Source organism: Bos taurus, chromosome 24 (genome assembly GCF_002263795.3).
Source record: "Bos taurus isolate L1 Dominette 01449 registration number 42190680 breed Hereford chromosome 24, ARS-UCD2.0, whole genome shotgun sequence".
In the NCBI taxonomy this organism is placed as follows: Eukaryota; Metazoa; Chordata; class Mammalia; order Artiodactyla; family Bovidae; genus Bos; species Bos taurus.
In genome coordinates this window covers 25659714-25775073 of record NC_037351.1, presented here as the reverse complement: position 1 = coordinate 25775073, position 115360 = coordinate 25659714, and the positions used below count along the sequence as shown (strand labels likewise).

Sequence of the window (115360 nt, the reverse complement as noted above, 5' to 3'; positions counted from 1 at the left end):
ATTATATCATGTATATTAATTAGATGCTTGTCCCTGTAAAGTGTATAGACATATAATCATTCTCTTATAATACATGACTTAGCTTTACTGTTACCCATTTAGGAGTGACCTTGATAGATAATCGGTTTTGATGTCTACTCACTGCCAAAAACAAGGGCTATGAGTCATTTAAATTCATCATTTTCTGTGTATGTAGTCCCAACACTCTAACAACTTATTTCTAATGACAACATGACCATTTACTCTGTTTTGAAGATATATTCTTGCACTTAGCTTATTGAAAAACATACATTGAAATTTCTATCGTCATTATTTGAATATGGAAGCAATTAAATAATAAGCCTTGAATTAATGTGTGATGCAGAGAGGTCAGCATAGTGACAAGCAGAAACTCAATAATTATTTTCTGGATACACAAATAAATGCAATTCATTCACACTTCAGTTTTTCTAAAATCCATTCTCGCCTTGGCAGTCTGTATGAGAACTGAGCCCCTAGATTACATTACAGAGCATATCAAATTCCACTGTTCTCAACAGAAATTCTCTTTTGAAATTATTCTTTGGCATGATGATGTCTCGTAAGGAACAATATAATTCAATTTGTTAGACTGTAAAATGTACCCTTCCTTAAAATGTCTTAAATACGTTTGGGGAAAGACTAGATATATAAAAATTTAGACCTTACTAGCAGGTGGTTAAAATTAAGTGGTTAATGAAAGAAAAATAGTTTATTTCCAAATATAACTATTTTTCAAATATCTGAAAAATGAGTCCAAAAAACTGCAATGAGAATGTTGCTTTCTTCATATGACAAAGATCATGATAGTAATAGAGAAGTGCTCTGAGAATACTATGAGATTAACAAATCATATCAATGATCATCTGACAGGTGAAATCAAATATAGGTAGACGTTCATACCTTTTCATATGCTGTTCTCTGGGACAAAAAATAAAGGTATTTCTTTCACATGGGAAGAATATTTTACCAGATACCCCTGCTGCTTAGGTGAAGAGCATGTCAAAATATCTATCCATCTTTGCTCTCTATTAGTGATCAATAAACAATTTTGTAGTTGGTACCTTAAATGCTAGGACAAGCTGAGGGCACCTGGATAGAGAATATTAACTTTACAGTTTTCCTACCAAGGCAAAAATCCCCCCACTACAAACTCATAAGTTAGTATTCTACTTTATAGATTGTCTTCCATAAACATGATTATTGAACATCTATCACCAGGAAAACTGATCTGTTTTCAATATAAAGACAGAAATAAATGTGACCCTAGAAAACACAGATGTAAACTGCAATAGAGAACTCAGGCCAAGTTAGGTAATTTATAGGTCCTATTTGGGTAACTATCTGGCTGGACTTCTCTTTGCAATGCTCATTATTAACAACCTAAAAGCTCTCCGTCTAAAACATTATTATTCGCAAAGTAAGAATAATAAGCCATATTTTTAAGACATATTAAAAACTAATTATATAGAACAAAATTTTAAACACATACAAAATCGTTAGAAATTAATGTGTTATAATCTAGAGTAGCAAACAATAAGAAAATCATATTTAATATGTAACAGTAAAAACTGAATACTAGTTTATATTAAAAACAGTGTATATCTACACCTAATGCCAAAAGTGTTAATAAATGTCAAATCTATTAAAGATATATACACTCTATAAATTATGAAAGAAAGAATACCACTCAAAGAGAATGCACTGACTGCTAGTTTTTCTATAAAAATATATCTAATTTAATGTCCTAAAATCTACAAGGGAAAGAAATAGGTAAGAAATCTGCTATTCACAGAGATAAATTAACTCACTCATGGAAACAAACCCAGTTTATAAAATTTCTGGAATTTGAACCATATGTAAATTTTTACCCATTTCAATATGCCACACTGGCATAGTTCATTGACCTTAACTGTAAATAGGTAATTCTATGAGCATGACAAATAAGATGTTATAATTAAAGTACGTGAAATAAATAAAAGTATGTTTTAACTTCTATGCAGTAAAAACTAACAAATGTGATAAAAGTGAAGATCATGAAGATTTCCAATTAATGATAGTTGAGTCGAGATATTTTTATGCTACTCAACTCTATGAAATAAAGTAATAGTTGAAAATAACAATCTACCTTCAAAAGCCTACATACACACATGCAACGTCCACTAAGTACATGAAACGTGCACCAAAACTAGCAAGTTCTAGTTTTGAGGCAGTAGATATTCCTCTAGATCTCTTGTGAAGATTTCTCTAAAAATAAATGACACAGCCTTTCAAGACTTAGTGATGTAGGCAGGCTGAAGAATCATCAGAGAACATTTTTACAGGAAACCCATTCCATATCACTGGTCAGTAGGTGAGTCAAAGCTGAAAGGCAGACTCCTTAAAAATGTCATCGTTACTTTCTGACTCCATAGAAATGAGGAAGGCAGCAAGAGAACACTATAGCACATTCAAAGTAACCCAGAGACTTATCCAGCTAAACTTCATGAGAAAAGTTCTTACAGCAGCAATAGGGAACTAAGAGATATCAGGATTCTTTATAACTGCCTATTCAGTGTAAAAATATAATCATTTTCAATTTCAAAATTAAAACATACCCAAGAGAAACTCAAAAGAGAAAAAAAAAAAGCTGAAAATATTCCCTTACATGTGAGGAGTGTTTATAAATCCATAATTAAGACCTCAGTGACACAATAGGAAAAAGGAAGCAAACTTTTCACAGAAAAAGAAACACTAAAAGCCAATAGCACTTCCCTCCCATGAAGAGGTGCTCATCTTACCATATTAGAAAAATGTCCATGTTTTTCTGCTGCCATTTTGGGTTATCCATAGGTCCTGGTTAATTACCCTGGTTCAGTGACTTAAATTTCAGCCTGCAACTCCAGAATTACCTAGAAAGTTTGTTAAGAATAAATGATTCTAGGTTCCACCTCCAGAGATTCTGATTCAGTATATATGGGGTCCAGAAACCTGAATTTGTTTTGTGCTAGACCAAACGATTTTGGTGCAAGTAGTCCAGGAAATATATTTATAAAAGCACTGCCTAGCTTTTGACTTTCCTGTATCTGGATTTCTTCCAAAACAACCTGAGCCCAGATCGCATTCAGAGTCTGCTTGGTGCTTAACTAAGCATCAGAGGTAAACTACATACACATTACAACTTTGCCAAAGAGGGGCACTGCCAGTGCCATCGAAGTAGCCAGAGTGACATATAAGTAACGACCACATGGTGGAACAGCTGCCACTGCTCTAATGACCAGGAGTCAGGGGTGAACGACAAAGACATCTGTGGGGAGAAGCAGGCAGTAAGTATACGTCTCCTGCATTGGCAGGTGGGTTCTTTACCACCAGCGCCACCTGGGAAGCCCATGCAATAAGCACGTAAGTAATAATTAACACAGAGCTAGAAGCCACGCTATTCTTTCTGCCCTTGTTTGGAATACATCCCACACCAAGGACATGAAGTCACAGAGAACCAACAAGGCACTTCTGTCTGTGGGTAAGTATGATTTTAGGGTGTAAACTAACATCATCCTTATGGTACTAACGTAACTCTTTAGGAAACTGATGTTTAACTCTGTGATTCCAAACACCCACTAAATAACCTGGTTTGCAGCACCCTGGTTGTCATACATAAACTGGTTTTAATGAGGAGACAGGTTGTTTGTCTTCAATGCCATTATCTCTAACTGAACAGACATGTACTCATAGTAACTGCTCTAGGTCAAAACCAAAACAGCTTTGTTTACCTTTTGCCCATCCCCCCAGGCCCATGCTAATGAAAACCCTTTTGCTTAATTAAGTCAACTCTAGAACCTACTTGCCTCCAGCATTTGACATAGTTTGGGACCATAAATACTTTTAAATTTTCCTTTCCTTTAAAACCGGTTTTCAAAAAATTAAGCTGCACTTAGACACTTAAATCATATCCACCAGTAATCCTAAACTATAATTTTATGTAAAACTTTGCCCTAACATCATTTTCATAGTATCTTTGCCAGTAGAGATGTCTTTTTTTCCCCAAAAAGAATTTGTACTGGAATGTACTGAATTAGCTGTCCTCTGTAGCATTCTTTTTAAAAATCATATTAAAGTGCTCTCTATGTGTTAGGAGGGTATGACGTTTGGATTGAAAATATACTATGACTTTGGAAGCAGGAAGAGACAATAATATAGAAGCACAAGAACAGTAATTAAATATCAAAAGCACCCCTGAAATTCAATGTACACTTTCATGTGAGGAAATGAAATACTACTGGTTTGATTTCAAACATAAATAATAGAGCACGCTTAACTTGAAAATTTCCATTTACAGAGTTAAGTGGTAAACTTAATAGTTTGGTCAACTCTACAACATAGAAAGGCTGATTCATGTTGATATATGGCAGAAACCAACACAATATTTTAAGAAATTAACCTCCAATTAAAAGTAAATTTACATTAAAAAAAAAACTGACTATGGTCAAAGTTGCACACATTGGTAAATATACCAAAAAATGTATTCACTTATACACATTAAATGACTAAATTTTTCAGTATGTGAATTATACCTCAATAAACCTCTCATTTAAAAAGAAAGGTAACATTCAGCCATCAACTCTTTTCTATTTTGCCTTCACGGATCTACCATAACTGAAAAGTGGCTTGAAAGTGTTAGTCACTCAGTCGTCCAGCTCTTTGCAATCCCATGGACTGTAGCCCACCAGATCCTCTGTCCATGGGGTTTCCCAGGAAAAGCACTGGAGCGTGTAGCTTTCTCTTCTCCAGGGATCTTCCCAACCCAGGGATCGCACCCATGTCTCCTGCATTGCAGGCAGATTGGTTACTGTCTGAGCCACAAAGCAGTCCTTATTTCTATTGCTTATTGTTTCTTTTCTTTGAAATTCACCCTGTGAATAGCAATTCAGATAGAAATTCTGTATTTCAGAAGGAATCAATTAACAATGGTATAAACAAAAGAAGGAAATCCTTGTAAAATATCTCCATACCTTTCTCCAAGGGAAAAGTATAATTTTCTCCTTGTGAAAAACAACAACTCATAGGGATCTAAACTTGTTTCATTACTTTGCTTAGGCAAATTAAATTATTATGATTCAATTAACTAAAATAAAACAAAATAAATTCCTTTAACTGGCTAAACAATGGTCAGTTTTCGTATGATGATCTTAGTATAATACACCATTAGACCTTACCTCAGAGCCTGCTTGGAAGTTGTTATAGAAATAGAACCATCATGATAGCCACTGACTTCTCCCTGATGCTTTAGTTCCTTCTTAGACTCAGACTGACCCAACATTCAGAACCATAAATCCCTGCTGGCTTCTCCCATTCGCTACTGTTCTGTAGTGACTCCCACTACAATCCAAGATCTCCCACGTTTATTCCTGCCTCTTGGTCCAGAGCACGGTACTGAAGCAGTGAAGCTCCCATAACTCTCTACCATCCTCTCATATTCTCCTTTTGATGCGGACACCAAAAAAGAATTAGTATATGGGCCATGATAAACTGGTGGCACACAGAAAGAAGGTGTCAGTCATATATTTTTTAAGCCTGGAATTCCATTTATTTGAGACTCTTTTCTTCTCCTGTGTTTTTACAATTCAAATTCAAGCAATATTGCACATTACATTTCCACAAGACACAAACCAGACCTGTTGGTGCTATGTTTCTAGGGATGGAAATAATGCCACAGTTAGCCGAGGAATAACCCCACTCACTGATACAGTGCAAATTCTCATTGTCCTTCTTTATTCCAAGCTAAGTCAAATCCTTCGTACAAAAATAAAAACAAGGTCATAGTGTAATTATAGCCAATGAAAAGGTCTCTGGGAAGCTGGATTGGAGAGAATCATCTCTCACCACCCTTTCTCTTAGAAATAATCTCAAGCAGCAGCACCGTCTGTACCTTTGATATTCAAAAAAACAAAGGGGAAAATGCTGTGCATTCCAAAAGCCCCAAGCTCACTGGCACCATTGAGAGAGGATATATCTCAAAGAGTAAAAAGTAATTTAATACTGTTCTGACGTAGCTATAAAAGAAAATTTTTCTATGGTAGGTACAATTGTCACATTTCAAACCTCTGGACAAAAATTTATGCAAATGAAGAAGGATGAAAGCTCAGTTGGATATAAAAACGTTACAAGAGAATGCTTTGAATGCTTATTTACTCAAGCATCAGTTCAGTTCAGTTCAGTCACTCAGTCGTGTCCGACTCTTTGCGACCCCATGAATCGCAGCACGCCAGGCCTCCCTGTCCATCACCAACTCTCGGAGTTCACTCAAACTCATGTCCATTGAGTCGGTGATGCCATCCAGCCATCTCATCCTCTGTCATCCCCTTCTCCTCCTGCCCCCAGGTTTCCATAATTCTTGGTTTAAAGACTAATCTAGCATACAATTAAATAGTTGGTTAATATCCACCCCATGAAGGTATGTGCATTAGTCTTATACATTCTGAAGAGCCACTCAAAGATGTATTTTAAAACACAATCCACACGCCTGCTTTATCAGGTCATCTTATATATTCTTGAATTAGGCAGATATAGGTTGTTCAGTGGTAGAATTCTCACCTGTCACACAGGAGATCCGGGTTCATTTTCCAGACTATGCAGCCACAATGTCCCCTGTTTAGGGGCTTCCCTGGTGGCTCAGATAGTAAAGAATCTGCCCGCAGTGCAGCAGACCTGAGTTTGATCCCTGGGTCAGGAAGATCCCCTGGATAAGGGCATGGCAGCCCACTCCAGTATTCTTGCCTGGAGAATCCCATGGACAGAGGAGCCTGGAGGGCTGCAGTTCATGGGGTCGCAAAGAGTCAGGTATGACCAAGCGACTAACACACACCCAGATACATAGGTTAGCTTAGGCAGATACATCCAAATACTGTCTCTTTGTAACAATTCATTTTTTAACGTTGCTTAAGTATAATTTCCTGCTCTCTGTCCCACAAATACCTTTAACATATCACTCATTTCTCTTCACTTTAGAATACTATGCCAGCCCTCCAACTGCCTAGATTCTATCCTGTGCTTCCAAAAATGCTAAACTAAGTTTTTCAATGGACTAAGTGTTATTTGGAATACATTCCATGAGTGGGGATTGTTTCTGCATTGTTCTGAAGACAAGACACAGTCTGCCTTTAAAATTCTCCAACAACACCTACTAGCAATTAGAGAACATTTAACATTTTCTTTTTATGTTTGTGAAAGTTGATGCCAGCCAGCAATTTTTTCATGAGAAAACTATACCTATTCTAAACCCAGACAAACAAAGGAGAAGAAAGAAATGAAAAAGAGAAAATGATTTTCAGAAATAACCAGATGTCGCTCTGCTCTTTTCCCCTTCAATTCTTAGATTTCCAATTTCAGCTTCTTCCCGATACATCTTTATGAGGACTTAACAGGCGTTCCTCAGCCACGTTATACACTTTTTTTATCAGCAGAAATGCCATGAGGAATAAACACACTCTCTACTGTGGTTACCTTAGAACACTTTAATTAATGTTATACCACACTGGTTTGACTGTATACTAAGAAGATGCTAAAATGTGCAAACAAATATTCTAGTGAACTCAAGAGTTTCTTTGTCTTTATTTTTAGAAGATGTTTAAAATTGAAGAATGCAACTCAACAACAGGACTTCTTTAGGAGTGAGGGAAGAATCACTAGAATTAAGACATGAGAATTCCATTATTCTGTCTGTCTCCCTACTTAGGCCTGGTACCTTTTCACAATGTCCTGTGCTCAGAGTGTCAGTCCTTGAAGTTGGCTCTGTAGTGAACATGTGCGTGTGTATATGTGTGTGTGTGACTATATGTAATTTTGCTTTTACAATGTTGGCAGTAAGAAGAAGCCTACTAATTTCATTCACCATGATGACAGGCCCTAGCATTTTAATTATTTTTCATGTTGTGAGTAATTTATTATTCATTGGGTATCTTCCCTGTAAATCTTGTCCGCACTCTGTAGGATTTTTCTTTGGTGCCCAACAAAGGGTTTCATTGCAATAAGAATCAAGGTGTGTCTCTGCTGTTATCCAGAACCCAGGCAATGCCAGTCCTTCAGGCCAGCCCAGGAGTTCGGGGTGGGGAAATAGAGTCATTATAGAATATCTTCATCCCTTGGCCCAGAGAGCAGCAGAGTCATCACCAGGCCCTCCTCGAAGGGCATTTCAAAGCACATTTTCCAGAGCCGAATTCAGGACGAGGACCAGACTCAAATCAAATCTCACGGCCCGTGCAAGAGAGACCCAGAGGAATGGACTGGCTCCTTTTCAGGAACTTTTGCCTTTTGATCATTTTAATGGTAAGTAGAATCTAAAGGCCTGGGAAAGAAGTGCAGACCCTCGGCCTTGCCTCCTGTGTCAGCTGTTGGACTTTCTACCTGGGATTTGCTCCATTTTTAAACCTTTTCCTGCCAAGGGAGTTCTATGAGTCCAGCCTCTGGGACTTCAAAGGACTCTCCGTGCTGGACAAATGTCATAGAGAAGCAGGATGAGAATCTGGTTGAATTAGACCTAAATGACATCAGAGACAGACTCTAATTCAGATAAACTGCTGGAATATTTATATAATTTATAATCAGAAATGCAATTATTTTTCTATTGTCTTTTACTTAGACTTAAATCAGATCGATTGCTGTCAAAATTCTCAATGCAAATGGGTTCTAGGGAAGTAAAGTCGATCAACCCCATTTCTTTTAAACAGTTATTTCCCTGCGAGTTTCTTTCAATGTAGAGGACTGTTAACTATGTCAGGATTGCCCTACAATTACTTATAAAATATTTAAGTCATAGGAATTTTTTCCTCAGAAGTGACTAAAGAAAAATGAATGCCATGAAGAGAAACCCTTTCTGGAATTATTAAGGCATTCCTACAGTCCAGGAAGGGAACAATTACATGATCTATTTCTTCAATGTAAACATGGCATTTTGGATATTATATTACTTTCCTCCAATCCTAATAATGCATAGCAAGTACTCTAGCCTTCAAAGAGATTGTTGCTGTTGTTGTTTAGTCGCTAAGTCATGTCTGACTCTTCTGCAACCCCATGGATTGTAGCCCACCAGGCTCCTCTGTCCATGGGATTTCCCAGGCAAGCATACTGCAGTTTGTTGCCATTTCCTTCTCCAGGGGATCTTCCCAACCCAGGGATCGAACCCAAATCTCCTGCATTGGCAGGTGTATTCTTTATCACTGAACCACTAGGGAGGCCCATTTGAAAGAGATGAGGCAGCTCTTAATGCCAGATCCTTAGAGAAACAAAGATCAGGTTAGTTAATTCACCAAACAACTGTCAATTCAACTAGAAAAGTCTATTTGAGAATAAAATAAGATAAGTTAGATTAGACTAGACTTAAATCTATTAATGGTCAAGTGACAGAACAATTCGGTCAAAACAGTTAAAAAATAAGTGGAAAGACAGAAGAGAATTGTTGGAAATTGTAGAGGTTTTTTTCCCAAGCAAATAAAGCCAAATACCTATAGTTGGCTGCACCTCAGTCTCCCAGGACTGTCAGCAGTGGTGCTGCAACGTAAGCTTGGTAAATGACTTCCACCCTATTCTCAGGCAGTGGTGTTATATGAGACTCATGTGAATGTCAGCTCAAAAGGGCAGAAGGCAGCCATGCGGGGAAGATAAGGAATCGTGTACCGTTGGTCTGGCAGGCACTGTGCTTCTGCAGTTCATGTTTCTATGAACTTCAAAAGTGGTGCAGGAGCCTGACGCTGCCAAAGGGCACACACTCCAAGCTTGGAAGGGAACAGCAGTAGAACATTCCATTCTCTGAGCTTGGAAGACAGAGTACGAAATGACAATTTTTGAAAAATACGTGTAAACTGAAAAACTCCAAATAGAATTGCAATGCCCTGCTGTCATGATCACTGTTCATTTATTCCACTAAAGGAAGAGGGAACCTTCTGACTTTATCTTTAACAGAAATCAAGAATCATCAGTATGACCTCTTGTTACACTTCTGTGGGTTATCTGCATATTTTGACTCAGAAAAACCTTCTGTTTCTGTAAGAAAAGCTGATTGCATGTTATCAAGGTTTTAAAGGTGACTTTTGAGCACTAAAATTTGCCTCCTATTCCTCTATGCACAGCATGTTTTATGACAATATTATTATAATTAAATAATATTATCAATGTTATTTTATGACAATGATATTAATTATTAAGAGTTCATTTTTCTTCTCTTGATCTTGAAATAATATTATATTCCAGATTCTCAGGATCTCTTTTTGGTAGTATTGATTTATTTTTTGGAGTTTTTGATACTAAATTTCTCCTGGCATGCCTGTGTGCTAAGTCACTTCAGTTATGTCCGACTCTTTGCAACCCTATGGACAGTAGCCCACCACGCCCCTCTGTCCATGGGATTCTGCAGGCAAGAACACTGGAGTGGGTTTCCATGCCCTCCTCCAGGGGATCTTCCTGACCCAGGAATCAAACTCGCATCTTCTGTGGCTCCTGCACTACAGGTGGATTCTTTACTGTTGAGCCACCGGGGACACCCAAATTTCTCCCTACTCTCCACTAAAGTATTTGTGTTTTACATTTTTTAATAATGGTGATAGACTTAAAGACTTGCATTTCTAATAGATCCCTTAACATTATCAATTAGTAACTTTTGGAATTGGGAAGTAGAAACTTCTAGCATGTTTCAACAGTGGAATAAATGCAAGAAATGTTTAAAGACAATCAATACAGTACTACAGATGCTGTGGGAAACAGGCATGCCTACTTGTCTTTTGGGCTTCCCAGTGGCTCAGTGGTAAGTAAAATGAAAGTGTTAGTTGCTCATTCATTTCCTGCTCTTTGTAACCCCATGAATTGTGTTCAGATTCTTTACCATCTGAACCACCAGGGAAGCCCCAGTGGTAAAGAATACACTTGCAATGCAAGAGACTTGGGTTTGATCCCTGGGCCAGGAAGATTCCTTGGAGGAGGAAATGGTACCCCATTCCAGTATTCTTGCCTGGAAAATCCCATGGACAGAGGAGCCTGGCGGGTTACAGTCCATGGGGTCACAAAGAGCCGGACATGACTTAGTGACTAAACAACAAGAAATTATCTTTCATTTCCTGAACCTGAACTCTGACCTTTTTTCATGAACTAAATCAAAGGCTCTCTGGAGCATCACTGCAGCTTACACTAACGAGGGTGTGGCAGCCTCTCAGAGACGGTCCTCTGTGTCATCTATCTCTCAACCACAAGAAGTACTTTAAGCAAGATTTTGACTGACTTAACCTATAAAAGGTACCCCCAAACTCTACACTACAAGAGGGTGTTTCATTATACCACAGGAGTCCTTTGGCATTTTCTTTCTAAGGATGCTGCTCATCATGTACTTCTATAAAACAAACCAGGGTGGGAAGGTGCAGTCAACACTGAACTGAGACTCCGAAGCCCCAGGGTTGAGTCACAGCTTCCCCTCAAAGGGGCTGCGTGCCTTTGGCTAAGGCACCCAGCCTTGCAAGGCCTCACTGTGCCCCACATCTGGACACACAGTTAGACATGATGTCACCAAGTTTTTTCCAGTGCAGAAACTCTGCAAATTGTAACTGGCTCCTGAATATTATTTTCATAACTTTGGTTGTAGAATCTAAAGCTGTGTCATGCTATAAATTACATAAGTGTTTTTTTTTTTTTAATTATATGTTTTATTGGACTTCTCTGTAGCTCAGATAGTAAAGAATCTGCCTGCAATGCAGGAGGCCTGGGTTCAATCCCTGGGTCAGGAAGACCCTCTGGACAAGGGAATGGCAACCCACTCCAGTATTCTTGCCTGGAGAATCCCATGGACAGAGGAGCCTGGTGGGTTACAGTCCCTGGGGTCACAGAGAGTCAGACACAACTGAGCGAGTAACACTACTACTACTATAGGTTTTATTAGGAAGGAATCACCTTAAGGCAGGGCAGTTATTAGCTGTGAGAGGATATATTTTATCAAGTTGATAAAATCATTAAAAACAGCCACATAGCTTTTATCAGATAAGAATTTTCATATACATATGGTGATCATTTGTGCTATATATAAGATGTAAACATTACAATAAAATATTCTGGTTCTTGGAAAGTAAATAAGGTTGGTGGCAAAGCATATAGATACTATCTCACTGTAAGCTGAAAACAAGCATCAAGATTTTAAAACATATTTAGAACTAACTTATCAATCTCTCACTTAAAACAATGGTATTCTGATATGTGGAACAGAATGTTGTTTTTATTTATATAATTGACAGGAAATTTTATAGAAGTATAGGCTAGAAGGGAAAAAATACCCTTATCTGATTTGGTTTTTTACTTGTATTAAACAGAATACCCTAGACGGCCTTAAATGACTGGTATCAGTGCTGCTTGTTATAGAGCATTAAAAAAGTCTTCATCACACCAAAGATTACATAGAAGTAAACCTCTTTATTATTTTTTGTTAATATAAATGGCTAAGAAATTATACATTTTAACCCCCCCCATGGGAAAAAATATATTTTTGCCTTCAAATACCTACAGACTTCATGATGAACTAAAAAAATAAATGTTCCATTCTATGATGTATCAGGGCTCCCCAGGTGGTTCAGTGGTAAAGAATCCGCCTGCAATGCAGGAGACGCAGGTTCTACCCCTGGGTTGGGAAGATTCCCTGTAGAAGGGAATGGTTACCCACTCCAGCATTCTTGCCTGGGAAATCCCATGAACAGAGGAGCCTAGCAGACTACAGTGCACAGGGTCGCAAAGAGTCGGATGTGACTGAGTGACTAAACAACAATATATATGTCTATTACCCCAGCATGACCTACAATTTTAATAGCCTTCTAAATAATATCTCCCTGTACAGTTGTAGCATAAAAGTCCTGCTCTCAAAATATTTCATGGCTCTTGAGACTCTATGATGCTCTCCCTCTTTCAAAGATATTTCTCTTTTTTAGAGAACTTCTGGATCCTGAGTATACAGTTCTTATGACTCTTGTCTATATTTAAGCATCCAGGGAAGAATCCTTGTAAAGCAATAAACCTGCTGTTTGAGCTGCAGTGATGTTTCCTTTTCCTTCCCACTTGGGATAGAGGTTGGAATTCTTCACTCACAGAGAGCAGCTCTGATGACAGGGTTGTCAGAGGAGGGACTGGAGTAAAACCTTAAGATATTACCTGCCTGAGAAACGTTTGGCCTGCCTTTCTACACAGAAAATTATATGGCTTCCAAACGAAAATGCCACTACTTAATATACCTTCAATTACAAACAAAAGTGGTATAATTAGGCTTGAACTTGGCATCTCCCGCTGAGAACAGCAATTGCTTTCCTCAATTATTTTTACAAGTCTTATTCAGGGGAGAACTGCTTATTAATAAATTGGTCCTAGGTGTGCAAATGACTTCGAAAACTGACTTCAAAAAGATAATTTATGCAGGTGAAAAATAGCCTTGTTCTGTGGCTACTACTTGAAATACACTATGAAACAGAGTAATATGTATTTCAACACTGCAATCAGCACATGTAATGACTTAGCTTCTCCATATCATATATAAAATCATCATATTCCCTCTACTAGAAAGTATTTTAAAAGAAAACCAGACCCAGAAAAAACTCCAGCAATTTGCCAAAAATTAGACGGCTAGAGAATATTATATATCCTATTATTCTCCCTGGAATGTACACATCATAAAAGGTTGGAACTTGTACACAAAAGCTAGTGCCTATCACATAATATTTTGTCTATAAAAATGTGTGAATGAATGCCTGGGTTTGGTTTCTAATATATCTTTCTTACCAAGTCACTTTACCGTATTTCCCACCTGTACGCAACAGGCAACTTCAATGGGGCTGTGAGTTTCAAAGTGAGTTTGAGGGTTAAAAATTGAGACAACCAAGGGGTTGGTCTCTGGTATTTGCTCTGTCACTGCCATCCCATTTCACCACCTTCCACTAGCAAAACATCTTACAGGTAACAAAGTTATTTCACACACATAACAAAAACCCTGAAAGATAAATACAGATATCCTCATTTTACAAATAAAATTGGGGGGCATAAATGATTCATAAATGTACCATAAGGGGTACAGTGGAATTTGAACCCAATATCACATGGCCCAAACTCAATCTACAGTTCCAAAATGGACCCCTTTCCTGAAATGAGCCAATGTTGTAACCTTCTTTTACAATGTGTATGATATTCCAGTATCTTTTCTCGTCTGTTTTCCTCCCTCTCTTAACCTGTGAGTTCTTTACCCCATCTGAGTCTTTATCATATTCTTGGAGATTAACATAGGCACATACATTTTAGTTTCCTTGGCACTTTTGAATTGTTAGAAAAGGTCCTATTCAGGTTACTAAAGTTAATACCATTTATTGTAAGGACCTCCAGAGAAAAAAAAGGAAGACAGGAAACTCATCAACTAGGGCACAGAGACTGGGAGTGGCATTTCTGGGTCATATGATAGTTCTATTTTTGGGTTTCTGAGAAAATTCCACATTATGTTCCACTGTGGCTGAACCAATTTACACTTCTATCAATAGTGTACTAAGGTCCCCTTTCCTCCATATCCTCACCAACATTTGTTATTTGTGGTCTTTTTGATGATAGTCATTCTGACAGGTGTTACTTGATATCTCATTATGGTTTTAATTTGCATTTCTCATTTCATCATGATTAATGATACTGCACATCTTTTCAAGTACCTCTTGGCCATATGCATGTCCTTTGGATAAGTGTCTATTCAGGTCTTCTGCATTTTTCAATTGGGTTTTGGTTTTGATGTTGCCTTGTATGAGCTATTTACATACTTTGGATATTGACTCATCGGTCATATCATTTACAAATGTTTTCTCCCATTTAGTACTCGTCTTTTCATTTTGTTGATGGGTTCTTTGGCATCAAATAACTGCAGCTTTTGGATTCTACTGGCTACATTTAAAAAGTAGTGTAACAGTTTTATTTCAAAATATCAACATTTACAATACTCTTAAATTCCATCCTTTGCAGCTATTTAAACTCTTGATGAAATTTTTTAGATGTCTTAGGTTGTCTTCTACTGTATCCACCTTAGTTTCTGCCTACTTAAAAGTCTGCAAGGTTAATATTGGATGTGTGTGGTACAAAAATACCTGCTGGAGGATGGATCCAAAGCACTGATTCTTTTAGTTAAGTTAATTAAGTTAATTAATTATCTAATTAATTATTTATTTAATAAATTAAAACAAAAAATTAGGTTAAATTTTTCAGAAAATTTTGAAGAATTAGGGCCACATAAGCAAAAATATCTGAAGATTTTTATAAGACAGTATTAGGAATAGTTCAACACAAACATCAATATTCTCCCAGTCAGAAGAATAATTATGTGACAGCAAGGTTTAAGCAAAACCAGGGCAATTTGGCAAAATAATATCAGGTGATTCAAGAGAAGTTTTAGGCATTGAGTAAATGAATTGTTAAAAGATAAACTAAAACATATTAAAATTTTAGAATTTATTTGAACAAAAACTGATTGGAATCAGGTATAACCAAACTGTAAGCAGTTAGAAACACTCTGCCCACAGAGGCTGGGGGAAAGCTTTTGTAGAGAAAAAGCAAAAGCAAAGTTAGGAAATTATTGGTGCTGCAGTCTAAAGCTGGGGATTTCCCAGGTGGCTCAGTGAGTAAAGACCTGCAATGCAGGAGATGCAAGAGGCACAGGTTCGATCCCTGGGAAGATCCCCTGGTGGAGGGCGTGGCAACCCACTCCAGTAGTCTTGCCTGGAGAATCCCATGGGCAAAGGAGCCTGGGGGCTACACTCCATGGAGTTGCAAAGAGTTGGACACGACTGAAGCAACTGAGCACACACACAAGCACAACCTAAAGCCTAGTGGACTATCTGTGCACAGCTATCCTTGGGGGCATTAACAGGCTTAGACTTTGGTTCACTTGCCTCAATACCAGAGCATCAGAGCCACCCCAGTTTAATAGCCTCCTGCTTAATTAATTTAACAAAAAGAGTCAGTAATTTGGGTCCATCCTCCAGCGGGTGTTTTCATACCACACACATCCAATATTAACCTGGCAGACTTTTAAGTAGGCAGAAACTTCGGGTTTTAGGGCTGAATACAGTGGGAAATTACTGCCACATCACTGACTGAGTTATGAGCAGAACCCCGCTAGGACGCACTCTCACTACCGTCCAGTTAAAATTAGGTTACTGGGTTGATTATAGCTCAGAGAGGAAGCAGGCTACTGAGGCTAGTATGATTCTCAGTCAAACCTAAGACAACATCAGGTAGGACGAGAGGAATAGGTGGAAGAGAATATCAAAGGAGAGAGAAAGAAGGAGGAGAAGCAGAGGAGAGAAGAGAGACAAGAGGGAATCTAAATCACAGAATCTATCAGTTCTCTGTTATCTTAGTATCCTGATGCCCTGAATGGAAGACATCTATTAAAGTGATACATAAGGCAACCTTCAAAATATACTATGTCTCTGTGTATTCACTGACATGGAATTTTACCCCAATAATCAATGCAAAAAACAAATTATTAAATGGCATGTTATAATATGATTTCTTTTTGTTTAAAAAAAAATTACAACTTGTATATGTGTTAAAAAAAAAATCTTGAAAGAATTTCTCCAAATATTAACCATGGCGATTTCCAAGTAGTGGGATACTGTGTGATTTTTTTTTTTACTTTCTTAGACCTTCCAGAATCACCTATCTTTCTAACAAAAAGAATGCCTAACTCCCAAAAGGCAATATTTAAAAAAAAAAAAAAAAACTATTTATTCATTTATTTATTTGGCTATGTTGGGTCTGAGTTGCGATACTTTGGATCTTCGTTGTGGCTCAGTGGCTTAGTTGCCCCGAAGCATGTGGGATCTTAGTTCCCTGACCAGGGATCGAACCTGCATCCTTTGCAATGGAAGGTGGATTCTTAACCACTGGACCACCAGGGAAGTCCCCAAAAGGCAATATTAATTATGAAATAAGACATTTTATGCAACCAATTAAAACCATCTTCTGTTCAATAATAAACTTTCTTCCCAGGTCTAGATACTTTACTATGTCTAATAAAAGTACACATGAGTGAGAAAGTAAGTTAAAAGGAAATACTGGGCCCTACTGCCAAATTTCTCATCAGTATTTTACTCTCTCTGGACTCAGCTGTCATTCCAAATCCCCACCCTACACTGCCTCTTACACCCCCATTTCACACCTGCAAAATCTACTCTGCCCCACTCCACCAGTCCCAGGCTCTCTGGTCTCAGTTCCCTGACTCTCTGGAGTTCATAGTCGTGTCTGATCCCCTCCCTGCATCTCTGCTCTGTTCTTGACAACAATCCCCAAAGCCAGGACAGCCCTTGTATTCTTTGTCCACCCACTCCCAGACTGTCAAGTACTGCTAGAAAAGGCACAGAACAAATGCACAATGAGGGAATGATCATTTCAAGAATGCTAGGTGGGCCGACGGCTCCTCTCTGACTTGGGCTGTTGGGCTGGCTTCCTGTCACCTCCCCTCTGGCAGATTCCAGAGGTCTCTGACAGTCTCATGGAGCCCTCCCCATGCCTGCTCACTCCAACTGTTCAGAACTATGGAGTAGGTATGTGTGTAATTTTCCTCCAATTACATCTCCAAATGATTTTCTCTCTTCATTGTATTCTTTTGATCTTCTGTTTCAAAAGAAGAAACAGTCTTCCTCGTATCTGGTCTCTTTCACCCACAGCTCTGATTCAGCCATTCCTATTCTCTCAATCAAGGCTTCCCTGGTGGCTCAGTGGTAAACAGTCCAACTGCCAGAGCAGCAGACATGAGTTCTATCCCTGGGTTGGAAAGATCCTATGGAGAAGGGAATGGCAACTCACTCAAGTATTCTTGCCTCGGAAATCCCATGAACAGAGGAGCCTGGAAGGCTGCAGTCCATGGTGTCTCAAACAGCTGGACACAACTGAGTGACTACAGAACAACTAAATTTTCTCAATCACAGTCGTAACTACTCTTTGATTTCTTCCCTCTTCTCCTCCTCCATTTCCTTTCTCTTCCTATCACTCTTTCTCCACAATCCCATTTCCTCTCCCTGTAGACTATATATTTTATCATGGTGTCCCAAAATATGCCTTGATCTAGTTAAATCCCCACTGCATCTCACACTTTAAAAATCTCTGAACTTGAAAATGTAATCTATAATTGTTATTTCCATTTGTCTAAATAACTTATTTCTTGACTCCTGTAATTTGATTTACGCCCCTGGGAAAAGTTAGCAAAGCCTGACTACTTTAGATCCCCAATGTCCCCATCCCCATTTTCCTTGTCCTTGTTATGGCATGTAAACCACTAAAGATCCCCTCTTTGTCTAACTTGTCACTCCAGTCCACTCACTCTGCCTGCTCTTTGGCTACTTCTCCTTCACCTACTTACCCAACTTCTTTTCCTTTCTGAACTACACATCCTCTCCAACCCTCCACCGCAAGGACCATAACCCCTACCCCTTCTTAGCATCCTCACACTAACAGAATCTGCTATACACCCACAGCCCTGATCCCTTGACCTCTCTTTTCTATTAGTCTCTGGGTGCCCTCTGTTTTCAGACGTCTTCCTTCTGAACTCTGCACAAGCAGTTCCCATTAGAATCCAATCCCTGCCTACTTCTTTTATCTTAAACTGTTTAAAGTCATAGCCTCATTTCCTTCAACTTTAAACAGCACTCCTGTTTGGATAAATTCTACTTGTACAGGTGGCATACTTGGTAAAGAATCTGCTTGCCAATTCAGGAGATTCAAGAGATGTGGGTTTGATCCCTGGGTTGGGAAGATTCCCTGGAGAAGGGAACAGCTACCCATTCCAGTACTTTTGCCTGGAGAATCCCACGGACAGAGGAATTTGGTGGGCTACAGTCCATGGGGCTGCAAAGAGTCGGACGCGACTGAGCACATACACATATACAGCTTTTATATCTAATCCAAGTTTCAGAAACCCATTGCAAACAAATAAAACAAACTTAGGTCACCATTTCCCTGCAGTGATAATCTGCTGCTGAATTTTTTTTCTATAATAGTACCTCAATTCTCCAAGAAAGCCTCGCTCACGTCACCAGAATCACGTGACTCTTCCTCTCTCCTGCCCCACAGCCCACAAGCGTCCATCCTCTCCCCTTCCCAGTGCCACCTTAGCACCGATGTTCATTTTCTATGTCTTACCTAAGCAACTGCTATCTAAGGGTGTCAACTTCAAGTGCTTTCTCCTTGTAATCTCCTCTTTGTATCAATGACATGCTTTAAAAATCATGTTCTGGTCACTCCCAATCTCTTACCCAATAAAGTCTAGACTCTTGAGTCTGGAGTATAAAACTTCATGATCTGGCTCCAAGCTCACATCTAAGCCTTGTCACCCATCCCTCCTCATCATTTCCTCTAATTCCTTGAGTCCCTTGGACTGCAAGGAGATCCAACCAGTCCATCCTAAAGGAGATCAGTCCTGGGTGTACATTAGAAGGACTGATGTTGAAGCTGAAACTCCAATACTTTGGCCACCTAATGTGAAGAGCTGACTCATTTGAAAAGACCCTGATCTTGGGAAAGATTGAGGGCAGGAGGAGAAGGGGACGATAGAGGATGAGGGTCGGATGGCATCACTGACTCAATAGACAAGGGTTTGGGTAGACTCCAGGAGTTGGTGATGGACAGGGAGGCCTGGCATGCTGCAGTTCATGGGGTCGCAAAGAGTCGGACATGACTGAGCTACTGCACTGAACTGACTGAATATTATTTACCATTTCCAGAACATCCTCTAAAACAGTGCCTTTACAACTGTACTTGTGTTTTCCTCTTGCGAAAGTGTTCTTCCCCATCAATTCCTCTTATCAAAGCAGGTTCATCCTGCAGACCCTTTTCAATCGCCTCCTCTCCTATGAATCTTTCCCAGGATTCACCTTGATAACTTGAGTGGTCCACTCTGTCCTTTCACTGAGCCCATCAGTATCCATGTTGAAGCATGTATCCTAACCTGCCTTGCTTTAAGTTAAAATTTTGTCTTCCCTAAAAGTTAAGCCTTTAGAGGGCAGAAGCCTGTATGTTGCATCACCCATGTTTATTCCATATTATTAACAAAATAGTATTTAACAAATGAGTTAATAAAAACACTGTCAATGCTTTTCTGGTACTGCTTCCTTTAAATTATGAAAATTTATGCTTATATTTTACCTTCTGTAACAGGTGGTGCTGGAAGTAAACAGTGAATTTGTTGTTGAGGTAATGTATAACAAAACTATTTTTCAATTTAAAAACAAAAGAAAACTGAATTTTGTAATGCATCATATATCAAAAATCAGAAACCATAATAGTTGAGATAAAAGATAAAAGAAAGAACTTCTTCCACATTGAAATAGCAATCGTAAAACCTATATTCCCCAATAGCCATGCATTTAGCCATGGTTTGTGACAGCTCAGTGTAGTAATTCCTATTTATCAAACTATATTATCTATACATTTTCCAACCTAAATCAAAGAAAAAGAAGCAAAACTACATATTAGAGTGGGAAGAGGATTTTTCGACAGTTACATCAGCAAGAGGACAACTGACAGTAAATTGATGAGTAAAAGGTACAAAAGTAAAAAATATGTAATCACAACTAAATAAAACAACAGAGAATCTGGTGCAGATTCTTAGAGCAGGACTCAGGATATAAAGCTACTGTCCTCCATCTCCAGCAGGACTTTATTTCAGTAGTTAAACTTCCATTATGATGATCTCAAACCTTTGAAAAAAATAAAATTAGTTTTCAAATCTCTGTTGCAAACAGGGGAACATTTGTATCAAGTGGAAGTTGCATCAAAATGGGGGGAAAATGAAAAATTCTTTGATTCTTGAAAGGATAAATTCCATTCATTGAATTCTTTCCCCAAAGTGGGAATTAAATAAAGCTTTGATTAAAGCAAACACACTTATCCACATCTTTATAAATATATTAGGCGTTACTGCTAAAAATCTCCACACATAAGTACACATGTATACAAACATACAGGTAGTAATATTTCTAAATTCTTTTCTTCTTTATTTATTTTTAATTGAAGGATAATTGTTTTATGATATTGTGTTGGTTTCTGCCATACATCAACATGAACTGTTGGTACTATACATATGTCCCCTCCCTTTTGAGCCTCCCTTTGAGTCTCCCTTTTGAGGCTCAAAAATTCTTTAACTGTAAAATTCTTAAATATCCTCCGACAATAGCAACATAAGACTACAAAGAGAAAAACATATAGCAAGCAGAGATACAAACAGACAACTCTAAGAAGCCATCTAGACATCCATGGGATTACTGCAGGTACCATTAACTCAGCTAAAATATCCCTCTAATCCTGCACTAATCTATTTGGATGCTTAGCCAGGGCAGTGTCCTTATCAAGAGAGGAGAAAAAAAATCCCTTCCCACTCTTAGCTGAGCATACTCACCAGCACAAAGCTCTTTTCTCAGGGGATATACTCACATGGAACACTGCAGTTTTTACACTCTGGAGACCAGGAAACCTGGTCACAGCAGAGTGAAGGGTGAGGTGGGCAGGACTCCTAACCTGGCGAGGACAGGTTGAGGAAAGAAAAGCCACACCTGTTACCCATTAGAACATACTATACGCTCTATACACAGCTAAGAAAATTTGTTTCACTAGAATCCTATAGTTAGAAAGAGAGAATTCCAAGGGAAGTTGCTAAGTCAAGGTGACCAGGCTATGTCCATCCAGAGTTGTAAAATAGTTAATACTTTCTTTGTTTCTCAAATTCAATACTGTTGCTTCCTCTGGGTGCACCTTACAGTGTTGAATAAATGTCCTTACTGAGTAAAACTGCTCTAACACTGTGCAAAATGGGAATGTTTTTTGCTTAAGGTGAAGGAATTGGATGCGGAAAATGGCACCGCAAAATGGCAAACGGTCAGAAGACAGAAGCGGGAGTGGATCAAGTTTGCTGCAGCCTGTCGAGAAGGAGAAGATAACTCCAAGAGGAATCCGATTGCCAGAGTAAGTGATGAAACAAACAGGAGGAGGCTGTGCTGATAACAAAGGCTTCTGCAGGGCAGGAAAGGCCCCAGACATGTTGAGGACTTGCAGCCTCCAGGACACCATAGTGACTTAGGAAGATGGGTGATATGGAGTAATTTGTTTGCATTGTTGAGACATTGTTTTGAATATCACATTCTGGAAGCTGATAATACAGAGCAGAGGGTTCCTGAGTGATGCGGGGAGATCTGGATCTCCTGCACAACTGAGCTTTATTTGTTGGTTTGCATTCTGTGTACTCACATGTCTACATAATAGGAAGGGTATGCATGATGTATGCAGTAGTCTTATATTACAAAATCAAAGGTTTACAGTATTGATTAATTCCCTCCAAGAGAGTCAGGATAGTGAAAAAAGTTTCCATTGGATTCCTGTGTGAAGTCGCTTCCGTCGTGTCTGACACTGTGACCCTATGTGCTGGAGCCTGCCAGGCTCCTCTGTCCATGGGATTTCCCAGGCAAGAATACTGGAGTGGGTTGCCATTTCCTTCTCCAGAGGATCTTCCTGACCCACGGATTGAACCCACATCTCTTGAGTCTCCTGCATTGGCAGACAGGTTCTTTACTGCCAGCACCACCTGGGAAAGTTTACAGTATTGATTAATCCCTTCCAAGAGAGTCAGGACAGGGTCACAAATTTCCACTAGATTCCTACATTCAGAAATTAGAAGAGTCTTAAAAAGTACTCTAAACACTGGCAATCAGTAAGGAAGGAGAGTGAAGAAAAGAATATATAATAAATTGATTCGTGAAGGAGGGGACCCGCATTAACAGCCTCACTAGCTCTTTCTGGACATCTTGGCCCTGCCCTCATGCTGAAATCAACAGTACAGTGATCTACCAGAATTCTCTCCTTAAAGTATTACATATATGCATAGCTTAAATGTATATAGAAAGCTTTACATATATAATAAGCATCCCACTGATATTAAAGATGTAACCTCACCTCAAGAAAAGAGATTATTTTCTGTCAGAAGTTTTCAAATTCTTAGAAATTTTTGGAAAGCTTTAAATTGTTACTGTTTCCATTCAACTCACAGTTATAGCTTTCTGTTATCCCATTTGTATGGCATATTGTGTGCCAGTCGCTCAGTCGTGTCCGGCTCTTTGTGACCGCATGGACTGTAGTCACCCAGGCTCCTCTGTCCATGAGATTTCCCAGGCAAGAATACTGGAGTGGGTTGCCATTTCCTTTTCTTCTCTTTTTATTCACATTTGGGGGATTTCCTGGATTTTCATTTATATAAATAAGATCTTTGGATTAAGGGGAGCTAATCCAAGTTGTATTTTCAGCTGTCATTGTTTAAGTGTGGATATTTGGGCAACAAATCTTAGTATCTTACTGAGTGTTCACATCTTCAATATACAGGTGAGATTTCAAAATTGAAATATCTTTGTTTAAATTTATGAACAGCATATACAAAACTACTCAAAACCTATATGGCAAAATATTTGTCACAAAATTTGTTTGGCAAATTGGTGATACAGTAGGTTTCAAATGATAAAATTATTGCCAATACCACTAAACACTGTATTTCTCTTCCGGCTTTCCTAATTTATTGGTAATTTTGATTAAATCTCTAACTAAAGTCTAGACAGTGAAACACCTTTTTAAAGAACAGTAAAGATGGTGCTTTCTTCTCTCGAATTCTTTCTTCAGTAGCAAAGAGAACCAGAGAATTGAAGAATATTTTCATAATAACAAATGTAGTAGCATCAAGCACATAAGTGTCATATGCCAGGAACTGGGGTGAAGTGAGGTGGGGTGAGGTGACTATATGCCACCTCATACAATCACCATAGCAAACCTAGGGTATAGGTGGTATTAGCAAACCTAGGGTATAGGCCGGAGAAGGCAATGGCACCCCACTCCAGTACTCTTGCCTGGGAAATCCCATGGACAGAGGAGCCTGGTGGGCTGCGGTCCACGGGGTTGCACAGAGTCGGACACGACTGAGCGACTTCTCTTTCACCTTTCACTTTCCTGCATTGGAGAAAGAAATGGCAACCCACTCCAGTGTTCTTGCCTGGAGAATCCCAGGGATGAGGGAGCCTGGTGGGCTGCTGTCTATGGGGTCGCACAGAATCGGACACGACTGAAGCGACTTAGCAGCAGCAGCAGCAGCAGGGTATAGGTGGTATTATTAATATCTCATTATCGGCTGGTGCTTGGCAAAGCTAAGTAAATTTTCCAAAGTTACACAGGTATAAGTCATGGCTCTGAAAGGTTGTTGTTGAATCACGCGAATACACCAGGATTCTTGGCCCCCGGAGGAGAAGAATTCAATCCGGGGCCAGAGACGAGGCTTGATCGCTCAGAGCTTTTGTGTAATAAAGTTTTATTGAAGTATAAAGGAGATAGAGAAAGCTTCTAACATAGGCATCAGAAGGGGGCAGAAAGAGTACCCCCCTGCTAGTCTTTAGCTGGATGTTATATAGTCACTAGCAGTCTGTTAATGAAAGAAAGGAATGTCTTAAAATTCAGAATGGCACCAGGCCCCTCACCCATAAGATGCATTTTGGGATAATCTTGGCACCAAATGGTTTATCCTGGGCCATAAAATGATTAACTTGAATCTTGAAGAAGGGCAGACCACCATACAAATAGTTTCATTTACATAGATTAGGGGAACAATATCCATACTGGTTTGTCAAGTAGGTTCTGGGCCAAGAGGCGGAACCGACTTGGAGACAGAGTTTGGGGTAAAGGCATAGTACGTTAGCATAGCTTAAGACGAACATTTTCATAAGAAAAAGGCATTGGTTATCTCTAGGCTCGAGAATAGCTAACTTCAGGCGAAACCGGGTGTCATTATGGCAACACAGTATTTTAAGAGAAACCTCCCTTTAAATTTGTATAGAGAAGGAAAAAATATTGCTAGTTTGTTTCCTCCTGCCGCTTAAGAGAGATAAAAATGTCTGACACTTGCAGGCTATTTCCTCTATTTGGAGACCCCTGGCCTTCCTGCCTGTTACCCTCTCAGCTCCAGGTTTTGGTTCAAAGCCCACCTGACTACAAAGCCCATTCCCTTCTCAGTCCACTAACTCCACAGATTATGACCTGCTCTAAATTAAACCACACTTCTGGCCATTTTCTTCATAGATTCGATCAGACTGTGAAGTGAACCAGAAGATTACATACCGCATCTCTGGGGCAGGAATCGATCGACCGCCCTATGGAGTGTTCACCATTAACCCTCGGACGGGGGAAATTAACATCACTTCAGTGGTGGACCGAGAGATAACACCACTTTTCTTGGTAAGTGTGCTCTGAATTACGCATATTTTTTTTCTTCAAAAAATATCATCTCAAGACTAATGCTTACTTTTGATAAAACACAGTAAACTGAAATCAAATAAATGACTTGAATAGATGAAAAGAGTATGAAATATAAATTTACAGTTCAGGATTCTCTCATGTGTTACATTACGTATGTGATCAAAATATCTTGATAAAATTTAAATCACTAGATTGTAATACAGTCTGAATTTACTGGGGAAATTGTTGCTTTGCACACTACCTAATATATTTTCAGGCTCTTGCTTAACTTCCTTTGGTGAAAACAGTGTTTTGGTTTTTTTTCCCCCAACTTTCCACAGATTTATTGCCGAGCTCTGAATTCACGGGGTGAAGACTTAGAAAGGCCTCTTGAGCTTCGGGTCAAAGTTATGGACATAAATGATAACCCCCCAGTCTTTACACAAAATGTGTACACAGCCAGCATTGAAGAAAACAGCGACGCAAGTAAGCAAAGTGACACGCCTTCACTGTGTTACACCATCTATTTGTCTTGGTTAAAAGCTTTAGTAGATTGCAATACAGGCAATTTCAGTATCAGAAAAAGCCAAATTTGTATTTGAAAATGGAAAGTAATTTTTAAAAATGGTATTAAACAATTTTTAAAGTTTTTTTTAAAAATACATTTGCAGAAATGTGAGACAATGCCAACCATGTCACTAAATTCCATTGTGATATAGTTCATTTTTTATTAAAAAAAATGTGACTTATGTAAACATAATGAGTTTATTGTTGTCACTTTAAATAAACCAATAAGTACATTTTAAATCAAAGATTATTTATTTTTTAAAAAGATTCCTATATTTTGCTAATTTGCCATCTTTTAAGGAGTATAAGTACTTTATAAATGGTAAAGGATTTTATAGAAGGAAACCACCATTATTTTTGTAATCAGCAGTGAAGTGGAAAGTCATGGTACTATATTCTCATGGAAAATTAGAACAAGAGAATTCAGGAGAAGGCAGACTACTCTTTCTTCCTATGCCTGATGATTTGCAGAATTGATTCTAACAGACTCCCAAACCTTCTTCGCCTCCGTCTTCATTTCTAGACACCCTGGTGGTAAAGTTAAGTGCCACAGACGCAGACGAAGACAATCATCTGAATTCTAAAATTGCCTATAAGATTGTGTCTCAGGAGCCGGCGGGCTCACCGATGTTCATCATGAACAGGTACACTGGAGAAGTGTGCACGACGTCCAACCTCCTCGACAGAGAGGTAAAGCCTGCTGTGAATGAACTTTTAAAAATAAGGAATTCAGTTTTGACGAGACAAAGATGAAATGATGCGTGTGTGCCCATGCCTTTTTCGTGTAAAGGAGAAGAGTAAAAAGAGTCCAGCCATTACTTTTCAATGAAAATGATGAAAAGAAAAAAATACTGTATTAAAAGATGACAGAAAATTATAAAAGAAAAATGGAATAATCAGAATGTGTTGGATTGTATTCCAAACAAGGTCAAAGTCTTAAAATTCTCTTTCATCTTAAGCAACACAGCATGTATAACCTCCTCGTGAGGGGCTCAGATCGGGATGGAGCTACGGATGGACTGTCTTCAGAGTGTGACTGCAGAATCAAGGTTTTAGACGTCAATGATAATTTCCCCACTTTGGAGAAAACTTCGGTAAGTTGTTACTCTTCTACTCCTTTTTTCCCCCATAAGTGTCAATAATAGATCTACTTTCCTGCTGGTTTGTGAACCTGGTTCTATGACATGTATGCTGCTGTGCTGTGCTATGTCATGTCCAACTCTTGGCAACCCCATGGACTGTAGCCCACCAGGCTCCTCTGTCCACTGGGGTTATGACATGTATAGATGTACTCAACTTTCTCGCTGTATAAACTTTGGAACTTCTTACATATAATCACATACAAGATCTGCTAGAGAAGGAATAGGCTACCCACTCCAGTATTCTTGGGGGCTTCCCTGGTGATAGCTGGTAAAGAATCTGCCTGCAATGCGAGAGACCTGGCTTTGATCCTTGGGTTGGGAAGATCCCCTGGAGAAGGTAATGGCTACTCACTCCAGTATTCTGGCCTGGAGAATTCCATGGACTGTATAGTCCATGGGATCGCAAAGAGTTGGACACGACTGAGCGACTTTCACTTTCACTGAATAGTAAATTTGCCTGTTTCACTATTCTGTGTAAATCTCTTCTTTGACAGCATATCTCCTCCATACTCTCTACTCACAGAATTGTAGAAATTTATGAACATAACTCTGGGAATCATGTAACAATGTTGATGTATTTTTCTATGCCTGATGATTTGCTGAATCAATTCCAGAAAAGTCCCAAACATTCCAACTTCCATATTCATAAAGAGCCACACAATTGAAAACAGTAGGGCTGAACCTGGCTCACTGCCTATTTTGGTTAAAATTAAAAAGTTTTATTAGGCCACAACTGTCCTGTGTTGTCCGTGGCTGCTTAGATCTTAACAACAGCAGAGATGAGTAACTGACACAAACTCCCTGGTCCACAAAGTCTAATATAATTACCATCTTGCCCTTTACATAAAAGGAAGAACTAACTTAAGAAAAATTTAAAATAAGCAAGAAAAATAAAACGAAGTTCCTGTTTGACCTTGATTGCACCTGCAGCACAAGAAAACCAGTTTTATTATCCTGTAATCATTTTATTCTTATATTGCTGATAGGACAGATGGCTGACACAAAAATCATTGGCATAATCTGTTGTTAGTATTTCAAATAAGAATTATGATAAGTCAATCTCTTTCCTTTTGAAAATTTATTGATTATAAAATTGATCTATGCCATTTCAGTACTCAGCGAGTATTGAAGAGAACTGTTTAAGTTCGGAACTGATCCGATTTCAAGCAATTGATCTCGACGAAGAAGGCACTGACAACTGGTTGGCAAAATATTTAATTCTCTCTGGAAATGATGGGAATTGGTTTGATATTCAAACAGACCCACAAACCAACGAAGGCATTTTGAAAGTCATCAAGGTACAGTATGGGATCTGCAATATTCGCTTTCCAAGAAGGGTTAGAATACTCAGAGAGAGAATCTGTCTGCAACAAGTGGACCATAACCTTGCATACTTCTTGTGTGGACAAGTGTCCTGGGTTAGTGGTCTGTTCAGCAAGGCAGTGTTTATTACCAAGAGAAATAAGAAGTCTGTTTTGTTCTCACAATGCCCAACACCTAGTTGAGAAAATAAGGCAGGTACTTCCAAACTAGGTAATAATATGAGTTAAAAAAAAACACATAGTAGATGTTATGGTATTAGGCATAAACTGGAGTGGGCTGCCATGCCCTCCTCCAGAGGATCTTCCCAACCCAGGGATCGTACCCATGCCTCTTCCATCTCCTGCACTAGCAGGCGGGTTCTTTACCACTAACACCACCTGGGAAGCCCCAATTAATAGCCAGATGGGTGAAATATGAAATAAGTTCTAACAGATAAGATCTTTCTGAGCAAGAGGTGGCTGAAAGGGTTTCAGTCATGGAATCAGGCTTAAGACTTTATAACCGAGATTGTTAATGTGGGTAACAAAATGCACAAACACACAGGTGAGAAAGCATAAAGCATGTTCAGGCATGACGAGCAGTTCTGTGGGGCTGTTGCAGAGTATTCATGGAGAAAAGTGATGAGATGCAAGAACACATGTTCAGAACCTTGAGTACTGGACTGCAGGGTTTGACTTTTTTCTTATAGATTAATTTTTCTTGAACTACTTTATGCTTTATGGACAACAATAAAATCTAAAAATAGAAATAAAACTACAAACCAATAAGATTCAAATTAGCATTAATGCAATAAGGAAAATTAATTTTTCACAAACAAAATTACTACTAACAACATAAACAGAACTTATAGCTATGAAAACATATACTTGTAGATCTATGTACATATTTATTTGAGCACACAGTGTGAACTGTGATTATTCAGTTGTTAATACTTTTCTCTATTCCAGTTACTGTGATACTTTTTTCCAGACAGTAAATTAGGAAGCCATTTAGCCCTCATCTGATCCAAACATGTTGTTTATATATTGAATTTTTTTCTGTCCTTTTTGCAACTGTTTGGAGAAATTAAAGTATTACTACTTTACCACAAAATACAACCACTAGCACAGAAATCATGTAGAGTATTAATTTATGAGGCAGTCATCAAAAACATGGAAAACATCTGTATGTGCTTTTTAAATTGCCATTCAAATCAATATATGACATTTCAATTCCTTAAGAGAACACAAGGACTCCAAGAATATGCGATGAACTTCCTGTTTGAGAAACATGGCTTTGGGCCAAAGATCAGCAAACTATGACTCTCAGGCCAAATCTGACCTGCCACTTTTTTGCAAATAAAGTTTTACTGGAACACAGCCACATGCATTCATTTGTATATTTCCTATGGCTGTTTCCACACTCCATTGGCTGAACTGAATGCTCAAGACGGAAACTGTATCTGATCTCCAAAGCCTAAAATATTTACTATCTGCCCTTAACCAAAAAAATTCACCAGCCCTACTTATACACCAAGAAAAGCTTTGAGGTATATTTTAAAATAGCTGTAACATTATGAGCTCAACTCCAGAAAGATGAAAGAAAATAATTATTATATTGATCAAGTCTTGAAGTTAGGAACCTGATCTAAAGCAAATGAAGTCAAAATACAAATTAACGAACAAATAGCCACTGCCAAATGTGACATGGATAGAAAGAGAGAGACAGGAGGTTGCCTATCACCTCATCAAATTCTGAATATTTAGTCACATTTCTTTCCAGGGATCAGAATTTGTTCTGCCTTGCATCTTAGTTAAAAATCAAGATCTAGACATGTCATGAAATTCTTACCTATTTTCTTACCACCTTTATCACTGTCTTCGTATATTATCTTACAATATATAACTTATTTTTTTTGCTTTTAATCTGCCTCCTAAACTACTAAAATAAGAGCAAAAAAAAAAAAATCTTTGAGCATAAACAACTTGACCTAAATATCTTTCCATCCCTTGCACCTGGTCCCATGTCCAGAAGACAGCAGCAGCTCACCAAACTTTAAGAGTAATGACGATGCCACTTACTGAAACTGCTGCTCTCACCGAAACAGGAGTCACTGAGTTTGAATGCAGAGTTCATCATTTCTACAAAATCAGAAAAATGAGAAAGAAAACACGTTCATCACTCAGGCAGTGCACTATCTATGACATACATAATATCTTCTGTGAAAGCTAAAACTTTTTTTAAAGATCTACTTACATTATTGCAAAATAGAAAAAAAAAAAAACTACTGGAAATTCAATTTCATGAAAAATTGGTCAAGGTAGTATTAGACATGGTGTAAACAAAGTATGTATATTTTTTCAGAATGATAACTTCCCAAGTTTCTTACAAAGAGCAAAAAACAATATGCTTTAAAACATCAAAATAATGTAGAAGGGCTAATGAAATTTAAAATCTTAATATGTGTGCCCTGATGCTGGGGAAAGATTGAAGACAGGAAGAGAAGGGGACGACAGAGGATGAGATGGTTGAATGGCATCACCAACTTAATGGGCATGAGTTTGAGCAAGCTCCGGGAGTTGGTGATAGACAGAGAAGCCTGGTGTGCTGCAGTCCGTAGGCTCACAGAGTCAGACACGACTGAGCAAATAAACTGAACTGAACTGAATATGTGTGCTAGCACACAGCCAAAAGAGCTATGTATGTAGAGGATATATGGGCAATTTTCCAAGATTTGGCATTTGGAACAAGGTCACTAATGTCCTCTGGGACTCTCTCCATATTCACTCAAGCTATCACTTAACCTCATAAGAACTGACCTCTAAGTCACAAGCTTTTGACTAAGATTTCTAGAACCCTTTTCTTAGTCTGAGGACATTATAAATAATTCAGTTCAACCCAAATTTGAGAAATGAAGGGTGCCAGGAATATGAATCAGACATAGTCCCAGTTTTCCAGGAACTATCCCACTTTATAGCCATCCCACTTATAAATCACTTATAAGGATTTTCTGAGCAGAAAATCCTAACAGATTCATCCTCATGGTTTTCCCTTTGTTCTAGAAACCTTGCTCCTTTCAGGGCTGTGGTATCCTTAGTTTAGCAAACCTTTTTCTCCTTTTCCCCGCCAGCTCTCAATATTGCCCATAATTAATTAACCCCATTTCTTGGGTATGGAATCCTGGCAGGCCTACCCTCCTTAGGATTGGCCCCCGTGGTGTAAATTAACAAGAGAAAGACCTCTAAGAAAGTGAAAAATCTCTTTGTCAATAATTTTTTTTTTTGGTATTTATGATCACATATGTATGGATAGCAAAGAATATAAATAGATGGGGGAGTAAGCACACATTCACTTCAACATCAAAAAGAAAAGCAAAATACTATCCAATTGGAATTCTAACAAAAAATACTGGTTGTGTATTTTTATAATAACTCTAATCAAGATTTATTACACACTTGCTGACCCTCTTCCTACATGGGACACTGGTAAAGAATCCACCTGCCAATACAAAAGAGGCAAGAGATGTGGGTTTGATTCCTGGGTCAGGAAGATTCCCTGGAAGGAGAAATGGCCACCCGCTCCAGTATTCTTGTCTGGAAAATTCCATGGACAGACGAGCCTGCTGAGCTATAGCCCATGCGGTCCCAAAGAGTCAGACACGACTAAGCACGCGCACGCACTCTCTGGACACCAGTTATTGGGTTATATTATGTGTATAAAGGCTCTATGCATATTACCTCAATCATCACAACTCAGGGAAGAAAATATTATGATTCCTTTTTTTATAGAAAGTGAAACAAAACCAAAGAGGAAGACTAATTTGTCTAAGTTCACCTAGGCAGCAAATGACAAAGACAAGTTCCAACTAGATGTCTCTGATTCCAAACTCATTCTTAACTGCCACTTCTGTGCCCTACAGTGTAATCCGGGGCCAGTAAACCAAGTTTTAGGAAAGAACTCGCGTCTGAAGATTTTTCCCGCTGTTGATTTCTGTAAGATCTTTCCCGACTGTGTGTGCCCTGCTGCTCAGACACATCTGTACCAGAAAATGTCAATTCCTGGGCATTTCAGCAATTGAAATCCCAATCTCAAGGGTTTTAGCTGAATTTTAAGTGAGGCATGTTGAGCCAGCCCCAAGCAAGAACCCTAGTAAATTCCTGTGAATATTTCTATCTTATTACCTCCTGTGAACAATTTAACCAAAATCTAGAACATTCATGAGGTTATGGAATTTCCCTGAGAAGCAGAGATTTGTCTAAGATTCTTGCTGATGGTACTCATGTCTTAACTTGTGTTATTGGTAAATGTGTTGCAATTGATGTTTATCTTAGCTCCCAGAGTACTTCTAACAGCACCCAGTACTCCCTTTTCTACAACTGTTTTTACACAAATGGAGAAAATGGATCTCTTCCAATTGAAAATTCATTTTTGAGCCCACAATTCATTTCCGCTCTGTGCTGAATCATTGTTGGTGACTTTTCATGTCACCACATCAGTCATTCTTGATCAAAAGATTCTATTCATCTTTTATCCAAAGAACCCATCTCAAAGGTGACTTTTCTCATTTGAATGTGCCCTATGAAGGAGTCTTCTTGTTCACCAGACTCAGCACAATTAAATTATAGTTGAGGGCTCCAATAGTCTATAATTGCTATAGACTATAATAGTCACAAATTCTCCTTTAGAAGTTGTTTGTATCATTTTTCAAAATTATAGGTTCAATTACACCATATATACTGGCTTCTAGGTTCTCTGGTTATACTTCCAAGATATTCTCAGATAGGCATTCTACAAAAGAGACCTGGCTACTACTTATTCATTTAATAACTGTGAATATTTTTATTTCATTACTTTTTATTTTTCATAAGCACCTCATTTGGAAAGAAGGGTCATCTTTCATTTTAGGGTTTTATGTATGAAGTTCAAAACTCCAAAACTAGAGTCCAGCTTAAAGTCACAGGCCTAAATCATCCATGTGCCATGTACCTGATTATGCCAAAAGATAAAGGAAATAACATGTCTGATATATGTAAGTGAAAGTGAAAGTGTTAGTCGATCAATCTTTGTGACCGCATGAACTGTAGCCCACCAGGTCCTCTGTCCATGGGATTCTCCAGGCAAGAATACTGGAGTGGGTTGTCACGCCCTTCTCCAGGGGATCTTCTCCACCCAGGGATCAAACCAGGGTCTCCCGCACTGCAGGCACATTCTTTACCATATGAGACACCAGGGAAGCCCATGATATACATAATGTGGTAACAAAAAAATTCGATCGGTTCAAGAGCAGAATTGCATAGCTCCTGGCCTTTATTTTAGTGTATTGCTTTTTAAATTTTGACTTCTAATTCTATCAAGAAAGTCTTTTTGCTGTTTCAGTTTTGTTGTTTTTTTCTAACTTTCTATCATTTCAGACGCTGGATTATGAACAAGTGCCTAATATTCATCTTAGCATTGGAGTTAAAAACCAAGCTGAGTTTCACCACTCGGTTGCCTCTCAATTCCGAATGCACTCAACCCCTGTGAGAATTCAGGTTGTTAACGTGAGAGAAGGACCTGCATTTCAACCAAATTCTATGACGTTCAGTGTGCGAGAAGGACTGAAAGGAAATTCCTTATTGAATTTTGTGCTCGGCACATACACAGCTATAGATTTGGATACAGGAAACCCTGCAACAAACGTCAGGTACTGCACATATTTTGCTCGTGTTAAAGAGATAAAGCTCAGCTCTTCCTATATTAATTCACTAGAAGGTGCTACTTTTGAAGTTTTGCTTTGCTTTTTGTCTTCATTTTAGAAGATGACTGCAGTATTAACTTTATTTCAGAATTTTAATAGTGCTTTAGAGGCAGTAAGGGCTCCAACAGGTTAAAGGAGTAATTGCGTCCAGTGAGCAATTGTAAGATCAAAGAGCCACCTACAGATACTCTGTGAGTCTCTCTGACCTTTTGTGCCCGGCTGTACTACCCTGGCCCCAGGATGATTAAGCTATATTATAAACAATAAGACATCATAAAAGATGAGTCACTTTTTTTCCTTAAAATCTGTGTTATCTAATGACTTTGGGGCTAATTTCAATCTCCTACTTGACCTAAAACAAAAAAATAAAAAAAAAAAGAAGAGGCTGAAACATAGATGTTTCAGAAATTTGATTGATCTTAAGAGAATCAGAACTGAAAAAACAGAAAGGTAGGTATTAGGGTCACTAGATACACAGATTATATATGAGTTAGATCTATGTAAGATATCCTGGAAAATAACTATAGCGAAATATACAAGTATTCTCTTTATCTTTTCCTTCCAATATATTTGGAATGAACAAAGTCTACTGACCTATAAATTACTTTTGACATAAAATTTTTTGATTACTTAATCAGCTAATAAATAGGTAGACAACAAAAACTGTGAAGTTTATCAGAGGAAAGAATGTGCCAGATAAGTGTCTTAGATGTTTGAATTTACGCCTGGTACAGAGAACAGATGTTCTACCAATAAGGTCAAAAGCTTTGAATCCATTATATGTAAAAAAAAAAAAAATTCCATATACACAAGCAGACTAGATGATACCACAACCCCTAACAGGCCAAATGAGAGGCTCTGAAACCAATATGTATTAAAATCTAAGAAAAAAATATATCACATGTGAAAATGAAGAAAGCGCATTCTCACATTCTTTCGATAGACACTGCTATGATTTTATAAACAGCCCTGAAATAATTTCATACATTCTATTAACAATTATATTAACAGCCAGAAGAGTAAGAATTATGAGATTATAAAATTCTGTTGTGAATCTGTACATAAATATGTTCTATACTGGAATTTTATTCTCTATACATTTTATAAACTGACTCAATTGTCACTATAAAGCATGCAAATACCATATATAAGAGTAACACATTGTGCAGCTTAAAATGATTAACTTTTATATAAGCAAATGATGAATGTATTTATTTAAAAACAGGTATATCATAGGACATGACGCAGGCAACTGGTTAAAAATAGATTCAAGGACTGGAGAGATACAATTTTCTAGGGAATTTGATAAGAAGTCAAAATATATTACCAATGGGATATACACAGCAGAGATCCTGGCTATAGATGGTAAGAAAATTTATTGTCAATTCTTAATAAAATTATTACTAAAACATTCAATACAAGTAATATTCTAATGTTAATACTAGATTGACTCAAATCCAACATACATTTATTAGTGTCTTTAAGACTTATAGAGAGCTCTAAATACCTTAGATCAAGGACTGAGTTCAGTATCCTTATAATCAATCATAATTTACATTTAAGTCATAATTTATTTCACCTATTTACAAAAAAGAATTGTATGTGATTTACAGTGTGAAGCATAAAAGTTAAAATATGTAAATAAAATTCAGTTTCTGCTTTTGACTTCATCTCTTGAGAGAATTGATCAGCTTGTAGAGGATGTTAGAAATGTTTACTTAAGTAAGTGCTACAAAGTGTGCTCAAAATTCACCTGCAGGTAAGGCAGCATCCCGAAGTATATAGTTATTTCAGAACCACTAAAACTGAGCTACAATAAGAGGCCTGTGTGAGTACTGTTGTCCAAAGAAAAATGCTGAAGACCAAGAAAGCACAAGGTTATTCCAAATATAAGATTCAAATTACATTTGTAAGTGCAGATGCACTGAAGTAACTTGTAATTGAGCAGTTCCTCACGTGGGAAAATCTATTAAGCATTCCTCTTGGTGAGCAGCAACAGGAATTTGTTTAGCAACAGTTAATGATTCTCCAGAGCAAAGGCTACTACTGCTATTTCCTAGCAGTAGCTAGGAAACCAGCCACTATGAAACAAAACAGCAGAAAAAGCTCAGTAACCAGGAAAGAAGGGAGAAGATAGATGTCTCAAGTACATACCTAATAGAAGATAGATATTGGAGGATTGCATTAAGTTTATACCCGAGATTTACAGTAGCCAAACAAAGAGAAAGATAAACAGTCAGTATAGGATTGAAAGAGAAACCATGGCAATACCCAAACAATTACATACATTCTAGTCTTCATCCCATGAGTGTCACTTTCAGCATCTGCGTGAGTTATGTAAATATTTATTATCAGTATTCTGAAAATGAATTCTAGCCAGGTTGATCACAGCCAATGGGTCATATGAGAAAATCCAATTCTAGTTCAAAAACTAGAATAAAACATTAGTCAAGTAAATAAAAACAAAACTACATGAAAATGTACCCACAGAAACCTAAAAACGAGGGCCATTGTTTATTCCCCTAAGCCGAGTATCTCCTTAAAAATCTGCTTAAAAATATTCCAGGTTCAATGCAGGATACTGGATGCTTGGGGCTAGTGCACTGGGACGACCCAGAGGGATGGTATGGGGAGGGAGGAGGGAGGAGGGTTCAGGATGGGGAACACATGTATACCTGTGGCGGATTCATTTTGATATTTGGCAAAACTAATACAATTATGTAAAGTTTAAAAATAAAATAAAATTAGAAAAAATAAAAATAAAAAAATAAAAATATTCAGCACAAGCCTTCCAGAGAGCTGGAATACGTTTGCTCAAGGATGCTCGGCCACTAGGTAAAGAAGCAGAGCTCTGCCTAGAGCAGACACGACAAGGAGCAGATGCTGTCGACAGTGGCTTTAGCTGTGGTTTGCCACAGAAAGTGAAAGTCGCTCAGCCGCGTCTGACTCTTTACGACCCCATGGACTATACAGTCCATGGAATTCTTCTGGTCAGAATACTGGAGTGGGTAGCCTTTCCCTTCTCCAGGGGATCTTCCTAACCCAGGGATCGAACCCAGATACCCCGCATTGCAGGCGGAGTCTTTACCAGCTGAGCCACCAGGGAAGCCCACAGCCCAAGGCCATAAGAAAGTTCCAGAGGATGAGAGAACAACACAGCACATAATCTAATCTACGGGATAATCTAGTATCTCTCTAATGAACCTAAGTCTGGAATAGAAAGTCAACTCCCAAATCAGGTATAAGAACACACTGTACAAAACCATATACAGTATGAATAGGCTCCTGGTTTGTTATCATTTGAGTAACTAAATGACTCTTCCATTTAGGCATACAAAAGACATCTTTAAAAGACATTTATTAACTTCACAAAGAGTGACCTAGCAAAATACCTAGAGATGATAGTGTTCTGACTTACAAATGAAAATACTAAGACTCTCTGCAAGTAAAAAACAAAACAATTCTTTATTCAACATAAAGTATAAAAGTGGACTAAAAGCCCAGACTCCTATTTCTTTGTCCTCTGCTCCTTCTAATAATATACTAACCCAAAATTTGTTTCAAATGGGTTAGGAAGAAAGCAAATATATTTATATTTGTTTTCAAAAGTACCGTTTCAGAGAGAAACAGTGTCTATTTAATGGATGGATTTAAACAGTGAAACAGAAAAAAAAAAAAAAATACTCAAAACAATTATTTAACTTCAATTGCAGTTATTTCCACAAACACCGGACTCAATAAGTACCCAGAATGAAAGGCTCTAAACTGGACTACAGGGGTCTCATTTGGGGAGATACGGTGGACTAGAAAGCAGTAAGCCTTCTCTGAGAAAGGATGCTGAATTTTGCATTCTGAGATATGTAGCTGAATGAAACAGGAATGAAAAAACATTTTAGGAAGAGTGACTAGAAGGCACAAGTGTTTGGTTTAGGAAAGAACAAGTTCCAAGAACTAAAAAGAAGCCACTGGGTCCGGAAGGTGCTGAGCAAAAGCAAGAGCAGCTTCAGGAGATTTAAGCAGGCAGGATCCTATCACGCACCAGCTCAGGAGTCAGGTCACGCTGTTCCTCTATGCTGTGGCGTCATCATGGGATACGAGAAAGAATTTTCTCCCCAACACCATTTACCCCAACACCCTATATGTCTTGCTGTTTCAGATGGCTCTCTAAAAACGGCCACGGGAACCATATGTATTGAAGTTCCTGATGTCAACGATTACTGCCCAGTCATTGTTGCTGAGAGAGAAACCATCTGCATTGCCTCTCCCTCCATCCTTATCTCTGCTGCAGGCGTTAACAGTCACCCTTATGGGTCTCCCTTCACCTTCTGTGTTGTTAATGAACCCCCAGGGACAGCGGACATTTGGGATATCACATCAGTAAATGGTAAGTAGGATGCAAATTTGCTTATACTCTAAGGCCAAAAGCAAAAACAATTACCAAATAATTAGTCAAGTCACATAATAATACTTTCCAACTCTATGTCCACCAAAAGTGTAAAGAGTCCATAGTAGCATGCGTGTTTATGGTAACTGTTGCTACTTTAAAATAAAGGCCTCACGTTGATAAAAATTGAGATATAATTTCAGGCATCTTAACAATTTACATACCTTGGGTTCTTTTTCCTGAGATGTTAGATGTATAATAGAAAACGAAATGTTTTGAGAGAATTTCATTCTGGACATGTGCCTACTAAGTCACTTCAGTCCTGTCCAGCTCTTTGCGACCCTATGGACTGTAGAGACTGTAGCCCGCCAGGCTCCCCTTTCCATGGGATTCTCCGGCAAGAATACTGGAGAGGGTTGCCATTTCCTCCTCCAGGGGTTCTTCCCAACCCAGGGATCAAACCCAAGTCTCTTACATCTCCTGCATTAGCCAGCGGGTTCTTTACCACCTGGTAAAGTGCCACTTGGGAAGCCCCCATTCTGGCCACAATAGCTCCCTCGTCAGACATTCATTTGGAGAAACAGGAGAGACGTTGTAGGTAGGGTGGTAAGATGGTGGTCAGAGTTCAAGGTAAGAGGAAAAATCCACCTTTCTGAAGCCACCAAGCTTTTCCATTCATCCTAAAATGATGCCAGAAAAAAAAAAAAATGCCACCATTGACTTGGAGGAAATCGGGTAACCTGTTTTCACCATAAAACCTTTTAGCCCTTTCACACAAAACCACCTTAATATTTTTAAAAGCTAAGCAATTGCATTAAAATCAATATAACTCTGAATTCATTGTTCACTACAAAACTCAATATGTTATTCTTAAATAATTGCTAACTACTTTTTCCTCATTCATATCCTAGATTTTATGAGGAAAAACAAGAAAAAATATTCAGCATGAGATATTTCTATCACAGATTTACCAGTAAAAAATACAGTCTTATTGGAAAAAATATTCTTAGGGTCCTATTTACATGCTGGTCTTGAAGAAAAGAAAAAATCCCACTTAACAACAGGCTGGGGCCATGCCTTATTTGACTCTTACTTTGAGCTCAGGTTACATTTTGGTAGACATAGCCAGGTTATTACATAGCTAATTGAAAGCAATAACCCATAATAATAATAATTAACAATAATAATAATTGAGTGTTAAGGATTCATCAATTACTATTCATGATTTAGGAGTAAATCATTTCTAAGGCCTCCTCAGGTTGATAAATTTCAACCTATGTGTTAAGCAATGGTTTCTATAAAAATCAATAGATAATCACAGCACAAAGAATTAGTAAAATAATAGTTTTTGGAATAATTTTAAATGTTAAGACAGTGATTTTGAATAAGAGATGAACAACAGTCTTCATGAGGGTATTTGGAAGCTGTCATCCCAAATAGAAAACTTCTAATTATTTCCTTTCAGCTCAATATTCTTCATTCATTAGACAAATATCCACTGAGTGCATACTATATGCCAAGTATTGTTGCTCTGGAAATAAGCATCATAAGTGTTAATTTTTAAAAACTGACAATGTATTCTATGACTAAAGGAGCATGAAAAAAAGTCAGATCCTAAGTTTATCATGGGTATTAGAAAGAGTTACTCACCAAAACATTTTTAAAATTTTTCCTGTATATTCAAGTACAGTCACTTGACAATTTCTGTGTTACTTTCAGGTATACAACAAAGTGATTCAGTTACACATACAAATATAACCATTCTTTTCCAAATTCTTTTTCCATATGGATTTTTACAGAGTATTGAGTAAAGTTCCCTCTACTATATAGTAGAACCTTATTTTTTATCTATTTTATATATTGTGGTATCTATCTGTTAATCCCCAATTCCTAATTTATCCCTCCCCCATTTCCCCTTTGGTAATCAAAAGCTTGTTTTCTATGTTTGTGCTATTTCTGTTTTGTGAATAAATTCATCTGTATCATCTTTTTATATTTCACATATAAGCTATATCATATGATACTCTTCTTTCTCTGACTTCACTTAGTATTATAATCTCTAGGTCTGTTCATGTTGCTGCAATATGACTTCATTCTTTTCTATGACTGTGTAATATTCCATTGTATATATGTACCCCATCTTTAATTTATTTTCTCTCTTGCCTTTTAGCTACCTCTGCAATCCTGAAAGCTGAGCAGACTTTATATTCCGCATACTACGAAATCCCGATCCTAGTAAAGGACAGTTTTAACAGAGCATGCGAATTGCCGCAGATCATAGAGTTAAGGGCCTGTGACTGTGACATCAACCACGTGTGCTTGTACTCGGGTATCACAGACGTCAGCACCGGGGATGGGAGCTCTGTCACCAGTGTGTCTGTCACTGACGACCAAACTGAGGCTTCAAATGTTGGTATGGGATCAACAGGGATTGGCATGATCACGATGGGCGTCTTACTGCTGCTTCGTAAGTACTGGATTAAATCCCTCTTTTCAGCAGTTCTTCAAAATAAGAATGTAATCAGGTTCACTGGAATGGCCATTTCTTTTTGGTACCTATGGCAATGTTTGTGGAAATCTGGAAATAAGCAATGGGATTGATATGGGCATGTTACTTGTTCAATAACGGTAAGTAAGAATATTCACTGGAAGGACAAATGCTGAAGCTGAAACTCCAATACTCTGGCCACCTGACGTGAAGAGCCAACTCATTGGAAAAGACCCTGATACTGGGAAAGACTGAGGGTAGAAGGAGAAGGGGACGACAGAGAATGAGATGGTTGGATGGCATCACCAACTCAGTGGACATGAGTTTGAGCAAACTCTGGGATATAGTGAAGGACAGGGAAGCCTCATGTGCTGCAGTCCATGGGGTCCCAAAGAGTTGGACATGACTGAGTGACTGAACAACAACAACAACAACAAAAAAAGTCCAGGGTTAGTGAGGGTCAAAAAGATGGGAAATATGCAAGTCCCTAAGTACAGTATTTTTGCTGTTGTTCAGTCGCTCAGTCGTGTCTGCTTTATAGCAGAGCTAAAGTAATCCCATCATGACAATTTCAGCAGAGTCCTTTAAGAGCAGAAAAGCAGAAGTAATTAAGTCTAAATAGGAAAGTTGGGGAAGTCCTGATGGAGAAAGTGACTTTGAGCTGAAGATCTTCTTAGAAGGAGCATGGTGTGTGGGGAAATCCAGAAAAGCAGTCTAGGACAGAGGAAAAGCACAGACATAAACACACATGTAAAATGTGCACACATGTACACAGGGAACTAGGAAACATAAAACTGGATTTGAATCCTGGATCTGCCACCAGTTTGGAGTCTTAGATTAGCAGGAAGAAAGAACCTTATTTGCCTAATCTGTCATTAAAGTTTACCTGATCTTAAGTGACTAGTGGATTTGTATTTATAAACACGGATACATATCCTCAATCCTTAATGTTACTCGATCAGTCATGTCCGACTCTTTGCAACCCCATGGACTGCAGCCTACGAGGCTCCTCTGTCAATGGGATTTCCCAGGCAAGAATACTGGAGTGAGTTGCTATTTCCTTCTCCCGGGGATCTTCCCCACCCAGGAATGGAACTTGGGTCTCCCATGCTGCAGGGATATTCTTTACCATCTGAGCCACCAGGGAAGCCCCACTCAATACTTCAGGGGAAATTAATGCATTACATTTGTATTTTTCCCTCTAGTTCTGAATATCATGCCACATTTTCCCAAAAGTGATGCATTTGATGACTTCCTAAATTGAGCAATATGTGTTAACTCTTCCTTTCCACTTTCCTGGGCAGTGGCACCGCTCTTGCTGCTCTTGTGCTGCTGCTGCAAACGAAAACAGCCAGAAGGGCTGGGGACGAGTTTTGCTCCTGTGCCTGAGGGGGGAGAAGGAGTGGTGCAATCCTGGAGAATAGAAGGGGCCCATCCCGAGGACAGGGTGAGTGGATTCGTCAGGTTCCACAGAAGCTCAGTGTTTCAGAGGGATTCAACATGTCCTGATAATTATACACTGCACAAAGTTGAAAATACATCACTTTTGAAATGTTTAACATAAGCACTTCCCTGGTTCAGTGGCTTAAACCCTGTGCTCCCAATGCAGGGGGCCCAGGTTCGATCCCTGGTCAGGGGTCTAGATCCCACATGACACAACTAAAGGTCTCACGTGCTACAGCTAAGACCAGTGCAGCCAAAATAAGTAATTAAATATGTATTTCAAAATGTTTAACATAAAACATTTCTTTAAAATCTTTTTTTTCTTTTCAGGATGTGTCCAACATATGTGTACCAATGACAGCCTCTAATACCCAGGACCGTATGGATTCCTCTGGTCAGTGGATGTCAAAATCTGTTTTCCTTTTTAAAATTTGCAAATTGTTCAGCCAGACAAATCTCATGTATAAGTACCTTACCAAAAATCAGCATATCTGTCATTTTCCTTGGAGGACAGTGTAAGTGGAGAGAAAGTTACATATTTGAAGTGGTGACTTTATTTTTCTGTCTTAAACTACTGGCAGTGAAGAATGATGTAGCAATTCAAAGGGCAAAGTCTGGAACCAGAATGCTCAAGTTTGATTCCCAGCTCTGCCACTTACTAGTAATTAAGTCCTTGAGTAAGACACTTCACCTCTCTGGGCCTCAATTTCCTTCTTTGAAACTGAATTTATGATAGTACCTACTTCAAAGTGTTCCTATAAGGAGTAAATGATCATATATATGTATATATACATATTATATATTATATATATAGTATACATACTATATATTATAGGTATATTATACATATTATATATTATATGTATAGTATGTACATTATATATGTATGTGTGGTATATAATATGGATCATATATGTTACATATATCATATACAAATGTGTGTATATGTGCTGTATGTATATATGTATATCACAAAATATACATTAGAATAGTGCCTTGCACAGTAAGTGCTACCATTATTTGTAAAACAAGCAGTTTTAAAAAAAGAAAGAAAGAAAAAAACGAAGCAGCAAATATGTTCTCCTAAGAATACACTGAAGGCGATGACAGAGGATGAGAGGTTGGATGGCATCATGGACTCGATGGACTTGAGTTTGCGCAAGCTCTGGGAGTTGGTAATGGACAGGGAAGCCTGGCATGCTGCAGTCCATGGGGTCATAAAGAGTTGGACACGACTGAGCGACTGAGCTGAAATGAGGAACTTTTCTTAAATTCATACATGCATTCGCCTCACCACTCTTACCCTCTCCTAATTTACCAAGTCCCAGAAATACCCTAAAATACTGGGAAAATACCCAGCATTGGGCAATAACTGAACAAAGTAGAGAGGCTGCCCAGTTCTAGAGCGGGCTTGTGATTTCTCAGTGATGATTTCTGAGTGTCCCAAGCCAGACTCTGACTGCAAAGAGTCTAAGGTGACTGAACACTCCTATGGAAGCCCATTCCCCATCCAGCACCAGGGTGAATGAGGACTGTGAGCTTCCGTTTCTGCAAACGCGTGGCTGGCCTTGCTCTGGAGGGCTCATGAGTGAGTGCAAGTCTTCTCAGCCAGGCCTGGGGAGCTTGCCAGAGGCAGCCCGAGAAGGAACTGGTGCAGGCAAAACGGAGGCCCTGCTCCTCTGGCCTCTTCTGCACCTTCAAGTCTGTCAACCGAAAGGTGGCAAAGCCACGCCTGATACCTGGCTCCCTTTGTACTGTTTAGTTTTATTTTTATCAGCAAGCCTGAAGATAATAGATATAGTTGGAATTGCTCCTATACTAGCATTGCAGAGCCTTCCCTTTGCTGGGGGGAAGGGGTGGTGGTGTTGCTGACAGTGTCTACGGGGGTTAAACAATGCAGACGACTCCAGCACCATTGAACCCCTTCTCCTTTCAGAAATCTACACTAACACCTACGCAGGCGGAGGAACGGTTGAAGGGGGTGTCTCGGGAGTGGAACTCAATACCGGTCTGGGGGCGGCCGCTGGCCTGGCAGCGGGAGGAGCAGCGGGCACCGCGGGGAGGAGGAGCTCGGCGGTGGGCATCCAGCGGGACTATGGGGACACCAGCCTGAACCTGGCTTTCCTGGACAGCTATTTCTCTGAGGTAACTTCCCTGCACACAGCTCCACAAAATAGTCTTGGGACTGAATAATAATAATAACAATGGTGGTAGAGTCTTCTAAAATATATTTGAGGACTCTTAACTCTACCCCAATCCGGAATAAAAAATTTCTCTGAGGTAATTCCCCTGCACACAGTTCAACAATATTATCATTCACTCTTGAGACTGCAAAATAATAACAATGGCAGTAGATTCTTTTCTGAGATATATTCAGTTACTTTTAACTCTATCCCAATCTTGAATAAAAAATATTTCACTTTTCCTTAAAATACAAAAAGCCAACTTACTGAAACACGTCATATCCAGTAGGCATAATACCTCTGACAACTGTGAAAAAGGCTAGTATCCCGTCATATTCCATGTCCCTTCTGCTATTTTCCTGTATTCTGTTTCTTTCTGGTGTTCCCAGTGTTTCCCACAGCAAAGAGCAAAGAGAATCCCGATCAAGAAGAGCTGTGTGTTCATGTCTGTTCTCCACGGTGGCCTTTCAGCCCTGCAGATACCTCCAACAGAAAGGAGAAAAAATAAACCAAAAGCCAAATTAGGGAAGAAAGAGAGCACAAACTGAGGAATAGGGCATCACCAAGATTTGATGACAGATTAGGGCCTGGAACCCGGGTCTCTCATCTCTACTCAGGGCCCCAGGCACTGTGTCCCTCACTAGGGGAGAGGATCATGGGTCTATGAGCATGCCAGGAGGAAAGACACAAGGCCCTGGGATGGCCTAACAGGGCAGCACAAAGGATAAACAGAGGATTTATCTAAACCATCTTCTGAATTCCTATCTAGTACCTTTATTTCTCTTATTTAGCAGTCCATTTTATCTCATATTCTAATTAGCCCATTTTACTCCTTATGTGGCAACACGTGAGTTTCACCACCGCTCTTAACAAAAAATGCTAAAGATGTTGTAAGTTGTATCTTAAAATTGGTGGTTACCAACACCACTATAGACAGGGCATGAATAGTGTCAGTATTTAAATGAGTCATCCACACCACTCAAGTACATTTGGGAAATGGGCACAAGACTAAGTATGGCTAAGACTCCACACTCCCACTGTGGGAGGCCCTGGGTTTGATCCCTGGTCAGGGAACTATATCCACCATACCACAACTAAAGATCCTGTGTGCTGCAACTAAGAACTGGCACAGCCAAATAAATAAATAAATAGAGTTTTTTGTTTTTTGTTTTTTTTTTTTTTTAAGAAAAAGTAGGGATGTAGACTCTGGTACAGACTATAGGGAAAGCAGCATGATGCAGTGGAGAAAAGATAGGTGGATTTGACATTGTGTTGGACAGCTATTTAAGTCTTGGGCATGACATTAACCTTCCCTGGGCCTGACATTAACCTTCCCTGGACCTGTGGTTACCTTATTTATTAAAGAAAGAAAGGGTCAGATTGTATCAGGGGATTTTGGATGGTGTTGGGCAGGCCCTGTGGGATTTCATGGAAACCACCAAGGGCTATAGCAGTTGAGGCAAATAGGGAAGGGAACCACCAGGTGCTCCCTCCCCACACCTTCAAACAAAGAAGTTCTCATTTCATCACTTCTACATGTTGAGGTCACACCTAGGATTTCATTTAAAGGGTCTGTCATTTAAAAAAAAATTAAAAATCACAGTAGATAAACTCCCTCCTGATAACGTAACTCCAAAAACACCCCAGCTGTCTTCACCTAGGCCACATAAAAGAAGCCTCTGAAACATAGAGCTATGTACACCTCTATGGATGTTTTTATTCCAAGTTGATCAAATATCTCTCCTTAAATAAATAATGTTTTGCACATAACTAAATGTTATTATCTTAGACCACCTCAGAAACAAAAGACTATGCACACTGATCTCCTTTCAGAGTTCCAATTATTTAGAAATACGGCAATCAATCAGGGTATCTCTCAGTTCATTCCATTAAATCATCTTAAATCAGATGTCTCTAAGGCATTGCTGTTGCTCTTCTTTAATTATTTTATAGAGAAAAGAAACGTCTAATTGTCTGTTTTTCTTCCAATTTTAGAAAGCATATGCTTATGCAGGCGAAGATGAAGGCCGCCCTGCAAACGATTGTTTGCTCATTTATGACCACGAAGGAGTAGGGTCTCCTGTGGGCTCCATTGGTTGTTGCAGTTGGATTGTGGATGATTTAGATGAAAGCCACATGGAAACTTTAGATCCAAAATTTAAGACTCTTGCTGAAATCTGCTTAAACACGGAAATTGACCCATTTCCTTCTCAGCAGTCCTGTATCCCCATCAGCACTGACCTCCCCTTACTTGGACCGAACTACTTTGTTAATGAATCTTCAGGAATGACTCTCTCAGAGGCTGAATTCAAAGAAGAAATGGCAATACCTGAACCCATGATGCACGGGGATATTGTAGTGACCGAGACTTACACTACTGCTGATCCATGCATGCAACCCACTACGATTGTCTTTGATCCTCAGCTTGCACCCAATGTTGTAGTAACGGAAACAGTAATGGCACCTGTCTACGAGGTTCAAGGGAATATTTGTGTCCCTGCTGAGTTAGCCAACACACACAATGTAATCTATGCTGAGAGAGTGGTGTCTAGTCCTGGTAGGCCTGACGTGAGCAGTAGTAGCATGAGTGATGGTTGTAGGGGACCTGTCATGAGTGGTGGTATTTTGGTAGGACCAGAAATTCAACTGACACAAATGATGAGTCCAGACATTCGCATAAGCCAAACTATTGGTTCCACATCCCCAGTGACATCTCGACACAGAGTAACACGGTACAGTAACATACATTACTCCCAACAGTAAGTGTTTTATGGTCAATACTCTCTATGGAGACCATGCACCTTGTAACCACCAACATATCCATCAAAGATGCGCAGTGTACCACATTTAACATTTTAAGTCAACAAATGTTCAAAAATTCTAAATTCAGTGAGATTCTTTGATTATATCTTTTGGGGGGTAACTATGGCAAGCACTTTAGATAAGCCTTTGAATTTTTTTTTCTGATTTTAAATTATGTGCCAAAAAAACTTAAAGAAAATGTGTTACATTCTTTGATACTGTCTAATAAATAGCACATAATTCATACAGTGAATCTTAAGGACTTCGGCCTGTAAAACTGGTCATATAAACCAAGATGCTCTTGTTCTTGAAGGTTGCATAGAAACGCCTTGTCTGCATTCAATAGCCATGTTAACTTTCCAATACATATTTCTATTTAAAATGTTAAAGTGGAAAAAATGAATTAAATGTACACTTTTGAAGTGAAATTGAAAAAGAAGATGGAGAATCTGTTAATAGAGATCTAAAGTCACTTGTCTCATCAAATGGTTTCTCAAGATATGCAATGATTAGGGCATGCTTAATATAATACAGGGAAAGAGCTTCTTAGCTGAATGTGTCACTAAAAATGGTCCATCAAAAGGAATTATATACATATATAGATATGCATATATTCATATCAATATGGATGAATTCTTATTGCACTTTACTGATTTATATCATCTAACTGTAAATTAATTTAGACTAGCAGAAATATAATTATGACAACATGACAACAGAAACAGTTTCCAGGAGAAGTACTGGAGATTTTACTCCTTAGAGAATTTTTTTTCCCTGCTTTTTTTAATTATGTCAGAAAACCATATGAAATGTGGTTTAATCATTTTCACTGACCTGAGTCATAGACTATTCCTTTGGCAACCAGATAACCTCTAAAAGCACCTCTGTAGTTATGCATACATTCAACAACATTTACTTGGAAGCTTCTCTGTGTTGAGTGCTGGTCTTGACTCTGAATGTTAGTTGAATACAACTGGCAAGATTCCTGTCTTCAAAAAGCTTCTAATTCATTTCTAGACTTAAAACTCTGGGGATATGGCTTTGAGTTCCTACCAAAAATAATTAACAAAATATTTAATTCCATTACCAAGTTGTGTTTCTCTTTTTAATGCTACCAGTAATGTTGAATAAATAAAATGGAAACCCATGCACAGATTGCTTATTCTTAGTAGGCATCAAGCTATCCTGAGAAAAAAAAATTCTAGCAAGATAGTTTTATTTAATTCTGTAAAATATGTAAACTATATAGTAGTAAGTATAATGATGTGACTAGTAAGATAATATGAATGGAATAAATTTATTTTCAGGGCTTATTTTCTTCTGGAAGGAAATAACTGTAGTGCTTCTTGCTTAATATTTTTATGAGTAAAAGTGTTGAAGAATTTGGGGCCTCTCACAATCTCTTGTCCAGTTCTTTCATTTTATAGAAAAATTTTCTGTGATCTATCCCACTATCAATATGCAAAGATTTAATGGTGCTTCAAAAAGAGAAACCCCATTTCTGGTGGATGCATTCCTCCATACTATCCATGGAAATGAGATCAGAACCATTTCATTTTTTCTCTCAACATTATCAGTGGAGAGGAAATTCTCCATCATTCTAGGTATCAATCATATGTGACTCAAGCCTCTGAAATTGGCATATGTTAAAAACATCATCTCAAACAAAATAAAGGGCATAAAGCAAGATTTCTCCTGCTTAAGAGGGTACTGATTTAGCTAGGAGATAAAGATTAAGTAACATTTATGTTAACATTTGAAAATGAACCCAGGAGTCCAGGAAATGGGATTTAATAAACAAATATAATAGAATGTAGTTAGAGTTCTATCTCCTGCCCCATAGAGTGAATAAATGGATTCTCTTAGAAAAGTCTTATCAGGTGAAGGGAAAAGATGTTGACAAGACAGAATTTATAAACTTCTGTCAGAAAAGCATTCTTTTAAAATAGTCCCTCTTTTGGATTAGATACTTCTGATTGCAATATATTACTGAATATAATAATGTTTTATATATGTCTTCAATAAAAAATATGTGGTAAGAAAATATATATTTTATTTTCTCTTTGGTGCATGCAGTATTGCACACACAAAAACACATTTGGAAAACTATTTCCCATTTTGTTACTAGGTGATTATCATCTTTATCATTATGTGCACAATACAGGAACATGAATCCACTTATAAACCGAAATTCAGAATAATGTATTTATCAGTGGTAGAATTTCTCAATAGCATCATTATTTTATGAGTAAATGGCTCATTATAAACTAACAAATCAATTGAATAAGCTCCAGAATTGTTCTAGACATTGTATAAATTATAAAACACCATCTCTTCCCACTGTATTTAAATTTAGCAAAATAGGGCTGGCTTCCCTGGTGGTACACGGGTTCCACCTCTGGTCCAGGAAGATTCCCAAGCTGTGGAGCAACTAAAGCCCGTGGCCACAACTAGAGCCTGTGTGCTGCAATTACTGAAGCTTGCACCTAGAGCGTGTGCTCTGCAACAAGAAAAGCCACCACAACGAGAAGCCCTCTCACCGCCGTAAGGAGGAACCCCCGCTCGCCACAACTAGAGAAAGCCCGTGCATGCCAACAAAGACTCAGCACAACGAACAAATAAGTAAAGATTCAACCTCTAAAGTCATTTTAAAAGTTATTAGTATTATTTCTGTACCAGAGGTATCAATTTCTGTTGAAACAAGAAAAGGATAATTAATTTCAATTATTTTTTAAAGGCTCCTTGAAGATGGTGACACCTGAGGTAAGCCAAGTAGAATTCTATCTGACAGTGGTTCTGAAAGTACCAACGTCAGAAATACAGGATATATTCAGAAAGCACTAACAGTAAAACATAATTTAAAATGTCTGAAGCAAAATATGAATTATCACATAGTCAGCCATTTTATATAATGCTTGCCATATGAATTACTTGAAATTATATTTTATTGAATTCTTTTTTTAAATTAATTAATTTATTTTAATTGGAGGCTAATTACTTTACAATATTGTGGTGGTTTTTGCCATACATTTACATGAATCAGCCACGGGTGTACATGTTATGTGAGCTTAAGTAAATAGCAGAGTTAAAATTCAACCGCAGAACAGCCTAACCTCAAAGACTTTATTATTATTACTCATCAAATTCTTCCAACTTAATTCTAGAAGGACATATGGGAGACAGATGGCAGAGGATCTTGAACCCCATTAGGGTTTTGGATTTAACTTTGTAGAAAGTGGCTCAGATAATTAAGAATCTGCCTGCAATGCAGAAGACCTGGGTTCAATACCTGGCTCAGGAAGAGCCCCTGGAGAAGGAAATGGCAACCCACTTCAGTATTCCTGCCTGGAGAATTCCATGGACCAAGGAGTCTGGCAGGCTACAGTCCATGGGTCACAAAGAGTCAGACATAACCGAGCGACCAACACTTTCACTTTTCATAGAAAATGAGGGTCCCAGTGAAAAATTTTGTGCTAACGAGTGACTAGGTCCTATTTCATGAGATGACACTGAGGCAGGCCTCAGAAATCTCATGATACGTGCTGTGCTGTTGATCATATGATACAGAGATACCCCCGTGGCCAGATCACTAAGGCAGAGAGCCCAGTATGGTGTCAGGATCTTCCAAAAAGCCAGCGTTCCAAGCTGAGCTTGCTGGCCCCAAAGCCTGGAGATGGTCTGTACACTGCTGAGGTGGGTAAGTCCATGGTGCACTGTCTAAAATAATGCCAGTCAATCATTTTCTACGTTAATTGAAGGCTGTATACATCCCATGGCCCTGACCTATTTCATTACTTCAGGTGAGGCAGATGGATAATTTCAGTTTCTAGAGTAGGGCATGCTTTCTCATAGCTGTCACTCTGCCCTACCCTGGCTCCTTAACTGGAAACCCTCTTCCTTCCCTTCATCTGCTCAGCTTCTTCATTCTCGTCTCTCAACACCCACTTCGAGCATTGTCACTTTTTAGGAGCATTTCTTGATATCTCTTCCTTTTGACCCAACCTACTTGCTCAGCTACTTCTCTACTCCCTTCAGCAACTAAGATACTATATTTTTCCTACTCCTGCCAGTCTGTGAGCCCCCTGAGAATAAGGACAATTTTATCATTTCTGTTGGAGAAGGAACTGGCAACCCACTGCAGTATTCTTGCCTGGAGAATCCCATGGACAGAAGAGCCTGGAGGGTTAGAATCCATGGGATCGCAAAGAGTTGGACACAATTGAGTGACTAGCACACACATCATTTCTGTATCTCCAGCATCAGCAGAATGTCTAGTCTAGCACAGGCACACATTACTTTTGGAAGCGAAGAATACAGTCAAGTTCTCTCAAGCACCTAAAAGGAAGTGCCTATATTTAATCATAATATATTTCTCAAAAGTGAAAGTTGCTCAGTCGTGTCTGACTCTTTGTGATCCTGTGGACTATACAGTCCATGGAATTCTCCAGGCCAGAATACTGGAGTGGGTAGCATTTCCCTTCTCCAGGGATCTTCCCCACCCAGGGATTGAACCCAGGTCACCTGCACTGAGGGCAGATTCTTTACCAGCTGAGCCACAGGGGAAGTCCAAGAATACTGAGTGGGTAGCCTATCCCTCCTCCAGTGGAACTTCCCGACCCAGGAATCAAACCAGGGTCTCCTGCATTGCAGGTGGATTCTTTACCAACTGAGCTATCAGGGAAGCCCATATTTCTCAAAACAACCATGAAAACCAAATAAATGAACCCTAAACATTATACTGACTAAACATGTTATATGAAAAAATCCCATTCCCAGAAAGCCAATACTCTTGTTCAGCAGTGTTACCTCTAGACAACAGCCCTTTGAATGACCTTTGAAAGGTTTGTGTAAATGCCACCCTTCGCAGGAAGACACAAATACAAACTCATGAAGACAATTACATTTTGGGAGAAATTCACCATTTTACAGGAAGAGTAATAAAGTCATTGAAAGCAATCTCATGTGCTTTTTGAAAGAAGTTATGAGACAGATGAAAAACATATTAATAAATTCTAAAATGTTACAGAGAAGATGTATCTGGGAAATGTAGTTCCTTAAAGACCTTAAAAGTGAGTGATGGTGAAGCAAACCTGAAAGCTAGCCATAAGGTATCCAAAACAACTGGTTTTAAAGCAATGATAGCAGATTTGTTTTTTCTAGAGTATAAAGGTATTCTAGTTTAGCATCATGATTCTGTGATTGGATTCTGAATTTTTCTATTATAGTACTCTTCTATAATTTGATTTTCCCACATTATCATGAACATTATTCTTTCAAAATTCTGCAAAATATTCATAAATTTGTACACACACTTCTAACCATTCCCTGAATCCCAAAGAACTAGGCTGATTCCAATTTTTGCTGTTAACAAAGCTTCAGTGGACATTTATATATACACATACATACACATGTACATAATCACAGGAGCACATACATATGTTGATATATTTTTATAAGACAGACTCTCAAAAAGGAGGCTGCCATATCAAAGATACATGCAAATAATTTTTTAGTTTTCCTAAATTTCCCTCTCGACAAAGTGTATCAATTTACACTCCCACCAACAGTTCTTAATAGGACTTCTTAACCACAAACTTAATAATCGTTAATCAGCTGATTTAATCAGTTTTTAAATTTTTAATAATCTAGTAAGAATTATGATTACCTAATGTATACCCATAATCTGCACACATGCTGACAATCAATAAATATGAGTTGATTGAATCATAGAATGAGCCATTAAATTATCATAAATTACCATATATGCTTAGATATATTTCTAGTCTCTCCTTTATTACACTGAAATGCAGTACTTGGATGCAATCTCAAAAATGACAGAATGATCTCTGTTCGTTTCCAAGGCAAACCACTCAATATCACAGTTATCCAAGTCTATGCCCCAACCAGTAACGCTGAAGAAGCTGAAGTTGAATGGTTCTATGAAGACCTACAAGACCTTTTAGAACTAACACTCAAAAAAGATGTCCTTTTCATTATAGGGGACTGGAATGCAAAAGTAGGAAGTCAAGAAACACCTGGAGTAACAGACAAATTTGGCCTTGGAATACAGAATGAAGCAGGGCAAAGACTAATAGAGTTTTGCCAAGAAAATGCACTGGTCATAACAAACACCCTCTTCCAACAACACAAGAGAAGACTCTATACATGGACATCAGCAGATGGTCAACACCGAAATCAGATTGATTATATTCTTTGCAGCCAAAGATGGAGAAGCTCTATACAGTCAGCAAAAACAAGACCAGGAGCTGACTGTGGCTCAGACCATGAACTCCTTATTGCCAAATTCAGACTGAAATTGAAGAAAGTAGGGAAAACCACTAGACCATTCAGGTATGACCTAAATCAAATGCCTTATGATTATACAGTGGAAGTGAGAAATAGATTTAAGGGCCTAGATCTGATAGATAGAGTGCCTGATATGCTATGGAATGAGGTTCGTGACATTGTACAGGAGATAGGGATCAAGACCATCCCCATGGAAAAGAAATGCAAAAAAGCAAAATGGCTGTCTGGGGAGCCTTACAAATAGATGTGAAAAGAATAGAAGCCAAAAGCAAAGGAGAAAAGGAAAGATATAAACATCTGAATGCAGAGTTCCAAAGAATAGCAAGAAGAGATAAGAAAGCCTTCAGTGATCAATGCAAAGAAATAGAGGAAAACAACAGAATGGGAAAGACTAGGGATCTCTTCAAGAAAATCAGAGATACCAAAGGAACATTTCATGCAAAGATGGGCTCGATAAAGGACAGAAATGGTATGAACCTAACAGAAGCAGAAGATATTAAGAAGAGATGGCAAGAGTACACAGAAGAACTGTACAAAAAAGATCTTCACGACCCAGATAATCACAGTGGTGTGATCACTGACCTAGAGCCAGACATCCTGGAATGTGAAGTCAAGTGGGCCTTAGAAAGCATCACTACGAACAAAGCTAGTGGAGGTGATGGAATTCCAGTTGAGCTATTCCAAATCCTGAAAGATGATGCTGTGAAAGTGCTGCACTCAATATGCCAGCAAATTTGGAAAACTCAGCAGTGGCCACAGGACTGGAAAAGGTCAGTTTTCATTCCAGTCCCAAAGAAAGGCAATGCCAAAGAATGCTCAAACTACCGCACAATTGCACTCATCTCACACTCTAGTAAAGTAATGCTCAAAATTCTCCAAGCCAGGCTTCAGCAATATGTGAACTGTGAACTTCCTGATGTTCAAGCTGGTTTTAGATAAGGCAGAGGAACCAGAGATCAAATTGCCAACATCCGCTGGATCATGGAAAAAGCAAGAGAGTTCCAGAAAAACATCTATTTCTGCTTTATTGACTATGCCAAAGCCTTTGACTGTGTGGATCACAATCAACTGTGGAAAATTCTGAAAGAGATGGGAATACCAGACCACCTGATCTACCTCTTGAGAAATTTGTATGCAGGTCAGGAAGCAACAGTTAGAACTGGACATGGAACAACAGACTGGTTCCAAATAGCAAAAGGAATACATCAAGGCTGTATATTGTCACCCTGCTTATTTAACTTCTATGCAGAGTACATCATGAGAAACGCTGGACTGGAAGAAACACAAGCTGGAATCAAGATTGCCGGGGGAAATATCAATCACCTCAGATATGCAGATGACACCACGCTTATGGCAGAAAGTGAAGAGGAACTCAAAAGCCTCTTGGTGAAAGTGAAAGTGGAGAGTGAAAAAGTTGGCTTAAAGCTCAACATTCAGAAAACGAAGATCATGGCATCCAGTCCCATCACTTCATGGGAAATAGATGGGGAAACACTGGAAACAGTGTCAGACTTTATTTTTCTGGGCTCCAAAATCACTGCAGATGGTGACTGCAGCCATGAAATTAAAAGATGCTTAGTCCTTGGAAGGAAAGTTATGACCAACCTAGATAGCATATTCAAAAGCAGAGACTTTATTTTGCCAACAAAGTTTTGTCTAGTCAAGGTTATGGTTTTTCCTGTGGTCATATATGGATGTGAGAGTTGGACTGTGAAGAAGGATAAGTGCCGAAGAATTGATGCTTTTGAACTGTGGTGTTGGAGAAGACTCTTGAGAGTCCCTTGGACTGCAAGGAGATCCAACCAGTCCATTCTGAAGGAGATCAGCCCTGGGATTTCTTTGGAAGGAATGATGCTAAAGCTGAAACTCCAGTACTTTGGCCACCTCATGCGAAGAGTTGACTCATTGGAAAAGATTCTGATGCTGGGAGGGATTGGGGGCAAGAGGAGAAGGGGACAACAGAGGATGAGATGGCTGGATGGCATCACTGACTCGATGGACGTGAGTCTGAGTGAACTCCGGGAGTTGGTGATGGACAGGGAAGCCTGGCGTGCTGCGATTCATGGGGTCACAAAGAGTGGGACACGACTGAGCGACTGATCTGATTAGTCAAGTATGCTGATAATCCTATCGTTACAGGTGTATGACATTGTTTTTAATATGCTTATGATATCTGGTAGGTGTAGTCTGCATCCATTACTTTTTTTTTAATTATCTTGACACTTCTGACGCACTCAGTTTTGAAAAAAACTATAAACTTAATGGAATTTTGATTGAAAATAAAATTAAATTGAATTTATAGATGAATAACTTTGAGGCTTTCAAAATTAGCATTAATCTAATGCTTTGCCTTTTCCGGTGTGATATTTTACATAGGATGACTATTTCAGAAAAAATGTAAACCTTCTGGAAATTTGAGACTGTTAATAAGATTACTTTTCATTATAGCCATTGATTGATTTATAGTTTTATTTTCTTTCAAAACCATTTCTTCTACTTCTTATGTGTAAGTTCAGTAACCAAAAAAAGAAAAGAAAAGAAAATCATACAGTACAGGGTAAAATAAAGTTCCCAATAGTAAGATTAAAGTTCTTTACTTGTCATCATAATATATTTCAGAAAACAACTATGAAAACCAAACAGACTCTAAACAATACACTACTAAACATATTACATGGAAATTCCCAAAAGCTAACACTTATTATCACTAAATATGGTAAATTTTCTTGAATGTCACCATGTGTCCATGTATAAATGATTGTTGCAATATTTTAAACATGGACTAAATATTAAATACAGACAATGAAAATTAATTTGCTCTTTAAATTCTATTTCTGCTTATTTGAAATAAAAGTAAGAGCAAAAACACAGAATTTATATGAAGAAAGAATTATTGGTGGAGATCTGCCAGTACTTTTATGGATTGTTGAGAAAGTGAATAAGCAAGAGATTTCATCTTAACATTTTCAAAAAAATAATAAAATTAAATGCAGAAATAATCAAGGAAAAGGCAATAAAAACCAGTCCAATAATGATACAAATAAATTCTTCTTTGCAGATAAAGGTGGTGGTTGGTACTGACTGTGGGCATGGGGGGTGCCAGGTGCTGCTAACACAGCGTGCGTGTCCACTAGCTCACGGGCAGGCTGAATCGTGCACAGGTGCAGCAAGGGTACCAGCACACAGCGTGGAGAAAGTGAGTTGAATTAAGTGGGAAAAAATGAAAGCTGAGCACTACCTGTATTTACTGGTGTTGATATAAAGGATCAACCTTATGTACTGAAAATGTTTTTTTTTTTCTTAAAAAGAAGACCACACTCTGGCTGGAAATGCTCGAGCTGAGTTTCCCTGTGATTAATAAGATGACTGAGTTAAAGGTAAGAGACATGCTGAATGTGTGTTTAATAGAGGCAGTGAGTGTGTGTGGTGAGTGATGATGAGGTGTTAGTACAAAAGTCACAGTGTTTACATGTGATCAGCATAAACACTGGTTGACTGGGAAGTCTTCCTTAAGTATTTAACAAGGAGGTACTGACAGGGTGGAAACTTTGGTACCAGTGAGGCATAACCACCAGGTGTGGGAAATCCGAAACCTTTACAACTCGTAGATAAGAGCTGTACAGAAAGAAGAGTGAAAGAACAAGTATTTATTATTATTATGCACCAAGCATCATGGTAGTTACTTTTCAAAAATCTTCTCATTTAATCTACTCTATGATCTTCCTTTTCAAGACGAGGAAAAGTGAGAAAAAGAAAAATGATATGGGAGTCACTGTGATCTATTTCCAATGCTCATTCATCCATTTATTAAAAATGTCTTTTTGTTAGTTGCTCAGTCATGTTCGACTCTTTGCGACCCCCATGGACTGTAGTCCGCCAGGCTCCTCTATCCACGGGATTTCCCAGGCAAGAATAGTGAAGTGGGTTGCCATTTCCTTCTCCAGAGGATCTTCCCGATCCAGGGACTGAACCCAGGTCTCCTGCATTGCAGGCAGATTCTTTACCATCTGAGCCACCAGGGAAGCCCTACTCAATCCTTTAGAGGAAATAAATGCTGTGTTACTTTTGTATTTATCCCTTTAGTTCTAACTATAACCCGGGTCTTCTACATTGCAGGCAGATTCTTTACCAGCTGAGCCACCAGGGCCTATGGGCTCAGTGCTAGGAATAAAGAGGTTGAATTAGGGTCTTTGCCATTAAGGCCCTCACAGTCAGATGCAGGAAGTAGTAAGAGTTAAAATACAGTATGACATAGGACTTCCTTGGCCATCCAGTGATTAAGACTGACTTCCAATGCAAGGGGTGCAGTTTCAATTCTTGTTGAGGAGCTGAAGATCCCACATGCCTCACGGGCAAAAGACCACAACGTAAAACAGAAGCAATATAGTAAAAAATTCAATAAAGACTTTAAAAATGGTTCACATCCAAAAAAAAAAAATTTAAAGAAAAAAAAATAAAACAGTATGACAAGTGTTTCATAAGGGGTATGAATGTGAGGATTAAGGAGAAAGAGAAGGGTCGCCCAGCTGAATAGTCGAGAAAGGCTTCTCCTAAGAAATGACCTTTGGGCTGAGTGTAGCAAGACCACAGGAAATAGCCAAGTAAAGAAATAGGAATGGCATTCCAGGTCAACGGAACAGACTAGGGGAGAGACACGGGGTGGGGTGGGGGTGGGGAACATGAAGAAAGAGATGTGCTCTTTCTGAAAACTGAAAGTAGCTTACTAAGGCTGGGGAAGATGCTTATATAAATGAGAAGTCAGAGGCCTAAATACGTATGACAGCCTAAGGAATTTTAATTTTAATCCAAAAGTCAGAGTGAAGTGAAAGTTGCTCAGTTGAGTCTGACTCTTTGTGACCCATTGACTGTAGCCTGCCAGGCTCCTCTCTCCATGGGATTCTCCAGGCAAGAATACTGGAATGGGTTGCCATTGCCTTATCCAGGGAACCTTCCCCTCCCAGAAATCGAACCCATGTCTCCTGCATTGCAGGCAGACTCTAACGTCTGAGCCACTCAGGGCTTTTTCAAGTCAAAGAAAACCATTCTCTAAAGAAAGTTAAAGAGAAACTTTTTCTAAAGAAAGTTAAAAAGAACCACTAAAATATTTAAAGAACAGTGACGGTGGAATCACTTGTGAAGTTTGCACTGGAGTAGACAGGAGGAGGAGGAGGCTGTTGGTGAGGGGATAGAGGAAGTTCTTTCAATGAAACAAGGCAGTGAGGGTCTGCTTTGAGGTTCCTCTACACATCCTGGTCCTGGGGCTAACTGAGTAATTCGAAATTCTACTTGAATTTGTGCATTTCACATCATCAGCCAGTGGTGGCAACCAGTTATGCCAGCTCTCTCCCAAAGATGGCACTATAAGCTAAAGACATCGAGCCCGTCAAGGCCCTGGAAATGGGGCAGCTCTCCCTGGAGGACCATCAAAGAAGAGCAGAACATGGACACAAGACTAAACCTTTCACCTTGAGAATAACATGTTTTCTATACTTACAAGGAATAGAAATGAAATCAAAGCAAAGTCAGCGTTAGGAGTTTAAGCCTTTTTTTTTTTTGCTATTAGTGCACCATTGATTACTTTCCTTACTCTTGTTGTTCAGTAAGTCATGTCTATCTCTTTGCAATCCCATGGACTGCAGCACCCCAGGCTTCCCTGTCCTTCACTGTCTCCTGGAGTTTGCTCAAACTCATGTCCTTTGAGTCGTTGATGCCATCCAACCATCTCATCCTCTGTTGCCCCCTTCTCCTGCTGTCTATAAATAATGTGTTAGCCCTGGTCTATGTACGTATAACCCTACAACCAAAATAATGGGTTACAATTTTCTAAGAAAGTACCAAATTATCGTCTAACAATTTAAACCCTGAAAAAGTCTCTTCCCCAAAGTCATAAGAAAATCTGAACCGCAATGCACACCGGCACGCCCAGGTATCACCTGTGGGCGGACTGACAGAACTAGGTTAGCCATCCATCAGAAAGGATCCTCAGATTTACGTATGTGCTTTTGAGAGAAAAAAAATATCCCCAATAAAAACAGTACAGACGTGACCTGACATGATGATAATAAATCTCATCCCAGGATGGCCCTTTTTATTTACCTTTGTTCTTAATTTCAAAAAATCTGAGATTTTTACACTACTCAGAATGCATTAAACCCTGACTAATCTTTCACAATTGGTAGATTTCAATCACAGTCTAGCCTATTCCCTGTTACTTTCCATTTCCACTGTTTCAAACCAATGTTTTCCCTCTCACCCTGCCTCCCTCAACTTAGAGCATTTGCATCCGCTGCCTCACCTGCACTGAGATACTGAGAGAAGATACTGTGATCAGTAACATTGAAAACTTAAGACAAAACGTTCAACTTTTGAAGAGAGAGAATGGAAGACCTGGATCCATGAGCAAACCTGGCCTCCACAGTCATTGCTTTCCCAACAGTTACAGGCTGAAGTGCAAACCCCAGACAAGTGTCACAAGCTAACAAGATTCATTAGCTGTTTCTGATGGCTGTTACCTATTCACACAGAGCATAATCTTCATATTCATACAGAGCAGAATCAAGATGCTTCCAATCAACTACTCAAATCCAGCAGTACTTTTGGATTAAACCACACAGCAAGCGCTAAAACAGTTAAGTGGAATCTTAACACTTTCCCACCCCTTGAAGTTTCATAAAATTTATCAGTGAAAAACAACTGATTATCTATAGAAAAGGGAAAAAAAAAAAAAAGGTTAAATCCTTTACCATATTCTGGTAATCAACTAGTTTAGGGAGTTAATGCCTTCCTCTCTCAGTCTTCAGATTTTCTAACCGGAGGCTCTGAGGAGTCATGTTTACTGCTAAGAAGAAGCAAGCACGAGAATCAGAGAGAGAGCAAGAACTAGAGGGAACAGGGCACATACCCTCCACTGACTCCGGCCTCTCCCAGTCTCTCTCTCCAAGTCAACAGTTCCTTTCTGCCTGCACCACAGGCTTCCTCAGACAGGAGGATCCAGGTCAGGAGGGCATCAGACTCCCCCTGAATTCCTCCCTCCATGCTTCTCCCTCCTCTAGAGAGAGAAGAAGGGAGGCAAGCAAAGACCACAGAAAATCCCACTGCCTTAGCAATTATGGTTTCTCGGGAATCAAAAGGGATGTCCTTTCTCTGAAGATAAGGGTGTGTTCAGCTCACTGCATGTTTTGGCAAAGTACTTGACAAGACAGAAAAGTATGTAGCTTAACAGGAAAAGAAGGGCTGAGAAATGGTACCTGAAATTGGAGCCACTAAGCTCCATGACAGACTGATTAGCAGGGATAACTTAGAAAATATCCATCACGTTGTCAGCTGGAAAATCTGGGCAAAATGAACATTGCTTTATATTGAGTTTTGAAATCTGGAATAACTGGTGATTCTTAGGATTGAGTACAATAATTAACAGTGACCATAACCTCCTGGATTTCCAAGATGGGTTCATATTTATCACCAGTTATTTTAGTCTTAACTTAAAATCATATATCTCTTGCCCCCTTATGGACTCATTCTTGTTAGACTAAACTGAGTTTTAGAAAATACAGTCACTCTTGTAAGCATTGATTAAATATCTGTCAATTTCACATGACCAATTAGTCATGTAAAAACTTTCACAGCATGAATTGAATTAGCTCAATGCTTTCCATGCCTATGGATACACTTTGATCCAAGACTCCACCATTATCTCATTAATCTTGGTATCTCAAGGCTTAGTTTAAATTGTGTCTGGTACATTAGACCCTTAATAAATATAAATATATTCCATATATGTGGAATGTATACTCATTGACTGAATTATCCTTATTCAGTCAATTCTTAACATTGTCATCAAAATTGTCCCTTCTAGTAGCTGTAGGTTATGGGAGGATCTATGTTTCTAAAAGGAAAATCATGAAGAGATATTATTAAACTTCTACATTCCAAGATTTGCAGCTCTCACAACAGGTCTGAGAATTCTATTCATATTTGGATTCAGTTCTTGGACAAGTCATTTAAATTTTTCAACATACTTTGCTTATTTGTAAAGTTAGAGAATTGGATTAAACCAGTGTTTTTTTATACAGCTTCCCAGGTGGCACTAATGGTAAAGGATCCGCCTGCCAGTGCAGGAGACACAAGAGACTCAAGTTCAATCCCTGGATGGAGAAGATCCCCTGGAGGATGAAATGGCACCCACTCCAGTATTCCTGCCTGGAAAATTCCATGGACAAAAGAGCCTGGTGGGCTACAGTCCATGGGGTCTCAAAGAGTCAGACATGACTGAGCACTGACACACACGGTGTTTTTACAACTGTGGGTCACACTCCCCCAATAAGGAGTCACGACGTCAATTTAGCATGCCTGTCTAGACAAATATTTTTAAAGAATTAGATAGAACATAAAAGAAAAAGAAAAAGGAGAGTATCTCACACAGAGTCAGAGTACACACTCTGTGTATCGGTTGTTGACATAACTCTATTTTTGACCATAGTTAAAACAAGTTTGAATACCACTAGACTAGATCATCTTAAGCTTCTTTAGTTTCAAAAGTTTGGATTTGAGGAATAGATTTAAGGAGAAACAGGAAGGGCTTTAGTGGTAGGAATGGGGGAGTAAGACTGACACAGGACAGCGCCTCTCGGAGCAGAGCAAAAGTTGTGCCCGTGAGAGAGGCTTCAGTCCCTTCAATATTATTCACATCATCTGAAGATAAGCAGTAGGTAAATCTTTTTACAGAATACCTCTTCCTGGAGAGTACTGGGAAAGTAAAGGCATCAAATCCCTGGAGGACTAGAGTTCGTAAAATGACTCAGCGATCCTCAGTGACCAAAAGCTAAGGAAAGGCGTGTGCATGCTGTCACTTAGTCATCTCTGACTCTGCGACCCCGTGGACTGTAGCCCATGAGTCTCCTGCATCTCCTGCATTGGCAGGCGGATTCTTTACCATTGAGCCACCTGGGAAGCCGGAGGAAAGATCATGGATATTCAAAGCTATTGTTTTTCCAGTAGTCATTACGAATGTAAGAGTTGGTCCATAAAGAAGGTTGAGCACAGAAGAATTGATGCTTTTGAATTATGGCGCTGGAGAAGACTCTTGAGAGTCCCTTGAACTGCAAGGAGGTCAAACCAGTAAATCCCAAAGAAAATCAGTCCTGAATATTCATTAGAAGGACTGTTGCTGAAGCTGAAGTTCCAATACTTTGTCCACCTGATGTGAAGAGCTGACTCACTGGAAAAGACCCTGATGCTGGGAAAAATCTAAGGCAAGAGAAGGGGGCGGTAGAGGATGAGACGGTTAGATAGCATCACCAACTCAATGGACATGAGTTTGAGCAAAGTTCAGGAGATAGTAGATGACAGAGGAACTGGTGTGTTGCAGTCCATGGGTAAACAAAGTCAGACACAACAAGGGAAAGACAGTTTCTAACATGGAAGAAAGAAAGGCTGCATGTAGGTTATAGGTGTATCCTATCTTCATTTATTTAAATTGAACCTAGCAAACCCTACTCTATCTTTGCTTTGATCTTCTGCTTTTGGTGTATGATATAGCTTGCCATTTGTAGATGATGAAACATGTGCTCATAACTCCTGCCCAGTGAGGTCTTGTCAACCTAACCTGGATATGGGATTGGTGCCCGGTCTTCACCACTGAGGAACCATGCAGTGACAGGCGAGTCCCTTACCTCCCCGGACTTCACAGGCTTCACCTCCAAAATGTGAGTTTCCTGGACAACACATGTTTCTGGGTATGAAATTGCCCAGATCGCATCTGCTCTAATATAACAAGACAATCCCTGTAGATACTAAGTCCTTCCCTAAAAGGAGAGTGACCTGAGGCACTCTAGGCAGTTTGTTCAAGAAGAAACCAGTTTCAGAGAATCCCCTTTGTGAGTAAAGCCCCAGGTATGTAATTTCCAGGGTGTTTTATGGTCAACTGAGAAAATTAGGAATGAAGGCTCTTGGAGAGCAATGAACTGTTGTTCCCCGAGGGATAAGTTTCCTGAAAGAAACTTCAGAATTCCTTGAGATTTTGTGTTACCCCTCCCCTTTCTGCGTGCTCCCCTTCTTAGTGGACTGAAGCGAGGTGGTCAGACTCAGTGCATCCACTCCCACACGATCACTCCCCACTCCACACACACAGAAGCTTGCTTTTCCTCAAGTTCTAGCAGAATGGGTTTTAATTAAGTCCAAATAAATACTGAGCAATTTTATGAATTGGATCCTCTTTTAAGAGTGAAAAAAAAAATTGGGAGAGGGGGCATTTAACTTTTAGAGTGAAAATACAGAACATAAAATTTCCTCTGATAAACAGAGGAACACAAATTTCAGATCTACACTTTGCCCAGAGGTAGTATGGAAAGGGAAAATTAATAAAAGGAAAAGAAAGAATGGGTTGGGATGGGGCACTGCTGAAGAAGCAGGAAGTAGAAGGATGAGAGGGAGGGAGAGGGAATAGTAACTAGGAATGGAAAGAGCAAGCTACATCCAGACAGGCAAACTGGAAGGGGGATGTGCCTTGAAAGGCAGTCAGGAGCGGATGCTGGGTTCCCTAGCCCCAAAGAGCCTGCCACACTCTGGAACCTCTCTCTCTCTCTCACACACACACACACACACACACCTCCCACTCCTCCACCCCGACTTCTCCACCCCCTCATCCCCAGTCCAGTCACGGTGAGATCTCTGACCTCCTCGCCAGGAAGCCAACACAAGACGGAGAAGAGATAATCCTTGTTCTAGGATAGACAGTCATTTCCTGGTTTGGAGCTTGTTAAACTGACTAGTTGCCTGTTCTTGTTCCTAATTTGTACTCCATTTCCATTTTTGTTGTTTTTCTCATAGTAGTAAAAAATGCCAACCTCTTTGACTTTTTATTATGACTTTGTCTCCCTTAGACCTGACTGTGAGCATAACAAGAACTTTTTCAGACACTGAAAGGTGCCCACAGTCTGACCTGGAATCTCTGACCCTGATCTCAGACTTTCTCCCCAGGATTCCCGGATCTGTTCTTTCAGTGTAACACTCAGAGGCATGATTCCTAATGCACATTTTGCTCACACTTTCAATTCAACAAGCACTTATTATCTGGCATGGACAGGTGAGGCATGGGGGCTACAAAGAGGTACCAGACATAGCTCCACCCTTGGGAATGCTACAGACTAGTAAGAGGGATCAACATGTAAGCAAACATTTCAGGATAATCTTTAAGAAATTCCTACCCATGTGCTTTCCCATTGGCTCAGGGGTAAAGAACCCACTCACCAATGCTGGAGACATGGGTTTGATCCCTAGATCAGACAGAGAGGAGAGATCCCCTGAAGAAGGAAATGGCAACCCAATCCAGTATTCCTGCCTGGAGAATCCCATGGAAAGAAGAGCCTGCCAGGCTACAGTCCATGGGGTCTCAAAAGAGTCAGATACAACCGAGCAACTAAACAACAACCCATGTGTGGGAATGCAGACCCAGAGCACAGGCTAGTTTGGGAGATAGAAGATGGCATCTGGAGAAGATGAATCCTCAACCATTCACCTTTTAATATTTATTTTATTTATTTAGCCATGCCTGGTCTTAGTTGCAGCATGTGGGATCTAGTTCCCTGACCACAGATCGAGCCTAGGCCCCTGCACTGGGAGCAGAGTCTCAGCCACTGGACCACCAGGTAGGTCCCTAGTCATTCATCTTTAATGGACACTTAGTTTGCTTCCCTATGTTGGCAAGTGTAAATAACACTGCTATGTAGCTTTTTCAATCAGTGTTTTTGTTTTCAGATAAATACCCAGCAGTGGAATTGCTGGGTCATATAGTAGCTCTATTTTTTTTTTTTAAACTTTACAAATTTTATTAGTTTTGCCAAATATCAAAATGAATCCGCCACAGGTATACATGTGTTCCCCATCCTGAACCCTCCTCCCTATTTTTAGTTTTTTGAGAAACTCCCATACTGTTTTTCACAGTGACTGTACCGAATTATGTTCCTATAAACAGTGTATGAGGGTTCCCTTTTCTCCACATCCTCTGCAACATTTGTTGTGTTCTTTATGAACCAGCCATTCTGACAGGTGCGAGGTGATAGTTCATTGTAGTTTTGATTAGCATTTCCCTGATGACTAGTGAAAATGAATATCTTTTCACGTACCTGTTGGCCACCGGCATGTCCTCTTTGGAAAAATGTCTATTTACGTCTTCTGTCCATTTTTCAATTGTTTCCTGTGATGTTCAGTTGTATGAACTGTTATATATTTTGGATATTAACCCCTTAGCAAGTATTTTCTCCCATTCAGTGGGTTGTCTTTTTGTTTTGTTGAGGGTTTCCTTTGCTATGCAGAACTTTTTAAGTCTAATGAGGTCTCATTTGTTTATTTTTATTTCATTTCCTTTGCACTAGGAGATAGACCCCCAAAAATATTGCTGTGATTTGTGTCCCAGGGTTTTCTGTCTATGTTTTCTTCCAGGATCTTTATAGTTTCTGGTCTTTCACTTAGGTCTTTAATCCATTTTGAATTTAGTTTTTTATATGGGGTGAGAAAATGTTCTAATTTCATTCTTTTACATTATCACTGTCCAGTTTTCCCACAATATTCTTGTTAATCACTCTTAATTGGCTGGTGGGGACATATATTTTTCTTCCATACAGACTTTACGTTTTTTTTTAATCTTTCTCCACCTCCATCTTTCACATAGACTATGGATCAAGTCTGAGAACTGCATTGAGAATTTATCTCTGAGGAATTGACATAGTAATTCATTTCATCCTGGAACACATTAGTATTTTTCTATTTTCTTAGGTCTTATTTTATGCCCTTCATTAATAGTCTTCTAATCATTCTTAAGAAAGTTACTTGCAAATATTTTACAGTTTTTCAGAGTCTGAATGGATTCTTATTTCACTTTCTAGGTCCTTTTTTACTACTAGGGTAAAAAAAAAGTTACTAACTTATTATATAAAAATCCATGTTAAAATTTCTAAGATAAGCGTTACATGCAAATGTGTGATAATAAATTTGAAGATGCTAGAAGATACGGATGAAATGCTAGAAGATATGGATAATTTCCTTAAAAAATATAAACCATTGAAAGGTGGCCCCCAAAATAGAAAACTTCTACAGACCAACTGACCATAGTGAAACTTGGAGTAGCTGGAGATAAATTTCCTAAGCTCAAAATACTTGCTTAAGATGCAGGCTGACCAATCCAAATTAGTATACACTACATCACTTCAAAGTCTAAAGGAATAAAAAGGTGTTCTGAAAATTTGTCAAATATGACTTCATGCAGAGAACTAAAGATTGATATTGTCACCATGTTGCACAAGTTAATCAACGTGTACAAACATCCATAAAATTGGCCGTGTGTCTAAGGCTTCAAAAATGAAGCCCAAACTGACTCATGAGCATGCTGTAAGAACAAGGGAGACTAGAGGTGGAGTTTTCTTGACTTTAATCTCTCTTGAGGTGTAGCCTTCCAGAAAACCAAATAGGCTCCACCTGTGCCAACACTGGGTCAAAAACCATAAAATTATACTATAAATATTGTGCTTTGAGAAAAGCTCAGCTTAAGTGAGTCCACAGGAATCTTCAGAAGTTTCAATAAAGGAAAGTAAACTGAAATGATGTTCAAAAAAGTTAACATGAAACAATAGAGAAAAAAATTCCATAAGCTAAGCAACATTTTCCTGTAGACATAGATTTACTACCTATTCAGGTACATAATGGATTCTGATCCTCTTCTTAATGTCAGCGAATAGAATAATGGTGTTTATTCAAAGGAAGGCCAATTAGACATGTCCCAAACTGCAGAAGAAACATGCTTATATGTTTGAACAGGAAGTTCAGTGCCTTCCTAAGTCTTATGTGACTGTTAAACTGATCTGCACAATACGAGAATTATCAGGCCCCTGAAAAACACAAGCAACAAAATACACTTGCAATTTTTTTCCTCTCATTAATCTTTTCAGGAGGTTTTGTCACTCCTAGTCAGGACCCCAATGCTTAAAATGCATGGGATGATCAGTTGTGCAAGTTTTACAGGTTTGCCAAACTTCCTTGCAACTTACTAATCATAAAAGTATCAGTGTATGATGCCTCACTAGGTAAAATGTCAGCAACCCATGAGTCTTTGTAGAGATTAAACACATCTGTCTTTGACCCAGAAGAATGAAGTGTGATAGACTGCTCATTTTTCGGAAATATCCTTCCTTACTTCATTAGAGCTAGTAGTTCTTAACTACAGTCGTTGCTAAAATCCTTGGAGATCATTTTCTCAAATGTTCCATGCTGTTTTCAGAGCCCATCTGAGGCAGAGCAGGGAGCAGGCAGCTGCTGCAGCAAATGACGCAGTGTACCCATTCCACCAGCAGCCACGCCTCGTGATGTGTGGTTTGAGAAGCTGGTGGAACATTCCACATGATATTGCTTCCCACGGGTTGGGTGGGGGGTTAAGCTTTATTTATTTATTTATTTGACTGTGCCAGGTCTTAGTTGCAGCATGTGGGATCTAGTTCCCTGACCAGGGATCGAACCCCGGGCCCCCTGCATTGGGAGCATGGAGCCTCAGCCACTGGACCACCAGGGAAGTCCCTGGGTTGAGCTTTAAATTCTAAAAATTATTTTTCCTTCCTTAGAAATTACCAGTAATGATACTGGTACAATTTGACTCCTAGAAAAACGTAAGTCATGGCTCTCACAATACTTAAAAATATTTGAGAACTGTGAAATGTGCTTTTTATCATCAAAAGGAATATTAAAAATATACAAATACAGGGATCTAACAATAACTAGGGAGTACAGGAAATTAATACTTGACTTTGCATATTTCATTGTCCTATCTCTTCAAATCATATCATTTTATTCCCTGAGATGGTGAAAAATCATATCATTCTGTCACCTCCCCTGAAAAGATCAGGATGAGGTTAGATTGAGGAGGGATATCAGATTCTCTGGATCAAACCAAGATCCAGAACTTACTTAGTTTTGGCTCCAGTTTCTTAGATTGCTATACTCAGAATCTTAACTTCATTTATTATAATCCAATAAATTATTATTTGCATTTATAGGAACCACATTTAAATCTCTTGAAAGTAGAAGTGAGAGTATAGCCACTCAGTTGTGTCCGACCTGTTGTGACCCTATGGAGACCCTCAGTCTCCTCTGTCCATGGAATCCTCCAGACGAGAATACTGGAGTGGGTAGCCATTCCCTTCTCCAGAGGACCTCCCCCACCCAGGGGCACAACTGGGGTCTTCTGTACTGCAGGCAGATTCTTTACCACTGAGCCATCAGGGAAGCCCCCTTTAAATCTCTTACCATAGGTAATTCTTTTCTACTTCTTTTATGAGAAAACAGTACTCATATAAAAATATATATTTTAGCTCTACTAAGAGACAGTTTAGCTCTACTAGGAGATTTAAAGCTAAAATCTCCTAGTAGAACTAAAATATATATTTTATATGAGTACTATGTTCTCATAAAAGAAGTAGAAAAGGATTACCTATAATAAATGTTATGCCTCAGGGGGATGGGGAAGAGAAGAGACAATTTCTTACACTATCAGCGGGAACGTAAATTGATAGAGCCTTCTGGGATGATGAGCCATTAAAAATCTGAAGTATATGTGCCTTTTGATCCAGCAGACATACTTGCACACAATTTTTAAAGATACATTCATTTATTCACCCCGCAAAGTGCTGGGAATATGCTGTTAAATGAAACAGACATGTTCCCTCCTGATAGAGCACACAGACAAGTGGAGGAAGATCATATAAGTGTTCCAACTAAGAGATAACAATGACACACGGTACTAAGCCCCGTGTGTGTGGGCATGCGTGCACTCAGTCCCTTGTCATGTTTGACTCTTTTGACCCCATTGTCTGTAGCCTGCCAGGCTCCTCTGTCCAAGAAATTTTCAAGGCAAGAATACTGGAGTGAGTTGACATTTCCTACTCTAGGTAATCTTCCCTACCCACAGATCAAACTGGCATCTCTTGTGTCTTCTATATTGGCAGGCAGATTCTTTACTACTGAGCCAACCTGGAAAGCCCCATTACGCCCTATACAGGCAGCAAATTGGGATGATGGATGAAATAATGGGGATGAGCAGGCCCATGCTATGGAAGACGAAGAAAGGACCCCTCTGAGAAAGCCTCAGAAGCCACCATCTGATGAATGAGAAGTAGCCAGTCATGCAGGAGAGAAACTGAGTGATGACCTAGGACAGGAAAAGAGTGATGATTTTAGAAGAATAAAAGAAGGTGCATGGGAGTTTGCGATGTGACTGGAGAGGAACACAAGGAATGGACCAGGCAGTTCCCTGGAAGCCACGACAGGCAGTTTTGATTCTGTTCCAAGTACACTGCAAGCTGCGATCCTTCTAAAAATAGCAGTCAGATTGCTGACTGAGAGGCAGATTGGGTGAGAGGCGAGAAAGAAACAGGAACTGAGTCCTAGGCCCCTTGCCTAAGCTACCTTGAGAGATTCCAGGAATCTGGCAAGTGTGGGAGCCCAGAGAAGGAGGGAACTAGATGGATTCAAAATAGGTCTTATAAGTACATTCCACCTTATGGCTTCCATGATAGCTCAGTTGGTAAAGACTCTGCCTGCAATGCAGGAGACACCGGTTCAAGTCCTGGATCAGGAAGATCCCCTGGAGATGGGATAGGCTGCCCACTCCAGTATTCTTGGGCTTCCCTTGTGGCTCAGCTGGTAGTGAATTCCCCTGCAATGTGGGAGACCTGGGTTCAATTTCTGGGTTGGGAAGATCCCCTGGAAAAGGGAAAGGCTACCCACTTCAGTATTTCGGCCTAGAGAATTTCATGGACTATATAGATGTTCAAGCTGGTTTTAAAAAAGGCAGAGGAACCAGAGATCAAATTGCCAACATCCACTGGATCATGGAAAAAGCAAGAGAGTTCCAGAAAAACATCTATTTCTGCTTTATTGACTATGCCAAAGCCTTTGACTGTGTGGATCACAATCAACTGTGGAAAATTCTGAAAGAGATGGGAATACCAGACCACCTGATCTGCCTCTTGAGAAATTTGTATGCAGATCAGGAAGCAACAGTTAGAACTGGACATGGAACAACAGACTGGTTCCAAATAGGAAAAGGAGTACGTCAAGGCTATATATTGTCACCCTGTTTATTTAACTTCTATGCAGAGTACATCATGAGAAATGCTGGACTGGAAGAAACACAAGCTGGAATCAAGATTGCCGGGGGAAATATCAATCACCTCAGATATGCAGATGACACCACCCTTATGGCAGGAAGTGAAGAGGAACTCAAAAGCCTCTTGATGAAGGTGAAAGTGGAGAGTGAAAAAGTTGGCTTAAAGCTCAACATTCAGAAAACGAAGATCATGGCATCCGGTCCCATCATTTCATGGGAAATAGACGGGGAAACAGTGGAAACGGTGTCAGACTTTATTTTTCTGGGCTCCAAAATCACTGCAGATGGTGACTGCAGCCATGAAATTAAAAGACGCTTAGTCCTTGGAAGGAAAGTTATGACCAACCTAGACAGCATATTCAAAAGCAGAGACATTACTTTGCCAACAAAGGTCCGTCTAGTCAAGGCTATGGTTTTTCCTGTGGTCATATATGGATTGGACTGTGAAGAAGGCTGAGCACTGAAGAATTGATGCTTTTGAACTGTGGTGTTGGAGAAGACTCTTGAGAGTCCCTGGGACTGCAAGGAGATCCAACCAGTCCATTCTGAAGGAGATCAGCCCTGGGATTTCTTTGGAAGGACTGATGCTAAAGCTGAAACTCCAATACTTTGGCCACCTCATGCGAAGAGTTGACTCATTGGAAAAGACTCTGATGCTGGGAGGGATTGGGGGCAGGAGGAGAAGGGGACGACAGAGGATGAGATGGCTGGATGGCATCACTGACTCGATGGACATGAGTCTGAGTGAACTCTGGGAGTTGGTGATGGACACGGAGGCCTGGCATGCTGTGATTCATGGGGTCGCAAAGAGTCGGACGTGACTGAGCGACTGATCTGATCTGATAGTCCACGGGGTCGCAGAGTTGGACATGACTGAGTGACTTCCACTCACTCAACCACAAGAACCAAAGAAAAGCTTTTTCTAAAGAAACACACTGTTGAAGTGAACATGAGGTTCATTTGGAAAATTCATCCCTTCTCACTCTTTATTACCTAACAAAAATATTTCCACAAATAAGCAATTGCCTAATCAGACTAAACAAAGCCAAAAGAAGTGGACCCTGGTCCACAACACAAGTGAAAATTTTTAAATGCACGTTCACCTGTATTTACCCTTCTGAAGTTTGGGTTTGAATCAGTATATGATAAAAATTATACAAATCTTTTGAAAGAAAGAATTCCAGGACTCACAGAACCATGGTGACCATGTTGCATACCATCTAATAGAAAATTAGATCAAAGCTCTATTTTCACTGATGTTTACAGTTGTAGGCTGTTCTCTCCAAATGCACAATTATGATGTTCTTTGACATTTCTGGATGTCTTCAAGTGATGATCTTAATGGAAGTGCATGATTCCCATTATCTTGAATAACAAAAAGTGATGGATCACTACAGTGACAGGCCATTTGGGGATGTGCGTAACATTTTGCTAATGCATAATTTGTGGAACCCATATTTTAATTCATGAATTGGTGGACATTCAAGAACCATTAAATATCAAAAAGTAGTGATGTCTGACATGTAAGATACATGATATACATTTCCAGTCAAAACAAGCAAAAACCAGTGAAGGCTTGCCAGTGAAGGCAGTCTTATTAAGATTCTCTACTTGAATAACAGAACTCCTGTAGGAAATTAGGAACATTGGGGACATCATGGGAACCTCTGAAGCCACTGCCACCTAAATAAACACTCATTGCTTCATTTCTTATTTCATCTGTTCAGCTTTCAGCAGATTGAAGAACAGTGTCTTCTTTAACCTATGATGTATCGCATCTATTGTTCCATTCTTATATTTTTAATACGATGCATCAAATGAGGCACAGTACACACGTACTTTTCAATGATTATGATTATTATTGTTAGGATCCTCATTTTCATTTCAGCTTCTTCAGTAAAAGCTAGCTTCCAGTTGGGGCTTATGTTTCCAAAGCCATTATCTGGAGAGTAATAACATAATCTCTCAACAGAAACCACGGGAAAATCCTCCCTTCTTTCCTTTTCACAAACAAAAACAAACAAATTAGCAAGTGAAAACACGCTGAGTCCAGAAGGCAAAGGCACCACCCAGCAGGGATAACCTCAGTCTACCTTCCTCTCGCCTGGTAAATGTGGCCCCAATACACATTTTTTTATGTGTTTTATTACCTTACTGAGCTCACCAATCCTGCAAAGAAAAAGAAGTGCTAGCTTAAAGTATTGTCTAGAGCACCTAGAAGATTAGGGGAGTCCTGTCTGCCCACCAGTGGACAATGGGGTCTGTCCTTCCTTTCTACAACCCTCCTTAACTTAGCCTGCATCAGGCTACGGATGGTATATAACTCTCCTACAAGGGTGCCCATACTCTATTTCACCACCCAACCAAGAATTTACTTACTGGCATTTCAAAATACAAAAATGAAGTACCAGTTAAATCCTTAACCTGTGTTTAGGTCAGGAAAGAGCAAAGTGATAATTAATATTTTTAAGCCTAATTAATAAAAATTGTCAAAGAACTAGAATTTTAGGAAAGGCAAATCAGGAGGAAAAAAAATGAGCCATATCTAGAATTTAGTCCACAATGCAATTTATGGGTATTCCTAGGAATATCATAATTCACTGCTATCATTTTTAAAATCTCTTTTGTCTTTAGCACAATAATTGTTCTCTAAGTAATGTCTGACTCTGCAACCCCATGAACTGTAGTATAACAGGCTCCTTCATCCTCCACTAACTCTGCTTTGAAGAAACTGCAAGATATTATAGAAAAGGAAGCAACTGAAGTTCATTTCTTCTCTTTTTCCCTGCCCCAAAGTTTAGAATGTTATACATAAAGACTTTCTGTACTCATATTATTTTTAAAGAACTTTCTTTTCTAATTGTAAAGCTAATACGCTCTTTTTAAAAAAATTTTTTTAATGTATACAATCATAATGAAAAAAGTTAAATACATTCATAATCATTTTATTCAAAAATAAGTTCTAGTATATTATGGTAATCCATTCTAGTTTCTAGTTTATGTGTATTTCTTTTCATTATCTTATAATAAAATGGCCCCAGTACACAAACATCTAAACCCAAAACTCTCACCAATGTTAAACAAATTCAGATGCTAAATTCACAAGTAACCAACATTTCAATTGCTGAATTATGCATTACACACATCAGTAATAAGTTCAATAAAGCTCATCTCAGCTTCTATGCTCCTAAATTTGTTAGCTAGTCCTGTCATGGAGAAACCACTTCCTAATTCAAGAAAGACTTGGCCGTGTGCTTCAGTCTTTCCATGTTAGAAGGGTTCAGTATTTGTTCACTTTATGATTCTAATCAAAAAGTGAATAAAATACTCATTATGAAACTTAGAAGGAATTCTACAAAGGATATTAAACCTGAGCTTTGGAAAATTTCCAAGTTTTTAACAATTCACTAATTATTCCTCCATTAGCATCAATACCCAACAGATTTGCCACAAATGCTATTTAAGGTATACACTGTTAGTCATCAGTCATCAAGTGTTTTCTGAAAGTAAATAAATAAAGCCAACATTTCTTATAAATTGGTGGTGGTGGTAGAACTTCAATCACTAAGTTGTGTCCGACTCTTTGTGACCCCATGACTATAGCCCACTAGGATTCTCTGTCCATGGGATTTTCCAGGCAAGAATACTGGAGTGGATTGCCATTATTTTCTCCAGGGGATCTTCCCAACCCAGGATCAAACCTGAGTTTCCTGCCTTGTAGGCAGATTCTTTACTATCTGAGCCACCAGAGAAGCCCATTTCCTATAAGTTAGTATTGAATAGTTTTGGCTTTGCAGCCGTACAGTCTCTGTCCATTCTCAACTCCCCTCAACTTGGCCCTTTCACCACAAAGTCAGCCATTTACACCACATAAACAAATGGGAGTGGCTGTGTTCCAATAAAACTTTATTTACAAAAACTTTATCACAAAATCAAGAGTTTTTTCTGGAAATGGGCGGTAGTGATGGCTGTACAACAATGTGAATACATTTAATGTCACTCAGCTGTAACTTGAAAATAGTTAAAATAGTAAATTTTATTATGTATACTTTACCAAAATGTTTTAAAATACACACACAAAACCCCCAAATGCACAACATTTTGCCTATAAGGTGTTTTTTCCCAACTCCTTGACTATGAAATCCTTTCTGTCTGAAATACTCTCATTAAATGGTTTTTCTGAAACTAAAAAGCTTCCAAAACCTGATGCACAAATACTTATAAAGATAATATTGTTCCTCTACCAAACCTTTAAAAAAAACCTGGAATGCTGAAAGCACAAAGGCTTCAGTAGTTGTGGCACACAGGCTTAGTTGCACCACAGCATGTGGGATCTTAGTTCTCCAACCTAGGATCAAACCCACGTCCCCTGCACTGGGAGGTGGATTCCTAACCACCGAGCCACCAGGGAAGTCCCTGCAAACTACTTTTTTAAAAATTTATAAATGAAAAGAAATACAACAGAAAGATGTCAACTGAGTATTATCAGATACCTGATTTTGCAACACATGGTTTATATCCAAGGCACCATTTGTATTTAGTCTAATTTTATTTCTAATTGTTTTCACTCTAATCCTATTATTAGCAACTGCTTGATGTGATGATTTTCTTCTTCAGATCTGCAGTTTCTTTCAAAAAATATATATATTGCTTAAAACCTAAAATAAATTTTGCGTGTGTGTGCTCAATCGCCCAGTCATGTCTAACACTTTGAGATCCTCATGGACTGTAGCCCACCAAGCTCCTTTGTTCATGGGATTTTTCAGGCAAGAATACTGGAGTGGGTTGCCATTTCCTTCTCCCGGGGATCTTCCCAACTCAGGGATCGAACCAATGTCTCCCGCACTGGCAGACAGATTCTTTACCACTGTGCCACCTGGGAAGCCCCGAAAATATATTTTGCTCAACTTTAAATCTACTCACACACACTCAAGCTAAAAATAAGTGCTCTTCCACAAGTTAGATTTGGGGGAATTTTGGATGTTTTGTTTTACTTTTCAGTTTTAATTGGCACCATGAGAACCAGCCAACTAGATCCTTTTACAGTGTAGTCAAGGCTAGATTTTGCCCTTCGACACTGTGATTAGTTTATTATTCATCTGGTACCTTCCTATTAGAACTGGTTTTTAGCCTGTGAACTTCTCTTTCAGCTTCCAACAAAGGATTTCATTGCTTCAGGAATTGAGGTGTGTCTAAGTTTTTACCTGGGAGCAAAAGTGATGCAAGCGTTTCTGGTGAGACCAATCCTTGGTTTAGGGTGGGGAGGATCTGCATAACAGGCCATCTGCAGACTCCTGAAGACAGGAGAGACGCTGAGAAAGGGCTTTCTTGAGACGTCGTATGCCGACGGTTGGAAGGACCAAAACGGCAGCTCCCTTCGTTCACCAGGGAAATCAGAAACCATGGCTTGGCTCCCTTTCAGAACCACAGGGGCTCTGGCCATTTTAATGGTAAGTCCTTTTTTTCCGCCCCCCACCCCCCTAATAATTGCAAACTTTCCTGTTTCCCTCCTTGTTAGAGAATGTTAATTTGATTGCTGAATCCTTATTATAAATTCTAAAAAGAGTTCAGTGGAAATAAACATTTTAAAATGAAACTGCAAAGATTACCAATTTCCCCCTTTTGTTGCTGTTGTTTTTTTTTTCAGTGCTGTATTTTCACATGGAAAACCAAGCCAGATAGAAACGAATTTGAAAGTTGCCATTTAGCATATTTAGTTGGAGAACTAATTAATCCTGATTGCAGGTCTATTTTCCAAAGTATCTTCACTTTCTTTAAAGTCATGCTTTTATTCATCTTTTTGTTCAGGCTTTTATTCTATTACACAAAGCAAAACACATAAAAGAGAATGAGGTCTATTTCCCAAGGTTATATATACCTCTTAAGCACATGGCTAAGAATTGTACATGCCTGGTCTTGATACCTGACATGTTTTTAAGTAGTCTAAGACCATTGAATTAAAATCAAAGCAATGTTTGATTCTGGAGAAGTTGGGAGGGTTATTAAGAAAAGAATGTTTATGTTTAGCCATTATGTGCAAAAGATATCTAATCTTTAGGGAGAAAAAAATATTTTATAAGCCAGTTTTCCAGAAAAGTAAAACTTTTGCTGACTGGGAAAGTTTTATATAGTATTAGATAAAAGAGTAGTGGAATCTGGAGAGCAAAGAACTAGACTAGATGTTACAGACTAGTGTGCTCCTTAACTGTGTTGTTTTAGTGAAGGAAAAAATTGGTCACAATATTATCAGTTCCACATAGATATCAAAATAGTGAAATACACCATAATGAATATTTTTTAAATCCCTAATACTAATTCCTCATTTTATCAACAATAAGTTGGGTTTGCCTAAGCATCAGTTTCCCTCATGTCCTCATCTAAAAAATTGAGATAATTGGACTTCAAGAAGTTACAGGGAGATAGATCTCAAGAAAGAACTTTCTAAAAATTAAATATGCTTAAAATTAGAATAGACTGCCTGTTAGCCAGCATTTCTTAGCCTTCTCTGTCATGGCAATGGTCAAGCAGAAAATTGGTATCACACCCTTCTGTTCGAGTCTATTTCTATTATGACAGTGTAACTAACTCTTTTGGCAATCTAATGAATCTAATTGACCCAAGAATGTTGTAAAGAGAAATCTGGCAGTTGTATGACTTCCCCGCCTTTCCAGATGGTCATTTCTGAACTAAATGAACTGCAGGTAGCCTGATCAGCCATCTGTCCCGATCAATGACCAGCCTGGGAAGTTAGGGGATATGCGGCAGGGTGTGCTGGAAGTGTTGTTGCAGAATTGTACTGCCACATGCTTAGGGGAGTTTCTTTCCCTTCTCTGATGTGTACCCCTCTCAGTTACCCTTCTGGTTCTGGAGTGGCTGTAAGATCCTTACACAGAGGGCTGTTTTATTCCTCTTTGCATCCCCAATGCCTACCATAAAATCTACCTTACAGTGGACACACAATTGTTCAAAGAATGGGTAAATGAATGATTGAATGAGGCCTCTCTAAACTATAACCCTTACCACAGTGCCTCTATAATCCTAGTCATGGGGGAACGCTCCCTCAGGAAAATTTTGCAGGCTCACATACGAAAACACACAAGTTATTTACACAACAATATAATGTCATATATAATTATTTAAGTGGTCTAGAACTGCTCTGTCCAATACAGTAGCCACTAGCCACATGTGGCTATTAACCACATGAAACGTGGTTGATCTGTATTGAGATGTGCTGTTAAGCATAAAGTATACATTATATTTTGAAGACTCTGTATGAAAAAAAAAGAGAACATGCATGCATATGTGCTCAGTTGCATCCAATTCTTTGCAACCCTATGGACTGCAGCCTGCCAGGCTCCTCAGTTCATGGGATTCTCCAGGCAAGAATACTGGAGTGGGTTGCCATGCCTTCCTCCAGGGGATCTTCTCGACCCAGGGATTGAACCTGTGTCTCCTGAACTGCAGGCAGATTCTTTACCACTGAGCCACAGGGGAAGCCCAGAAAAGAACATAAAATATGTCATCAATAATTTTTATGTCGACAAAAATTGAAATGACAGTATTTTGGGTACATTTGTTAAAAATATGTTGAAAAAATTAATTTCACCTTTTTAACCTTTTTTAATATGAATGTTAAAAAATTTAAAATTCGATAAGTGATTCACATTCGTTACTTTATTTCAACTGGACAGTGCTAGTCTACTCTTAATCCCATTAGTGGAAGGCAGTGTCAGTCAGAAGTGAGGTAGGCAGGGACTTCCCTGGTGGTCCAGTGGTTAAGACTTTGCCTTCCAAAGGGTGTGGGTTCAATCCCTAGTTGGGAAGCTAAGATCCTGCATGCCTTGGGGCCAAAAAACCAAAACATAAAAAGCACAGAAACAGTATTGTAACAAATTCAATAAAGACTTAGAAAACAGTACACATCAAAAAAAATTCTTTTTAAAGTAGGCAAACCAGGTTTCATGGACCAGAAGAGATTCGGGCTGCTCTCTGATAAATATAGATGGGCCACAGGGACATATATTTTGTCATCAGCCCAGCATGAGCAAAGGCAGGTGCAACTGCAGCGCTTGCCTAGGGGCAAGGGCTAGTTTGGCTGCCTTGGAGAATCCGGATGTGAGTTAGAATAGCAGATGAGGGTCAGACAGAAAAGTGCATTCTGTGAAGGGTAGTGAAATCCTTTTAGAAGTGGGGAGCCACCCAGAGTTTCGAAATGGTGTGGTGATGGGAAAAGAACAATGTCCTTAAAAGCATTGTGAAGTGGGAATGTACATCTTTTGTTATTGAAGGGTGGGGTGTGAAAGTTGGAAGACCTGTTCGGAGGTTTTGAGTTAATTCCACCAACCTATGACCACACAAAGGTTGCCTAGAGAGGTGATACATAAAAGCTAAATCACAGACTTCAGCCTATGCCTGTACCACTGACTCACTCCAGGTTTTGCTTCCTCAGCTGTCAAATAAGAATAATCATATCCCCCTGACTAATGAGAATGACCATAGTAAAAATGAAACAGCAATGAATGCAAAAAAGTGTTCCGGAAAATATAAAGTGCTTTGTAGGACTCTACTTCCTATTATTTGTAATATTTTAGTAATGAAGATGAAACTTGATAACGCCTTAATAGTCTGCCTTCCTATTTTAAACAACTACTGACATTAGTTTTAATGTCCAGAACCTAAATTTTTCTTGAGTGAAAGGGCATATCAAAAACAGTTATGAGATTAATTTTTTGAAAATTGGCAGAAAAAAATTAAACCTGAATTTTAAATGATAGTGGGTATAGGGAAATAACACAATTTTAAACTTGGAGCATTACCCCAAATTGTAACTGCTTTAGTCCTCTAGATTCATTGAGAGGGGACTGTGTGAGGAACACTAACATGTTGTAAAATGTAACACTTCTCTGTCTCCCATGTTTGCTTGATCCGTTTTGCACAATACCAAGTAAACATTTTGGGGAAAGGTTTTGTGATTGAAAAATACTTGTCTTCAAAGATTTAAACTTTTCAAAACAATGTTTTCTTCAAAGGAGACTACTGGTCAGTATTACAGAAGTCCATTAAATCTGAAACACGGTCTGTCGAATAACACTCCTATAGCATCTGAACAATAAGCCATTTAATTTCATGTTACAATATTATTATGTAAAGATTTACTCATTACAAAACTCATACAAGCGTTTGAAATCCAAAGATGTTTAAAGCACAATGTTTTAAACAAGTTAATAGTGTTCATGCTGAGAAAAAAATATAGTAGTTTAAATACCAAGCTCTGAGTTAGAATGTGTTCTAAATATAGCAGTGGTGGTGATTTAGTCACTAAGTCATGTCCAACTATTAGGATCCCATGGACTATACCCTGCCAGGCTCCTCTGTACATGGAATTCTCCAGGCGAGAAGACTGGAGTGGGTTGCCATTTCTTTCTCCAGAGGATCTTCCCGACCCAGGGATCGAACCAGGGTTTCCGATATTGCAGGCAGATTCTTTACTGACTGAGCTATGAGGGAAGCCCCAAATACAGCAGAACACCCTTCAACCACTTTCTCTAGAGAACATCCAGAAAGCAAATTGTTAGGAAAAGAATTGTATGCTAAGTGGCCCAGATTTTTAACAGAAGGAAAATCTTCGACATATCCTTCCTTCTCTTCATTGATGAAGCAATCCAATTTCCAATGCTGGTGAATATATGAAAATTAATTTCCTCCTGAACCTCTCCAACAGTTAAAATTCTAAAATCAGAATAACCTTGCCAAGCGATTCACGCCAGCCCTGACTGACGTGCAAACCTTGGGAAAGATGTGATTATTTACTTCCATCAATTACCATTCCCAGTTGCTTAATACTCAAAACCGGTTTTCATTTAGAACTAGAAGACTTGGTGTCCGTGATGCTTCTCATAAACCTCTTAGCCTTTGGCTCTTCCTTTCCAGTTAAGAGTCAATCTGATAGCCTAAGGAGAGGGTTTGCTTTGTGAAGTTCATTACAAGAATTACACAGGCTACTGGTTACTATCCATAATTATACTCTGAATAATTGAATCCGTGTAATGTGCACATGTTCCTTGTATGACCGCTGCACAGTTGACCAGGCTGTACACTGCACAATGCCAGGAGGTATGTTCACATACACTACAATGTGAACAATGTCCCCTGGAGTTGCACAGGCGGCAAATCATACCATTGGACAGTGGAACACTGGTTCTTATCTCTTTCTGAGGCTCAAGAAAGAGTTCTATGTGCCTTGACATGAGTAATAATAATAAAAGATCATATCACAGTGGCTCTTTACATCTTTTTTACGTCCAGAGGTAATTAACACTTATTAAGCAGTTACTGTAGGCTAGGGTTCATCTATGTGTTTCAGACCTGTTAATTCATTTAATCCTCACAACAAACCTATAAAGTTAGTAGAATTATTATACCTATTTTATAGATGAAAAATTAGATAATGTTCCCAAGTTTTTCAGCTAGTACATGATGAGACTAGGATTTTAATTGAGGGATTCAGGATCCAATGTCCAGTTTTGTATTTCTACACTTAACTGCATCTTTGTTCTTGTTGTCTAATGACTAAGTTGTGTCTGACTCTTTGTGACCCCATGGACTATGGCCCGCAAGGCTCCTCTGTCCATGGGATTTCTCAGGCAAGAATATTGCAGTGGGTTGACATTTCCTTCTCCAGAGGATCTTCCCACCCCAGGGATCAAACCCGCATCTCTTACGTCTCCTGCATTGGCTGGTGGATTCTTTAGCACTGAGCCACCTGGGAAGAAACTGTGTCTTACAGAGTACTTAAAATGAGCTCCTGAAAAAGGGCTTAATTTTCTAAATTGAATTTACTCTAAACATCAGTTATTAAAGTGTTGAACTCTCCTAAATTAAATACTTCTTAAGTAATTAAACATAAATATTTTCATTCAATTAAGGAATTTTCCTTGATAAACATGAAGCTTATTAAAATACTTCTGGATTTTTTTAAATCTTAATTTCAAAAATTTGATACATATCTATTGATCTCTCTAATCTGACACATAATCTTGCATCTAACCAATTATAAAAATAGTATCACCAACATATATACATACATATATTTCATGAATTTTTCAAAAATAATTATTAATTTTAAAAATCAAGTTTAAAATTTGTAATGATTCCTTTCAATTACCCAGCTCATTTTGCAAATTTCCCAGAGAGGAGTGGGTGTGATCTTATCGCATGCAGAGAAAAATGGCCATGCCTTATGCTGGCTAGGACTGGCTTCCTGAATCCAATGCATACTCAAACAGTCTGACCTTCCTTCCCCACTCTGAAGTTTCAGAGTACTCTAAACAAAACCTTAGCCAAACCAGTAAAAAGCAACTGTTATTATATAAGATTTTTAAAAATCCAGTCACCCATATCCTCAAAATAAATTTATTACAAACCTACCATACTCAATAGGAATCTTAATGATATAACTACATACATTTTAGTTAGCAAATAGGACACATGAATATCAAACCACTTTATGTTGCATGCTTTTTATTAACTTAAAAATCTTATTTGCTTTTAATAAAACATTTCTAATTCTTATGTATACCAAGGCATTTAGACCATATCACTGCTTTATAAATCATACAGTCAAAATTATAAAACCATAACCAGAGAACACAGGGAAGAAAGAAAAATAAATTCACAAGATACAGAGTGTTTTCTCCACGCTGCTATCTTCTAGACTCTAGGCTACAAAAAAGACAACTTAATTGATTTACATTATCAAGAAGCTATTGAAATATTTAGTAGATATTCAAAATAATTATACGAACAATGTAACTAAAACAACTAAGTAGCTACATGTAAGTACTAATTAACTCAAATAGTAAAGTTTTTTTTAAAATACTTGGGAATAATGTAAAGCTATGACTAAATGTCTAAATACATATTTAAAAAGCACTGCATTATTCAAAAGTGTTCTTAGTAACTGTCCCCATATTCCTAAAAACACAACAAAGATTATATTTTCACAATATTCCCAAAAATTGGAAAACATTCCTGGTGAGCTGACTTTGAAAGAGAGGATGGGAAAGAGTAAAGGTTTGGCTGAGTAGCTTCTTTAAGGGCTCGGAGTCAAAGAAATGACTTAACAAGTAAGAAACACCTGTCCACAATGCTCGATTTCCACAGTTTAGGGTTTGTCCTTCCTTCACTTCCCAGAAAAACAGAAATCTTGTCTTAATGTCTATTAGAAGAATCATTCTCCACAGGGCTAGTACAAACATGATTCATATTTTCAGGATGACTCCAGTTTTCCTGTAAAAGGGATCATGCCTGGTCCCTCCCTCCCCTCACGTGGGGCTGAGTTGTTCTTGGGAACTGAGAAAGGTGTGCAGTGACTTCACTGCCCAGATCTTTTCTCCCACATAATGCATGTGTGCATATGTACTCAGTCGTGTCTGACTCTCTGCGACTCCATGGACTGCAGCCCACTGGGCTCCTCTCTGTCCAGGGAACTTTCCAGGCAAGGATACTGAAGTGGGTTGCCATTTCCTTCTTCAGAGGATCTTCCCAACCCAGGGTTCGAACCTGCATCTCTTATGTCTGCTGCATTGGCAGGCGGATTCTTTTTCACTAGTGTGACCTGGGAAGCCCCCAAGTAACTCATGGTACTGTTTAAAAAAGAGCAGCAATGCTGTAAAATAATTTTGAGATCTGTTATAACCACAAGTCATGGTCTTTTTCCATGACAGTTTTAACAAACATCCTTTGAAATAAAGATTTTACTGAAATTTTTAGAATGGAAGCGTCCTCACATCCTACGTCTGATATCATTTTTCCTTTGGTTCAGACTGGGACTTGCCTCTTTATTATAGCCTTCCAAAATAAGCGACGTAATAAATCTACATTGTTTCAGGATTAACTGCAGCCTTTGCCAGGAAGAAATCTAAATTGACTATCACATAACTTTTTTTCTATGATTCGTTTTTATTTTCTATTTATCTACACTGACTTAAGAATCTAGTGTAGTGGTGATGTGCACACTTTAGAGTCAGGCTGCAGAGATTCAAATCTGAGGGCTGTTAGTTGGGGCAAAGTACTCATTTTTTCATGAGTATTCTCTTTTTCTTCATCCCTGAAAGACGGATTACAGTATCCTTCAGATGGCTGCTGTGTTAAATGAGATAGTAAACATAAAGCTCTATGAATAGCATCTGACACATAAAACATAATTCTTTTGTTCTGATTTATTTTTCATAATCTTTTTCCTTCCAGATTGTCTTCAAATTAGTTAATCAGTGAGTCAGAAAACAGTTTTTAAACATCTGCTAAGGGATCAGTAAGGGATAGCAAAAAACAATAATAATAATATAGAAGCACCGATTTGGAAAGTTTGCAATTCTCTTGGCTCGACACCATATAATGCACATAAAACCATAAGAAATAATAAATCACGGTAAACCATTATGGGCTAAATTGCACAGAATATATGTTGTGCAAACTTAGAAAAGGAGACATCAGTAAGGACAGTTTCATGGAGACTGTTGGAACTTAAAATGATCTTCAAGGATGAGTAATACAGTATTCAAGTGTGTGAAGATAAGAAGAATGCATTCCAGGTAGAAAACAACACTGAAAATGACACAGATGAAGGTCCTGTATACTTCTGAGAAGGTGAAGACCTAGCCTGGCCTGGCTTCATCTTATCTTTATTTCTTTTAGATCAGTAGGAAAATTAAGCTCAAATTTAAATTGAACTAGTAGAGCAAAGATGCACAAATCCCCATTCCATAGCAAACAGTACTTGTGATTGGAATAGCATATCCCCATCTTTTACATTTCATTCTCTAAATTAGACTGCTGCTGCTGCTGCTAAGTCACTTCAGTCGTGTCCAACTCTGCGCGACCCCATAGGCGGCAGCCCGCCAGGCTCCCCCATCCCTGGGATTCTCCAGGCAAGAACACTGGAGTGGGCTGCCATTTCCTTCTCCAATGCATGAAAGTGGAAAGTGAAAGTGAAGTCGCTCAGTCATGTCTGACTCTTAGCGATCCCATGGACTGCAGCCTACCAGGCTCCTCCATCCATGGAATTTTCCAGGCAACAGTACTGGAGTGGGTTGCTATTGCCTTCTTCCTAAATTAGACTAGTTCCTTTCCATTCTCTCAACTCTTATATGACTAAGAAAATGCCTTGGTCTGGAATTGCAACTAACGAAAACAGCGTTGCCAAGTCGGTAGAGTAGGTCACAGCTTTTAATAATCTCCTGTGGTACTTTCTGAAGCTTATTAGAATGATGCTCACCATTGTTTCCCAAAGCAATAGCTTCCATAGCTCCTGGGAAGTGTTTATAGAGCAGCCAGGTAAGAAATGTCTGGTTGTTGCAACAACTGTTAGAATTTTGAAAAGTCCAATAGATTCCCCTGAACATCATTAAAATTCTACAATTAGATTACACAACTGAAGGAACTATTTACATGAAGACTATTTTCTTTTTTGCTCTTTGAATACTGCTTCTCCAAATCTACCTCTTTCCTATTTTTATTATTTTTAATTGGAGGATAATTGCTTTACAATGTTGTGCTGGTTTCTGCTATATATCAATATGAGTCAGCCATAGGTATACCTGTGTTCCCTCCCTCTTCAAACAGAAACAACTACAATATGAACAGCAGAATGTAAAAATCAGAATTATTATCTTATGTAATTACTTATTTGAAGAATTCATGTTTAATTTGACTTTATTTAAATGTCTACAGGTGGTTCTTTTGGTTCATGGAGAATTGAGAATACAGGTAAAGTATGAAAAAGATTTTTGCAATTAAAATAGTTTAGTTTAAAAATTGTACTGGAAAAATAAATATTTATTTAATATTAAAAATTACTAAATAATTTAATTGTGAAAATACAATTCTAACAACTAACCTAGTAATACTTTAATACTAGCATGAATCGATGTCATTATTGTAATTTACCTCATGCATTCTTTTGTCTCATCTTAAAAATATCAACTGATAAACCAGTATTTGTGCCCAGAACAGTTAGATGTTGTGGAATATATATAGGAAATATAAAATACGGTTAAATGCTAATATTAAAAATCATATAGCTCTGTAGCTGTGTTAGTTATTTACTGTTTCTTCTTTGCATGATAGTGTAAGGGAGAGAAAATTGGGTATTTAACCATTTTAAATATCTTGAAACATAGGAGACTCCCCAACCTAGGTGTCTGTAATTAATACTCAAAGCAAAAATTTCCAACAATGTGCATAATAAAATATAATCCCTTTTTGAATAAGACAAAAGGACAATACGAAGAATATGAGACCGCAATACAAGGCAAAAGGAGATACAAACGTGAGTGGGTGAAATTCGCAAGACCCTGCAGAGAAGGAGAAGACAACTCGAACAGAAATCCAATTGCCAAAGTAAGTCTTACGAGCAGAAGCAATGTGAGTTTTGAGAATAAATGTACTAGGTATAAATTAGAATAATGTGGAAATTCCAATTAGTAAGATACAGATTGAGGAGTCCATAGAACAAATAATCTGGTATTTTCAATAACACAAAAAATACAACAATAATGGTATTAATAACATCAATTTAAAAGAGAAAGATGAAGGAGTTACAGCTTCCAGAGTAATTAAAAATAATTAAGAGCCATTTCAATATATTTCAATGGATATGCCTTTTGGGATTCAGATTCTAGCAAATGAATAGAAAAATGTATATGGCCAAGTGCTTTGTTTGGGGCAGCAAATTATCCTCAGAGAATGTGACTGTCTTTACCAATAATGTATTTAACACGGGTTCACTGCCGGAGTTATGACAATTTCACAAGCTGAAAACATTCAGGATAATGTCTCTCAATAAACCCAAAAATACCATACTCCTAATCAAGTGCAGATTAATCACACTATGGTTCCAGGCAAGAGAGGTTAAAGGCATAGAGTCCAGATTAAGTTGAGGTGGACCTTTCTACCAGTTGGTTCTCATGAGAGTCAGTTTAGTCAATCACAGCTGATGTCTGGCTGCCAGTGCAAAAGCAAAAGTCCCTTATCACTAGAGCACGCTGCTAGGGAACAGAGGTAGTGGCAAGCAAGATTACAGTTTTCACCACTGCCAGGCAAAAGATGCCTTGCCCAGGCAGGAGCTAATGCCCCAAGCTCTTCAGAGAGGCACTTAGATCAGCTAAGAGTTGCCTTGCCCAGACTGAACACTCTCAAGAAGTCCTCACAAACTGTTCTTATTTAAAGCTTAAATGTCTCCCAGCCATAGTGACTTCTCCACGCACTTGTATCAATAAGCCCCAGTGTTGCTCAGCAAGAGCCGAGCTGAATGTATATTGACAGTCACAGATATCCACAACAACATCCTGACAGCTTCCTCAATGCAATCAACCACACTCTTAAAGCAACTCTATTCCTAGATAAAAACAAAAAAGTAGATTTGAAATCATAGCAAACCAATATACAGCAATAAGACAATTAAAGATGGTTGACAATCAACATTGGATTGGCCATGTATTCAGAACTGTTGAAGCTGGGTGATGAGATATATCAGGTTCATTATACATTCTAACTTTATAATATATTTGAAATTTTCCCTATTAAAAATTTAAAGATTAATAATAATAAAAGCAATTCATTCTAATATTTTTAACACTTAGTATATTATCACTTTACATTTTTTTCTCCAGCTTCTCCTATTTAAAACTAAATGTCTTTTGTATGTGTGTGTTATCTGCTAGGCAAGGAGGCATTCAGTAGTAGCCTTGTCCTTGACTTTCTCTCAACCTTTTAACATCACCATGGTGACCACAGTCTGGGCAAATATTCTAAGGCTGGAAAGGTTAAGGTACGTTGGTCCATACTGGCCAACAGAGGAAACAATTTGAATTTATTTCATATTCCTAGTAGCTATCAAGGCAAAAAAATAACACAGTGTCAGAAAGCATGAATAAAATGAACAGATGACTTGAGAGTGTGCAGCACAGGGGGTAAGGAAGAGGCCTGAGTGATGATCACCTTAACATTTTGGTATTTTGGACTGCAGATTACTTCAGACTTCGAAGCAACCCAGAAAATTACCTACCACATCTCGGGAATAGGAATTGATCAGCCCCCTTTTGGAATCTTTGTCGTTGACAGAAACACTGGGGAAATTAACATAACAGCCATAGTTGATAGAGAAGTAACCCCAAGCTTCCAGGTAAGTGTGCGTCCTCGATATCACCCTTTCCCTTGTGGCAATGACTTTAGAAGGTTAATCTAGAAGGATATCAGTGCATGAATCCATCCACCATCAAATAACAAAGAGCCTTCCTTGGATGTTCCTGGTGATCCACTGGTCAGGACTCTGGGCTTCCACTGCAGGGGCTGCAGGTTCAATCCCTGGTTGGGAAACTAAAATCCCACAGGCTGCAATGTGCAGCGTAAAAGTAAAAAAAACAAATAAAACAAAGAGCTTCTGAAGGTTGTGCCCCTGAAGGAACAACCCAGGAGGGTGTATGAACACTGAACTCCAGCATGCTTCTGGCCAAGACTTTCAGGCTAACAGTAGCAGCCCACAAGAAGGGGTAACTTGGCCAACTAGTCTACCCAGAGTAGACACTTTCCTACTTTGTCTCCTCTTTGTGAAAAATATTTTTCCTCTTTGCACAAAAGAACTGTATATGCTGCTGCTGCTGCTAAGTCGCTTCAGTCATGTCTGACTCTGTGCAACCCCAGAGACGGCAGCCCACCAGGCTCCCCCGTCCCTGGGATTCTCCAGGCAAGAACACTGGAGTGGGTTGCCATTTCCTTCTCCAATGCATGAAAGTGAAAAGTGAAAGTGAAGTTGTTCAGTCGTGCCTGACTCTTAGTGACCCCATGGACTGCAGCCTACCAGGCTCCTCCGTCCATGGGATTTTCCAGGCAAGAGTACTGGAGTGGGGTGCCATTGCCTTCTCCACTGTACATGCTAGGAGAGGCCTTATCTCGACAAGTTTTAATAATAAGCAAACTGGTGTTGTAGAACATCCATTAATGTGTCCTCTCCTTTTCTAGATTACGTGTCGTGCTCTCAACGCCCTAGGACAAGACGTAGAAAAACCACTTATACTAACAGTCAAAATTTTAGATATAAACGACAATGCTCCAGTATTTTCACAAAGCATATTCCAGGGTGAAATTGAAGAAAATAGTGCTTCGAGTAAGTCTTCGGCAGTAACTACCACTTTTAATTATTTTTGTTTAACTTTCAGATACAAGCATGATTATCATACATCATTTTATTCTCTTAGTTTCATCAGTAGCTTTGTAGAAAAATCCATGAAGACAGTCTGGGTCTTCCTTGCTAATATTTGTGATTGAGCTACTTATCCACTGCCATTGTACTTCTAGGCTATGGCTGTGTTATAAAGTCAAAGCTTATTCTAGTCACAAAGCTGAAGAGGGGGCTTTAGACAACCCAGATGCATCAGCTGGGCCTTCTTAGATTATAAGAGACAGAGACACTCTCCTTACATGGATAACTGGGGGGAAAGGGAGAACATAAAGCCATTCAGCAAGGGTAAAAAAATGAAGAGGAAACGGTCTCAACCTCAACACAACCAACCAAGGCTTAGTGAGAAGTGGAGGATTTTTATGGAAGGCAGCACAGGTCAACTGACTCCGTCACCTGACTAAGAGATACTGCACGTGACATGTAGTTTTTTGGCATACAGATAGTTTTAAGATCTTAAAAGACAAAGATCAATTTGAAATGGTGTTGGATATTTAACGTGAACATAATGTCAATCTTTACATAGCCTTTAATGAACTTCTGTACTCCTAGACTCATTGGTGATGATACTAAATGCCACAGATGCAGATGAACCGAACCACCTGAACTCTAAAATTGCCTTCAAAATCATCTCTCAGGAACCTGCAGGCACATCCATGTTCCTCCTAAGCAGACACACAGGGGAAGTCCGCACTTTGACCAATTCACTTGATCGAGAGGTAAAGCAAGGCTCTTGGGAGCATTCAGTAACTCAGGATTCAGTTGTAAGCAACCCAAGAGAGGTGACTCCCTTCTACCTAAGAAGGAAAGAGAGAAGGAAGAGGGGTTCTCTGTATTCAACTGACCCAACTGAGGGACGCTCCTCGCATCCTACTGTGATTTTGCTGGGGTGGGTTGTGTGTCTGAGACCTGCACAATCGATTGTACCTCAATAAATGAGTATCCCACATCCATGGAAGTTAAACTGAGGGAATAAGAGAAGGCATTGTATCCACGGACAGAGACTGAACTGGGGCTAATCCCTCATGTGATGGAGGAAAAGGAAACTTCCTAGGGAGAAATTCGTATCTGGAATAAAGCCTTCTCTGATGCTGTGCTTTTTCTCCTGACTTCTTTCCATTTTACTCCTGTTTCTAGAACACTAGAGAATCCCCAGGAACTACCTGATGGTGCAATGGTAGAGCTTCATGCTCTCTCTGCTGAGCAACCGGATTCAATCCTTGGTTAGGAAACTAAGGTCCCACAAACCACATGGAGCGGCCACAAGGGAAACAGAAAAAAGAATCCCCTTACTCTCTCTTCTCCATTGTTCTATCGACACATCTCCAACAACACACAAGACCCCATCAGACTCTGTATTACTTTTACACAAATGATTTTCCAAACAGACCAGTAAGGAAGCTCCATAAATGAGTTTCCCTCAGATAAACAGAGCACCATCCTTATTGTCCATTTCTGCACTTTCCTGCTCTAAGAAGCTCACAAAAGAGAAAACTTGTATCAGCCCCATAAAGACTTCCTCCTGTGCCCCACGTGCTTCGTCTATGGTGGACAATGAAAGTGCATGTGGTCCTTCTAGAGAACGAACCATGAGTTTAAATATTTTCACTTCCTTCCCATAGGAAGCAAGTAGTTGTCATTCATATCCCTGACACTAGAGATTAATCATTTTTCTTTTTTTCTCCAAATTTAGCAAGTTAGCAGCTATCGCCTGGTTGTGAGTGGTGCAGACAGAGATGGAGAAGGACTATCATCTCAGTGTGAATGTAGCATTAAAGTGAAAGATGTCAATGATAATTTCCCCACATTCAGAGAATCACAGGTGTGCCTTTTATTCCTTGAAAAATTACTTAGAACATAATTATAAAATAATTATATATATATGTTTATATATATATATTATGTTATACCTTACCACCATAATTTGGGATTTGCTGGCTTGCTGGCTTTTAGTTACATTCTCTGCACTTTTCTTTTAAAATAAACTATTGTAAAAGATAAGAATTCAGGGACCAGCAAAGAGCCAATACATAATTTGGGAATTAATGACTAATGCCATTCAGAATGAAAATAATTCTTTTAGATAAAACCTGACATTGAAACTTAAGTTCTGCTTTTTTTCAGTATTTAGCAAGGATTGAAGAAAACACTTTAAGTTCTGAGTTGCTTCGAATTCAAGTAATAGATTTGGACGAAGAGTTCACTGATAATTGGCTTGCAGACTTCTTCTTCACGTCTGGAAATGAAGGGCATTGGTTTGAAATAGAAACTGATCCCAGAACTAACGAAGGTATCCTGAAAGTAGTTAAGGTAAGGTCTGATTTCCTTTCAGTGGGAAAAACATTCTGTATTCACCAAAACTGTTACTTTATGTTAGCCGAAACTGTCATAAATAAACCTTATTCACTTACAAATAATAATATCACTTCTCTACATAAAATATAAAACACACACAAAAGTAGACAGAATTTTGAAAACACAGCCCCATTTCCTAAGGAGACTTTTCTTAACATGTTGATTTATTTCCTTCCAAACTATCATCCTTTCCACAGAAACACAAACACACTAATAGACATATATGTATCAGTGTGCCTGTTTTAAGCACAAGAAAGTAACACATTTCCTGACTTAAACTCAGGAACAGACAAGAATACATTGAACAGTGGCTTGTGCGTTTGTCGACTTACTTTAAATGGATTAGCTACAGTCCTGGGAAGGGAAAAACGGCAACTTTTTCTAGGAAATGGGAATATATAAACTAAGTTTGCAAAATAAACAATTCAGTAAAACTTCCATTTAACAGACTTGGTTACAACAGACCCTTCATCTGAAATAACATAAACCTATTTATGTCTGTCTATTGTATAGACTAGAAAAATATTACCACTGTTTTAGGACATTCCTTGGCATAGGACATTGGACTATATGAGCTTCTCTCTTAATTCCGTGAGTCCAGCAGAATGACAGACCCATAATATTCCCTTAACAGGGTGACTGCTGCAATTCCAGATTGCTGGAAGCCCCATACGACTTCCTATTACTCTGCTTTTCAGACAGTGAGCTACAGCCCTCCTCAGTTGCAAGGTTTTGTTATAGTCTGGCCCTGACCTTCCTTCCTATGGCCTGTGCTGCCGCCGGCCTTGCCGCCCTCTCTTCAAGATGCTGGCAATCCCTTCTGGGTAGACTTCCCCACCCCCACCTCCTGTGTCTACCCCCCCTCATTCTCCGTCTACCACATTTTTCTGAAAAACAGTTTGGACCAATTACTCTCCCTTAAAAACCTTCCTTGTTCTCACTGGCTGTGAAAATGGCCCTCAGTTAAAGACTGTCCCTTTGAATCTGCTGCAGCTTCTCCTAGCCTGTGGGAACCTAGGAGTGGTTGGTCCAGTTTGTCTTGAGGGAAGGCTGAGCAGCTCCTCAGGGGGCTCTAATATGCAGCCAGGGTTGATGACCACCTGCTGGCCTTGGAGATGACCTTCAACCCCCTCAGAGTTGTACCCCAGGCCTCTCACTATCACCAGCTCCCTATCACCTTCTGCTAAATCTGGCATTTACTCTGCCTGAATGACTCCTCCTCACCCTGAAATGCTCACATGAAAACCTCTAGGAAGCCTTTCCTGATTTTTCTCAAGTCCAAGTCTTCAGTCGCCTTCACACAGAGACTCTACCATCTCTTTGGTCACTTAGCCCTTACATTCTAATGACCAGTTTGAGCATCTTTCTCTTCTTCTCCACTAGGAAACCCTTGAGTCCACAAAACCAGGCGCTGCCAAATGAAAACTCAAATCTAGACCTCATACCTTATTTTCAGTTATACTCCAATGTAACCAAAATGAACATTTCCTTATCCCGTCACCCTTAGAAAATTTACTAGTGAATGAAAAGAGCTATCCTGGGATATCTCTGGCCTTGACTTGTGCCACTTCAATATGAGAGTCAAACAAATAGTGAGCACATAAGACCATATGAAAATGGTTCTATGGAGAGTTGGTGGGCCACCCTCTCACTGCTCTACAGAAGCCTATGTGCCAACCAAGTTTAGTAAGATAATTTGTCGTTTCTGAATTTTTTTAAGTCAGGAAAGATATTACTGTACATGAATCCACTATTTCCACTGCAGAGAATTCACTATTCTGTGAGTGGATGTAGCTACCATTTACAGGAATGTATTGTGGGTCGTAATTTGTTCAGTCCTTACAACAATCTGATGAGGTAAGAGTTTTTTTTTCTTTTTCAGAAGTAAATAGTTGAGGATCAGAGATATTAAATATTGTGCCCTGAGTCACACAGCTATTAAGTAGCAGAACCAGGATTCAAACCAAGCAACAACAACAAATTTGGAATTCTTTCCACTGCATCACACAGCCTAAAGAAACTGTAAAGGTGTTTTGTTAGTCTTAAAAGAGATAACTGTGCTTCATAAGTATCTGTCACCAAACTGAGGTTTCATAAGCGAAGAATTCTGAAGGACCCTCATCAGAGCATTACAATCATCTGTGAAACCGTTTTGCTGTATAGAAAAAAAGGATTCATTCATAGAAATAAAGGAGTCATTCATAGCACATAACATAGAGTTCTCTGGTCCTCTTACCTGATCATATTTTTGTGACACTTCTTTCCTTCTATTTTTATTTTTACTCTAGTCTCTAGATTATGAACAAGTACAGAGCATGCAACTTGGTATCGCCGTCAAAAACAAAGCTGAATTTCACCAATCCGTAATCTCTCAATATCAAGTCCAGTCAACCCCACTCATAGTTCAAGTAATAAATGTGAGGGAAGGAATTGCATTCCGTCCTTCTTCCAAGACATTTACTGTCCGAAAAGGCATAAGTAGTAGACAGTTGATCAATTACGTCCTGGGAACCTATCAAGCCATTGATGAAGACACTGGTGAAGTTGCGTCATTTGTCAGGTGAGAATAATTTTTTTAATATCTCGTTATTCCTTGATGAAGTTTCTTTTACTTTTATTGAAGTTTAGTTGGTTTACAATGTTGTGTTCATTTCTTATGTACAGTAAAGTGACTAAGTTATAAACATATAATCTTTTTTCAGATTCTCCATTTCAGTTTATCACAGGATATTGAGTATAATTCCCTGGGCTGGACAGTAGGACCTTGCTGTTTACCTTGACTAGCTTTAATTTATAAACTATTGCAAAATAATATCTAAACTACTCTATGCCAAGAATATAAAGAGATACAATGGTAACCAACTCAAGGACCTATATAACTCAGGAAGAGATGTGCTATGAGCTAAGGTAGCATAAACATAAGTGAAAGTGGACATGAAGAATGACAGCCTGTCTAGTGAGATCTAGAAAGAGTTTCATGCAAACTTTCAGTTGAGCCTTAAAAAAGTAGAATTTCACCAGAAGACCATGGTGTAGTCAGACATAGAACAGTATGTACAAAGCACGGTGCCTAAAATAATAAAACACCATGAAAAGTTGCTGCTATAGTATAAGGAACAAGGACACAGTTATTTTACTGAGCAGAGCAGAAAATTTAAAAACCAGGCTAACATATTCTTAAGGCTTATGAAATACTCCTTGTCTAGGCTAATATGTTAATTTTCTGCTGCTTTTTAAAAAGTATATTTCAGAGTCTTATGAAAATACATTAAATATAAGTCATTTTCATTAAATAGGTAACATTCCATGTTTGGAAAAAAACTTACTGTTTTCTGTTATAAAACAGATATGTCTTGGGACGTAATGACGGTGGTTTGCTAATGATTGATTCAGAAACTGCTGGAATCAAATTTGTCAAAAACATTGATCGAGACGTTACTTTCATAGTTAACAAGACAATCACAGCTGAAGTTCTGGCCATAGATGGTAAGAAAAAAATATTATTCCAATTAGCATTTTTTTATGAATAGATGCTTTTGATTACTAACATATTACATTTATCACTGCATGCATATGTGCTAAGTCACTTCAGTCATGTCCAACTCTTTGCAACCCCATGAACTGTAGCCCACCAGGCTCCTCTGTCCATGAAATTTCCCAGGCAAGAATCCTGGAGTGAGTTGCCATTTCCTTCTCCAAGGGATCTTCCTGACCCAGGGATTGAACCTGCATCTCCTGCGTAGCAGGCAGATTCCTTACCACTGAGACACCAGGGAAGAACCTTTATCACTAGATAAAGTTGATTACCTTAGGGGTCTTGGGTCTTAAGTCTGAGGTGGCTAAATCTAGGCGATGACTAAGCATCCTAGCTTCTCAATGGAATTCACTGGACCAGTGAATTCTGGGTTTAGTCCTACTATTTGCTGTAGTTGGCGCAAGAATTTCTTGATTTGAGAATGTGGACAAAGATTGATACAGAAGGCCTATCAGGGAAGTTCAGCTCAAATGTGAGGTGCCTTTGTGAGTTACTTACACACAGAGTGAGTTACTTACAGAGACTTATATGCTTATATCATAGAACAGGAAAAATCTTCTGAAAAATTTTCTAAATGAAGCACCTTGACTATGTGCTTGACTATGTGCTTCCCTAAGTGTAAAATTAATTTATACTCAAGGCAATTTCAGCAAACATAAAAATAAAATAAAAAATCATATTATCTGGAAAAACAGAAAAAAGCACTAAGGGAAACAACAGAAGTAATTCTTAATCCCACCACTGAGAGATCTTATATCTTGGGTAATAAAAATAAATCATAGTTTATTCCAAATACTTTGGTTCAAGCTTTTAAAGCAGAAATCTTCCACACAGTCTGGGTTCATACACTAGAATATATTTAAGAAAACTATTATTTTTATGTTGATTTCATTCATAATCAGTGAATTTATCACCTTAAAGGTCTTGGTTCCAATCACATTGAATAGCTGATGCTACTAATTAAGGTGGCTCAGAGGTAAAGAATCCACCTGCTAATGCAGGATTCCATCTGTGGGTCGGGAAGATCCCCTGGAGAAGGAAATGACCCACTCCAGTATTCCTGCCTGGAGAATCCCATAGACAGAGGAGACTGGCAGGCTCCAGTCCATGGGACTGTAAAGAGTCAGACATGACTTAGTGACTGAACAACAACAAGCTAATTAAACTAATTAAAGACAGCAGGCAAGCTGATAATTAGATTTCCTTTTAACCAGGTACAGAAATTGGGTGACATCTTTTTATTTGTAGGAATAACAGACACAATTTCATGAGTATGTACACTAATCTGGTGCATGTGAGATCGTTTTTTTCTAATATTTATTTATTTATTCCCTGGTTGCACTGGGGCTTCTTTGCCGTGTTCAGGCTTTCTCTAGTTGCAGCAAGCAGGGGCCACTCTCCAGTCGTGGTGCACGGGATTTTCATTGTGGCGGCTTCCCTCGTTGCGGAGCACAGGCTCTCAGCTTCAGTAGTTGTAGCGTGTGGGCTCAGCAGTTGCAACTCACAGGCACTAGGGCACAGGCTTCGCAGTTGAGGTGCACGGGCTTTTACTCCACGGCATGTGGTGTCTTCCTGGACCAGTGATCAAACCCATGTCCCCTGCGCTGGCAGGTGGATTCTTATCCGCTGTGCCACCAGAGAAGTCCATGCATGTGAGAGACATTTTAAGGGCTTATTTATGTTTCTTTATTTTGCACAACTTGCTCTGTATAGTTCTCTAACTCTAAAATGTTATTCTTACAGGAAACACCGGTAAAACTTCAACAGGCACCATATTTGTCCTAGTACCTGATTTTAATGAAAAGTGTCCAACAATTGCCCTGGAAAAGGAAGCAGTCTGTAGTTCGTCACCTTCCGTGGTTGTCAGAGCTTCACCACTGGAAAGGGATAAATATGCTGGCCCCTATGAATTTTCAGTGGAACACCAAAGCCTAAAACTTCCAGTTGTATGGAGTATCTCAGGAAGAGATGGTGAGTAATTGTAAAGCTGCTTCTACAAATGAAAACTGCTGCTTCTTTATATTTCCAGAAGGTTAAGAGGGAGTCCATTTGGGAGCAAGTCCGTTCCAAGAGTAATTTTTAAAATTCTTTGCAATGAAGATGATGTCCTATCCTCATGAATTTCCTCTGTCTTCAGAAAAGGAACAATATAAGATATTCAGTTCAGTTCAGTCGCTCAGTTGTGTCCAACTCTTTGCGACCCCATGAATTGCAGCACACCAGGCCTCCCTGTCCAACACCAACTCCCGGAGTTCACTCAAACTCATGTCCAATTTTAAAAATTCTTTGCAATGAAGATGATGTCCTATCCTTATGAATTTCCTCTGTCTTCAGAAAAGGAACAATATATTAGCACTATTTAAAATTTTCTGTTTTTCTCATGTGGACTCTATTGGATATTTTTATATTTTCAATTTTTTATCTGTATCTCCTCAGTATACCAAAATAAATAAATAATGAAAAGATTACAGTCAGGCACCTATTTTACTGCTGAGCTGTTTAGATTTCTAAATACATAAACTTTTCCTAACTGGCCAGCCTGTCAGCAGACTGGAGGGGTCAACCTGCTCAAGGTTGTCTAGTCTGTCACTAGTTAGGAATCTTGAAAGCATGGTAGGCTGAAATTCTCAAACTCATAAGCCAATGGTCAAGTTAATCCATCCTTACTTTTCTCCTAACTTTTATAATGCTAATTTCACATTTCCTATGTTTTCCAGGAGTCTCATAGAAAAAGCCATTAGACATAATAAGAATCTTCTCTCTTTTTAGATTTCATAGTGACCAGCAGGGCTTCCCAGGTGGCTCAGTGGTAAAGAACCTGCCTGCCAAGCAGGAGACACAGGTTCAATCCCTGGGTCGGGAAGATCCCCTGGAGAAGTAAATGGTAACCTACTCCAGTATTCTTGCTTGGGAAATCCCATGAACTGTAGGCCGCCAGGCTCCTCTGTTGCAAAAGAGTGGGACATGACTTAGTGACTAAAAAACAACAAAAGTAACTATCGGGCCACTTCAAGTCCTTTGTAAATGACCTCATCTATTGCTTGCTCTTTTCTGAAATAATGTATACCCAACTGAACCCCAACAACCCTCATAACTGCTCCAGTCTCACCCTACTTATTTGTGACAGTGATGTGTCAATTGTCGCCCTATTCACCCAAAACAACAAGTAGTTTTAAGAGCCAGAGACACCTTGTCCTACTGCTGATGTGTTTGATGGTTCCCCTACAGCTACATCCGCACTCCTCACAGCCCCACAGCCAGTCTCTCCCGGAGTGTACAGAATCTCCGTCATGGTCACGGACAGTGAGGGGAGGCGGTGCGAGGAACCAGAGAGCTTGACCCTGGAAGTCTGCCAATGTGACTACAGGGACATCTGTCCAAATGTGTATCCAACCAGCATCCCTAATCCCATAATTGGAGAGAGGTCTGGGAGGATGGGGGCTGCCGCCATCGGTCTGCTATTCCTCGGCCTTTTGCTGCTACTGTGTGAGTATGCCAGGGGTATGGTAGCATGTGCACGGACAAAGCATCTCTGCAGCTGTTTTAGAGGCAGAGCTCACAGGGTGAGGTGGGCGCGGGGGTGCGCTGACATCTTCAGAAAGACCCAGAAATGTTTAAAGTTAACATATGACTTGCCAACAATCTATATTTATAATACAGCAGAGCAGGTCGTGTATGTTAGACATATAGAAACCAGCAGCAGAGAATCAAAGAAAGGCGAAAAGAAAGCATGGACAGTCTACACACTGCCTGGAATGTTCACGGTCAAAATAATGACTTTATCCAGGATCGCAGTACTTTCTAAAATGTCTTTTCCCTCTACAAGTCTCATGAAATTCTAAAATACAATAGAGTCCTGACCAAAAAAATTTAGGAAAAATTCTAAGATAGCATAAGCTTTGAGCTTTACAATGCACATAAATATATCGCACTCTGAGAAGTTGTTGCTTAATCCAGAATTTCCTCAAAATAGCTTTGCACCTGAAAATACACTCGTTTAAGGCTCAAACTTAATATGATGAAGTTTACTGAATACATTAAGGGACTTTACATACATGTATTTTTTTCTCTTTCTTTTTTATATTTTTAAATTATGAAAGTATGATAACACATTTACAGGAGAGAGTTAGAGAATACAAAGTTATTTGTATAGTTATAGTTCCACTGCATATGACAATTATTTTTTAAGTAGGTAAATGAAGATTTTTAGAGTTGCAATATCAAACTCTCAAAAACTAACAGAATGTACAGAAATGTAGAAGGATAGAGTAGACCTGAAAAGTACTATGAACCAATTCAACATAATTAAGATTTATACAATTTTCACACAATAGTAGGATACAACAAATTCTATTCAAGTTCCCATAGACTGTAAACTAGGAGACACTGGACCATACCCAGGGATATAAGACAAGTTCCATTCCAAGAGGGAGAGTTGCTGAGAATATCTGAATAAAAGACCGACATGATCTTACTTGTATTTTAGATAGATAACACTGACAGCAGTGTGTACTGCAAATTAAAAAGGGAAGAACAGTTAGGAGGTTATTATAATATTATAGCTCACATGGGATGATGAAGGCCAGGTTTTGAGCCACAGCATAAGACTGGAAAGGAATGAATAGGTATGGGAGGCACAGTTGGAGTAAATGGAGAAGATCTGGAGACTAATGGAGAGAATGAATGGATGAGAAGTCCAGATGAACCACTGAATTCAGTTGCTACTGAAACCATTAAATGAAATTGAAAATATCAGACAAAGTGCAGGTAAGTAGGGTGGCAATCATAAATCTGATTTTGAAATGTTGAATTTTGAGGTACAGATATATCCTCTAGACTACTATGCAGTTGGGATTGTGGCTCAGGATGGCAGTCAGAGGAAATATACTGTGATATTCCCACAGTCATATTTGCTTCATGTGATCCTACCATTTGCAAAAGATCATATCTTGAATTTTGTGGACAGAACATACACATGTTTCTGTGGAAACACAGTCAATGCTTTGAAAAACTTTCTCTGGATGTGTATATAAAAATCGAATACATACTGTACATACAATGATCAACAAGACTTCTAAAAGACTGTTATACTCATCTAAAAATACTGACCATACATATATATATTCATCACTTTTCAAAATGAATTTGCCCACTTAAAATAGTCAACCCTTCCCATACATTTAATTAAGTCATAGAATTGAGGATGGCAATAAAGCCTTTGGAGGTATCACTTATATGAACAGTTTGTTAAATTCTGAGAAAATGTGCTTTGTCCAACTTATTTTATATACTTGGCCCAATTTTTCCATCATATATTTACATTTATATATATGTAACTGACCTAATTTGTATAATTGATGTAGCTCATTCAAACAATACGGGGAGTCCTCATGGCACTCAATACCATCCTTTATCTCCATTAACTCATAATCCTTACAATGATATATATCCCCCCATTCTTCGGATAGTTAATGGAGGCAAGAAAAGATGATGTAATTTGTCCAGCTGGTGAATGGTGAAGCCAAAATTCAAACCCTAGAAGACTGACTCCAGAGCCTATATACTCTTAAACCCCTCACTAAGCTGCCAGTAAGTAAAAGAATTCAAACTAGGATTTAGTGCTTTCCTTCTTCAGGGCAGGACTTCCCTCATAGCTCAGTCAGTAAAGAATCTGCCTGCAATGCGGGAGACCCAGGTTAGATTCTTGGGTCGGGAAGATCCTCTAGAGAAGGAAATGGCAAACCACTCCAGTATACTCGCCTGGAGAATCCCATGGACAGAGGAGCCTAGCAGGCTACAGTCCATGGGATCGCAAGAATCACACACAAACTCAGTCCGACACAAACATCCAGCACGCAGGGCAGAGGTGGAGGTGGGGTCATCGACCACCCAGCCTGGGAAGTGTTTCATTTCTCTCTTGGCCTATTAGCCTGCTGCTGCTGCTGCTGCTGCTGTGTTGCTTCAGTCGTGTCCGACTCTAAATGATGCTAATCTTTATTGCCAAGATGTGACCTATCTGCACAGAAAGAATGATAATTACCCAGGCAGGAAGGCCCCTCCAAGCTAAGGATTCCTAAGTCACCATTAAGAGTGTAATGATATTAGATCATCACTTGCAGAGGGAGTTTGTAGGTTAATTGCTATTTCATAAAGAGGTGTTTAGAGACCAGATTACCATATCATTATAATGCCCACCTAAAATCTTGACTATTCAGGTGTGTATTCACCCCACATCATATACTGAGCTTCAATGTGTACAAATAAAAGCAATAATAAAAAAAATATATTATAGAAAATAGTTGAGGAAATGAATGACCACTTTTATCATTCATCAAACAGTGCCTCTTTTAAGAAAATATACAGGTCACAAGAATAATCTGATCTGTCTCCTTCAGTTTCATAATTATGTGAAATTTGAGTATGCTTAGTTTATCCAATTTTACCTTGTAGAAATTAATTTTGCTATTAGATTTTCCATAAGCATTAAAGATACTGCATTTCTTTGTAATGTTTCCAACAATTGCCCTGTCAAGTCATTTCCAAGTGATTCAAATATCCTGATATTTTGTTTTCCTTCATACTAGTGGCTCTCCTCCTGCTGCTGACCTGTGACTGTGGGGCAGGTCCTATTGGGGGAGTGACCGGTGGATTTGTCCCGGTGCCGGATGGTTCAGAAGGAACAATTCACCCGTGGGGAATTGAAGGAGCCCAACCTGAAGACAAGGTGAAGATCCACTTTGTAAAACATGTATTTCACTCATACAGAGCAAACTTCAATTTACATACTAGATAGAAAAGGGGATAATGGGGTATAAAAAATAAGACTCCTGATCATCAAGGACCTATGAGAGTGCTGAAATGAATGGAGCCTTTTAGGATCTTAGCTCTTCAGATGTCACATCATAAAAGCAGTTACTCCTGCAAGAATTTGGAATTCTTGTAATGTCTCCATTTAAAAGGGAGTGTATTTCACTTATATTGCTGAAATCTGGTTAATTTTTAAATATATTTTTTGCATATTGCTTGTAGGAAATCACAAATATCGGTGTGCCACCTATAACTGCCAATGGAGTTGATTTCATGGAAAATTCTGGTAAGTGAACATTGAATTTATTTTTGAAAGGAACAATGGGTTAAATAAGAAATATTAAAAACTAAGAAATGTTCTAAATTCTCTCCTTAATAATTTGTGCACACACTGAGATATTACCAGTGAAACAGGGTTTCAATGAATCGGTTTACTGTTAGTATAGCAGTCAATTTTGTGACCTAGTTCTGACTTCAGTAAGTTCATTTGTCTACTGATGTCACCATTTTTACTAGCAGAAGATTTGTTATATTTCTCCAAACTTCGGTAAACTGAAGTATAGCTCTCTGATAGTTGATTACTAATTTTTTAATAAGTTAAGGATTTTACATATATAGAAAAATGTAAAGGAGAATATAAAACACACTATGTACCCACCATCCAACTCTGCCTGTTAACACTGGTAATATTTGCAGTTAAAGTGTCGTGTGGGCCCATCCTAGATCTTGTTGCCCTTCTTTCTTCCCCAGAACAGGAACCTGATTTCAATTCAATAACCAATTCTTGTATTTAATCATGGGTTTCCCCAGTGGCTCAGTGGTAAAGAATCTGCTTGCCAGTGCAGGAGATGGGGGTTCAATCCCTGGGTCAGGAAGATCCCCTGGAGCAGGAAATGGCAACCCACTCAGTATTCTTGCCTGGAAAATCCTATGGACAGAGGAGCCTGGTGGGCTACAGTCCATGGGATCGAAAAAGAATTGGACACGACTGAGCAAACTGCAGCCATGAAATTAAAAGACACTTACTCCTTGGAAGGAAAGTTATGACCAACCTAGATAGCATGTTCAAAAGCAGAGACATTACTTTGCCAACAAAGGTCCGTCTAGTCAAGGCTATGGTTTCTCCTGTGGTCATATATGGATGTGAGAGTTGGACTGTGAAGAAGGCTGAGCGCTGAAGAATTGATGCCTTTGAACTGTGGTGTTGGAGAAGACTCTTCAGAGTCCCTGGGACTGCAAGGAGATCCAACCAGTCCATTCTGAAGGAGATCAGCCCTGGGATTTCTCTGGAAGGAATGATGCTAAAGCTGAAACTCCAGTACTTTGGCCACCTCATGCGAAGAGTTGACTCATTGGAAAAGACTGTGATGCTGGGAGGGATTGGGGGCAGGAGGAGAAGGGGACGACAGAGGATGAGATGGCTGGATGGCATCACTGACTCGATGGACATGAGTCTGGGTGAGCTCCGGGAGTTGGTGATGGACAGGGAGGCCTGGGGTGCTGTGATTCATGGGGTCGCAAAGAGTCGGACACGACTGAGTGACTGAACTGAACTGAACTGAGCAACTAAACAACAATATTTAATCATAATGGGACAAGGATCGCTTGTGTTGTCATATAAGTGAAATTATTTATTTCTTTAGTTTACCAAACGACTATTTCATTCATCTTATCTCAGTGCCACACTAAGGTGTAAACTAGAACAAGAAGCACGCTAAGTTGCTTCAGTCAAACCCAAATCCCCTATGTCTCCTGCATTGGCAGGCACATTCTTTATCACTAGCACTACCTGGGAAGCCTATAGAACAATAAGATCTAATGCCTAATATTCAAATTTTTCTTAATTCCATGCTTAGCAATAGATTGTTTTTAAATGTCCAGCCTGAAAAATCTACATAAGATTGCCCCCAAAATGTAACTATCTGTCTTTATCAGCTACCTTAATCCTTATTTGCTTCTCCCATTACATCACAAAAACAATATTTTGAATTCTCTAGGAAAAAGAGCTTTCCATGAAAATGCAGTGTAAAGGCAACAGGCAGAACAGTCACAGCTCATTAAATTTTCATTAGGCACTAAGACACCTAATTAGCATTGGCTAATTTGCATGATTACATTATGTATGTTTCCTCTTTGGTTTCCATATTGAGCCAATATGACAGCTAAATTACAACTTCTTTTTTCCTGAAAACAAGCATCACATTAGAAGCTTTCCATGGCTCTGCGCTGAATATTTCATTTATACTTTTCCATTTCTGGCTGTTGTCACTGAAAATCTATTTTATTTTTTTAATTGGTATGGTTTCAGAAACAATACCTCTCTGAAAACAATGCCCTCTGTTACTCCCTCACCTCCTCTGTTACTCTCACATTACAGACTGTGGGGTGTTCTTCTCACCTTGAGTCATAAAATTGTATTTTCTCCCACATGCTGGCTTTACTTGGCAGGTGCTCTTGGATATCAAAGATCAGTAAAAACCAAAACAAAACAAATCACAGCATGAGATGTTACAGCACTTTATCCCTGTTTTTAGAAGTCTGTACAAATACATATGCTGGAGGGACGGTGGTAGAAGGAGCTTCGGGAATGGAACTGACCACCAATCTTGGAGCAGCTGCAGGATCTGGGGGTGCCGCGGGGTTCGGAGCAACCGCCGGTCTGAGCAACTTTTCCGTGGGACAGTCCGGGACGATGAGAACAAGGCATTCCACCGGAGGAACCAACAAGGACTTTGGGGAAGGGGCAATAAACATGAAATTCCTGGACTCCTACTTTTCTCAGGTAATCTGGTGGAAAACTCTGTGGCTTTGTTATCCTGTTTACATTAGAGATCTTTCTACTTGACTGAACTTCGGTTTTACAGTTTGGTTCTTTTGCAGCTTGGTATAAGACAAGAAAAGAGAAGTAAAGGCTCCTTGTTAAAATAACAAGGATAACCTAAGGTGGCTGCCAAAATCCAGCTACTGGTCAAAAGAAAGAAGGGATGGGTAGACACAAAATGAGAGAATATGGCAGCTCATTCCTCCCACTGAGATAACAACAGAAAGCAAAACCCTCTGCTTTTCAGATCAGCGGCATCCTCTTTAGACATACAAAGCAGTTATTTCTCATTTCCTGTACCATGAAGTATGTCAGAATACATCGGCATACATTTTTCTGAGAAGGTTATAGTATTCTTCACATTGTCAAGGAGTCCATGTCCAAAAATGCTGAAGAAACTTTAATGACCCAAACATAAAAGGGGAAACAAGGGACGTGGTCCAAGATGAGGCGAGGTGTCAGGAAGCAGAGAATCTACAAAGGGACAGGGGTGAAGGACAGAGAGGACGCTGGTAGGCAGGTAGCTTGCCTCCTGGTTGGTGCATCACTAGAATGGATCTCACCTACAACTCTGCTATCAGAGCTGTAAGTGATGGCATTTGTCCTCGTGGTCAAGCAGATGAAGGCTGACACAGTGTTTGAGGACAGACTGACAGGAAGGATCAGACTCCCAGTTATGGGTCAGACTCTCACAAGGGTTACAGTGTCTTGGCCAAGGCCCCTGGCTGGTGAGAGCTGCCTCAGATGATGAGGAAGCCTGCACCCTGCCCCACACAATGACCTGCAGTAACCCAAACACACACAGGGACTTTCACAGATGGCCCAGCAAATAACCTCCAGGCTCCACACACATTTGCTCTGTATGGCTAAGTCCGTGTCAATGCAAGTCTTAAAACTCAAGAGTTCAAATATGAGCCTACAACAGACTCAAGTTTGAAGGAATGTCAATTGCATCATTCTCCAAACACAGATAACTTCTGTAACAAGACTGCTGATATGGAGTATGCCCTTACTTCTTTTGTTGCTGTTGCCATTCAGTCAATAAGTCATATCCAACTCTTTGGGACCCCATGAATTGCAGCACGCCAGGCTTCCCTGTCCATCACTATCTCCCTGATTTTGCTCAAACTCATGTCCATTGAGTCAGTGATGCCATCCAACCATCTCATCCTCTGTTGCCCCCCTTCTCCTGCCCTCAATCTTTCCCAGCATCAGGGTTTTTTCCAGTGAGTTGGTTCTTTGCATCATGTGGCCAAAGAGCTTCAGCTTCAGCATCAGCCCTTCCAGTGAATATCCAGGGTTGATTTCCTTTAGGATTGACTGGTTTGATCTCCTTGCTGTGCAAGGGACTCTCAAGACTCTTCTCCAGCACTGCAATTCAAAACCATCAATTCTTTGGCACTCAGCCTTCCTTACGGTCCAACTCTCACATCTGTACATGACTTCAGTGGATTACCTCAATCACACAGTCACGATCAAACGTTGAGTTCTACGAAAGGTATTACATCCTTCCCCTGAATGTCTCTTACAGTTCATTTTCTCCTCTTCTCTCCACCTTTAGAAAGCATTTGCCTGTGCAGATGAAGACGACAGCCAGGAAGCAAATGACTGCTTGCTGGTCTATGATAATGAAGGAATCGAGGCCCCCAGTTCTCCCGTCGGCTCCCTGGGTTGTTGCAGTTTTATTGCCGATGATTTTGACGAGAGTTTCTTGGACTCCCTCGGCCCCAAATTTAAAAAGCTGGCCGAGATAAGCCTCGGGATGGATGACGAAACCAAAAGCTCTCAGCCGCCTACCAAAGACAGCAGTTCTAGGGTTGACGCCTGTGGCCAACACGTACAAGTCCAGCAGTCAGAGTCTGTTAGGTACCAGACTTTGTCAGGCAGCCAGGGGGCATCTGCGCTGTCTGCTTCCAGTTCTGTCCTGCAGCCCGCCGTTTCCATCACTGACCCTTTGCAGCATGGTAGCTATCTGGTAACGGAGACTTACTCGGCTTCTTCTGGTTCCCTTGTGCAACCTCCCGCTGCCGTTTTTGATCCACTTCTCACGCAAAATGTGATAGTGACGGAAAGAGTGATTTGTCCTACTCCTAGTATCACTGGCAACCTACATGGTCCTACAGAGCTACGAGGATCAGACAGTAAGATCTTTACAGAAGATCCTTCTTCCCGTCTGATATAAGCAGAGTGAACTGGAATTACATACTGGCCAAATACGGATACTTGAACCAAATTATTCAAAATAGCACAGCCAATCTCATAGTATTGGTCTGATTTGGCACTTATTTGCTACTCTTTCATAAACTGGTCATGATTACAGTCTAAATTGTCTAGTTTATACCCCCACACTGGATGTGTGGTCACTCTTACTTCTCAAATTCAAGTCCTAGTAGATCTTAAATGTTTTCCGAAATATCTTAAGATCATATTCAGTGGGAAAATTTCCTAATAATTTTTAAACTTCAAATGCAGTGTGTTTTGTGGATTAAGGACTTGGAGTCAAGACCCCCAGTTCTTGAATTTTTCACCTTTGCTTACATCATTAGTAATGATGTAAGAATCATAAAGTCTTCGCTAAAGCATTTTGAGCTGCTTGGGAAAAAGAAAAATAGTTGCATTTGAACTTCTTCCATCTTCTTGGTGTTGGGAGACCCTAGGGACATCTTTTGCTCAAGCTAAGGGTATTGGTTTACACATTAAACTTGCTGCATCTATATTCCTCATACGCTCACAATAAGACAGTTTTGAAATAGAAGTATCATAGGAAATTTAGGAAAGTTCAGTATGGTGTAAATATTTTTGTGTTTTTTTAAATCACCTTGAAAGGATCTACCTAAAGAAAATATTTTACGTTAACTCCCTCCCTGCACTTCTCAATAACAGCAATCCTGTGTTAATAGTCTTTGAAAATTACTCTTTATTTTTTAAATGTTAGTAGGTAGATGTAACTTACATATGACGTGTAGTGATATTTATCATGTTAACAATGTCTACAGATTCCTAGGAATACAAAATATGGCTTTTCTCACAAGCAAAAGAGGCCTCTGACTAGAGTAACACATAGTGAAATTTGTGAATGTGTATTATATACCGTGTTTCAGGTCAAAAAGGGATATAGAAAGAGATTATGAGTAACAATTTTATTAAGCCTCACTCCTTTTAAATGAAGCTGCTACCACAGTTTAATCCTTGAGTATAACCATGTTAGGTTAGTGACAGCTTAGAATATGTCATTTCACGTGTGTTACCCTGATGACAATGTAGTTCTTCAAGTCATTTCTAATCATTCAAGGTCCTCATCCTTTAGCCCATAGAGAGCACCCTACCTCTTATTAACATTATTGTCTTAGCTGAGACTTTACGAGGTCATTGTTTGGCTCTATTGTCTCTAATTGTATATAAAATAATCTTTTCTGGTTTTTGCCAAATTCAAATCTATATTTGTTTTCAGATGAAAGGCAAAGTATAAAGTGTTTGTGTTTTAACACAGAAGGGTGCAGTCCTAAGGATTCTCGGCGGGGAGGAGACCCCCTAAAATGTCCTTACATCTAGCATTCTTCTCTCTCCCTGGTGTCATGACTAACAGAAAGCCCAAGAAGTACAGGCAATCACTTCTTCCAAGACAAGGCTGCTGTAGCAACAAGGTCTGCAGAGGCCACCTTGAGGTGAGAGGAACTAGACCCTCTGGAGCAGCCTTGCAGGTCCTGAGGAAGTCGCCTTGCTGTTACTTCCGGGGCCTATTCTCAACAGAAGCTTGCTCTGGGGTCTAGAACACACAGAGCTGACTTGTGACTCTGTTTATGCATGAGAATTAAACTAATAATCAGAATAACCCTTGTTCCAAGTTCAGAAGTGTTTTCAGGATCCTCAAGGTATTCTAATATTTCCTCTTAAAATCCAACTCATGAAATGGGAATTTTGCTGCACTGCCAAACTGCAGAGGAAACTATGCCACAGTAGTAAAGTCAAATAAGGGGGAAAGTGAAATTAAAGGAGTTTTGAAAGAAAAGTAGATCACTCTTATCTAAGAGGACCTATAATTTTAATCTGCCATGTAAAATTAAATTCAAAGCAAAAATGTATCTGTATTTTTTCACTAAAAATAAAAACTGTTTTAAGCAGAAAAACTCTTTAAACACTATCTTTTTACTTGATGTATTATAAATTTTAAACAGTATATATTAAAACTTATAGAGTGGTAACATTGTTATAATAAAACTGTTTGGCAACAAATTTATGAGTACTTCCTTAACCATTTAGCAAAAACTGAACTATTCTCTGCAGTTAATAACTATTAAGAAATATGATGTAAGAAAGTGATTGCATGTGTATTTTTATCAGTATTTTTCCTCTTTTTTTTTAAAGCTGACACTTTTTCTGAATCCTCCCCAACAGGAAGTACATGGGGACTTGGGATCTCTTCTTCAGGTGGAAATAGATGTTGGATGAGGTCAGGGCAGATTTTTATTAACTGGATGATTTAACTCATTTATGATCTATTGGGTAATTTGGAGTGGTCTCTCAGGCAAAAATGTTGACACCCTATGAAGACTCAAGAGAGAAAAGGTGGAGAAGGAGAAGGTAAGGTTTATAGCCTAACATGATGACAAAAATGTACCATGACTTTGGTGACAGCCATTAGCCCCTGCAGTGAGTCTGTCTGCCAGTAAATGTCTGAGGTGGCTCAGTGGCAAAGAATCTGCCTGCCAAGCAGGAGACACGGGTTTGATCCCCGGGTTAGGAAGATCCCCTGGAAAAGGAAATGGCAACCCACTCCAGTATTCTCAGCTGGAAAATCCCATGGACAGAGGAACCTGGGGGGCTACAGTCCATGGGGTCACAAAAGAGTCACAAACAACTTAGTAACTGAACAACAACAATAAAAGTCTGTTATTTTTATGTCTTCCTTTAAAGGGATACCACAAAACAAGTCCCTTCAGAGCCTCACATCTTGGTTTCGCTGACCCTCCTCATTCTTAAACACAACTTAAATTCAACTTGGACCTGGGATAAGGTGAGCAGAAACTGGATTCGAGTGAATGTTGTGTGAAGAAAGGTGGATGGCTTAACTCAGATGTCCTAGATCAACCCCAGGAAAATGAAAACCATGCAGGTAAATTCCAAAAATATCACTAGTTCCTCTTATTCACAGGAAGGTGAAGGAATAAAAACAGCAAGATCAGTTTCTCTTATCTAATTTTCAAAAGTCAAGTAAGGTGTAAATGAATACATTCAACTGACTAGCTTCGATGTAACTGGTGGTTAAGAAACAACTAGCAATTAAGTAAAAGTTAAGGATCTTTCCTTCCTGTTATTGGCAATCCAGTATTTTCTCAACTCCTTTACTGAGTTTATAAGAGTAATCGTGAATCAGAGATCACATGATTTAACGCTTGCTCAACAACATAGTCTTGAGATTTTTTTTTTACATAAGGGGGATATTTGATGAGAAAAGAAGGTAATCATTTAAATTCCAGGTGCCAGAAACAACACATCTTCCACAAAGAATACTGAGACTCCTTCTGCTTTGCCTGATCCAGAGATCACCATGATCCCCTCCAAGACAAGACACAGGCCATTACACAAGTTGGTGTCTTTGCTTTTTTTTCTTTTATACATTGCCTTTTTTTTTTTTTTTTAAACAAATGCAAAACAAACAAACAAAAAAATCTAAGTACAATGCAGGTATAGTTAAAACTCAACATAATGATGGTCTAAAGTGTAAACGGATACAATTACCAAAAAAGGAAGAATGATACTTTTGAGGTCTACCAGACAGCCAAGAGAGTTACATTCTAGTTTATCTCTTATGGTAACTTTGAGATTATAGCCACAAAAACTGAAACTCAGAGAATCAAAGTAACTTCCTTAAGATCATAGAATAAGTGACACAAATGTAAAAGTTGATCTATATCATTCAGCAATATTAATACTTATTAGTTTCTCAGAATAATCTGTTTATTTTCAGATCTAAGAATTTAAGTAGAACATGAAAAACTGGAAAGAAAACAATGAAAATTATAAAATAAAAAGATCACAAATCCAAATATAATTCTAAGGATTAAAGAAGCAGTACAATGCTGGCATATATATATATTATGACTGAAAGATACAGGTAGAGAAATAAAAAGGTAGGGACAGATGAAAGAATGCACATACTTGATTTGCCACTATTTTGAAGACTATGTGAGTTTATTTTTCAGGTCACAGTAAGCAGCTTTCCTCCACATTTAATAACAGAAACAAGCTACCTGGAGGTCATGGAACCTCTTTCCCAGTAAACTCCTTAAAAATTACTTTGATAACACACTTTAACAGAAGAGGCAATGTGACATGCATCTAGATATAAAAATAACTTTATATGTTAAACTTTTTGATATTTATGTATATTGCAAATTTATAATAGGTCTAGTTAACATCCTTTACCATACAAAAAAATCTTTTTCCTGTGATAAGGACTTTTAAGGTTTACTCTTTTAGCAACTTTTAAATATGCAGTTCAATACTGCTAACTATATGACTCTGCTGTACCTTACATCCCCAGAAGTTATTTATTTTATAGCTAGAAGTCTGTCAGAGAAGGCAATGGCACCCCATTCCAGTACTCTTGCCTGGAAAATCCATGGACAGAGGAGCCTGGTAGGCTGCAGTCCATGGGGTCGAGAAGAGTAGGGCACGACTGAGCAACTTCACTTTCACTTTTCACTTTCATGCGCTGGAGAAGGAAATGGCAACCCACTCCAGTGTTCTTGCCTGGAGAATCCCAGGGACGGGGAAGACTGGTGGACTGCCATCTCTGGGGTCACACTGAATCGGACACGACTGAAGCGACTTAGCAGCAGCAGCAGCAGAAGTCTGTACCTTTTGATTCCACACATTTTGCCCATCTCCCAACCACTTCACTTCTGGCAATCACCAGTCTGTTCTCTGTATCTGTGAACTTGGTTTTTGTCTTGTTTTTTTAAAATAATAACTTTAAATGAGTCCTTATACCTCAGTGTTTCCATGATTTGTGGGAAAAAACACATTTTTAACAACTACAGCAAATATTTACTACTTAAAGCCAATTCTATTTATACCTTTATTCCCATGAAGGATATGGGACCACCTTATTTTTAATTTTATGCCTCAGGACATCCCTAATGTTTTCTGTGGGCTGAATTTGTCACTATTAAGTTAGCAAACAATAAATTTTATATAAAAACAGAGCATCAAATTATGATAAAAGCAAAATATTGATACCGAAAAAGTATGTCCTCATTTCTGTAGAAGGTAGAGGAAATACTTAAAGTTTTTCATAATCAAAAGAGGGTTGCAAAGAACTTTCTTAATTATAAAGCAGTACAGAATCAGGTAATCCTGGATTTATGTAAATGGCATAATGATATGGTTTCTGCTCCTGCAAGGAGGCACTGTTACTAAACCAGAATTGGGTATTTAAACACAAAATGTGAGATTAACTTAGTCACGCCTTCCATGTCCTACTCACTAGTACTGATTGTTATGGTCCTAACTACCTGGAGAAACACACACACACACACACACACACACACACACACACACACATACACATGCAGCACAAGCACACGTATTTGCCACCAGTAGCCACGTAGCCTGGTATAGCTGAAGCAGTGTCTTTTCATTCTTAGACCCATGGACCAAATACTAATGTTTAGTGGTGCTGCAGACACAAAGTTTCTCCATACAAGGAATCTGCTCTCTAGATCCCTAATTAAAAAGAAAAGAATCACCTAGATTTTCCACCTAAATTTCTTTCAGTCAGACACAATGAAGAGGCCTTGTTTGACCTAACTTTTATCTTTTTTTAACTAATCTTAATTATGCGTATCCAGGGCGGACACCCACAACTTTTGATCAGTAAAAACAGGTGTAATAGGAACTGAAGCTATTAGTCAGTGGGTACAAAGTTTCGGTTGTACCAGATAAATAAGTTCTATAGACTAATGTGTAGCATAAAGCTTATACTTAACAACTCTGTATTATATACTTAAAATTTTATTAAGAGGGTAAGTCTTACATTAAGTGTTCTTGTCACATGCACAAAGTAACAGTAATAAAGAGTGTAGGAGGAGACTTTTGAAGGTGATACATAAGTTTACGGTATAGATTATGATAATGGTTTCATGGGTTTATACTTATCTCAAACTTATCAAGTTGTATATATTATGTACAACTTTTTGTATGTCAAAAAATTTTAATATATAATAAACCCTTAGTCCAACATCTTTTGACAATGTTTTTCCATATTTTCCCTTTCCTCTCAGTTGTTATAAACTGCTATGGATTCTTCCTCAGAAGATATTTATGGCTGCTAGTGGTTGAAATCTAAGCTGATTTTCTAACTAGCCACTCTTTCTGTACACACTTTCATGGGCCCTCTTTGTGTTGGTCTTTGAATATTCTTTCAAATTGCAAACTAACAACAAAGGCATATGCTGTCAGGATGACATAAGACCTTCTATTCTAGGAATCAAAGGCTCTCCCAGGGCTTCCAGAACAAGCCAATGCACGTATTACCACTTTGCCGACCTTGGTTAGGGAAGGATGTCTCCACTGAAAGAACAAGTCGGGAGATGTTGAATATTTTGGTTAGGAAACTATGAGTTGTTAAGCAGAGAAAATCTGCTAGTGGTGAAAAATCAAACCTTATTAGGAAGTTATAAGTTAAAACTTATTATAAGTTTTGTTATAACTAACAAAAGATAACACGTTTTTGTTTTCTTTTCAATTGTGTGTATAAGTTAATGGTTAAGAGTTCAGGTTTTGGAGACAAACTACTTGAGTTTAAATCCCAGCTTCATCACTTACTAGTTGTGTGTCTTTGGCAAGTTACTTCGACTTTTCACGCATCTCTGGACTATTCTTTCTTTTTTTTTTCCCCTCTGGACTATTCTTAATGGAGATAGTAACAGTCCCTACTTCATGAAGTTTCTGTCAAGAAGTAATAAGAATGTACTTAGGTCCAGTGGCTAAGACTCCACATTCCCAATGCAGGGGGCCTGGGTTCAATCACTAGTCTGGGAAACAGATCCCCTGTATCACACATACACAAACACACACACACACACAAACAGGATACCCTTAGGACATATTAATAGAGGTACTCATGAAGATCTGACATAAAAGAATTTTTTTTCAATCTTCAAAATGAACTAAACTCAGAAAGTTATGAGGGTGACATCCAAAACCACTGAAACCATACAAACTCAAAACTTCTAGATTATCTGATCCAAAATTCTGTTTTACAGATGCTCAAACAGGCTGAAAAATAATCTGTTGATCAAAGGTAGAGTTAGGAACTAACTAAGCCAATTCTCTTCTTGTGACTCCAAATTGTGAGTGCACTATTTCTTTTTCACTAATCTTTCGCCTTAACCACAGAGCCTGTCCTGTCTACCCTACATGGTACTAGAAATTCCTCTGAATACACAAGCAAATAGAGATGAATTCATTCATATCAAATTGTGATCTTGTAGCCAAACTGATGAGAATCACCAGATCACTGGAATTTTTCAGCTGGGCTTCCTTAGAAAAGGACAGAATGGAGGGCATTTTTTTCCCGTTAAGAGTTCTATGCCATTTCCACTAAGTAGAACAGGGCAGCCAGGTAGCTTTAGGTGGAAAAAAAAGTAGTTATACTTGAAAATCAGCAATCAGCATAAAAAGAATGCTGCTACTGACCCAACCTCCAGTAGGAGACATGTTAGAATAGTAATTACTGTATGAAGAAAATTACCTCACTTTACAGTTTAACAGGATTTATGGTGCCAGGTGAAAAGGAATTTCATTTACAAAAGCCAGTTGACTCAACATAAAATAGAAGGAAGTTAAATTGTCTTTACCTTTGCATATTTTATTACCTTATTTCCAGAATATAATATGGGAGATAATGAAGGACAGGGAACCCTGGCATGCTGCAGTTCAGGGGGTCACAAAGAGTCAGATACAACAATAAAGGTTTTCATAATTACTTCCTATTTCCTTTAAAATGTGATCATAACTAGTTAATAGTTTTTAATTGTTTGATAAATTAATTCACGGCAAAGTATAAATCACAGAAAATGCTTTGTTCTCCTCCTTGAAGTATGTATCTTACATACTTAAATATCTGCTGACTTAGAAAACAAAATAAAATTTCACTATCATTAGGTCATAGGTCAGGAGATGCAGTGTTTCCTGCAGGGACATTTACCTGCCAAATCACATATGTGGGCGTCTACGCATACATTAGGACCACCCAGGGCAAATCCAAGACTCAGGTTTCATATTCTGACCAAATGACCTAATGCATCCTCTCTAGAAATAAAAGTAAATAAAATGTTCCTTAGAAATCCCATCATCCTTTTAGTCCTGAAAGCCTTAGAATAAAAATCTTCCTCTGTTTTTTATGTGTGTGTGTTTGGTTTTAGGTGGCTTATTCACACTTCTAAAGGGGAAAATCGCAGGTATAAAGAACAGTAAATCATACTCTATGGACTTGAGATTCTAATTACAGAAATTTCAAGGTCCAAACAATGGAAACTCACAATGGCACTTTATGAATCATAAAACAACTCTCCATGTGGGCTCTCACACTATTTTACTTTGTTCATCTCTTAAGTTTTCCCTGCAGTACTGTTCTGCCTGACTTGTCATAAATTTACTGATTACTTCAATGTTCTAATCCTAAAGTTAAGAAAGAAGAACAAGGATACACTCTCTTCTTTTGTACTACTCACAGAAGAATTAGTCACAAGGAGTCTTTATTGGCTGACTTACCTTTATTGTAGCTGATTCTGCATGAAATGGGCGTGACT

General features: G+C 38.9%; 2 protein-coding genes and 1 non-coding gene across 3 annotated transcripts; all 3 read left to right on the top strand.

Moving 5' to 3' along the window:
• Window positions 1-17060: 17060 nt before the first annotated feature.
• On the top strand, window positions 17061-49487 carry DSG4 (desmoglein 4). The gene is made up of 16 exons (XM_024984579.2): window positions 17061-17072; window positions 20188-20223; window positions 21859-21990; window positions 25132-25287; window positions 25629-25773; window positions 26378-26544; window positions 26814-26948; window positions 28109-28294; window positions 33710-33981; window positions 35261-35400; window positions 38192-38419; window positions 40590-40886; window positions 42212-42354; window positions 42681-42744; window positions 44287-44495; window positions 46529-49487. The coding sequence occupies exons 1-16, from the start codon at window positions 17061-17063 to the stop codon at window positions 47294-47296; spliced, it is 3090 nt and encodes a 1029-aa protein (XP_024840347.2). The 3' UTR covers window positions 47297-49487.
• A 26622-nt stretch (window positions 49488-76109) lies between these two features.
• Window positions 76110-107507, top strand: DSG3 (desmoglein 3). The gene is made up of 16 exons (NM_001192685.1): window positions 76110-76240; window positions 85521-85556; window positions 86061-86189; window positions 87817-87972; window positions 88809-88953; window positions 89578-89744; window positions 90719-90847; window positions 91150-91335; window positions 93669-93940; window positions 94727-94866; window positions 96659-96886; window positions 98144-98401; window positions 101500-101639; window positions 101945-102008; window positions 104257-104504; window positions 106105-107507. The coding sequence occupies exons 1-16, from the start codon at window positions 76193-76195 to the stop codon at window positions 106723-106725; spliced, it is 2967 nt and encodes a 988-aa protein (NP_001179614.1). The 5' UTR covers window positions 76110-76192; the 3' UTR covers window positions 106726-107507.
• On the top strand, window positions 97708-97778 carry TRNAG-GCC (transfer RNA glycine (anticodon GCC)). Its single transcript has one exon. It is a non-coding gene; the product is annotated as a tRNA-Gly (tRNA).
• Window positions 107508-115360: the final 7853 nt, after the last annotated feature.

Excerpts from the sequence above, each read along its gene's own strand:
- DSG4 (XM_024984579.2), top strand. Across the intron at positions 25,288-25,628 it reads AGATAACACCACTTTTCTTG|ATTTATTGCCGAGCTCTGAA; the intron begins GTAAGTGTGCTC and ends AACTTTCCACAG. Across the intron at positions 44,496-46,528 it reads TGGACAGCTATTTCTCTGAG|AAAGCATATGCTTATGCAGG; the intron begins GTAACTTCCCTG and ends TTCCAATTTTAG.
- DSG3 (NM_001192685.1), top strand. The coding sequence starts at position 76,193 with ATGGCTTGGCTCCCTTTCAGAACCACAGGGGCTCTGGCCATTTTAATG. Across the intron at positions 87,973-88,808 it reads AAGTAACCCCAAGCTTCCAG|ATTACGTGTCGTGCTCTCAA; the intron begins GTAAGTGTGCGT and ends CTCCTTTTCTAG. Across the intron at positions 93,941-94,726 it reads GAAGTTGCGTCATTTGTCAG|ATATGTCTTGGGACGTAATG; the intron begins GTGAGAATAATT and ends GTTATAAAACAG.